Genomic DNA, 138,802 nt, shown 5'->3' with positions numbered 1-138,802 from the left:
ATTGTACATCATGTTATAGAGAGTGCAATTTTCATATGACATAAAAATCATTTAAAGCCGAAAACAAAAATTGTATACAAAAAAAGTAATTTTTTACAATAAATTTCCAAATAAAATTATCAACGTCATAACTGTCACGAAAAACACTGTATCACTGTACCGTGCCCTCTATCCGTGAAAATACGAACTAATATGAGCTCATATTAAAGACTCAAACCAGAGCACGTGGATCTCATCTTCCTTGTTGGAAATCAAAACAAACAATTTTGTAGCTAACCGGCATTTTAGCGGACAAAATACGTCTAAAGATGTGAAACTGATGGCTTCAAATTTAATGAAGCATTAGCTTCAATTAAAATTGAATCGATAGGTATTTAAATGCTGCGAACATTTGATGATTATCATTAGAAAAACACGCATCGCCAAGCATCAGCTGATCAGCCGTGAGCATGAGTTCTCCTGTTTGTAAACAATGCTCCTCTCGTGTTCATCTCATCTTGACGTGTTCAAGATAAAAAAAGTTATAGTATACTTTGATGTCGTTGTAAAAGAAACCGCGACTCGCCTCTCCCATCCACTGCCAGTGACGATCGTTTACTACTCGCGATCTTCCCGCGATCTGTGTACTACTGTTTCACTACCACACGTTCGCGCGAAGAGGTCGAGTTTAAGAAAAACGCACACTCTAGCAAGCCAAAAGCCTCGCGGACGGCCGGATTCGATACTGTTCGCAGTCGTCTTACATCTTCCTTCAACAGCTGAGCATCGAGAAAGAACAACCCAGCGAGCCTAGTACCCGTGTACAGTAGGCTTCTTCTTGGCAGCTGCGCCTCGTCGTGGTGTCGTGGCGGCATCCGCGATAAGACTCGTCAAGGAAAGTAAACCGCAAGTGTCGTGTTCGCGAATTGGGTTATTATCGGAAGTGCTTATCAGAAAACCGCTATTCAATTTCGGTCAAATTATCACACAGCTGGTCGTGAATTGACACGTTTGAAGGTGGCGGTGCGGTACCATTCGGTGAGCTAATACTAATTCTCACATCAGTTCGGGCTGAAGAAGTTATAAGCAGTCGAGTTGGCGATCGTGCATATTTACACCATATAAGGAAAAATAGGGGTTTTATATTTATTCACACAGCTGTTTCTGTGTTTTTCTAGTGAAATACCATTGAGTTGTGCAGTTTTTACGCACCTGAATTATCGTGTTCGTACAATACCACCGAATATCTACGTTCAGCCATTCGAGGTATATTATTTTTAACCACTTGTGTCGGGTTTAAAAAAAAGTGTACGTCAAGAAAAGTGGCCGCAAGCGGAGAGGAAAAAATGCAAAAATCGCTTAATAATCATCACCCCGGTCCCGTGTACCACCTGTCAATACGTTCCGCGGGCTTCATTTCATGTCGATTCTTCTCTACGTCTCTCTACAGGAGGATTGGTTTTCCTTTTGGGTTCAGTTGGCACCAATCGTTACTTCCGTTCGCTTACGATGCCGTTCAATTCCGCGACCGCGACCTTGTGATCGTGTCGTGGCGGTGAAGGCCTCAAACAACGCAACCACCTTCGGTACGGTGTGTTAATACCCGGCACACGAACACACCGGTGTGCTGTAACGACAGAATGGATGACATTAAGGGTGAGATTTGAACAAATTACATTTACAACTTTTGGATTCCTTGACGTAGTTCCCCGTGCTAGAAGGCAATTAGCGATCGGATGGTGAAATGGATTTCAATTTATCCCGTGAGAAACTTTCAAATTTTCAGAGCAAATAGCGAGCTTGTATCAGCGATTTCGAACCCCTTCTGATGGAGAGGGTCAGGCTTTTGCCTTGCAAACCGTTACTCAGCGGGCTGCAATGAATATCAGGCGAGCTACGTCCGGGCGTGATTCATCTTTGCTCAAGATGGGGACCGAACGGTTTAGTACGTACTCTTTCCCATCAACCCCATGTCCTGGAAAGCCCACAAGATTGCCAGAATTGTGAGACATCAGCCATGCTATCCCCTCGCACCGATAAAACAAACCGAGCACCTTACTGCACGAATAACAGTAGAGTAGTTTCGTAGGAAGCACGATCACTTAATTGATATTGATGTGTTTGTGCTTGTACCCCGAAAATAACCTACATTGCTATTCAGTATTGACCATTTCCGTTTGTTTTGAAAACGCAGAAAACCTCATTCCGAACCTTCATTTTGCGGAAAACGACGAGGAAGAGCTTGCGGAAGAGATCGGACTTCCGAGGCGCCCCACGATCCCGTCGCTACGCCAGCGCAACTCGCAGATTAACATGCTGGAGCAGATGACGCACACCGAGGAGCAAGAGAAGCTGAACGAGCTACGCCAGCGGAAGGCTACGTCGAAGAATTCCGTTCGCCTGGGGAAGGGTAAAAATGGTCAGCAGAAAGGAGGCCCCATCGAGGAGCCGTTCGGGGAAAGCCTGATGGTGCTGGAGTTTAGCGAGAGTGCGTCGACCGAAGCGATCCAGTGGATCATGGAGAAAATAGGCGGACGTCGCGTGGACGGTGGGTTGGAGTTAATCGTACGGAAGGAACCTTTGAGCAGGTAAACTTAAACGGTGACGCCCGTGGAAGGATAGCAACTCCGTACATGAGGGATTCTTTTTGGCTTCGTTTTTTAGAGATAGTCAGACGATCATCTTTCACATCTCCGCCACACACATGAAGCTGCTTGAGTTTGCCGACGATATGGGGTTCATGAAGCGTACCAAAACCGGTATTATCAGAAACTTTAATGTGGCCTGCCTGGACGAGTTCTTCTATGACGAAAACATGACGCTGGAAGACATTCTGACGCCGGGCGATCGGCAGATCATCGTCAAGTACGCGCTGGATTCAATCAAGGCGGCCGACGATGACCACCACATACCGGGCACGAAGATCATCCTGTACCATGGTCAATCGATCGTGCAGGCGGCCCAAAGTGCCGAGCTGATTACCAACCTGTACTCGCTGCACGACAAACGGAAGCTGAAGGAACTTCGCCACCGCTGGATCAAACCGAACCGGATGCAACCGATCGACGAAATCCGAGACTACTTTGGCGAAAGTGTCGGCATGTACTTTTCGTTTCTTGGCTTCTACACGTACGCGCTCGTCGTGCCGACGGTGTTCGGTTTCCTGCAGCTCGGTCTCTCGGAGGAAACGGAAACGGTGCCGTTCTTCTGCGTGTTCTACGTCGTTTGGATGAAGGTGTTTCTGGAGCTGTGGAAACGGAAAAGTTCGTCCCACGCATACCGCTGGGGTACGATCACGATGACGAACCTAGACGAACCGCGGGTCGGTTACTACGGTAAGCTGGCGCGAGACCCCATCACGGGCAAGTGGACACCGCACTATCCGAAGTGGAAAACGTACGTCCAGATGTACTGCGTCACCGCACCGATTATCCTGCTGTGCATGGCCATCGCTGGCTTTGTCACGATCTTCCAGTTCTACGTCGAAGCCTACCTGGCGGAGCTGTTCGGGCCGGATGCGTACATCCTCTACCTGCCGTCGGTGGTGAACGCGATTTACATTGCCGTGTCGACGCTGGCGTACGATCGGTTAGCAACGTTCCTGACCGACAAGGAAAACCACCGCACCCAAAGCCAGTACGAGCGACACCGGGTGAACAAGCTGATCGTGCTGGAGTTTGTCAACAACTTCCTGTGTCTGTTCTACATCGCGTTTATCCTGCAAGATATGAAGATGCTCAAGACCCAACTGATGATGCAACTGATCGTGCTGCAATTTCTACAAAATGTCTTCGAGAACCTCTACCCCTACTTGAAAAAGAAAGTTGGCCTCAAGATCGTCCGTTTGTTTGTGAAATCAAATGTAAGTATCTCACGTGGGTCTCTATTAACACATCGGTTTCCATTGATCCTGACGATTCATTTTTCGCTTTCAGTACGAGAAGCTGAAGGAAGCGCACGAAGTGTACGATGAGATGGGCCTTCGTACGCTCGACACGGAGGATCCACGGGTTATGCAGAACCGCAAGGAGGCGATCCTTGAGGAGTACAACACGTACGACGACTACCTGGAGCTGTACATTCAGTTCGGCTATGTGGTCTTGTTCTCCTCGGTCGCCCCACTCACCGCCTTCTGGGCCATCCTCAACAACGTGATCGAGATCCGCCTGGATGCGTACAAACTGTGCAGCTTCTTCAAGCGCCCGTTTGCTAGACGCACCAAAAACATCGGCGCCTGGCAACTTGCGTTCGAAACACTTGCCGTCATCTCAATTCTGACCAACTGTGGAATTTTGTATCTTTCGCCGCAAATGAGGTAACTAAAACACATACACGGAAGATGAGAGAAAGGAGACAATGAGCCAAACGTTTTGCTTTTCCGTTCCAGGGAGCTCGGTGCTAATCTCAGCCGTGAAGGGTACACACTATCCTTCCTCGTGATCGAGCATATTCTGCTCGGGCTCACGTGGTTCATCTACAAGGCCATACCGGACACACCGCACTGGGTGCGAGTGGCGCTGGCCAAGGCGGAACACGAGTCAAGACAGGCCCTGAAACGGGAGGTACGAAATAAGCATTCGTTAGTGGATGGTGTGAGCTTTTGAGGATGAGATACGCTACACTCGCCGGCTGGATTTCGATCGATCTCATCTACCTAACCCCTCTCTCTACCGCTTTTGTGAAACAATTTTATCCCAACGTTTGCCATATTACAACTGCAACGAAACAAACACATTTAATTTCAAGTTTTGCTCTACTTTGTAGGACTAACCATACACGCGACACAGGCAACGTTTCACGCCATCTTTTCCCGATTATCAATTTTCCATCACCATGGTTACATCAAACCAGCGTCGTAGGCTGATCCTAATCCTTCACAAATACAACACGATCCAAGTCATCCATTCTTCCACATCGACTCAGCGCAAGCCGATAATGCTTAATCCTAGAGAGCATTTGATTTTTTCCGTTGTTTTTTCTATAGTATAGAATACTAAAACGTTAAACAATATGTAGTTGTTAAGCCGAACTGGATTGAAATCTACTTCCGTTCAGAGTACGAAAGCCAAGGTATAACAACAAAGATGCGGTAAGAACGGTGTGAATTCGTTTCCACAGTCATTTTTAGTAACAAAAAAAAAAGTTTTAGTTAACAATGTGCTTGTGATCGTGTATTTGCTATTTTTTATGCATTAACAGTGTTTTACAGCTTCTTTTGAAGAATCCTATGCCATAAATATGCTGCTCAATGTTCGCCGACGCTGCAACAACAAACTTGAAGGCGAGCAAATAAAAACCCCAAACACGATTTGCAAACCCCTCTCAGGAAGGCGCTGTGTTTAGATATTAAACAAAAAAGCTGTTGTTTTGCCAAGCACCGACAGGGTCTCGAAGAGAACATAGACTTTGGATCGTTTAAGGAAAAAACCAACCAATCATAAATGAAACAAAATATTTGCGTTGTTACTTACAGAACGCACAACGATCTCGCAACGTACTTTTCCGACGGTTTCGCAGTGTTCACGATACTCACTCGATGTTGAACTAGTCCAACGAAGCGAAATCACTTCACAAAATGCCAAAAATGCAGACGCGAACCGTGTGAAATGCTTCGACTGAACTTCATCATGCACAGAGCGTGCCTTCCTTCCGTCGATGATTGAGCGAGACTTAATGGATGGAAAATGTTTAGTGCACAATGTAACAAACAATTATCTTGTCAATACCTTAAAGGGACAGAAGGGAATTTTTAGATAGAATGTAATAAATCATAGTTACCATTGAAGTGGATCGTATTCTTTCTAATTGACTGCGTATGTGATAATCCAGCATGAACATCTTCGCTCTTGTTTAAGTTCCAGCTTAGTTGTTGGATTTTATTTTCTTCATTCAGCAAGCGCAACCTAACAATCGGTACTAATAATAGTTTGGTTGGATCCTCTAATTCTCTGTAATTCTCTGCCCGCGGTCACTGATGTATGTACTTCATTCTGCACCCACGATTTGGGTGCAGCGTTTTCTAAATGAAACTAAAAACAAAACTGTTTGCAATGGAGGAACAATTAAATCATATGCAGGAGGTAGGAACGGGGTTTCATTGGGTGTAAATTTAAATCAAAACTTGTCTTACTTTCGCTCTAATATTACATATCCGAAGTAATCGTTATATTATTATTATGTTTTCGATTTACTTCTACTAATTCTCCTGCTTTTAGTTATTTCTCCTGCCCACCGGCGGAACGAATCTTCACTTCTTGCTCCGCAGCAAACATCTCTTTACCTCACGCATGCACACACACACACACACACGCACTTAAAAAACTACTCGCGCTCACAAAGTTCACACCTTTTATTATTTTTGTTTATCACTCGTCGTTGCAAGTTTAGCATCATTCTTCTTCAAAGAAAAAACGAAAACATTGCTTCACCGTTTCCTCCTACTCGACATGGCGCTTCTTACTGTTTGCTGTTCGAGTTCATTTGTAATTAAGTGTCCTTTCTACTGAATTTTCCAATCGCGCAGAACGCTAGGGATAGGGCTACTAAACCTATCACTGACTTACGTTGAAATATACGAGAACTAACAAAAGAAATCATTTCAAACACACTGCATACACATGTTAACGTAATTCATACCAATCACTTCTTGCGGGGCACCCTCTTATTTCACTTATTAGTTGTCAGCCATCTATTGAGGCCAGTATCTGTTGGCAATAACCGATTACTTGTGTGTATTAAACTTCACAAAACGTCTGTTGCCAAAAGTATCGCTTCGCCCATCCAATGGATTTCGTCTTTGAGAGAACGTTTCGATCAATTTTAAATTGTACCTTTTTCTCTTGTTTATCAAACTGGGTTTCTGTTAAAGGTAGTTTTGCTGATTTGTTTTGAAAAAAATACATCTTGCCACTATTTTACATGCATATTTATCTCACGTACATAAATGTACAAAGACCATGCGTTATTATCCTTTTCCTTTCCAGCAAAAATCCATCCGAGACACACTTTGCCTTTCCTTTGCACGTATACGAAAAGGCGAAGCGCGTCAATGATTTCGTGCTTATGTCTGTTTTGTGATATTCAAGCAAGCGTTGCCCTCCCCTTAGACAACGGCTTAGCGTTGATATTTGTTATCGGCTGGGTAATTTTCCTCTCATTTTTTTGGTTCGGTTTTCATTCCCTGTCGACATTCTGGTTGTCACCAGTCGTTTGTTTCAATCTGTCTTAAAACATAAAAAAATCAACCCAAGGGGGACTAACAATTATTACAAGGCATGGACAGAATGACAAGAAAATGAGCTTAACCTGAAGGAAAATTATATTCACCTTTTCTATCCGTCCCCACACATACACACGATTCGTAATGGAGAAAAAATGCACTTCGATTAATCGGAAGTCTTACATGTTAGCTAAGGAACAGGATGTAAGGATGTTTCGGAGGTTAATTCCAGGAATTAGTACCGTAAACCGTAAGGATTGTTAATGCGACACTCGTACGTCCGACGAACGCTTTCTTTTCCCCAGGAAAATACGAATTGAAAGTGATAACATCTAACAATATAGCACTCCACTTGCCATGATCAAAGAACTAACAAAAAACAATAAAACTAAAATTGTAGCACTGCACGAATGAATTCAAAGTACGGCAGAGCCTCGATTATCCGCGATCGTTGCTGTTTTTTTGTACACATTCATAGTTTTTACTAACATTTCGCCTGTTGAATTGTTTTTTCTAGTAACTACTCTTACTTTTGACTATATATATATATATATATATATAACTATGTTACGTCCTATGTTTTTAAACACTTTTTCAAGTGTTGATCTGAATTGTTTTCTCGATGTTTTGAACTAGGTATAGATCGCCGACTGTTCTCCACCGCGGGTAATCAAGGTTCTCCTGTACCTTAACTTTGTCTCATTATTTAAAACATGATAACGGATTAAAGTTCACCATCAGTTCTGCTAGTGAAAGAGTGTCGGTCACACACAAAATCAATTACGTTATCACTGTACGAGGGTGTCAAAAAACGCGTAAAGCAAAATAACACCTACATCATTAATAAATGAAGCTTGATGCTTTCCGAAAGTCCACGGCGCACCAAAAAAGGACCGTTATCGACACTGCATACACACACACACACCCACACACACACACAATCACTCCACAGCGCGTAGGATCGAAACGGTGACAACAGACAGGAACTGCTGCGCTGCTCCTTCTCTTCTTTCTCGCTATCTTTTAATTCGGTCGCCTTAAGACATAGAACTACATGGCAATCGAGGTGAGCCCATCTGGGTGAGGACACGGTCCAGCCACTGGAGTGGACCGTTTAAATGCAGTTCTATCCAGCACGGAGTTGAGGTAACGGTTTGGCGGCTACAATGGGACGGAGGGAAAATCGAGATGAAAAAGATACAACCACGGAGGCGGATGAAGTGAATCAATTACCGGTATTCTGCTCCCCAGCCTTTGACGAACGACATTCGGATGGTGCACATCCGGGTCAGCTGGTAGACCGCCTCGAAACCCTGCGAGACGGACTGCGAGAGCAGTGTGGCGAATTCCTGATTGTTGAAGATCTTCAAATTGCAACCTGTGAAGGAAGCACGAGAGCAATCGGGTCATGGGTCGAAAGAGGAGATTCTCGCGGTCGGTCTTACCTGGTGGGATTTTGCATACCGTTGCCGGATGCCATCCGTACCGCTGGTTGCAGTTAGGGCTCTGCACGAAGATGCTCGAGTCGCTCAAACACTCCGCAAACACTTCGCCCCCGATGTAGTACAGCCGGACGCCCTTGCCAATGTGACGGCGCGTCTGCTCGACCACTTCGTTGCGGTTCACGTTGGAAAGCAGCCCCAAGCAGAACCTGTTAATACATAAGATACAGAAGGTAAGTTTTGCAACAGACATACCACGAAGTAAAACAGATCGCGGACGTGCGAGTCCTAGGAACGATCGTGACCAAAGGATGAAGGGTCGGTTTGACTGACGCTAATCTTACCGTTCCGAATTGGAAGGATCGGTGAAACCATCCACCGTGATCGACGGCTGGGACGCGTGGAACGTTTCGCCGACGCGAAGGTTCAGCTCGTAGTAACTGATCGAGCACCAAAAGGCCGGCTCGTGGTACATCACGGGCTGTGCATCCATCTCGGCCGGCGACATTCGGGACAAATCGGCTGCACCGAGCGACGAAAAACAAAATAAGTTAGTGTCGGCTTGAAGGATATATTATTAAGCAAACTCAAGAACAGCTTAATAAAGTACGAATAAATCGAACAAAAAACAATTCACGTGCTGAAAGTTTGAATGGCGAAAGTTCTCCAAGGTAGTTTGAAGACGCATGATGCGGGATGCCACGAATTGCGTGGAAATAAAGCCATGGCGGTGTAGGAACATAACATCGGTCAACGCGGATACCAACAATGACTCACTCATATTATCATTCTGATCGAGCGGATCGCCGTCCTCGGACATGTAGCCGGGCGGTGGCGTCTCGGTGTTCGGTATGTTGCCCACGCCGACACTGACCGAGTCCATAATCGTCGTGTTGGTCGGTATCTGCTGACCGAGCGTTGCCTCCATGTAGCACGGTGCGGACAGTTGCTGCTGATGCTGCTGTTGTTGTTGGTGCTGCTGTTGTTGCTGAAGTTGCTGCTGCTGCTGCAGCTGCTGATGAAGCTGTTGTGTTGATACTTGCGACGGCTGCGGACTGGTTACATAGTTATCGCTACGGGGAAAAAGAAATTTTGTGTTACACTTAAAACAGACCATTCGAAACCGGTTTGCTTAATGTGAATAAAACATACTTTAATGCGTTGTACTGTATGTTGACTGGTACGGTATTACTAAGATCGTCCAAGGTATAGGTAACGGAGTTCTCTCCCTGAGGGTTCGATAGGTTCTTCGGAACCAGAATGGTCAGCGGTGGCTGCTGTAGGGCTTGCTGCTGCTGCTGCTGCTGCTGCTGCTGTTGCTGCGAGTGCTGGGATTGCGAGTCAATGCGCGTGTAGTGATATGGGTTGATGCACACCTCGTCCTTTTTCAGATGATATGCGTACTCGCATAAGTCGAGCGCTTTCAGCTCGGCCTGGCTCTGAAGGTGAAAACGGTTTTTAACATGGGTATTGAATCAAATTCGAATGAAAAGGGTAGCTATGCTTACCAGAAGGTCAGGCCAACGCCATAAACGACAGTATATTACGTGAGGGAGTCCTTTTCTTAGCGCAACTCCATTTTCACCATTCGCAGGACGATTTCTGGAATGAGAATGAAAAAAAAAAAAAAAAAGAGAATTTAAAAAAAATTTAAGCATAAAGCATAAAGATTATTTTGTGGGATGAAAAAAGAGAAAAACGGATTAGAGTCCTTAAAAGTGATTTTTTACAAAACGAAGAAGTAATGTAATAAAATATATCCCTCCTCAGGAACGCTTAACTATTGGAAACAAACACCACTTAGCATTTAATCACTTCATCCCAGATCAGTCGCACCCATTTACCGAGTTGGCGCGTCAAACCCCCAAGATAAGCTAATTGGAATTGCCCATAAACTGAAGTTACCAGAAGTGCAGCGATTAAGTCATCAATCAAAACGCATCGGTCGCCGTCCCATGGTCGGTGGACACTTCGCTCACAACGTACCATCATCGGGCGCGAGCGATAAAAAGAAGCGAATGACGAATTTGAATGAATTCATTCCGGATGACGAAGACCCTTGCATTGCATGGCTGCATCGCAGCAAGAGGCGCTCTCTGCTGGTGAATTTGTTTATTTGACTTTATTTTCTTGTATCTGCTCATATATCCAAAACAATTCCAGCGGGAGAGCTGGCGAACGGATGCGCGCGAGAAGGTCAATTGAGTTTGAAATGTTCAAATGTGTGCGGTTGTTGCAGGAGAATTCACTCATCATCTTACATGTGATTTGTTTACGTAGAATTAATTATCGCTACCGGTTTTGCCCCCCTTACATCCCGTAAGGCAGCAATGCAAAGATCGTCGAACATTTGTAAACCTTCGTATTACGCTTGCAAAGCGGTTATTTGTACAACCCTAACCAAAAGTGAGGCAAAACAAACTGGCTACGAAAAGATGTCGAATTCGCATCCTCATTCGTTGGGAAATCTTGGAACGGCCATCGATTTGGAGAGGTAAAAAATGATGTCATCTATTAATTGTGTCTGTGTTTTTTTTAATTTCATAAGAAATATTTCAGTGATTCTTGGCCATTTGAGGCAAAACATTGGGAACGCCCAGGCTGTGGCATGTGATCCAACTATTTTCCTACTTATTTTATCTTATCACACTGGAAAATAAACGTTTATGACATGACACCACTAAACATAAGTTAGAATGGAACTCAAGAAATGTTATCCTCTGTTTTCACCATTAATGGACATTAATCACTCACTTTGTAGGTGAATTATTTTCATCAATTAAACAATTAAAGAAACAAGAAAAATGTCTAATGATCCGCATTGAATTGCATTTTTTAGATAAGATAAAAAAACATTCAATGTTTGAATGAATTTGTACAATTCTATTCAATTTGATTCAAGGTTTTCAAGGTCTAAAATCAGCATTTTAAAAACCACCCTTCTCGTCACGTAATTCAAAATTCTAGAGCAAAATGACTCTAAACCACTCTTTTCCACGCGTTATTTGAAATTCCAGTGCAAAATGACGCGAAATGTGAAAATATGAAAAAAGGAAAGGCGAGAATATGTTTATGTGTATGTGTTTTATAAAAGCGAACAAGCACTTTTAATATTAGTTTTAATAACACAATTGACCATTAACCACTGAAATTTAATCTGATTTAGGTCTTATTTAAGTCTAACACAACATTATTTGGTTCACTTCATTGGCATATGACAGGATGTGTTCACACTTTCACATCCTTACACCTACGTTGAATGAGTCATTACGTGTCCCCGTAGTAGGATGTGCCATTTGTTTTCATTATTATTCCCATTACTTATAATGTCATTATTTTTATTGGTAGTATAACAGCGCAACTGGAAATAAGTCTCCAGGTGCACGGAGAAGCTTGATGCAATTGCACAAACGAAATGGTGGTGCTGCACATCGGGCAGGTACAATTTATCTCCACCCCGGCGAACCCTTCCTTCTTCGATACACCTCACCATCGAAGGGTATATCTCGCAACCTGGCAATATCGACGCGACACGAACCTCCTACACATTTTCGCCCCGACCCCATGTAATGTCGGTGGTCGTTAATGAAATGTGCCACAATCTTGGCTTCAGCAAACATCGAAAGGCGTAACCAATTTCTTTTTTTTACTCTCAACCACACTGTCACGATGTACACCTAAACTCTGTCCGTATCGAAGCCAGGCTGTGGCAGAATGTGGTGTGTGCTGACTGGCAGGCTGGTCGTTCCGGGGGAGGAAAAAACAAGACGAATCTTGCAAACCCACACACGTCGGCATACCGGGGTAGCATCGATTTATGGAGCGAAGCGTTTCGGAACCAGCCCCGCTGCACGGCGGAGTGGACAATTGTGGCAATTGTTGCATTTCATGATGGAGAGGAAAGCTGGCCTCCTAATGACCATGTTGTTCCAATAAGCGTAATGGCTCTATCGCCCCACACGAACGGCCAGTCGCCAGATACAGCCGGTTTGAAAACGAATCGTCATTAGAAGTTCATTTTAACGCTCCCAGCGATCTCGTTACGGTCTAGAAAGCTAAGTATTGTTCTATACTTTCGTTTTGTACTTCCTCAACAATCACATGAAACCTGCACCGAAACGGTGCACCTTTTCAACCGTAACAAGATAACTTGAGACACCTTCTTAAGCTCGTATCGATCGGGTCTTACTATAGATAAATGTGGCACGTTTGTCAAACATTAATTGATCACACATTTCTTCTTCGGAAGTCGCACTAATTGGCATTCGTTTCCCGTTCGCTCCCGGTAGCCGGCGCCAAGACGAACCTCGATTCCTAGAACAACCGGACGCAGACACGTAGCATGGCTAATAAAATAACCCCGGTAACTGATGCCCTGTGTGTATTCATTATCATTCGGATCGAGTGATCGGAAGTCTTTGATATTCGTCGTTACCGTTCGTCTTCGGGAGCAAGCAAACGGATGTAGACACAAGACTGGTACCATTTCCGAAATGCATAACTGACGGTGGAACACGTCATAAGTATTGGTATATAGAATTTCGATTGGAAAACGAGTTTAGTGATTTAACAGGATCCTGTTTTTTTTTCTTTTGTTTCACTTTAATTCATGCTCTTTTATTGCAACTTTAACAGATCTTGCAGGAAATAAATAGCAAATTTGAGGAACAAAAACTCTCTCTTTCCACTAAACTACCGGTCGAGGTTTAAAATCCCTTTTTGTCAGTAACGACTACATCACTTCTGATTGAGATCTTTTTTTTTCAGTTGGCCATGTAGGTTACCATACATTTTTAACCAATCACTAGCACACGTTCACCCTAAACTGAACCACAAAAACACATAAAACAGGTACAACACAGGTAATAAAAACCTTTTTCTTCGCACACATTTGCTTGCTTTGTCGTGGCTTCGCACTAAAGGTTGTGTCTTGCTTACAAATGTTTGCTAGTTTAACACTTTGAAGGCACTTCTATTTGTAAATTTTTGATAACGTCAATTTTATGTATCGAGTTTTCTTTGATCGAAATACCAAACCATCGAAAAAAGGCACTGATAAAGCAACATGCTGATGATGGCAACCTTGGAAATGGCCAAAAAAAAGCACGCGAAAAACAAACCCACGCCGGGTTGCTTGTGACCATCAAAAAGAATCCTTTTCGTTGTAATATTAAAGGTTGCTTTGCTGGTGTGTGTGTTTCACGCCGCGAAGAGAAGAGAGCATCCACACCAAGGCCAACCAAATATCCTTGCATCATCATCGACAACACGTCGTTGGTTTTTTGGTTGGTGTACATTTTGCCAGCGTTTTCCCGTTCGTTTTCCCTATCCTCCCCTGAGGGGGATTTTCGCGCTCGTTCGATGCAACCGCCGGTAACGATTATACAATAATCAACCTGAATCAACACCAACAACAGGCTCGCGCACACATTTGAAACACGTTAGCCAAATCTGTTGTTCACAAGGGTTTCCTTTTTGTTTAATCTTCCTCATCTACAATGGGGTAGAAAAAAAATTCCAGCGTTATATTCGTATTCCCGCGGATGACACACACCAACGAAATGACGCGATATTTTTTCCTCTCGCTCACACACCGCCGTAGCCTATGTCTGGAAGTAAGTGCGAACGAGATGCCATACAATCGTACAAACACAAACTCAGCCAGGTTTGGCGTGGTCAGACGAATTTTACCAATCGCACATAAAAAAATCTCTAAAAGAATCCCCCCCCGTCTGTCGCTAGAGCAAGAGGAAATGTTGATGCTCCTACCATTCACCGATTCCCAACACCACACCACCTTCCGCACACAACGCCCTTATGTTTTTTGCTGGCGTTTGTTTTGTTATGTTCACTTCAGGTTCAGGTTCACTCGGGGAGAAGTGTGTTCTGGCCACCGCCGGTGGCTCTTCTGCAACAAGCTCGTTCTCCACGCGAATATCCGCGGCGTTCTGTTCGACCGAACATCCAAAGCGACACTGTTCGCGCCGAGCGTCGGTTGGCATGGAGCAGGCTAGAAGTCGTTCCCCACGCAACGCACAACATCAGCCGGCTGCTGCTGCCTAAACATTAGCCTGCCATTGCCCATACCCTTTCCTGTTCTCAAGGATCGGCCTGATGAGCAATTCAGTCAAGAATGGTTCACCCGAAAGAGAGATACGAGCGACGGTGAGAAAATGAGAGCCAAAGTAATCTCCTTGAACTCCACCATCCCCCGTCCCCCCTACAGGGGGTGAATTGTGCGCTGATGACGATGGTGCTGATGCTGACGATGATGACGACGTTGGAGCAGCCGCCGTCGAAATTGAGTGAGCATGAAGAAGAATATCGCACAAGTGTAGAAGGGAAGAGAATTATACCCCCGAGCGCTACCGCAAGAACGTAGTGCGTGAATTGGGTGGAATGCAATTTCCTACACCCTTTCAGAACGGAAATACAGAAAGATGCAAAATTGCAAACAACCGCAACCGTTGGCAACACCGTCGATTACAGGAACATCACTCCAGTAACCTTCCTCAGATGCAAAACAATATTTACGAGCTGATCACATGGATTTATGGATGAATGCTCGTAAGTTATTTTGTATTTTCTTTTAAAATAAATTAAAGGATGGGCTGCTTTTTTTTACGTTAAAGGTTCAAAACCAATACAACTATAAGAGGGAAGAAGGTTGTTATGAGAAACGAGGCAAATATGTTACATCAAAACAACATTGTATCAATTTTATACATCACAGTATTAAACATCGTAATCGTTAAGAAAGCATTTATCAATAGTCGATAAATACTCAATTTCCATTCCTACATGCACTTAGTTAAGTGATTTTTCTTATTCTTCTTGACGTAACGACCGTCTACTGTCTTACTAAACTTTTTCCCTTTGTGTGCACGGATAGTCGATCCTCTCTCACAGGGGAGGTTCCGGTCTCGGTTGAGATTCGAACCCACGCCGCTGAGGGAGAACGTAGGCCGATTTTCTGAGTTAAGTGATTGATTTACGTTCCTTGTACAAGCTATAGCAATGGTCGGCACACATTTCCAGAATGGGGCCAGCTGGTGCAAAAGAACCTAACACCGCGAGCCAGCTACCGTAAACGATGTTTTGATGTTTTTAATGTGATTTTAAGCCCTTTTTAAATTAAGTATAATTTTTTTCATGCAGAAAGTAACATAAACAATAAAATATTACTAAGTATAAAATATTTTTAACCGTAAATTTTGATATTTTTTCGTGGAATGCGTTGAACTCTTTCAACATATTATTCATTGTTATATTAATTTATTTTGTTATATTTCAAATTAATCATTGTTCTAAATTATGTTGCCGCATCAATGTTTTTTCTTGATTACTTTCAGTTATTGGAATAACTCATCTTCAAGAAGTTTTGAATATTGTGAACTATGATTCATGTAAAATGGCACTGAAAACATTTTTCCCTAAAGTAGTTGTGGGTTAAAAGTCTTCTGCTTCTTCTTATGAGTGTATCGCCCATCTTGGCCATGCCTGCCCGTTAAGGGCTTACAAGACTTTTTTCCTTTGGGTTCGTGGATAGTCAGTATGTTCGTACAGGGGAGAGTCTAGTCTCCGTTGGTATTCGAACCCACGCTCTCGAGGTAGTGAAGCCTCAGCGCTCATGGGCCAATTTTGTGACCGTTCGACTGTCGCGGATCCTCAAAGTAAATGTTATTTTGCCGCTAGATTATTGATGAGATACGCGAGACTGGGTAATTTTAAAACGATTAATAGTAAAATGTGGTCTAAAAATCTTATCTTGTATGTTGTTCTAAAATTTTCTTACGGGCCGGATAAAGTCTGCTGGAGGGCCGGATTTGACCCGCGGGCCGGACTTTGCCGACCGCTGACCTATAGCATTATGAAAATATATCAGACGTTCCCATATTGTCTAGTAGTTATGATATCCAGCATTGCAACCTATAAAAAGGTTATTGTAATATCAAATTTCCCATATTGTCTAGCAGTTTGGATATCCAATATATGAACCTAAAAAAAATGAAAGGAAAAATTGGAGTCAGAAAAATAAATTACGAAAATATTGGTTAGCATTGCTGAAAGTATTATTAAAAAAAGGTATACATACTTAGTACAAGGAATGGTTTCTGGGGTAAGCATCAATGTCAATATGACCCATCCTAATCCTGTTTGTTCAAATTTTTAATTGTTTTTGCACTTTTTTGACTTATTTCCGTACCATGTGAAAGAATCTTTATAGTAAGTTGGTTGCGTGTGAAGTTCAAAAACTACTTGTTTTTTTTAGCGATAATAGTTGACTGAGTGTTTAGCTGTACAATGTTTATATTGCTTGTGAGAGTCTGATGATTTAAGAAATCAATTTTAAAGCATCACCTGCAGTATTTGATTAACTGAATAGGGGTGAGTAACAAAAATCCACGTATTAACTACTTTAAAACAGCAGCAATTTTTTGAAGAAAGTAAACAAAGTATGATACGATGCAAAACTTCAAAGTGGAACCGAAAACGAGAGGGAAAAAAAAGAAACATTAAAACCTTGGCAACATGGATGGGCAACCCGCCCCTCCCGAACCTGATCGCATCCCGTGTAATCAGCCATCGATCCGTGGCCAGCACACAAATTTATGCACACAAACACCCTTAAGAGGAGGTTAAACGTATGCTCCCCTTCATAAATAATGCTCCACGTTCATCATCAACGTTTGGCTCCTTTTCGTCATTGTTTCCCCCGTTCTTCTAATTTGCGCTCTTACCAATTCCACGGCCAGCGTCAGACAACTAGATATTGTGTGTGCGGATCGTGTGTGAAACAGATTCGTTTTGCTTCTGCCCACAACGGAACACATACCCTACATTCCCCTTTTTTTCGCCTCCTCTTCACTTCCTCTTCAGCATTCCCCCCCGTCCGCCTCGGAGGGCATTTGATAGTCTACTTTGAAAAATGTGTTCCAAAACACTGATCAACCGTGGGGAACGGAGAAAGAAAAAAGAAACACAAATTCACATAAAGAAAACACACACAGCGCAGCGACATAAGGAGCAATTAACGGTCGTGGGCAGCATCGTAGCATAAAATGATATGGAATGCGAATGTAATTGCGTGTCGACGAGAAGCCCGGTACAAATGAGTTTGAAAAAGGGCAGCATGAAATAGGCATACCACGCGAAAAGGTGGTTACAATCAATACGATGAAATGAAGATGTTTTTGTTTTTTTTCTGCTAGTCTAAAAAACTCGTTGCCTTCCTACAAACATGTAAAAATACCTCCACATAATGAACACAATGCACCTGCGCTAGCCTAACCACCGTGCCCCCGCCGGTAGTATGAAAAAGATGGTAAAACATGCCGGATAAGTGTTTCATAAACAACGGGAAGGGGGCGGGTGAGCTAAAGCTTAAGCCTCTCGAGGGAAAACATCGTCAAAGGTTAAAAGAGAGTGAGATGGCGACAGAACCGACCATGCGAATGGTCCGAAGAAATGTGACGCCGCCGTAGGAAAAATATTCTAGAACAGGGGGGCAGGCGGTGTTGGGAAAACGGGAGCATTCGGAACATCCGCCGGGAAGAGGGGGACCTTGAATTCAGTAACCGTTTGCCAAAATTTCAGTTTCCCCTTTTCTATGCACACTCAAACAACGACCTGAATGGGGAACTGGTAACCGACATGAAAATGAACGCGGTTTTTATGTGATCCTCCACCGCGCGCTCAAATTACAATTTTTAGCCATTTTTAGGAACGAAACATAGGCTTATTAGACATATTAGTTTGAATTTACCATGAACGTTACATTTAAGTTGAATTGAACTTTTTAAACTTTTTAAGGATGAACTTTTGGAAACATGTAACAAACAAAATAGGGTTTTAAAGAACTTAAACAAAATGGGAATTAAGCAATCTATCTCCCTCAGCATAACAAAATACCTTGTTCACAAACACGAAACTCAACCCTCGAAAGCTGACAAAAACAAAACCAAACAAACTAGACTTGTGTGCATCATTCCCCATCCCTTCTGCGATGGCCGTGCGTGTGCGAGTGTGTGTTGGTGCGAACACTGTTGATGATGGATCTAATACGGTCGGGCGAAAGGTTTTGTTGATGAAACTACCCCCAACACACCACGCGGGGTACGCGTGGGGTTCGTAAATGGCCGACGCGATGGAGACGCATAATGTCGCTAAAATAGCGTCTGGGATGGTTTCATTTCTTTTTTCCTTTCTTTCCATTATGTCCTTCCTTTTCACCGTTTTCCCTTTGCTTGCCAGCCATTATCCTCCGCGTACGCCGTGCGCGATTTTCAAAATGCATCAAAAACCCGAGCGACCGCGCTTGCGAAAACAGAACAGAGAAGGAAATGGCGCGACCCAGACTCTGAAAGTGAACACGCACGAGAAAGATAGGGACTGGAAAGGTTGATGAAGAAAAAAAAGTGCAACAAAAACAAACCTTCCGCACGAATGCGGCGGGAAGCAGAACAGACGCAAACGGGACCAAAATAAGCAACCAGGACCAAAAACCGATTTCTATGCAAATTTTTAGACATATCGTCCGCCTCCGTGTCGCTCGGGGGGCCGTGTTTATCGACGATGTATTTGCATCCACCGCGCACACGCACCGCGCGCGTATCCTTTCTTCTCCGCCATCGCCATCCTGTTCTTCCCTTTTTTTGCCTTCGACGTGCCGGGGGGAGTACGCAACGCAACACTCACCCAGACACGAACACCCAGAAGTGCAGAAAAACGCACCTGACATACGGCGGTATGGGGAGAGAGTAGGGATACGTTGTCGTCGTCGTCTGGATATGCGGCCAACCCTCCAGTGTACCCCTTGCCATCCCACCCGATATGGAGAAGAGTGTTTCAATTCCTGACTACTACCACCACGAGACGCCATGGGCGAGTCATTTTACTACCACAACTGTGGCGTCTGCTTCCTCGTACAAACAACATAGCTATGTTGCTGGGTCGCCGGGACACAACACATGTCACCCTCGGGGTAAGTGAACTTTAGAAAGCGCACCGCCACGCATCCATCGCCGGTCACTAGCCGAAATGTCGGCTACCGCTCGGTCGAGAGGACGTGTGCGTCAATAGTGCATCTCATGGTTTTCATACCTCAACCGAATGTTGGGTTGTCAATATGTGCGTCTAGGGGTCACATCCAGCAAATCTCAGCAAAGTCCTAATCAAATCCAGACCCTCCAGCCGATTTTAACTAGCCCACCAAAATTATGATAATTAGACTTATATTGTTCAAATGTCCTACGTACGAAATTAAACTCTGTTATAAATAAAATTGTGAAATATTTTCACACACCACTGCTACACGTTACTGGTCAGGTAATTTAATGCTCCCATTTTTAAACGTTGTTGGATCAACTTATCAAAATAATTTATTGTTGAATTATGTTTTTTGATAATATTAGCAGCAACTTTACTGAAAGGTGCCAACATAAAATTTAGTTATTTTAGCATATAGCTCCTTTTTACATAAGGTTTCGGCTAAATCATATCATACCAAAACGACATTTTCTATGAAATTCTACCACTTCAAGATTATTTTATTGGTTAAGATTCGAAAAGATTTACAAAGATTTTTGGAACGACAAACGACATTAGATTACACTGCACGTAAAGTGTAATGAATATAATTAGTATTTAGGATAATACCATCGATTAATGAAAATGGCTTTTAAAAGCATTATTTAGCTTAGTTTTTAGTTAGAAAAAGGTGGGTTAAAGATGTATGGTATTAGAGATGATATGTTTATGATGCTGAATAACATATTTCTAAAACATTTCTAGACAATATTAAAATTGTGATAAAAATCTGAGCAACCTCTAACTTATGAAATCGAAGCTTAAAACAAAGAAGTAAAAAAATAAGTGAAAGTTAAATAAAAGGAAAAGTGGTGACAAATTCCCGTGCACCCCCGCACACGGCAACCAGCCTCGTCATCTGTTTGATTGTTTTACGTCCGTTGCACAAGTAGATCATGGGATTAGATCACTGTTCCTTGCTTTTTGCTAGTTTGCATGTTCCTTTACGTCCCATTTATGAACAAACACCGTTGCAACCGAATCTCTCTAGCAACCATTCCCGTGCGCCAGAGTATGGCTTCGTCGCCTTCCAAATGTGTATAGCATTAGAAATAATTGCGCGCGCGCAGTCGCGACCACCCGCTTTCCTTCTCCCTCACACTCTTACTCTCTATCGCTCAATGGGGCTTTTGTTCCTTCTGGCTGATAATTTCCTACTTCCGCAACGGTTCTCCAACGCCCAAACCCAACACACCAACCCCGATGCCAACGCCAATGGCAATGTTGTTGACCTTGTCCCTGGCTCCGGAACCCGCCGTCGCGGCGGTTAGTCTGTACGTCCGTCTGCATTTCTGTCTGTCTGCCTTTTTGCCCCACCAGCGGGTATGTTTTTGTTTTTTTAGGGAACACGCACACGCTCCAGGAGGAAACCGATGCCGGTCACAATCAATCCAGCAGCGTGGCGAAACGAAACAAGGCGAAAAAATGCGACAAATGCGACTGTGTAACAATCGGGCAAAATTATACCAGACGGTGTGGTATCGATTGTTTTTTCCACGTCGATGACCCACGGCTTGGGGGGTGGCCGCGTCGATAGCCGTCTTGGAGTTCGCAAACGCAAAGTAAAAGAAGACAACCGTATGGCGAGTAGTCGGTGGAAATTATGTCCATTCGTATTAAAGCAGTGAACCATTTTAAACACAACTTATGGAGACGCCTGGTGGTTTATTGAGAATTTTGATAAATATTTTGCAAGAAATAACAGATTAACTTTAGAATCAAAATGAATACAGGCATTATAACAAATATCAAACATGATCATTGCTAAAGTACAAAACAATCTACTATGCCAGGTCGCTGCAAGCAAGTTACGGATGCAATCTTATCTTATCAACAGCGGATAATCTACAAATCGTTCATCACACACAACTGCTTGGTTCTGCTTAAATGTGAGTGTTATTTTTTACGTTTTTAATTTTTACTTTCGTTTGTTCGCATTACGGAACTTCGATAAGCCTATCCTAGAGTATTTGTATGCGAAAAAAGTGCAGCTGAATAAACAAAATATTCTTCTACTTGGCGTAACAATAGTCTTCGGTCATGCCTGGCCTTTAAGGGCTTACAAGGCCTTTTACCTTTGGGTACAGAGGACCGCTCATGGGCCGATTTTCTAACCCGGCGCTACCACTCGGTTCTCGTGGAAACAAAGTAAGGCAAAGCCAATAAACGGGCCCAGACCGAATTTCAAAACGAACAACTTTTCTGGAATGACGCAATAAACCTGTTTTCTTCGAAGATATTCTTATTTTTAAAGTATTTGTTTTACTCAAGTGTTTTACGGGGGGCCTCCCCCTTGTGGAGGACTGTGTCCATGATTAAATCACAACTTTTTTTTATCACCACCCGGTAGAGTACGCAACATTTCCCATACTTTACACACAACACGAACGTCACCGTTCACGTTTAGGTTCACATGATGATAAGGGGGCACGATGGTGCACAAGTGCACGAGCCTAAACACATCAAAGGGATGATAAAATATTTGTTCTTCACAAGACCACACTCTGCCCCTTCAGTTCATTAAAAGCAACTTTTTCGCATACCAATCATGTACACGTGTTGCGTACTTTGTCAATGAAATTCAGAGATAAAAAATATCTAATAATTTACTTTACGGTGTGGTGTCAAAGAATTCTAGAACTTATCATTTTAAATTCAGTTTCCTAAGAGGAATAAAAAACCAGCTTCAAGCATGTGCTCTGCGCATTTTGTGATCTTCACTGTAAAGAAGTCTGCTAACAAACAATGTCAACAAAACATCGGACAACGTTCGCCATCAACCGCACAGACACACACACACACACTCATCGCAGCTTGTGCCTCCGCAATCGTTATCTCTACCGTCACCGTTACGTCCCAGCCAATATTTGAACCATCCAAAAAACAGTCCACCCAACGTCCAGGGATGCTTGACCAAGGCCGAAACACTACCTTCACGTCGATCCGATCCTTTTCCCTCCCTCCCGCGATCATGTGAGCAAGCGACCCGAACCAAAATGCTGCACGTGGAATGTTGAATGGGAACAAAACTTCTAAAGATCTGAGACCAAAATACTAGACGGTACTTATCAGCTAACGTCGGCACGGTTCCGCACGGGCAACTTCTTTCCGCCTTACGAACGATCCATCGATCGTCATCGGCACAACGGATCAACGAAACCCGTGCCGTTGTTCTTCCTATTACTCCGTTCAGGGCCAGGACGACAAACGGCGGTTGTCCTTGATCTTTAGCCGCTGTCACGATGGGACCATCATTGCGCCGTGGCTGGTTTGTGTATGCAGTCAAAATATGTATCCCCACACACAAACAAGGTTCCTTCTAACTCAACGACGTGATACGCATCTTTGTGTGTTAGTTCCATCACCGTTGGGTGTTCGCGAAGGGGGGAGGTCGAGTGTTGATTTTTCGCGTAACATGCGATTGGTTTTCGTGACGACATTATTCACACATTAAAGATGTTGCAATCTAAAAAAGAATAAAGTATAACAAATCAATTGCCTTACCTCGGTATCGGAATACACTTCGTGTGACAACTCTGCGTGGTGAGGGCCCGTTCCAGCTCGTCGAGGGCGCTCGATTTCTTCAACTTTTTCGCCAAACTTTTAACCGCTTTTTCACACCATTTTCCCTCGGCCTGATCTTCGGACGGAAGTTTCCGCCAGCCGAGCAGCCGCTTTACGATCGGTGGATTGAAGGGCAACATATTTTTTCTGTATTTTTTATTTGTGGTTTTCTTCGCTTTTCTTTCCGCGCTGCTCCGGATCGTTCAACTCGGTTCGATTCGTTTGTTCACTCGCTCGAACACACACGCCAATGATCGCTGCCTCTGTCTTGCTCGCTTTCTTATGTTAGGCCACGGCTTCTCTTTATGCGCCGCGACAACAGGAGGTAGATCTCACCCGAGGATATCAACCCGAACCGCCGCCTCCCCGTGGGTCACGCACGAAAGTATTCGACCAGCAATTGCCTAATTTGTACGATATTCAGCGTTGTGTGGAAATCACAGTGAATGACGGGGCTGTTTCAAGAATAACCTTGCTCCGCCGAAAACAAACACGCAATTTCATAGGAAATCGCACGCTAGGATCGATTTTTGACAATTTTCCACCGTACACTGTTGCTAGAGCACTTCCTGCGCGATACCACCATCCGCCCGAACGACGTGCTCGACCGCAAAGAACTGCTTCGCTAGGAACACCAAATTTTGCTGTTTAAGCGTGAAATTTTACGCCAATGGCAACGGTAACCAGACTCTGACGACGGACCAGACAGACCCCGCACAGAGGCAAATCAAAGCTAGCGCATACACGGAAGCGAAACGCAAAGTAATGGCTGCTCACCAGCGCATCCAACCCGATGTCACACTCAAATACCTTCGATTAGCTGTTTTCTTACGAAATTTTCCAGCAGCACGGTATGAGAAACTGCGCGTGTTGGGCACGAAAAAAAAATCTTCACGGTCACGACCGCACTACGCACCGCCCGACGTGTGGTGTATACCCTTGCTGGCGACTTTGAACATCCGGACACCGGGCCGCCGTCGTAATCTGCGAAGATTTGTGCACCACTTTTTTTGCTTTCACGCTCGCTGGCGACGTCAGTCGGACGACGACGAAGGACAGCAGACACAACACTTCCGACATGCACAGGTACCAAAGCCCAATGGGAGCTGGTCTCCGTTCCGAAATAAAGTACGGTCGGATTCGCGGTTTGCACAACTTTATTACTACTTTCCCGGGTTAGGTATTTTGTTTCGCAAATTGTTATTTCCACCGCTGCTGGCGGACAACGATCACCACGGTGACGACGACGACGACGACCTGGACCAACCTGGGGTTGGGAAAAGATGGATAACAAAATAATCAGGCTGCGACGTCAAAACGGCCCGGATCTGTCAAAAGTGGCAGCTGTCAAGCGATGACATTTGCATGAAGCATTTTTAAAACAACCGTTTTTATTTTTAATTTTATGGTAATTTTTGAATGTTCGATATTATCTATCAGAGTTCCAGCTCGGTAGTGCATCAGAGCGGATGTTAGCAGCGCACAAGTTTTCCTGAAGTGGTTAGCTGAAAAGTAGGGTTAGCTTAGGGCACGACCGCGTGGTCACGCCGAGCTGGAGCTCAGGTCAGACAAATCCTAGCTGCCGCACATCTCGTGCTGTTTGAGTCAATCAAGCGGACCACGAGGTTTTTTGTGTCCTGACAACGGAAGGAATTATCCCTTCCGTGGACGGCGGGTGGACATATGGCTTTTATAGCCGGTCCTAAAGGACGAGCCTCTTCATAGGAGTTCGGACAGAGTCGGTACGCCTCTGATTACGAGTAAGGGAACAAACGTTCGACTTAGCGTAGGAGGATATACCCCGACTCGCATAAAGAAAGAAGAAGAAGATATTATCTATAGGGAATAGTATTCTTTTATGATATTTGTAGAGATGGATCACCTACCATCACCTTGTAGAGATGGATTCAAGAACAACGAAACTGCTCTGAGGAAGCTGTTGTCCCTAAAATAAGAATACATAATGCTAGAACGATTACATGGAGATGGAGATTTAATGAGCACAAATCACGATGACGATAATTGCGCCCACCAAGTAAGGAAGGACAGAAATACATATTACCTTTGTGATTCTCGAAAATAATTTATATTTCACATAACATTACGCTTGCCCGGTTCCCCATATAAAAGGGTAAAATCGAATTTCCAACGCAATTTACTTGACGTAAAATAACAGAAATAATATAACTATTCTTACAATACAAACAGTTACTTAGTTCAATGGTATAAAAAAGGCATATGGTTTGGGTAAGCATTTCGGTTACCTTACATAACCAACTTATGTAAAATATTTAAAAATAAACGATAAATTCAACAAGTCTGCTTGGGTTGGATATAACACAGATTATTGCCGGAAAGGATATAGTGAGGGGACCAGCCATTTATATGTCCCGTGATGGGTTACACTTCCTTCGTCTTCTTTTGCTCTTTGCCGGATCTCTAGCTAAAGGATTGCTTTGGATTGATTATTTACAAGAAAAACAGCGCTTCTGCCAGCGATCGTTCAAGTCCACTATTCAATCACAGGGTTGTTGATATTCAATGTTTGTTCGCGTTCGTCATAGATGCATTTTGCAAAGTTCACCTACGGAATGGAAAGGGAAATAATTAATACATTGAGAATGTAATTTCCAGACAAGCCCCACATCCAATAATGGCCGCCTACACTTACATGGTAGCATATCTTTTTAGCAATTTCTTCATTTTGACAGCGTACGCGAGGCCTCTTGACCATCTCCGGCGCGCTCGGTGTCAGCGAAGATTTTGTTGGCAACGAAAGACAAAACTCTATGTAGGTAAACGTTTTCCGGTTGCCGGATCCACCCACAATCGATGATGGTGGTGCAACAGTCAATGGCTGGCAGGAAATGATCTCGCTCATCGGATAGTTGAACACGATCATCGTCGTTTCGTCGTTCTTCGAAAAGCCCCACACGTTCTCCGCCGACACGAGCAGCCGCATCTTGGAGTCCCTCGTATCGAGCAGGCACGGTTCGTACGCCATAAACTGCTCGCTAAAGTTTCGCTTATTGATGAGAAACAGGTACTGCTGACCGGTGCTCTGGAGGTACGAATAAGGTGGCAGTAATCCACCCGGCGCCCCGGTGACCGTCCGTGGTGGTCGTTTTCGTTCCGGCAGGATTCGGTTCGAGCCTTTGCTTTGCTCACGAACCGCATTCGCTGTTTCGGATGCAAGATCCAAAACTCCGATCACCGGCTTCGTGACCGTCCCGACGAGCCCCTTGCCGAGACCGGTGATAAATCCCGACAGCCCATCGTTGGCCGTACCCTGATAAGTGTGCTTGACGATACTCGTTACACCGCCCAGCAGACCGAAGGTGAACCCACGGAAACCGGCCACCAGATGATCGCCGGTCGTCCCACTTCCACTCCCACCGGACACATCCAGAATGCGTTGGCGCGTTTCCACGTGCTCATCGTCGAATACCACCTTCCCCAGGCCGTCCGAGATCGTTTCCGTCAGCTTGGCAGTTGAGTTTGAGATACCGTGCGTGACGTTCTTTACCAGCGACGAGATCGATCCCTCGAGTAGCAGACTGGAGAATCCTTCCGAAAGATCGTTTGCAAAGCCGAGCGGATTCCCAAGAAAGTCCACACTGCCCAGTATGGAGGCGGCCTGCCACTTCAGCTCCTGCTTGTAATGCGCCCGAATGGCGCTCAGGTACGCGTCCATAGTCTCGAAGTGATACTTGTGCGCGAACTGTTCGAAGTTGATGACCGCGTCCTCGAACTTGATGAATGTGAACCCAAGGTTGCGCTTAATCTCGGCAAATTCCGGCGTCAGCTTGCTTGCCGTGACGAAACTTAACCGGATCTGGGCGGGGATGATACGTAAGTCGCCAAAATAGTACCGCTTAACGTTACTATCCAGCACCTTATAGATGATCTTCTGCGCCTCGTAATCAGTCTCGTCGGGAAGTGTCGTCGGATCGACGGTGGTTTTTGCGAAGCCGAAAAACTTGACCATCCGCAGAAACAAACGTTCCTCGAGATAGACGGCCACCGGGCGGATGCTAAGAATAAAGTGCTCAAAAATGACCGCATTCGTGTTCGGCGAGGGTAGCTGCTTTACGTTCAACTGCAGCGAACTCGGCATTGTGGTACCATCGATAGACGTTCCAAGTGTAGTTCCGGTCGTCCCACCGCTTCCACCACCACCACCGCCGATCGTGTACAACATGATCGGGCATGAGGTCTCAAACAGCTGATTATCGATTTGCATATCTCCGACGGAAAAATCGAGTGAATTCACGGCCGGTGTCCGGATGTACTCCATGTGGATGTTCTCCAGCGTAACGTACGCCAGTTCTTCGCACGGTTGGTTCGAAATCAGGGACAGACCGATCCCTTTCCTCAGCTTCAGCTGCACATGATACTCGTGTACTTCCTTGCCCGTGCCACGGCGCTCAATCTCAGACGTTCGGTTACGTCTGCCCTGACTGGGACTTCCATCGAACGATCCTCTAGGGCCTCCGGATGTGAAAATGTGCGATACATGCTTCCAGCTCGAGTCCAACGTAAGCTCTCCGCGACCGCCCGCCTTTACGTCCCGTATCTGGATCGATTTGATCGGACCATCCATACGGTACGAAACCGAAAGGCATCCGGAGCCGGGCCGAAGCTTCTGCCGCTCGATTGCCTGCTCGAACGGGACACCACACTGTGTTAGGACTTTCGTGTCGGACACGCACATCCCCAGTACCGCCTCGGAACCGGCCCGAAGTCCAAAGAAGCCCCCGCGCGCTTGAACGCACATGTTCGAGTGTTCGCACATCAACCGGCCATCCTCGGTGAAGTGCCAGGTTTGGGTGGAACGGCGCTGCCTATTGGCCGGTCGCACGACCATCCCAATGAACTGCATCGGTTGCGGGGGTTTCTCAAGGTCTAGCACGTAGCGCGGTTGCTTTTTGCCCGGCTCACTCGGTGGCGACGTTCCCTCGTGCTCGAGCTGCTTCTCGTTGTTCATGCGCCACAGTTGGGACCGATCGCCGGCCTGTTTGCGTACCAACAGCACCCGACCGTCGACAACACCGAGCACCAGCTGTTGCGATTGTACTTCAAACCGACCACCGGGGTCGTTCCATTCGCCGAACGCTGGCACCGCTTCGAACGTTTGACTGAACGCGATGTAGATGAAATTTTCGTACATCAACCGGAACGGTTCGAAGCCATCCAGCCGGCAGTTGGAATAGTCTCCCCCGGGTGCTTCCAGCTGGAGGTAGGGCGCACCCGTCGGTTCATCCAGCACGTACGCAATCGAACACTGAGGGCGTACGACCGTTTTGAAGGTACTTCGCCCGTCCGCCTGGTGAAAGGTGATCGGTACGTGCGAATAGTTGTCCAAACGAATCGGAGGTGGAAGTGCCTGGGCATTACTGAAGATCATGAAGTACGTTGCACCGTGAAGGATCGTTTCGAGTCGCAGGAAGTGCATCGCACCGTTCATGTTCCGTATGTTAATGTACAAGCTTAGCCCGGTGCCGGCGATCGGGATCCCACCGGACCACAGACATTCGGGCACCTCGGGCAATCGAACGCACAGCTCGTGATCCTTCTCCAACCGTGGCCAGTGGAACGGGATGTGACATCCCGGGACGGCCTCGATGTACGCCGACTTCGCCGCCGGATCGTACACGGTCGTACTACTGACGAGACACTTCTGGAGGACCTGCAGCGTGTAGCTACTCCGGTTGTAAAGCTGATAGCGCGGCGAAAACGTCACGATCGATGTCTGGCCGTACTTTCCCCGCGCCCGACGCACCTCGATGCCGATGATGAACGTTTCCGAGGCCCCGAGCAGCTGCCGATGTTTCGTACCCTGCTCCAGCTTGAACGGTTGGCACCAGTTCAGGTTCGTCCCGAAGCGACGCCCGAGCCGCATCGTCACGCAACCCGAACAGCTGGGATCGCTAAACGCAAACATAAACGGTGTGATCATGCGTGCCTGCTCGTTTTCGGAAAACTGTCCCGCACATTCGGTGTCCAGGTCGTCCTGGCGGAAAACCAGCGGCAACCCGGTACGGTTGACGAGCCAGTAGGGTGCACCGATGGAAATCTGCACCCCGCGCCCTTTCACAACGACGATCGTGGCCGATAGCTTGAGCATCCGGGCGCCCATATCGAACAATCGCACATCCAGCGTAGTCGATCCATACGTCCCCGGTGGGATTGTGATTTGGCCCGCGTTCGGGTAACTATCGAGCGTCAGTGTAAGCGTGATCGGCTGCTCGATGTCTACCTCGGTGATGCGGGCCGTATCGGATGATGAAATACGCCCCTGACTGCCCGACGGTAGCTTGTACAGCAGATCGCACGGAAGCAGATTGTGGATGCGCATCGGTGGGAAAATGGTGATGATGTGCCCGGGCAGATGGATCACATCCTTCGTTGGGTACGGTTCCTTCCGGATTGCCAGTAGCATTTTGCACGTTTTATCCCGCGGTCCACGGCAACTGCGCAGCTCCTGATAGATTTCACCCGGCTCGATAGCTTCCGCCCACTGGACACCCCGGTCGGTAAACTGGAACCCGCTGTGGGCCGCCGTTTTCGGGATGTCGAAGCGCTGCAGTAACGTCCAACCGTCACTTGAACTGGATCCGGGAACGGGCGAAGCGGAGGGGGATAGGGAACTGATGGCGTCTTCCAGCGCGTTGGCCACATTTACCGTGACGCTCGAAACTAGCGGGCGGAAATAAAGGACGGCATGCACATGCGTCAGTGGCACGTTCAGCTGTTCGTTCGAGTGCAGAATGGCCGTCTTTGTGTCGGGCCAGTTGCGAATGTTCAGATGGCCAAACAGGTGCTCCATCTTTACCAGCACTGGTAGGTCTAGCTTGTTGACGAGTTTCAGCGCCGATCGTACCGTGATCAGTTTCTGAGCCGAACCTTCCATCGTAACACCGAACACAATCCGGGCGCGTGGTGCCTGTGAGTAATCGAGCGTATTGCATATATCGGGCCGTGCATGGCGGAAGTATGTTCCCACACGATCCACTGAAATTGGACCGACCTCTTGCCATCCTTCCACACGGACCGCTATCTGATGCAGGTTCACCTTATGGCTGTCCCGATGGCGAGCTTTATTGCGTGTTCCGTAGGAAAATGTTGCCACACCGCCCGGTTCCACCAGTGTCCAGCTAGCTTCTGCCGGGACGTTCGGTAGTGACCCGATGGTTTTTCCGCGCGAAGAAATAATCTCCGAGGAAATCAGTGTCGTGTACCACAACCGTACACCGGTGTCGTTCTTGATGGCGAACGGAATGAACGGAGCACGCTGGCGATAGTTTGCGGGACCATTGTTTTTCCCCATAGACGATGACGCTGATCCCACTTTCGAACCATCCGACTCGACGTAATAGTCCTGCATCCAGTTATCCTTCACCATCGCAAACAACTCGATCAGCGTGCTCGTGACGTTCAGCCGCAGCGTGTCGTTGCTTTCCACCCGCATATTCAACCGATTGCCTGGTCCGGCGGCATCCGATTCGATCGCCAAGCTGTAGCCCCATTTGGCCTCCAGCTTCCACGATTCGATCATCGGCTCCCAACCACTGAGTACCCGATTATAGTAATCCGCTGCGAAAACGCCCGCCATACGGCCCCCATTGTAGCCGGAAAAGGTAGCGGCCAGTGCGTCCACCACGTCCGGATCGTCCCCGGTGAGCGTGGTCATCCTGTTGCTGTGATCCGGATGCAGTTGGCCAAGCTCCTGCCGAAGGTCCAACTTGCTCAAGGAAAGCTCCACCAGTGGCACATCGGCATCACGACAGTCATCGATGACGCAGATCGATATGCATGGCGACTTCAGTTCGATAGCGATTATGTTCAGTGCTCCGCCATCAGTACGAGTCCCTCCACCTTCCGACTTGCCATTGCTGCCCGCACTGTGCAGCGGAACACGGCCAGCATCGTCGTGTCGATGGGGTTCCTTATTCTGGGTCAACCAAAGGGCCGCTTCATCTAGCTGATAGCTACATCGTTCCAGCGCAAGCAAACAATCATCCCGCCGGAACCCGAGATGGACCAGTTTATCCACGGTTTTGGAGTTCCTGCCATCACTCGCTTGAAGCTGCTGCTGATGCTGCTGTTGTTGCTGCTGCTGTTGATCCTGTTGTTGTTTGTGATCGCGTGCATTTTTCGTCTGCTCCGGCAAGGACTCCAGCATCTGTCTAAACATCCGCACATCATGGTAGGACAGACGGATGCAAAGCTGTTTTTGCATTTGTATCTGAAATAAGAAAGAGTTGAAATAAGTAACTCTTTATAGCTTTTAAAATATGCTGACTACTATAAATTTGTTTTAACTTGCCTCTAGGACACCTTTCTTTACGTCCATATTGATCGTCACTGGGTCGATGATGGAGAGGGCTGTACGTTCTTCGGCGCCCAGTACACAGGAGAACACTTCCAAATTATTCAAATTGATCGAGAGCGTTTTGTTGGTCTCAAACGGACGATACGAAACAACCGTTGTGCTCTAGGGATACAAAAGGGGAATTAGTGAAGCGAAGGGAAGGAATGAGGATTTATTTTAGTAACTTAAAAATATTACAACCTCATTCAACTTCACATTTACCTTCAATATAACAGCATTCGTGTCGTGCTGGTCCGTTTTCTCCACAAACACCAACTCCGAATCGGTAATGTTCAGCTTCAGCTCCATACGGCTATCTTCGACCGGGGTCGGCACTCGCTGCACTGCAGCAATGTCCACGGTGGATCGATTTCTCATCATCGTCGACTCGGCCCATCCTTCCAATAGTCCTCCGTCCGACAGAAGGGAGATTTGCTGCACCTCCGGTGGTGGATCTTCCTGCTGCAGTATAAAGTCCCGGGCATTTTCCAACCAATCTAGAATCGCCATCAGGCGCATGTTGTTCAGTAGGATGGTAAACTTGGTCAGATCACGCCTTCTGCGGCTATGTATTTCCGCCTGCACCAGCTCGGTGCCAGGTTCACCGCGAATCGGCTGCAAAATGTTAGGGAACACATTCAGCACCTCGGCGCTATTCTGTCGCCCCGGTGGCGTACGGTGGGAAGCGGTAGTGTCGCGTGTGTCGACGCTGCACTCCGATGGTAGGAATCTCGTATCGATCAGCTGAATTTCTTGCGATACCAGATCGATATCCTGAGCTCCGTCGCTAAAACAATCCACCAGAAGCTTCGACTTGATGAAGTTCACGCAGGCCAACGGTTTTGTGTGCGTTTCCGCGAATCCTCGCCGCTCGTCCTCGATCGTGTGGACCAAACGCACCGACACATCGAGCAGCTCGAGATGGATGGAAAGATTCTTCCACACCTCTTCCAGAGGATCGGAAGACGCATCGGCGTTGTTGAGAGAGAGCGTGCTATTTGGGATGGAAAATGCCCGCAGGTACAGTTCATCGATCGATTCGCCCAGATTGTGCGAGAGGAAACCACGGATCAGGCGATACTGTTGTAGGTCAAGCAAAGCGTCCAGCTTCGACAGTGTGCCATGTACGCTAATATCAGGTACTGGAAGAAAAGTACAAAAATAATAAATTAATACGCACAGCGTCATGTAAAGTCAATTTAACATTCGTTGCTCAAATGAATTAATTGTATTTACAAATTACGATAATGAAAATCCTATCCTTGATTTTTGAGCCTAATTATCGAAAATTGGCAACAATGACAAGCAACTTTGAAATGTTATTTAAAACACCCCGGACGTTAAAAAAAATCATTCTACTAAATAATACTTTTAACTCACTTACCAAAATGACTCGTCAACGAATCTAAATTCCGTTCCACCTCGAGCTTCAAGTGACACTTTTCCTTCAGCAAGCTGCAACCCTTCTTTACCAGCCGGTACCCCTTCATATCAATGCCGGCCGTCACCGTCGAATCAGTGGCCATCGCAGGAACGGCGCTGAACCGTTCCTCTGGTTTCGGTTCCATGCGAGCCGCAAAGATGTCCGTATGAAAGAGGTTCACGTGCATCACGTCCAGTACCTCTCGATCGCCCGCACTCAACCGGAACTCGTTCGTTAGCGTAAACTCGCCCAGATCGGCCACTATCACCTGCTCACTATTGTAGCTCATCGGGAGCAGTATGATTGGTGCGCCCGCGTTGATGGACAGTCCGAGCTGCGTCGGCCGTTGATTGTGATAGGCACGCACATCGGAGGGTTTAATTTTTCGCATCATCGGCTATAAATATATTGGGGTTGATAGAAAACAAAAACCATTAGAACATACAATAGGCGACTCTTCACTAAGAACGTACCGTTTGTAGCTGTGAAAATTCCTTGAAAAACAGCTGAATCTCCGCAATGAAGCGCTTCGTGTGGATGTACCGAACTGAGGACATGGCAATTGTGAGCTGCGCATCCTTTTCCAACCCCCGAACCGTCCTTCCTTTGGGCATGTCTCGAACGTATACAAAGTTCAGCGCCTCACTACCCGTCGTCATAAACTTCTCCCGGTAGAGCGTCCCGTACGGTGTCAGATCGCTCAGCGTAATCGAACCCAAACTGCCCTCGACCTGCTTCGCCTGCCCACGCTTGGAGATGGTCAGTTGCGCGTTCGAAACGTTCGCCTTAGCAATCTCACACGTTGGCTTGGCCAGCACCAAACTCAGCGAGCGTACCGATATTTCCAGCTTCGATTGGCCACCGGCAACCGTTTCGGTGTCGGCGCCTTGCGTAAGGAATTGAGGTCGGCTCGCCGATGTTGGAGGGTTTCTTCCATCGATTTGGTCGGTCGCATCGGTGGTCGTTGTCGCACGTGCCGTTCGTGACGAGCCTCCCTTTTCCCTGTCCACTGATGGATCGGATTCCGAGTCGGAAAGCAGTCCGAAAAAGTCCAACAGCACGAACCAACTCTCGACGGACACGATCAAATCCAGACTGTTGAAATCGATCAAACTGGACTGCTGCAGAGATTCAAACTGTGTGGCAAAGGTGGGACATGTGGGATCGACCAGCACGGAGCTGTAGATGACAAGGTTTTCCTCCGAGCTGAGGCGCGACGTACCGGGTGCGCCACGTTGCTGCTGCTGCTGCTGACGCGCTACCGACGGTGATGGTGGCGGCGTATCAGGACAGAGCGAAGAACGGTTCGCCGCCAGAAAGCTAAATCCCATCCGATCCTCCAAGTTCGTTGGCAGCGAGTTTGGAAGACCCTCCAAGTTGGCCAGCAACAACCCTACCGGATTGGGGCAGGAATGCGACGCAAACGAGGACGCATTCAGACGTTCCTCTTCGGCGTCCCGTTCCGCCGACGTAACCACCATGTAGCGTGTCTTTGCCGTGTCCGACTGCAGCAGATCCTCCATCAGCAACGAGCGAAGCGAAATCTTGATGTGCGTCTCGTATTGGTTGCGCTTGTCGAAGTCGACACAAAAATCGCGGAACGATATCTGCACCAGTGCCTCGTTGCGGTTCCCGTTCAGCTGGATGATGAACGCGGGCAGCTCGAAGTGCACTCGTACGCTAATGGCCGATCCACCCGCCGTCCGCGGATCCACCTCCAGGCTGGACTGATAAAACAAACCCTGGCGCGCTTTCGATGCCATCGGAAACGCTCGGAAAGTGAGCGAATCCTCTGCGGCAATTTCCGATACCTTTTCAAGCGTCGTCGGAACCTCGCTCGGAGGCCGCACGAGATCGCGTGGAATTTTAAACAAATTATCGATCGTTTCCAGCAGCTGCTCGTACTGTTGACGCTTGAGTGACAACCGAAGCGGTTTTACAACACAACCCACGATGCGGAATCCATCGGAATCGTCCACCGTTTCACCGCCAGCGTCGCGCTCGCGGCATATCTCCAAGCTAAAGATGGTATCGTGGATGATTGGGATCGCGTTTTCCTTGCACGAATAAAGTTCCTCCGCACGCGGTAGCCCCGCAAAGCGGAAACCCTTTCGGTTGGTCGTATCAAGCGAGTACAAGTTAATATTGCGGAAGTCGATCTTGTACAAGTCCAAATTTTCACTCGTTCTCCCGGCTCCCGCAGCATCACCCGCGATGCTATCGATAAACTCGGTCGAATCTTCCTTGGCGAACCGTATTCGGCTGCTGCTATTGTTGAAGCCTCCGTCGTCGATCGTTTCCGCTTCGGTCTGCTCGTAGATACCATCCAGATCGCTCAGATTGCAATCCACCGATGTACGATCGGCGCCACTAAACAACGTTCCTCCTTCGTCTTCTCGCAGTGGGGGACTCGTACGATTTATTATAATGCGTTCAGGACGATCCATCGCATCGGGCGGCGTTGTGTTGCTTACGGTGATACGTCCCAAGTGGGCCACGAGGACCTGTGGGCTGCTGCTGCTTCGCGGTAAGATTAACACCGGTGTCTCTAGCGTTATGTCTACCTTCAGCGTGTAGTCCGAATTGAGCAGCACATCCTGTGCGCGCGACAGTGAAACCGTGCGCTGGCGGCGAACTCTTCTCGGTGACGCATAGATACTTTCCGGACGACTTCCGGAAAGATCCGGCCGCGACTGTACCAACCCGAGCGCCATATCTGTCGCCTTTTCGCGTATCGATCGGGCCAGATTCTTTAGGTAGTGCTTGAACTCGGTCGCACACCAGCTGAGCTCCTGCATGAAACGGGCGCAGTGGATGAACCATACCGATGCCATTTTCACGCGAATATCGATGCACGCATGCAGATCTTTCGAAACGCAAAACGATAGGGCCTGCCTTTCTTCGTGCATTCCCGTCATCATATCGTCGTCGTTGAGGCGCTTCGACGCCGTTCCCATTAGGCCACCACCGTACACTTCCTGCGCCAGTGCCGTCATTAGATCCGGTCCAGCCGAATCCGTGCCATAAGGGTGGCGGGTGGCAGATGTTGATCGTCCCGGCACACTGCTGTCCGTGAGGGGATCCTTACCGACCGACAGTATCCGCTGGTGGTTTACCCCTTCCGGTGTTAGGTCGAGCACCTGTAGACCACCCAGTGACCCTTCGACGGTGATGTCGCTTCCGAGGGTAGCATGGATCTTTGCTTCCGACATCGTGAACGTGCCGACCTTACGCCCGACCAGGTAGTTATCCCGAATCAGGGCCCGAAGAACGAGCACATTCAGACGATGAAAGTCGAACGTTATCTCTAACCGAACGGGAGCGGGTGTTTCGGTTGACGAGGCTTCCGATGCACGCCGTTGCCCCGACGCTGTCGAAGGGTATGAAGATGGATCCACGGGTTTACCTTCAACTCCTACCTCTCCACCACCGTCGCTGGTGTACATTCCGGTCTGTTCCGGTGGAGCTGGTGCTGGTGCTGGAATAACTCGCTTTACAAATCCCAAAAGTTCTACGATCGTTTCTTGGTTTGCTGCAATCCGTAACAAGAAAAAAAACACAATCAGTCAAGCTTCAAACGAGCGAAACAATGTTTTCCGTTCTTTCCACGTTACTTACCAATAATGTCCAGGTTATTGAACTGTATGTTTGCCACTTGCAGCTTGTCCTCCGGCCGTTCCGCCATCACGAACACAATCTCCACCGTTATCAGCGCATCTAGATCGCCGAGTGTTGCCGCATTCCATGTGGGAGAAGTGGCTGTTTTGTTTACAACATTTCGAACAACAACACGACACGGGGTCGGGAAAGTCAAAGGTTCCGTCATCGAACCGAACAGTGCGAGAACGTAAGCAACGATAACCCCAAAACGAACCAAACAGTACAACAAACAAAACAGCAACAAACCAAAAAAAATGGCATGATCAACGGCCAGTCGGGTAACCCCGGGCACCAGTCGGGCGGCGTGAGGCGTATCGTGAATAGTTTCCGAAATGTCCAAAGGCGGGAACATATGAGAAAAGAGAGAAATGAAAACAAAAAAACGCAAGAAATTTTTTAATGAGCATGCAAAGAAATTAAAGCACGAATTTGAAATCGATCAAACTTGGTAGAAAACCTACTTGAAATTTGTAATTCAAAACAAAGCTTTGTTTGATAAATCTAATGTTTGAAGGTACTAGTTTGATTTGAAAAATAAGATAAGCTAAAAAGTTATTGACAAGAATATATAGTAAACACTCCAGCAAAATGGTTAATAATCGCTTGTTTAACGAGGTATAATATACACAGTATAATTACCGTATATTGCAAATAAAAATAAAATCCAATGAGTCCAACAGGACAACAAACAAATCTATTCTACATGTTGCATGCTTGACCTAAGTATGAAGTATTCACAGTGAGTAAGTGCTGTAGGTTTCTCTAATAGAAACCATAGTCAGGTGATGACACTTAAATCCCGTGTCGCTTCTTTAAAAAAAATCACAAAAACATAAAAATAGCTCCCACTGAACATGGGTTTACTTTAGATAATTTACCTCGTTGCAGATTGCTCAATGCTTTCGATATCGTTAGAGGGCTTGTGGGACGCCGAAATTCACTCGCCGGATCTGGTGGGGAAGCTGGTGAGCAGGGCGAGCATGGTTCACTCTGCCGTAGGCTTCCCGACAAACTATCCATACTGTGGAATAAGGGACAAAGATTATGAAATTTTCGAGAACTGGCTGTGGTTGATGCTTAGCAACTGTCCTTACCCAACATGTCGATGGCTAGCAATGAGAAGCTCAAAATCCTGCCCAAATGATTGCATCGCGTCGACTAGCAGCAACCCGTGTACGGAAAGCGTCAAGCTGATGTCTTCCGGCCGCTGACTGTAGCCCGCCTTAACCCCAGACACCTGCAGCTCGGCCACACTCCGACCGCGCGATTGCAACTCTAGCGACATCTGATCGATAGTGAACTGAAAAACGACAATATTCGTCGCGGAGGTCGTGCTGCTTCCATCCTCGTCGTCTGGCCCGCTGGGGTCACTCCCTCCCGTTACCGATTTCGCTATGACACTCGTGTCAAGCTCATCGGTCCGTGTGGTGGGTGGTTTTGGTGACGTTGAAGGTGGCACCGGGCCCGCCATGTAGGGACCGCCCGCTTTGGTCAATTTGTTCGCCAGCGTCAGAATCGATGACACCTTGTACTCGTTAATGTGCGCGTTCAGCTTCGGAAGCGTACCGGACAGCGTCAAGCTCGGATACTGCGGGTCGCTGGTGTAGACGACGCGCCGTTCCACCTGCAGCACGATGCTAAACCGATCGAGTACGTGCAGGTTCGAGGTACCTTTCACACTGGCAGAAGCCCACCGTTCCTTCGCGTGACAAACGAGCACTTGCAGATCCGTCAACTGCAGATGATAACGATCGTACAGTCTCTGGTATAGTTGGTATTCGTCCAGCGCATCGCCAAGAGCAGCCCCGCTGACCATTCCAGCCGCGTTAGCCGCTCGATCACCAACGCCACTACTTGGCTCCGGAACCTCAGAAAATGCACTAACCAACGTCGGTGAGTTGGTGGTACTCGCTTCCGAACCCGGCGGTGTCGAGCAAGGCGTCATAAATGCGTCATCCTCGTCATTCTCCGTCTGCATCTCGGGTGATGCGTCTCGTTGTCCAGCGTTGGTCGCCAGAAAGCCACCGGACGCCGTCGCACTCTGAGTACCCTGGCCGGACGTCCCTTGGTCCCCATTTGTCAGCTGTAGTCGTCCGAAATCAACCACAATAATCGTGCTGTTCGTGCGATCGCTAAAATTGTCCACAAAAATGATCTGCGGCGCGGAGATGTCAAACTCCAGCGTCCACGTTTTGCGCTCGCTTAGGTGGCCCTCGATGATGTAGTTCCAGTTTTTCATCAGCTCCTGCTTTGTTTTATTTTTCATGTCCTCCAGGCGGCGCCGTGCGTCGTACTGTTGGTGTGGCTTAGCGAGGAAATCCATCAGCCATCGGACGGCGTCCATGTTGTACACGATGTCCAACGATTCCGACTTAACCATCAACCGGTAGTCGGTGTCGAACGAAAGGGGTTTTCTTTCGTACTGCAGCTGAAATATTGGTTCGGTTGAACTGCCTGACGCACTGAGACGCCCCGACGGCGCACGTCCCAGAGGTGTGTTTCCGCTAGTGGAACTCTTTGGATTTATCGGCTGCGGTACAAGCAGCGTTTCCTCCTGCTTCTGCTGTGGTTTAACCAGATCGGGAAACTGTGAGTTCAACGTCAGTCGATCTTTGATCAAAATGGAACCTAGCGAGAGGCCTACGTAATGCGATCCACTGCGCGGTCTCGACTCCACATCCATCTTGAGATCCTGAAACAGGAATTGTAGCTTCGGTGCCATCTCGAGAGCACTGCAAAAGTCAACCGTGCCACGCTTTAGGATAAAATTAAACTTCCCAAAGACGGCATCTCGTTTGAGTAGCGAGTTTGATTCCACCGAACCGGCTAACGCGTCGAGAATTTCATCCTCGAAACTTCTGCTCGCCGGGCTAAGCTCTCCTCCTTCTTGACCCCAGCCCCCACCACCCTCTAGCGCCAATTGTTGACCGCCGTGATCATCTTGACTGGGCGTTTGAGGCTCTCCGCTTTCACTCTCACTACCTGGTGATGTAACGGTATTATTATTATTGCTGTTACTATACCACCACTGGGGAAAGAAATGGACCAGCATTGTTTTGCCCGTCTGGTTTGGGGTGGTGCTCGCTGGCGCTGGCGCAGCTGTCTTCTCTAGCGACGGAACCTGCGCCATGCACACGTCCCGTAGCAACCGCAGCTCGTCGAAGGTACGCTCGCGATCGATCCGATCCTTGAACTGTTTGTTCGCGCTCGAAAGCACCTCGTTCGGGTTGACGACGATGCGCGTGTAGATTCGAATGTACTGAAGATTTTCCCGTGCTATCTCGAACGGATCCGCACCGAGATGGCGACAGAGGCCGTGGCAACGTACGGCATACCGCCACCAATCGCGCGCACTTTCACTCACTGTGCCAGTTGGACGCTGCAGCTTAAACCTACGATATCGGGCAATATCGTCCAGTCCTCGGACACATTGCATCATTTGATTGTATTGTATCTAAAAAGAGAATAGAGTGATAAGCATTAAAAAAGTATGCCGATGACCGATTTTCAGTGTAAGTAGTAGCTTCAAGACCATTATTTATGTTGAGATAAAATTGTAAATCATACTCACATCACTTAGGGTTATCTTAATTTCCTCCCAAATCAAATCACAAACAAGCCGCGGCCGGCTGCGGGTACGCAAGGGTGTTTCGCTACGGTCCCGCCGAAGCTGCGCCCTCACGCTGATCGGACTGATCATGTGCACCATCTCAGCCTCCGCCCGTGGATCCCAGTACACGGAGAAGTTGGTCAGCTCAACCAGCTTGAACGTGACATGCTGTGCGTTCCAGTTCGCCGTACGGCCCGGCACCCAACTGGCGTCGCAACTCTGCGCCGACAGCGAGTCGATCTTGATGCCACAGCCGAACCGCTGGTTCGGTATCGTCAATCCATCCTCGTACCGAATGTGGATGCCGTTCACCGTGAGCTGCAGATTCTCGATAATGTTGGTCATGAGCGAGGTACCGTAGTTGAGCCAGCCGGAATAGGATGAAGCGTAGTAGCTTCCCTCGGTGACGGGTGTCTCTCGCTGGGCGCGCCATTTCGCTTCCAATCGGTCCAGTGAGGCAACCTTCAGATCCAGTTCGGTCTGCTGCTCGACTTCAGCGTTCCAGTCCTGTTCGAGGTCGATTGGGCCGCAGGTAACACTCACATTGTCTATGTACAGACACCAGGAGGCGGTCCGGAATGCTCGTACCGGCACGGTTAGCTTAACCTTTCCGATCGTACCACTCAGAATCTGCAACGGCAGGCCAAAGTGACGCAAAGCATCCTTGCGAAGAGGTAAATTTTCCAGCTCCACTTGACCTAAAACAATAATCAAATGGGATGACGTAAGTGGTTAGCATATGGATATTTACTGGAATAGAACATTGAAACATGAATAGATTCTTGTGTTTTCGCTTTAGCCCTGAATGTTTTCTCGATGCAAAGCAAATGTTGCCCTTTCTCCGTTTTTGTATCGCAAAACGCAAACGACAATATCTTTACATAATTACAAAAAAGTTCATATGGAAACGTATGGCGAGCACCCGCCCAGTGATGAGTCATTCGTGCAATAAATCATGAGTAATCATTCAGCTTTTGCGTTAAACCGTGTTTACCTTTTCCTTGTATATTGTCATGTGCCGAACGTTATTCCCGAACCGGTGGTTCGCTTACGAAAAAGTGACTCAAAGGTGTCGACCGCTATGGTCACATCGGTTATCTATGGTAAACATTGCGTCAGTGGTAAACATGCGACATCCAAAACCACCCAATTTTAATCCTTTTTCAATTCATTATCTTATCATGTTGACTCGGTGCAATGAGACAACGGGTAGGTAGCTTGAACACGTGAAGGGATTGGAGTGAAATATGTGTCCGGCACAAGTAATGAGGGAGCCATATAGGAATGTAGCTTACATGCTTGCTTCAAAAAGAGTATAATTTTTTTCACTTCGTAAGTGAAATAATTGTACTTGAATTGTGGATGCAAACTTCGTCGAGATTCAAGACCATGTCTATTGAAAGCATTCGGTAATCAAGGAATTGCCATTCCAAATAAAATGTTGGTGACATCCTACGCAACAGGTAGAACGCAGTAACCGAGATGGAGCACCAACCCCCACAACAGAGATGACGTTGTTGCCCACCGCGGTTACCCGCTTCTTGTCGTTATTACTCAAACGGCGGAAAGGGTAGATAGTATTTTTACTCCTCATTCAATCGGACGGACTTTTGCCAAACAATAACAACGCTTGGTGGTCGGTTTCATGGAGGCTTGTTATGTAACCTTGAACATCGCAACAGCCCGGTAGGCCATAATCGGAACCAAGCCGTGAACGCGCGGCCTCGTCATGCAATGCGGTTTTTCCTTTTCCAGTGTAGGTTTCATTTTCCGTCGCTGCCAGCTTTGATTGCTTCGGTTCGATAATTTTGCTTTGCCGCTCGCATGCACTGTACCGCGCGGATGTACGGAAGAGGCAATATTTCCGCTCAGCTGTCCACTTTGCTGATACCAATTGAACCGCAACCGATTGGGTGGGAAGGAAAGCAAAACATCGTGCGTTATGGTACGATCCTCAAAATCCTGCAGCTGACGACACTCGTTGCCCGCATCGTCGCAATAGTTGATGAAATTTCTAGTAGAGCGATGACGCCAAAGCATAGCAACCTTTGCCCTCGTACATACCCACCTCGTAGATTGCGATTAATTGCTACAGCAACGCAACCCAGCAGATGAAATTATGGTGGTCAAAACAGTAAACCGATGGCATCATCAACCCCTGGCGAGTGTCGGTTTAGAAAGCTCGCCATTTCATCGTCATACCCAGGTCGCTGAGGTGTCCCTCGGAGGCACACGATACACACTTACCCGAAAGCAGCGCAATTGTCAGCTGGGCCGTATTAAGATTTTCCACATACTTCCCGAGGTAGTTATTCAGCACCCAGGCTATCAGTTCTCTTAGCATACTACGGCCGTTTCCCTTGGGGGCATTTGGGTTGTGCTAATCACACTTCTCCGCGCCCTGCACGGATCGTGGCGCGCCAATTGATGGGCGATTTGCTGTCTCGACGTCTCGTCGGTTCCCGTTTCCTTCCCTTGATTGTTTGGGAAACTTGCTTTTCGCCACTGAACATTCACAGCACTCGCCGAGACCAGCTACTCTATTACGATACAAATCATCAATTTTGGCACACACGGAAACTGTATTTCATCACTTTTCCGTTTCGTTTCGATGCAACGCTCAATATTACGTTGTATCGGTTAATTTGGATATTTTGCACACCAAAAATTATATAACCTAAGCACTAAAAGCACTGATGAATAAACTTCACACACTACCGTTTGATTTGTCACCACTGGCCCCGGGGGGACGGCCGTCTTACTTCCTGGAGTCAACGGAATCACAACCCCATCGCTGGCAAACGGAGTGAAAGTGAAAAATCGAAATGCCCACTCAACTTCGCCTCAGCGTAATTCGCGTTTAGCAAACGCTGTTCCTATCGCACGGTCGAGGAGGTAATGAGAAACTGCTACACAAAAGTGTGGAGAGCAGTGTCGATGACAGACTTTTGTTTACATCGTATTTGCTGCCTAATGGTTGCTGATTTTCTTAATGATAATAAAACATGCACATGGCGCACTTTCTAATCGTACACAAAACATATGACAAACATAACATACAACCGAAATGATAAATATTTTATATCAATTAGAAAAACAAAATAAACTCTGTGTTCTACATTTACAAAATCCTTCTTCTTCTTCTTCTTTCGCTATGCGAGTCGGGGTATATCCTCCTACGCTAAGTCGAACGTTTGTTCCCTTACTCGTAATCAGAGGCGTACCGACTCTGTCCGAACTCCTATGAAGGGGCTCGTCCTTTAGGACCGGCTAATAATAGCCATATGTCCACCCGCCGGCCACGGGAGGGATAATTCCTTCCGTTGTCAGGACACAAGAACTCGTGGTCCGCTTGATTGACTCAAACAGAACGAGATGTGCGGCAGCTAGGATTTTTCTGACCTGAGCTCCAGCTCGGGGTGACCACGCGGTCGTGCCGTAACCTTACTTTTCCGCTAACCCTTTCAGGAAACTTGAGCACTGCTAACCATCCGCTCTGATGCGACGCCGAACTGGAACTATTTACAAAATCCAGCATATGTTTTTCACTGCCAATTCTAATAAAACAATCACTAGGCACAGGAAAAAAAATACCATGACAGATCTTTGACGGCCGGAACTTTGTGAAGCTCGCGTTGCGTTCGCTCGATTTTTCACATACGATTCTAAAGTAAAATTGTAAAGTATTATTTTGTGACTAAATCTTGACTTGCGGCACATTTTACACCGTTTTGTGGTTTGAAATTGAGGTAATTTTTCGAGCAAACAGGTGTTTCAATGCTGCTTCACGTCGAGAATGTTAGTGCCCTGCGTGTGCTTGGGGTAGATTTCCTAGTGGCAGCTGCAAGATTTCGGTGCCCGGTGTACCCCACTTCCAGATCAAATATTACTTCTGCCGTTAGATCTATAAATAGCGAGATACTTAGATTGCGGCGAGGAAGAAGGAAATCGAAGAGTTAAAATTCGCACAGAATAAATCACTATTATAAATAAAGTTGCATATGGAAATAACCGGAACATGATAGCCATTAGAAGAAAACCATCCTCGGACGCTGGACCGGTTCCTCCAGTGCAGTCCATGTCTAATACCCTTTTTTCCTCTTGCAGACATTAATGATGAATATGAATTCACTTATCGATCATAATCAACACTTGCCGCAGCAACTTACGGATCCACCAATAAGCCGGCCACCACCAAAAGCCGGAGTAAAAAGGGGTCGCAGTAAAAAGATCCCGCTCGAGGAAGCTTTAAAGATGGAGCTGACAACAAACAATATGAAAACGCCGAAGACGGCGTTGCAGGAGCTGCTGAACCGCGGCATCACACCGCAGTATAACTTGATCCAGGTGGAGGGAGCCGTACACGAACCCACGTTCCGTTATCGTGTTTCGTATCAGGACAAGGATGGTACATTAGAAGTTGTTGCAGAAACGTACTATGGTTTGGTATTGATGGGCATTTTCTTTGTTTTCGTTTTCTGCTATCCCTCCCGTCCTGTTGAAAGCTATGGGCACTGGAAAATCTAAAAAGGAGGCTAAACATGCGGCTGCCCGGGCGCTGATCGATAAGCTGGCTGTTACGCAAGAGTATGTAATTTTGTTATAGTGTTCAGTGTGTTCAACTCTCCACGTGATTATTACGTTCAACATCTTAAACTCTTTCGAAGGAACCTTGCCAATCATAACACGCCCGGCGGAGAAGAGGAACCATCGGGCAATCCGATCGTTTGGCTCCAGAAGATGTGCATTGCACGCAGCTGGCCCTCGCCATTGTACGAGATGGAAATGGAGGAAGTTCTGCCGCACGAGCGCCAGTTCACGATAGCATGCGTCGTGTTAAAATACCATGAGGTCGGTGAGGGTAAGAGTAAAAAGATCGCCAAACGTCAGGCGGCACAGAAGATGTGGCAGCGCCTGCAGGATCAGCCGCTAGAACCGAGTCAAACAATGCAGCTGCTCGACGACGATGGCAACGAAGAGGTAAGCATGGTGCACGGCTAGCTAGCGTTTCGCCCTACCCAGGAAGGTTTTCCTTTTGGCGGTATTACGCTTCCTCCCCGGTGTGGCGTACCTAGAATACTGGCGGAAAACAAAGGCAGCGGCCCTAAAAGCTTCCGGTTCACGGCGACATCCGTTTCTATAATTTCTGGTGTGGTTTTCTTCTGTACTCTAGCTACGCCCCACAGGAATTGGTGGACGCTTTGCCGACCCAAAAGATGCCGGCATACCGAGCCTCACGACCGCCCATAGCCAAAAGGTTTCCCACTTCCACAAAGCGCTCAAGTCTCGCAGTGGCGAAGCGTTGACTAAACTAAAGGTGCGCACCCCAGTGTTTTGCCCCGGATCCGTACATTCGGTTATCGCTTTGGCTTACGTTTTCGTTCCCTTCTGCAGCAAATTAACCTGAACGATAGGAGTATCAATTTCAAAGCCCTGCTGGACGATATCGCTAACGAGCAACGCTTCGAGGTAACTTACGTGGATATCGATGAGAAGACGCATAGTGGCATGTACCAGTGTCTGTTACAGCTGTCCACCCTGCCGGTTGCCGTCTGCCACGGTACGGGCAAAACTATCTTGGACGCGCAAATGCATGCCGCACGCAACTCACTGGAGTATCTGAAAATTATGCCGCGATTTTAGGTACACAATGGTAGGAAAACGAATCTTACTGGTTAGTGTAACCACGGGATGGTGTTAACACAGTTCTATTCCTTATTTTCTTATTCTTTCTCAACAGATATGGGAACGTTTCAAGCCCAAGACGCAACACAGTGTTGTAAAATTTGGGGGCGCTCTAAAAATGGTTAGCTAGCAGGGGAAAGCAGAACAAAAAGCGGGGAAACCTTGGGCTTATCGCTCACATACGCGTACCGCGGTATTCTTGGAACGTATGCGAAAACCCTGCCTCACACAGCGCAGACATTGCACGTCCCCGTATCGTTCAAGTAAGTGCGTAAATGACCATCAAGAGAATAACTGGCATAATCACCTCTCGTGGTGTGGATGATATAATGCCCTTTGTAAGGCACACATTTTTCTTCACCATTTTTGAACCGATTTCACAACGGAATTCAAAAATATGATAATGATAAGACCACTTTGCTTAGAAATATAGTTACTTTGCTTAAAAATATGAGGTATGGCTGTAGTCTTTATTTCATGTTCAATAATTTTATTTTTAAGATGATGAGTCCCACCTCTTACCCCAACACACGTTTGAGAATGGCGGAGTTATCAAAAGATATTTGTTTCAAACTTTAAAGCAAATCACGAAGTGGTGGGATCAAAGTGACCCTTCACGAAAAAGACCAGTCAGCTCTCTTTTCCTTGCGTACAGCGGTTAGCACAACTTCCATAAGACAGGAGTCGTGGAACCGCTCTCCGGAGTGCACGGCCAAAAAATGCTCTCTCCTATTCGTGTAGCCGGTATCTCCCTTGTCCAACATATGGAGGGGAGTTACCACTTTCCAGGATTGGCAAATTAAGCAAACCTTATCCGTGAAACAGTTGGTCACGTCGAAAAAATCATCAATGGATGAATTCGAGGCGCCTGCCACGTGATTGCACAAGAGCGACTGATACAGTTCCTACAGAAAGATCAACTTCAAATTTCCACTTTTACGCGCGCGTGTCTCAAAGATATGTTGTTCCATTTTTTTTTTATTTACATTTAAATTTGCAAAACAAAATCTCATCATCATCATCTGTGAGATCGTGATGACAAGTGCAATGCTTACAAACATTAAATTTTCACAATACACATCTACGAGACATTACACACTCTACTGGGTTCTACTTAACAACCTGCTTAACGTACACGGCACACAAGCGCTTGAACTCGCGAACGTTTGCAGCCTCGGCAATCTCTCTAGGCATGCTGTTATACCATTGTATACCTTAACAAAACAAAGAATTTCTAGCAAATACTGTCGAAAAGTTCGACGTTCTAGGATCATGAGCCCTTCGAGTGTTGTACCGGTGAACGTCAGAACCTCTAACTACTCTTTCTCCAAGGTACCCCGGTAAAAAGCCCCTCAGGAGTTTGAATATTAGTATCATAGTCTGGTACACGATCCGCTGCTCTACCGACATCCATTGCAGGACATCAACATTATTTCAACTACCTCTTTTTTATTTTCTCGAATTTAACTATATGTGGCGATCTAACCAGCGTTGTCGAAACGCGACTTAAGGAAACCACACGCGCCATCTGTGGGAAAACGTGATAACCACATGGAACACTATAAAAGCGCAATGCGCATTGCACACTCTCTCTTTCGTGTCCGATTAAAGAGGTGAAAGAAGCCTCCCGGCTCAAAACCTCTATAAATTATTAAATCATCATTTTTCGTGTCCGATCGTTCTCCACCACCGGTGTTGAGACCCGCGTGCTAGGCTTTTCTTCCCAATCAGTTATCACTCGTCCGATAGTTCTCCACCACTCGTGTTACGACGAACACCCGCTCTACGTGAACTTGGATAACAATAAAAACGGTAGATTCCCTCGAGAAATCGAAACCTCCGAGGGAACTTCCAAATATATATTTTCTACCTTTTCCATAGAAATTTTGATTTTCAACTAAACAAATGGGACGATCATAATGGTTACTATTTAAAGTAGCATTGAAATTGAACAAACATACTTACAGTTCATGCGCAATAAACTCTTCATACAGGTGTTTTATTTTTCAAATGTATTATAAAAGACTTGCTCGAATACTTTATTGCGTAACTGTATAAATATATTAATATATATTCTGAATACATAAATAACCTTGTATTAAATCAATCTGATAGAATTTTCCACACCAATTGGAAGAGACAACCATAAAGAAAAGTGTATGAAATGAAGCTACGTATTAATGCATCGGGAACGATACTGCTATCAGGAAATTTAAAAAATTACTCAATCGCTGTCTTGTTGTACCGGTTATTTATGTGGATAGAATCATATTGAGCAGAACCAAACCAATCAGTTATTGGAAAATCAAAATGCTAAAAAAAGAAATGAGGCCAATGTTTTCATACAAACAAACCGAACTAACGACAAATGTGAGATTGATCATTTGATCAAACGTGAGGAAGCAAAAATCTGTGTACATCTCAACGTCCTCGCCACGCAAAACTAATACTCGGCATTGGGAAGCGAAGCTAACTGAGCTCCCCCACCACAGCGGTCTTCGTCGGATTGGTAGAATGTGGACCAGTGTCGTTTCCAGCGGCTCCCTTCGCCGTTAGCATTCCTGCTGGAATGTCATCGTATCATACAAGCTATACTTTGCATGGAACTAGTGGATTTTATTTTCCAGTAATGAAGAAGAAGAAGAAGAAGCATAGAGAGCACTCATCTAATTCCGTCACTCCACTTTAAGTGGGTTAATTCTACATCACAGGATAGATAATTTAGGCCTACAGGGGTGTGCACACGTCGTCTGCGCGTTCTTCGGGCGCGGCTGACGCGCAGATGAAGTGTGCGGATTAGCTACGGCAAAATCCGAAAAAAACTCCTGCAGCGAGAGTGAGCAGCAATATATTGCTTTCCTTTGCAACCATACAGGAAGCAAGGTAAATTTGGGAAGTTTACGCATACTACCTTATAAGTAACGTACATCCCTAGACGCGCATCTTTGGTTTTTCTTTAATTGTTTTACCATGCAGGAAATTTTATCATTTTGGTTGCAGTTTTCTCATGAAGAACTACAATGTCGGACACAAGTTGTACACGACATCCATTTCTCATTTTTGAGCATCTGGATTTCCCTTTGAACGGCTTATCGTGCATATTTCATCAAATTTCGTCAAAGCCGCTTAGCTAAAGGTAAAGGTCCTACACCCTAACCCGTGAAGCAGTCCTAGATCATGATATACAAACTGTGCCGTCGGATGGGTAGCTCAAATCGGGGGTCATATAGCTTGTTCCGGAGCTGCCTCACATATGTCATACCTTGAGTTCATCACTAAACAGCACATTTTGCTAATGGGCTACACCTTAGTGAGCAAATTGAAGTCGAGCCTGGCAATGCTGCATGCTGAGCTTCGACTGTTGTTAGAAGGAAGCTGCTTGATCCGGTAACCTCTGACCGATGTTCTCAGTGACGGACAACTGCAGTTCCATTATGACTCGCGCATCTGAGGGAATAATCAATGCTGTCTGCTGAGTATTATAAGCAACACTAGGTATGGGTTCAAGAAATGTAAATTTTATGTCATGTAAATCTTTGGCCAAAACTGTTGCAGACCTAAGAACAAACGTTTTATGGGTAGGACATTTTAAAGAGCTAACGAAAATAGGCACTCTTCCTGTTCCAACTGTTCCTACACACCACGTGCCAACTGCAAGGTCGCACTTCGAATTAAGACCCCTTGGTGTACGAAAGGCCGACTACGGTATCTTTCTGACCGCGTCCACACGGCATAGTAGCGTAGCGATTTTGACACTCCGTCGTAGTGTAAATGCCGGTCGAGAGGCCTTAGCCACGGCCATAAAAAATAGTTGACACTACGACGGAGTGTCAAAATCGCTACGCTACGATGCCGTGTGGACGCGGGGTCTAAGGAACTTTCCAAGGAAGGGACATACTAGGAGACCCATAATTTAGCGACATATCATAAGAAACAATTATAATACTCTTTCCTTTCCTGCTCGTCCAACAGTAACAGAAAAAACTGCCAGCAGCGGGAATGGGAACTCCGAAAACCCGAACATTTTCTTATCCTGTCGCTCTTCTGGTAGGCAATGAATAACACGAAGGTTGCCGAAACCGGCCCGAAAGGTTCCGAGCAATTTTTTTCACTACCACTGCTTTGATTTGTGTACGTACACGAAATGCCGAAATCGTTACTTCTCTCTTTATCCTATGACAATTTTTGTTCTTCCATCTTCCTCCGATGTATGTTCGGCACATGCAAAAAGCACGAAGTACTGAGAAAAATGCCGATGAAACAGTTTCGAGAGAGAAGGAAGAACAAAAATGATTATATGAAAAAGGGGGACGCAATGATTTCAGCGTTTCGTGTACGTACACAAATCAAAGCAGTGGTAGTGAAAAAAATTGTTCAGAACCTTTCGGGCCGGTTTCGGCAACCTTCGTGTGTTCCATTGCCTACCAGAAGAGCGACAGGATGAGAAAATGTTCGGGTTTTCTGAACTCTCACTTCCGCTGCAGGCAGGATTTTCTGTTACTGTTGGAGGACCCGGAAAGGAATCAGTATTACAATAGTTTCTTCTAATTTGTCACCAAATACTAGAGTCCCTAGTTGGGCGCTAAAGTTGCTGGTTGCTGTTCTAATCTGACGGTGTATGCAAACTTTTGAATGGCCGCTCGTACTCCCGTGGGTCTCAAGTTGCAAGTCTGCCCTATTTTGATATGACCTTCAGAGGACTTTTTGTATGAGTACGAAACGGCTCACACCAAACTAGACTAACGCTAGAGCAAAATGCTTTTTGTTAGCAAAATTTTGTATCAGCCGCAAGGTCATACAGAACGATATAACTGGTAAAATAGCGCTATCTTGCAATGTAGGAAAACCAAAACAAACATTCGTTTATATTCCGTTCTTTAACGAAAAATCAATAGAACCAGGGAATAAAACATATTTATATTGATCAACAGTTACCGACCATACGATTCCTGTATTGGAAAACCGGTTTGATTGGAATTTTAATGAATACTTTTATCTGTGTATCTATATCAACTTCAAAATTTATGCATTTTGGGACCCACTACCATCTAAGTAATATACATGAAAAGCTGTGGCGATCCAACCTGTAGTTCCAGTAAAGTCCTCTGAAAGTGACATGAAAACAGGGCATTTGAGAAGATTGGTTTCACGAATGTCTGAAGGGCTCAACCTCTCGGTATTGTCCTCCAACCATAATGTCATGAGCCCAATTATTTTAATTTTACTGCAATGAACTCATGACAGCGCTTATGTTTTTCGATAACAGCTAGTAAAATAATTAAAATTTCTCCATGGCCAACCCACCAGAGAAAACCCAAAGCTGTGCATCTAGGGGATGTAAGGCGTTTTTAAGATTGTGTGCGTAAACATCCTAAAATCCGCAGTGCAGCTCAGATTTTACGTTGCTTTCTGTACGGTTGCAAAGGAAAGTAGTATAGTGCTGCTCACTCTCGCTGCAGGAGTTTTTTTCGAGGAGGAGTTTCGCTAACCCGCGCACTTCGTCTGCGCGTTCTTCGGGCCCGAAGAACGCGCACACGTCGTCTGCACCCCCGGTACTATTATGTTTTATTGTGTGTGTGCTTTTAATTAACGAATAAGCATAATTATTGTTGTGATATGTGCTCGAAATGAAGCCGAGAACAGCTAGCATGCGACTACAACGTTTTATTGAAATCCACGTTCTTATATACAAAGCTCATGAGACCGCGTTCACACATAGTTGTTGTGTTTACGTATTCGGATAGTTCGGTACTTGAGTTGACACCTTAACACCCCCACACAATTCTAGGATCCTAACTATCCTAACCAAAGACAAAAACAATATAATTCAAACAATCTTATTGATTTACTCCCTCTCCAATCCTAACTTAATACAGAAACCTTTGAAGAGGTTTGGCGATAGACCCTTTGTCATGATATCAGCTTGTTGCATCGATGATGGCATGTATATGATTTCAATCCGCTTTTGTTGTACAAGTTCCCTAACAAAATGATATTTTGTATCTACATGCTTGAGACGCTTTATGTCTTTGGAATCTTCCGCCACTTTCATAGTCGATTGATTGTCCTCATATAGGGGTACCGGATCTGTTATGGACAACCATAAATCTTCTAATACGCGCAACACCCAAATGGTGTGACATGATCCAGTGCACAAGGCATTCAACTCTGCTTCCGTTGATGACAATGAAACACTTTGCTGTTTTCTTGTCAACCAACCTACAGTATTTCCGAAGAGTTTCATTATGTATCCAGAAATTGAACGACGGTCGGATACGTTGTTTGCCCAATCCGCATCACAATAAATTTGCAAAATCGGTTCATTCCTGTCAGCTCTGTATACCATTCTAACATCCAAACTACCTTTTATGTACCTTAAAATACGTTTTAAATGAATCCAATGTTCCTCGTTAGGGCATGATTGAAATTGGCTAAAGAAATTTACTGCCGCTGAAAGATCGGGCCTTGTCGTAACTGACGCATACGTGAGACATCCGATCAGTTCACGATATGGTTTAGATGTTTTCTCACTTTCCTTTCCTTTACTTAATTTCAATCTGATTTCGATGGGTGTGGATATTGGTTTACACTCGGTCATATTAAATCGTTTTAATAATTTTTCAAAATATTCCTGCTGACCTATACTCATTAGTCCTGCGCCAATATCTCTTTCTATTGTCATACCTAAAAACGTGCTAACTTCCCCATCATCTTTCATTTCGAATCGTTTTGCACATTTTTGTTTTATTTCTTTGAGTGTATCTGGTGAATCACTCACAAGCAAAATGTCGTCAACATACAAAATGAGTATTATTTTTACAGCTCCTTTCTTTTGTGTGTAAAGACACATATCGTTAGTACTACGCACAAACCCTATGCTTATTAAGAAATTATGAAATTTTTCATTCCACGCACGAGAAGCCTGTTTCAATCCATAGATTGAACGATTCAATCGACAAACCAATCCTTTATCCTTCTCATAGCCTTCAGGCTGCATCATGTAAATTTCCTCGGATAAATCGCCATTTAAGAAAGCAGTTTTAACATCCATCTGATGGATATGCATTCGTTTTTCGTTTGTTAATGCCAGAACCATACGTAATGTATCTAACTTGGCAACAGGTGAGTAGGTTTCAGTATAATCTATACCTGGCTTCTGAGTGAAACCCCTAGCAACTAATCTCGCTTTATAAATGATTCCATTATTATTCCCACGTTTTATTTTAAATACCCACTTGCAGGATATAATTTTTCTGCCTTTGGGTGGTTTTACCAGTGTCCAGCTGTCGTTTTTCTGCATCGCTTGCATCTCGCTGTCCATGGCGGATTGCCATTGTCCCCAGTCATCTCTTTTCTTCAGCTCGGAAATTGAGCTTGGGATGTCATTGACGAAGCTCAGTGCATTAAAAGCATAACCAGCATAACTCATATCAAAATCTTCATGCCACTTGGGAGGTTTTATTTCACGATGCGAAACCTCTTCTTCGTCAAAGGATTCTTCATTGTTGTTCACTAATGTCTCATCAGCACTGTTGAAACTAGTTTCTAAAGGATCTGCTTGTAACTCTTCTTCTTGTTCATCATCTTGTACAACAACCGGATTAACTTCTTTTGGAATAACCACCTCACTTTTGCCAGGATAGCGTCCACTAGAATTTTCCATAAAAATCACGTCACGCGAGCAACTAATACAGTTTTTCTGAGGATTCCAAATACGATAACCATTTGCGGAATATCCGACAAATATTCCCTTCCATGACTTTGCATCAAACTTTCCACGAAATTGTTTCGGTATATGCACAAAAGCGTCCGATCCAAAAACCTTTAGGTTCGCAACGTTGGGTTTCTGCTTATTCCACAACTCATACGGAGTTTTTCCAATAGCAGCAGCAGGGCTTCGATTTGCTAAATAAGCTGCAGTTTGAACTGCCACACCCCACAACTTTTTGTCAAGGTTTTTGTCTTCCAACATAGAACGCGCTTTTTCTACGAGGGTCCTATTCATCCTCTCACTTGTACCGTTCTGTTCAGGCGTGTACGGATTTGTCCATTCCATTTGTATACCTCTTTGTTTGCAATACATTTGAAATTCACGACTTTTGTATTCGCCACCGTTGTCGCATCGAATTTTGGAGACGCGCACACCAAACTTTGCACACACCATGGCCTCATACTCACGGAATTTCTGGTAAACCTCCGCCTTTGTTCTCATCAGGTACACCACGGAAAATTTGGTGCAATCGTCGATGAACGAAACAAAATATCGTTCACCGTTAACCCCATTGTTCTGCATCGGACCACACACGTCCGAGTGCACGAGTTCCAGGATTCTTGACGATTGTTGTCCACTCCGCATAGAAAACGATTCTCTTGTTTGTTTTGCTGTGATACACGCTTCACACACTTTGTCCTCTTTTCTTGAAACAGCACTGCTCGGCAACCCTAACACCATATTATTTTTCATGAGCACTTGCAAATTTTTCGAACTGAGGTGTCCGTACCGACGATGCCACAAATCGTATGCTTCTGGAATTTTGCCACTGAACAAAGCACGATTCGATTTATTTTGATACAACTCTACTTTATAGAGATTTCCACAAATTTCCCCGGCCAAAACTAATTCGGAGTTTCTGAACACTTTTATTTTGTTTTTCATGAAAACGACCTTAAAACCTGCGTTTTCCATTTTTCGCACTGATAACAAGTTTACTCTTGCTTCCGGAATGTATAATACATTTTCTAAATTAATGTCACCAGAAATTTCACTGTGTACATTTTTCAAACGCGAAATGTTTCCCCGGTGGGTAGCTATAATGCATGCACCTTCTTTTGCCACTGCAATATTCATGGGAGATTCCATTTTATTAAGCTCGGTGAAAATTTCTTTATTGTTCGTAATGTGCTCCGAAGCACCTGAATCCACAATCCATGTGGTTATCTCACTATCACTGATTGTCCCAATCATGAAACACGTCTCATTTTTCACGTCACGTTTTCGTTGATTTCCTCGCGCATTCAAGATCCTACAGTCCTTTTTCATATGGCCTATTTTACCGCACTTGTGACACTTTCCAGGAAATCGTTTTTGTTCCTTTCGTCCGACGAACGCCGCCGAAGGCCCACTGTCACTATTCACAAGACGTTCACTTCTTTTGCATTCTTCGGCCATCAAACGTTGCTTCACAAAATCAACGCTTAAATCTTTTTCAGGAAGATTTTCCAAGGCTGTTATCAACGGATCATACGAGTCCGGCAGGCTAAGAAAGAGTTGCGAGACGATATCCGCCTCTATCAAATTCGCACCTGCTGTTCGGAGCTGCCGTACCAAGTCTTCAAATTCATGAAGATGCGCGCGCATGGAGTTTCCTTCATGCATCCTGAGTCGCCCGAGTTGTTTTCGTAAAATTGTCTGGTTAACCACAGATTTCTTTGCATACACTTCATTTAGACACGTCCACATTTGCTTCGAAGTTTTAGCATCACGCACTGTTTCTAAGCATTGATCTGCTAGGAAACCCACTAACAGGCACTTTGCTTTTCGATCGGCAATATCGAATAATTCCTTTTTCTTGGCGTCTTCAGGAACATCATCAGTCAGTGTATGTAAGACACTTTCTGCATCCATCACCATTTTTACGCGGAAACTCCAATTGTCGAAGTTTCCTTCACCGCTATACCGCGGAATACCAAGAATAACTTTTTCCATGGTGACTGGGCCCATAACCTGTTGTGATATGTGCTCGAAATGAAGCCGAGAACAGCTAGCATGCGACTACAACGTTTTATTGAAATCCACGTTCTTATATACAAAGCTCATGAGACCGCGTTCACACATAGTTGTTGTGTTTACGTATTCGGATAGTTCGGTACTTGAGTTGACACCTTAACAATTATTGGAACCGTTTTATCAAACCGGACATAAACAATGGGTATCAGTCGTTAGGAACTACATGGACGCTATGAAAATCACTAACACCGGCAATCTGAATCAACAATATTCGTGGAAATGGACTAAGACGCAATTGCATGTTTCCTACAGTCGGGGTTTCTTCTGCAAAGGAAATTTAGTGCATGCCTTGTCAAAAATGCGGTTTGATTCAGTATACGTCTCGTGTCCCTACTAACTCTGATAAATCGAGGATAATCCCTCTCAAATGCATTCAAATTTTCTAGTTTTTTTTCAAAAGCTGCTCCTACATGAATTGCGCAAAATCTGGCGAAATAAGTGTGAACGTTTGAAAAACAATCTGTAAAAAGAGTTGTTATTCTCATCACTAATCGAATTGTAAAACTTAAATGTTTTTGCATATTAACAGGTTGGCTGATAAGTCCCCGGTCTGACACATTAATGGCGCCGCTAGTATTAAATGCATATCCGAGCCGCTACACGAACCGAAAACTCCAACCGAGAACTCAAAAACCGTATAAGTTTACGTCAAAATCTTCTCGGTTCGTGTAGCCGCGTTTTGTGGTACCAATTCTGTGAGCCACGCTACACGAGCCGCAAACTCAAAACTTTGCGGCGCAACGAGGTTTTTGTTTTTGATTTTTCAGTTAACTCAAAAATCTTCCTTCAAAGCAAACAAGATCTTATTTCAATTCACACAAAAAGTAAAAGATGGATAATCTGTTGAAGTGTGGCTAACTACCCTATCGCGGGTCATCGAGTTGAGTACCCAAAACTTGCAACAACGCAACAGGCGTATTGTGCGGAGGCAAGAAGATGGCAACCGTTTGCTGGACAATACTGTAGCAGAGCAAGCAAATGAAACTATAATTAACTTTCTTCGCATGAAGCAGGAAGATTTTGATGTTCTCAAGTTACATAAAAAGTGGTAGAATAAAATATTTTAATCTTTATCATTAAACTTTTTGAAACTTTTATATTTTGGAATCAGTTGGTGGGCCGGACTTTGCGAACCCCTGATCTATAGTGAATTTATAATTGATATTCTAGCTATAAAATAACAAAATATTAACTAACCGTAACTACAAAAGAAACACGTAAATTTATCACCATATGTTCGTTTATTTTGTTTTTGAGATTTGTTATGTTTACATTTATTTCTTTTTCGTCTTCTTCTTCTGACGCATTTGAGTTTTCGGTTAGCTGCCAAAAACTTCTCGGGTGCAGTTTTCAGCTCACGGAGCTGAAAAGTTTTTGACGTAAACTTCTCGGTTGTTCCCCTCTTCTCGCCGAGAAGTTTTTGAGTTTTCGGGTCGTGTAGCGGGGCTCTATTATTTTTATATAGTACCAACCTTCAAATGATTCGTGTCAAAATTTGACGTCTGTATGTCAATTAGTTTGTGAGACAGAGCGTCTTTTGTCAAGCAACTTTTGTTATTGTGAAAAAAATGGAAAAAAAGGAATTTCGTGTTTTGATAAAATACTGTTTTCTGAAGGGAAAAAATACAGTGGAAGCAAAAACTTGGCTTGATAATGAGTTTCCGGACTCTGCCCCAGGGAAATCAACAATAATTGATTGGTATGCAAAATTCAATCGTGGTGAAATGAGCACGGAGGACGGTGAACGCAGTGGACGCCCGAAAGAGGTGGTTACCGACGAAAACATCAAAAAAATCCACAAAATGATTTTGAATGACCGTAAAATAAAGTTGATCGAGATAGCAGAGGCCTTAAAGATATCAAAGGAACGTGTTGGTCATATCATTCATCAATATTTGGATATGCGGAAGCTCTGTGCAAAATGGGTGCCGCGCGAGCTGTTCCACCAAGACAACGCACCGTGCCACAAGTCATTGAGAACGATGGCAAAAATTCATGAATTGGGCTTCGAATTGCTTCCCCACCCACCGTATTCTCCAGATCTGGCCCCCAGCGACTTTTTCTTGTTCTCAGACCTCAAAAGGATGCTCGCAGGGAAAAAATTTGGCTGCAATGAAGAGGTGGTCGCCGAAACTGAGGCCTATTTTGAGACAAAACCGAAGGAGTACTACCAAAATGGTATCAAAAAATTGGAAGGTCGTTATAATCGTTGTATCGCTCTTGAAGGGAACTATGTTGAATAATAAAAACGAATTTTGACAAAAAAATGTGTTTTTCTTTGTTAGACCGGGGACTTATCAGCCAACCTGTTAAACCGATGATTTCGTCATTACGGAACTTCTGTTCGCGCTTCATGTAGAAGTACCTTTGTGGTGTGCACGATGTTTTCCGATATAGGCAGCGCTCTGCGAACAGCCCAACAAACCAGACAAACACGACACTGTTCGAAGGGTGCTCTGCGAATTGTCGTGAAGAACTGTCACTCATCCAAGCAGCAAGGTAGCAGAATTCACAAGGTATAACAGTTTCACAGTGGGATACAGCCCTGCACGACAAAATCAAACTGTTTTGTTCTGTGTCTGTTCATCTCCACATAGCGAACTCTGCTCCGACGAACTGACGAACTCAGTTCCCGCAACAGCTGGGAAACTCGTAGGAAACTGGTAGGAAACTCTTGACAGCACTAGCAAAGCCCCTCGTTCTGACGTTTAATAACTGACGCATTAAGAAGAATCGAAGAAGACCGAAACAAATGCGTGTCCACTTAGCGCACTCGGGAAACTCGAAACTCCATACAACTTTGACAGGAGTTTCACCAGAGTTTCCTATGAGTTCGCTATGTGGAGATGAACAGTGTCGTGTTTGTCTGACATGTTCGATGCAGGTTGACAGAGCACCTCCATATGATTGCATGGGTTTGATCGTTTTTTTTTTGTCGTGTTTGTCGTGTTTGTCTTGTTCGATAGCTGACAGAGCGCTGCAATAGTAACATTTGTTGTAATCATGCTTTGCAAACAGATCGGCCCAATCGTTTGGAAATGTTAGAACTCGTTACTTCATTCAAAATCAAAAGCAAACAAAAACATGCGCAGTCATTAGTGGGGCGACAGTCCTCACAAAAACTCACATCCTTTAATTAACGTAACTAGCAGGCAACGGTCCCAGGCTTGTTGGGAAATGGGCATTAATTTAGTGCAAAGTATAGAGGTTGTATCATTATGATTGGATTAAATATATAAAAAAAAGAAACAAACTTTGGTTCCTTTTATTCCACACGTTTTACTCCTGGTAAGTATTACAGAGGTGCACTCTTGCTATATAAGGCAGCGCTCTGTCAGCTATCGAACAAGACAAACACGACAAACACGACAAAAAAAAAACGATCAAACCCATGCAATCATATGGAGGTGCTCTGTCAACCTGCATCGAACATGTCAGACAAACACGACACAGAACAAAACAGTTTGATTTTGTCGTGCAGGGCTGTATCCCACTGTGAAACTGTTATACCTTGTGTATTCTGCTACCTTGCTGCTTGGATGAGTGACAGTTCTTCACAGAGCACCCTTCGAACAGTGTCGTGTTTGTCTGGTTTGTTGGGCTGTTCGCAGAGCGCTGCCTAACTTGCAAATCGCGCAAAACTCAATATAGGGGAAGGTGGGGCAAGACGCGCCGGTGGGGCAAGATGCGCCGGCCTGTTTTTCGCTGAATTAAGCCATTTAAAAATAATTTAAGTAATAGAATATGTTCATCAACGTATCTACTACAGACTATGTAAATTTCACTGCACGAAATAACCATTTCAAAAAGAAAACGAGAAAATACCAAATTGACTCTAAATGATCTAATATTTTGTCACTTTTACGTAAGGTATGGCATGCTTTGATATAATATTTTTTAAACACCGAGGCCTTCTTTTACTACCTGATAATGGTATTTAACGAATACCGAAGAGAAACTGTTTAAAAATTCTCAAAATTTTGAATAAATTACATAAAACGGACGATCCTCAGAGTGGGGCAAGATGCGCCGGCCTAGGTGGGGCAAGACGCCCTAGCATTCCGAATGTAAACAATGGGGCAGGACGCACCATTAAAACAAGAGCAAGTCGCACGGTGCCTCCATTATCAACGCATTGTTGATTTAAATAAGTCTAATATTAAACATGCCATGTGAGTTTCATAAGAAACGAATTGTTTTTAGTTCTTCATATGAAATTTGGGTAAAAGAGTAAATGAGGCCCCGGGCTAGATTCTCCTCTTCCTGCTGGTTCACATTAAGCGCCTGAAGCTATGCAAAGCGCGACACATGCATTCGTTTCGAATTTTTGAACGCTAACGGTTCGCTTAAAAGAACATAACGGTTTAAACTAATCACCCAGTTTAGGTTGATTGCGGGTTAATATACTTTCACATGTTACTAGTAAGTAAACTATACCACACATGGTGGACAGCATGAAACAATGAGTTTAGCCGAAAAAATGATTTGGAAACGGCGGCGCGCCCGCAGCGAGCGAAGCGAGCGGACTGCGCTAGGTCTACCGAAAAAGAGAGTTTGTTATAGTTTTGAGAAATAAGGGGGGCCCGTGGGCCCCCCTCATACCGCACCCCTAGGTTGATTGCGTAGCCGAAACTAACGGTACACACTACGGTTCAAATACTCGTAGGTTGAATTTAACGAATTAATGTATCACCAATTGCATACATTCAGTTTAAACGTCCACAAGAGGTGTAGCCACGATCGAAAACATGGCGGCCGGGGCCTCATTTACTCTTTTACCGAAATTTGTGTTAATTTTTTATGATATTCAACTGTGTTTTCAAACCACAGATCATCTAGATTACAAAACGTCAAATTTTGACTCTGTGACCGCGTGACTACATTAAGCGTACCATACCAAAAAATGGTGCGGCCCAGGTGGTAAAAACCGATTTTTCTCTCTTTCTATCGCACCATCGTCACTGGTAAGCTGTCACTAGACCGTACCAGGTTTTTGGTATGGTACGCTTAATGTAGTCACGCGGTGAGAAGTGCTACCTGCAAGGTTGATGTAATTGTAAAGGTTGTACTAAGGCGGTTGTATAAAAGGCCAAAAACAGATCCGTGAAAATATTCAATAATTGTTCGGAATTCAGCAACGAATTTATACCCAAACTGTCTTTTGAATGGTACACCACAAAATTCAATCCAATGTGGGTTACATGGGCTCAGTATCGGACTGTTTACTAGTGCCTCTGCATAGACTAACCTTTCAACAAGCAACCTTGGTCCATCTCCTGTCTGTTTTAGGCCATCTTGCCCCATGTTTACGTAGTGGCGCGTCCTGCCCCACCGGCTGGGCCATCTTGCCCCACTATTGTCAGCGGAGCAAAAACTGAAAGGCCCTTCGAAAATCTTATTTAATATGAAATTGATTAGTTTGATATAGTGTTTGACATTTTTCGTACATAAAAAAGATGTTTATTTATCTAACTTTGAAAATTAGAGACTTTTTAATGAAAGGAATAGAAGAAAATAATGTTTTTCGCTTAAGGGGCGCGTCCTGCCCCACCTTACCTTACTATGCTCATGTCCTGCTGCTAGTCTGTTGATCATTCTTATTTCTTTGGTCGTTAGGTTGAGATCATGGTGCCACATTCTTTTTTCCATTTTGTTTTGAAGGTCGTAAAACTTTTTTCCTTTCGTCTGGCTCATTTGCGTGTACCATAAATTAGTCTCGTCCCACATTTTGTTATTAAATATCCCTATTACATCCTGTAGTCTGAGCTCATTGTGTATATTATTATTCGCCGACGTCCCTTCTTTAGCGAGTACGTCCGCCCAAGTGACAGAAAACACGATTTAGATAATTTTCGCCAGGCTTAGAAAGGGGCTGCATAGAAGATTAATAGCAGTATTACACTGTTTTCAGGGCCAATTCGTCGGCATCAAGCTGCTCTTTGTTGGTAGTAGGCAGTGAATTGCACGCGCAAGGTTTTTGTTTGGCATCGTTAGGAACCAGTTTGGGCTTATTAAGTTTAACTTTGCCATTATCGGTAGCAACATTGACGCGACGAGAAAATGTCGCGTTGTTGTCGCGTCAATGTTGTTACCGATAATGGCAAAGTTAAACTTAACAAACCCAAAGTGCTTTCTAACGAAACCAAACAAAAACCGTGCGCGTGCAATTGACTGCCTACTACCAACAAAGAGCAGCTTGATGCCGACGAATTGGCCCTGAAAACAGTGTATTAAACCAAAATTGCAAGTGTGTGCGTGAAAAATGAACCCAGCGTGGGCGCCCTGATCCGATCCTTTCCATTATAAATTGAACCCTTCCATCCCAACTCCGGGACTGACAGCCATCAAATCAAAACAAAATATATATTCGAAGGTTCATATCCGTTTTATTCAACGACTAGTACAGTTGCTCTGGAATATTTTCTTTTCGTGTACCGTGTTCTCGCAATTCGTAGTATGGAAAAAAATAAGACGAAAAGGTAAATATAGTTAAGTAAACATATACAAAAATAAGATGTTAACGTTTAACTTACTTTGTTTACAGAATAATCTACCCCGACGAGCTGGAATCCGACATCACCGCAATCGCTGCACCACCAAACATCACCAGTGGACCTGCACCAAATCGTGCTGCTCGTCTTGTACTTCCTGTGTCGCTACCACAGAGAAGACCTGGTCCTGTTTCACAGGCTCAGGCTGCTCAGTACCTTCCGATGATCAGATCGCCGTCTCCAACAGTATTCCATTCCTCGGCGACGCAATCATCAGATCTAATTGCAAACTTGAGTCTACCTGCATCATGCCGGCTAGTACGTCCTGCCCCGTTGCCCCAGATCACACCTGTTTCCTCGTCGACACAATCATCGGAAATAATAGCCAAGCTTGGTTTACCAGCATCATCCCGGCTAGTACGTCCTGTCCCGCTTCAAAAAACACAGCCTCTACAACCAGCCTCCAGAAATAACATCCTCGGGAAAGTAAACGCTGCAGTTTCATCACCTTCCAACACCCAGCCATTGTTGTTGAAGCCTGCTGCACCATCATCATTCATCGTTGTTCGTCCACCATCCACACAGCCCGTCCAATTGACGCTTAAACCCGTTGCGACATCGTCCGAAGTATCGTCGAGCGCAAACTGTGGACAACATGGATGTAAGGAATTCCAGCAAACGGTGCTAAAAAAATTAACCAAACTAGAAAATACTCTTGGCAACCTTCGATCTCAAACGGATTACCTCGCTGACCATAGGTGTTGCACATCACGGGACGAAAGTTCTGCGATCGTCCTGCCAACGATTAGGACTCTAGAACAATTAGACGAATTCGACAGACAACTCTGTGAAGAAGAAAAGTTTAACAGAATAAGTCAACATTTAAATATAAAAATAGTTTGTTGTGATGCTAAAAATCGAATGAACGACGCTTTGCGTTTGTTGTTCGACAGGGGCTTTCTAGTCGAATGTAGCTGGATGGGTGGTAGAAAAGATCATAAGAAGATTGCTTTCAACAGCTATATAAATGTATTAAAACTGTTTCGACATGTAGGTGCAAATGATAAATTTATAGTTAACGATATAGATGTAGAGAAGTTTATAAAATGCAAGTTAAAAAATGCTAACAGTAGCTTTAAAAACTATACAGGGCAGCGGAAAAGTACATGCAAGGCAAACCATAACCGTAGAGTTAAGAAACAATAGATATATTTTAATAATTATAAACGACAATCTGTGTTACCCAAGTGCAATGCAATAATAAATGTTCCTATTTTCCGTGATAAATGCTATTATTGACGTTACATATTGAGAAATTTACATGACTGTCTATTGTTAATATTCGTTAGTTTGGTTGTAAAGTATGTAGGAGGGGAAATAACAATGTTGTTCCAGGTTGGGACGGCGAATAAACTGCAACTAACTTACATCTAATGTGTGTTACTGATATTTGTACTTCCTTTGTTGGTATTGCCTCATTAACTTCGTAAATAAGTAAGTTTGTAGATGAAAATAGCAAATCAGAGTCATCTTCTAGTCTCGAGTCTAGCTCAAAATTAAACATTTCTATTGCAAAGTGGAACTGTGTACCAAAAATAGTGTAAGGAGAATTTCGTAGCACTTTCCTGAATTTGATTACGGCATTTTGTTTTGACAAAAACCATTGGTCTCTAAATGTTGGTCGAAGTAAAAAGTGCGCATTCACGTATATGCCAGCACGATTTATGGTTAATTTGGGATACCGCTGTACACTACTCCTGCCAGCAACATCCCGGTTGGCCTTTTCTTCTGATCGAGCAGCAACCTGTACTGCACATCTGAATCCCGATCTCACCCAACGCTTAATTTTTTGCAGATGATTTTCAAAACAATATGATGAAAAATCATCGAGAGGTCGCTCATTCGTCGGACATTGCTCGTTAAATGTTCACGGCCATAAATTGACCCAAACTCGATCACAAATTTTTCCAGAAACTCGCCAGCTTTAGGCCAATATTTGTAATGGTAAGAAGATGACAAAATCGTAACACCACAAAAATACAACAAAAAGTGATCAAAAGTCGTTTCACTCACTAAGTCTTTCAGGATTACAAGACTAGCGTAATGAAGAAAAGATCGGTATTCCGTACCTTTCCAATCTTTCAAATCTTTGAATCCACGCATTCTACGATGCACCTCAAACGGGAGCTTCATTTTACGTAAAGTTATAGAAGCTTGTTTTTGGGCTTGAAAAGACCAACGGGGAAGATTTTTAAATTTCCCGTCCAAAAAACCTCGCAGAATCTTACGAGTTACGCCCAAATCTATCAAATGTAGACGATCTCCGACTACAACATCTTCAACAATATCAAAGTTCACGAGATCTTCAAGTGGCGATCGCCAGCGTTGATGATGCTCTGGACATTCTCTGGATCTAAAACTAGAGTCTGTCCGGGGGTTAGCTCCAACAAAATCAAAAATTACTTTCCTGTGTTGTTTTGAATACTGTCCAACACACGTGCACTTCAAGCAGCCATGGAGTCCGTTGAAGCTGGTTACAGCTATGTATAGGAAATCAAACAAATTAAAACATCTATATACTACCCTTTAAGTTGTGCTGACTTACTTACCTTTTAAAAACGCCCGAGCTGGTGAATCGGCGATGATTGCCCGAATATTGAAGTGGACATTCTTATCTCCAAACTGAATGCCTCGTTGGCTCAGCTCATTCGCTTCAACAACAAACGGCCTTAAGAAGGGTTCCAGGTCATTCGGTTTAGATGATCCACAAAACATAGCTATCATCATAATCGGAGCCTCTGGTATTTGTTCTATCTTCATTAATATCGGCCAAACCTGTGTTGAGGAACTTTTATGTAATGGAAGTCCGTCGACCGACACCTGCACCGAAATACGATCCGTTTCGGGTGTCGCTGATCTTAAATAGCAAAGAAAAGGTATGTTACAAATTACAACGAAATTCAATCAAAAATAATGATAATCAAAACACTCACCGGTAATAGCTGCGTAGAACCTTCTCTATGCCTTTGTACCAATATTCTCCACCAGCAACCGCTTCAATTTCTTGTCCAATGCTGGTGGAGGTTTTCATCAGTGTCCGCGCATCTTTGGGCAGCTCATAATCCGTTCTTATGCGAAAGATGGCTAATATTTCATTAACCGATGCACGGGATTCCTCGTGATCGACTGCCCAGTCTCGTAAACAATAAGAGCTATTCCGAGATCCGAACGTTCGAGATTTACGTTCGAGATTCGATATTCGGCATTACCAAATTCGAATTCGAGATTTATCAAGGTGTATGCAAAAGTGTATAAAGGGTTACCGCTCAATTGATTGAATAAACCTTTGGTGATGTTCGATAATTTGATTTGATTGTTATTATTATTTTTGGAGCGGTGATTGATACATGCGTACCATTAAAAAGAAGATAATATCATTTTACATAGATTTTATCACGAAACCCTACTAATAACAAACGATTTTTCCACATTCAACGCCAAAATCTGTGTTGACCATTTGAGTTTGACAACTGCCGAACAGCTATGTCGACTTTGTCGACTCGATTCGAATGTTAGAATACCGAAAAAATCTCGATTCGAGACGAACGCTCGCGTTCGAGACCGTTTCGAAACGGATCTCGGAATAGCCCTGAATCATTCACGTCCTCGTGATTGCTGCAGTCATGAGCATTCTGATATTCGCGCTCAACCCCTTCTTCTGCGGCATGAACATTTCCATAGTCCGATTCTGTGCCCAAGTCGTGCATTCCTTCATCGCTTCTGGTGCTTGATTCTAAAAGTAAAACAAAACATAAATTAATGGTTTTGAGCGTGGGCATATTTCTACTAGACGTAAATACACATTCGACTATAATAATCCATCACAACGCATTGATTACCACATTACCACTGCGTTCGCATATATTACACGAACCGAATATGAAGAGCTCATGAAGCACAAAGTCAACACTTCACGGAACATACGCGATTTATCGATATGCAAAATGGTTTCGAAACATTACACATGCATCGAGCTTAGAGCTCACTGATCATTCTTCACAATACATAGTTTCTCCTCAATCAATCAAATCCAAAATCAAATCAAATCGCAGAAACACGGCAGAATTAAATTAAGAAAACATCATTTGACTTACCAACTTCGACAGCCGGCATCATAACAATCCGGCTCGGCCCTGGGCAAACGTCCTGCTCGTCTTCAAGTTGATCAAAATCTACTTCAGCTTGCTGTTTAATGCGCCTTCTGTATATTTTACCACTTTTCCTGTTGTCCTGCGTAGACATTTCGCTTAATAAAGTTGATAAACTTTTATTAACGTTGAACCAGTCCGAAAGAAACAAAGTCGCGATGTGGAATGAAAACACAAATGACAGCTGACTGATGCACAGCCATTTTAGAAACAGGTACAAGAAGAAAACATTCATCAGTCCGTGTCTGTACACGGCGATACGAAATTCCGCACCCATACATTCAAGCATCGATGGGATTTAGGTCAATTTCACTGCATTTTTCAAAAATAACTGTCAATTTTGTCACCTGGGCGCCTTCTCATTTCCTGGAATCCCCACATGGCTAGGGATCCATTGCAAGGAGGCTTCTAGGTATATGATGTAATCTATTATAATACTGACTATTTCATCTATATAGTCTTCTTGACTAGCATTCTTTATGATATCACACGCTACCCTACTATCCGTATAGATCACAGGGATTTTTAACTTTTTTTGTGTAGCAATTTCTAACGCCTTTTTGATCGCAGTAAAACCCTGGTCACAGCTTTGCGCAACCGCATGCGGTTGCGTTTTTTCCCATGGGAGAGATAGGAGCTGTCATGGGCTGTCACCGCAGACGCAAGACCTTGCGGTTTCTGTACTAAAAAATCAAACGAGTTTGATTCTTGCCGCAGACTCTTGCGTTTTTATATGTCAACAGTAAATATTGTTCCTAGTAGACTTTAATGAGATTGTATGCTCATATAAGTGGTATATTCAATCATTAACACGTTGCGTACCAAGCGTTTTAGCACAATTTTTAGTACAATTTTTCAAATTACAATTTGTTAATAATATTTGTTAAACCGATTGTTTTCGAAGGCCAAGCAAAAACTTAGCCTCCCAAAAAATTTATATAAAATATTATAATACTTTGTATGTTGCATTTTCATTTATTTATGGGTCAAAAACTTTGTTGTACTAAAACTGCTGTCACCCATATTTGGGTGACGCGGTACGCAACGTGTTAAAGTATTATTTTTGGCAAAAAGCTGTGCTCGTTTGACAGATCAAAAACGCAACCGCATGCGGTTGCGCAAAGCTGTGACCACAGGTTAAGCTCTACCGAGCTTATGTTCGAGTTATTACTTAAGCTGAATGTATATTCCAGTGCCTCTTTACTTGTAGGGTCCGTTATATATATCCCGATCCCACAGCCAAATGCCCACTCAACTTCGCCTCAACGTAATTCGCATTTAGCAAACGCTGTTCCTATCGCACGGTCGAGGAGGTAATGAGAAACTGCTACACAAAAGTGTGGAGAGCAGTGTCGATGACAGACTTTTGTTTACATCGTATTTGCTGCCTAATGGTTGCTGATTTTCTTAATGATAATAAAACATGCACATGGCGCACTTTCTAATGGTACACAAAACATATGACAAACATAACATACAACCGAAATGATAAATATTTTATATCAATTAGAAAAACAAAATAAACTCTGTGTTCTACATTTACAAAATCCTTCTTCTTCTTCTTCTTTCGCTATGCGAGTCGGGGTATATCCTCCTACGCTAAGTCGAACGTTTGTTCCCTTACTCGTAATCAGAGGCGTACCGACTCTGTCCGAACTCCTATGAAGGGGCTCGTCCTTTAGGACCGGCTAATAATAGCCATATGTCCACCCGCCGGCCACGGGAGGGATAATTCCTTCCGTTGTCAGGACACAAGAACTCGTGGTCCGCTTGATTGACTCAAACAGAACGAGATGTGCGGCAGCTAGGATTTTTCTGACCTGAGCTCCAGCTCGGGGTGACCACGCGGTCGTGCCGTAACCTTACTTTTCCGCTAACCCTTTCAGGAAACTTGAGCACTGCTAACCATCCGCTCTGATGCGACGCCGAACTGGAACTATTTACAAAATCCAGCATATGTTTTTCACTGCCAATTCTAATAAAACAATCACTAGGCACAGGAAAAAAAATACCATGACAGATCTTTGACGGCCGGAACTTTGTGAAGCTCGCGTTGCGTTCGCTCGATTTTTCACATACGATTCTAAAAAGTAAAATTGTAAAGTATTATTTTGTGACTTTATTTTGATTGGCGCTACATTTTACACCGTTCTGTGGTTTGAAATTGAGGTAATTTTTCAAGCGAACAGGTGTTTCAATGTTGTTGCACATCGTCTCGACGTGAATGTTAGGGTCCTGCGTGTGCTCGGGATAGATTTCCTAGTGGCAGCTGCAAGATTTCGGTGCCCGGTGTACCCCACTTCCAGATCAAATATTACTTCTGCCGTTAGATCTATAAATAGCGAGATACTTAGATTGCGGCGAGGAAGAAGGAAATCGAAGAGTTAAAATTCGCACAGAATAAATCACTATTATAAATAAAGTTGCATATGGAAATAACCGGAACATGATAGCCATTAGAAGAAAACCATCCTCGGACGCTGGACCGGTTCCTCCAGTGCAGTCCATGTCTAATACCCTTTTTTCCTCTTGCAGACATTAATGATGAATATGAATTCACTTATCGATCATAATCAACACTTGCCGCAGCAACTTACGGAACCACCAATAAGCCGGCCACCACCAACAGCCGGTGTGAAAAAGGGTCGCAGTAAAAAGATAGCCCTTGCTACGGGACTTTCGGTCCCGCTCGAGGAAGCTTTAAAGATGGAGCTGACAACAAACAATATGAAAACGCCGATATCGGTGTTGCAGGAGCTGCTGAGTCGCCGCGGCATCACACCGCAGTATGACTTGATCCAGGTGGAGGGAGCCGTACACGAACCCACGTTCCGTTATCGTGTTTCGTATCAGGACAAGGATGGTACATTAGACGCTGTTGCAGAAACGTACTGTGGTTTGGTATTGATGGACATTTTCTTTGTTTTCGTTTTCTGCTATCCCTCCCGTCCTGGTGAAAGCTATGGGTACTGGAAAATCTAAAAAGGAGGCTAAACATGCGGCTGCCCGGGCGCTGATCGATAAGCTGGCTGGATCGAACTTCCACGATTTGGCCGGGGGACATATAAGCGTTACGCAAGAGTATGTAATTTTGTTATAGTGTTCAGTGTGTTCAACTCCCCACGTGATTACCACATTCAAAATCTTAACTCTTTCGAAGGAACCTTACCAATCATAACACTAACACACCCGGCGGAGAAGAGGAGCCATCGGGCAATCCGATCGGTTGGCTCCAGGAGATGTGTATGGCACGCCGCTGGCCCCCGCCATTGTACGAGATGGAAATGGAGGAAGGTCTGCCGCACGAGCGCCAGTTCACGATAGCATGCGTCGTGTTAAAATACCATGAGGTCGGTGAGGGTAAGAGTAAAAAGATCGCCAAACGTCAGGCGGCACAGAAGATGTGGCAGCGCCTGCAGGATCAGCCGCTAGAACCGAGTCAAACAATGCAGCTGCTCGACGACGATGGCAACGAAGAGGTAAGCATGGTGCACGGCTAGCTAGCGTTTCGCCCTACCCAGGAAGGTTTTCCTTTTGGCGGTATTACGCTTCCTCCCCGGTGTGGCGTACCTAGAATACTGGCGGAAAACAAAGGCAGCGGCCCTAAAAGCTTCCGGTTCACGGCGACATCCGTTTCTATAATTTCTGGTGTGGTTTTCTTCTGTACTCTAGCTACGCCCCACAGGAATTGGTGGACGCTTTGCCGGCCTAAAAGATGCCGGCATACCGAGCCTCACGACCGCCCATAGCCAAAAGGTTTCCCACTTCCACAAAGCGCTCAAGTCTCGCAGTGGCGAAACGTTGACTAAACTAAAGGTGCGCACCCCAGTGTTTTGCCCCGCATCCGTACATATCGCTTTGGCTTACGTTTTCGTTCCCTTCTGTAGCAAACTAGCCTGAGCGATAGGAGTATCAATTTCAAAGCCCTGCTGGACGAGATCGCTAACGAGCAACGCTTCGAGGTAACTTACGTGGATATCGATGAGAAGACGCATAGTGGCATGTACCAGTGTCTGTTACAGCTGTCCACCCTGCCGGTTGCCGTCTGCCACGGTACGGGCAAAACTATCTTGGACGCGCAAATGCATGCCGCACGCAACTCACTGGAGTATCTGAAAATTATGACGCGATCTTAGGTACACAATGGTAGGGAAACAAATCTTACTGGTTAGTGTAATCACAGGTTGGTGTTAACACTGCCCTATTCCTTATTTTCTTTTCTTTCTCAACAGATATGGGTACATTTTAAGCCCAAGACGCAACACAGTGTTGTAAAATTTGGGGGCGCTCTAAAAATGGTTAGCTAGCAGGGGAAAGCAGAACAAAAAAGCGGGGGGAAACCTTGGGCTTATCGTTCACATGCGCCTACCGCGGTATTCTTGGAACGTATGCGAAAACCCTGCCTCACACAGCGCACGTCCCATATCGTTCAAGTAAGTGCGTAAATGACCATCAAGAGAATAACTGGCATATTCACCTCACGTGGTGTGGATGATATAATGCTCTTTTGTAAGGCACACATTTTTCTTCACCATTTTTGAACCAATTTCACAACGGAATTTAAAATAATGATAATGATAGGACCAGCCATATCTCACATAATGACAGTTTTTTTGTGCTTGCTTTCTAACAGTTCTAACCTTTGAATTGTAGTTACTTTGCTCGAAAATATGAGGTATGGCTCTAGTCTTTATTTCACGTTGAATAATTTTATTTCAACTAACTCATTTTCTATTTTCTCAAATTTATCTATATATTTTCTACCTTTTACATAGAAATTTTGATTTGAATTAAACAAATGGGACGATCATAATGGTTACTATTTAAAGTAGCATTGAAATTGAACAAACATACTTACAGTTCATGCGCAATAAACTCTTCATACAGGTGTTTTATTTTTCAAATGTATCATAAAAGACTTGCTCGAATACTTTATTGCGTAACTGTATAAATATATTAATATATATTCTGAATACATAAATAACCTTGTATTAAATCAATCTGATAGAATTTTCCACACCAATTGGAAGTGACAACCATAATGAAAAGTGTATGAAATGAAGCTACGTATTAATGCATCGGGAACGATAGTGCTATCAGGAAACTTAAAAAATTACTCAATCGCTGTCTTGTTGTACCGGTTATTTATGTGGATAGAATCATATTGAGCAGAACCAAACCAATCAGTTATTGGAAAAGCAAAATGCTAAAAAAAGAAATGAGGCCAATGTTTACATACAAACAAACCGAACTAACGACAAATGTGAGATTGATCATTTGATCAAACGTGAGGAAGCAAAAATGTGTGTACATCTCAACGTCCTCGCCACGCAAAACTAATACTCGGCATTGGGACCACCACAGCGGTCTTCGTCGGGTTGGTAGAATGTGGGCCAGTTTGGTTTCGAGCGACTCACTTCGCCGTCAGCATTCCTGCTGGAATGTCATCGTATCATACAAGCTATACTTTGCATGGAACTAGTGGATTTTATTTTCCAGTGAAGAAGAAGAAGAAGAAGCATGGAGAGCACTCATCTAATTCCGTCACTCCACTAAAAGTGGGTTAATTCTACATCACACGATAGATAATTTAGGACTACTATTACGTTTTGTTGTGTGTGTGCTTTTAATTAACGAATAAGCATAATTATTGGAACCGTTTTATCAAACCGGACATAAACAATGGGTATCAGTCGTTAGGAACTATGTGGACGCTATGAAAATCACTAACACCGGCAATCTGAATCAACATTATTCGTGAAATGGACCAGGACGCAATTGCATATTTCCCACCGTCGAGGTTTCTTCTGCAAAGGAAATTTAATGCATGTCTTGCCAAAAATGCGGTTTGATTCAGGATACGTGTCGTGCCACTACTAACTCTGATAGATCGAGAATAATCCCTCTCAAATGCATTAAAATTTTCATTTTTTTTTTGTTTTCAAAAGCTGCTCCTACATGAATTGCGCAAAATCTGGCGAAATAAGTGTGAAAGTTTGAAAAACAATCTCTAAAAAGAGTTGCTATTCTCATCACTAATCGAATCATAAAACTTAAATTTTTTTTGCATATTAAACCGACGATTTCGTCATTCCGGAACTTCTGTTCGCCCTTCATGTAGAAGTACCTTTGTGGTGTGCACGATGTTTTCCGATAGAGTATCATTTGTTGTAATCATGCTTTGCAATCCAATCGGCCCAATCGTTTGGAAATGTTAGAACTCGTTACTTCATTCAAAATCAAAAACAAACAAAAACATGCGCAGTCATTAGTGGGACAACAGTCCTACTCGTTTAGTAACAGCAAACGGCGGAAACAAAACTCACATCCTTTAATTAACGTAACTAGCAGGCAACGGTCCCAGGCTTGTAGGGAAATGGGCATTAATTTAGTGCAAAGTATAGAGGTTGTATCATTATGATTGGATCAAATAAATAAAAAAAAGGAACAAACTTTGGTTCGTTTTATTCCACACGTTTTACTCCTGGTAAGTATTACAGAGGTACCGATACGATATGCGAATATTTAGAGCAACGAGTCGCTATAAAACCAGCTAAATTAATGTGTCCGAGTACCCCTGAAATTCGTACGCGAAGTAGCATAATTGGCACGTGCACTCCTAACCGTTCGAGTACGATTCAAATGTTGTACCGCCTCACAATGGATAGGGTCGGCGTAAAACTTTGCGCGCAATCGTAGTCGGTATAATCGCTGTTTAGACATTTCACCGCTTGTTTACGTTTTGCAGGCGCGGAGAAAACACGTTTATGAAACGAAGCACCAACAAACGAGTTTTCCTAGCGTAGTTTGCTCCTCTAGTGAAACATTCCGAAAGTTTTCAATATGGATTACAGCCGTCGTGTTGATATGGTAACGGTGTACCAAGAGCCAGCCTGCTACCGTCCACCGAATACCTTGGTGGAGTTGGCAAAGGACACCGAATACCCGAACATGAACTCAATACAGTACCGAAAAACTCCGGCCGTGGAGGTGCCGGAAGCAAAGCTATGTCCGTTTTTCGATCATGTAGCTGCGAACGGTGCGGGCCATGTAATAGTGGCAGGAAACCAGTACACAAGCCGCCAGTGGGGTAGTAAAATATGCGGCTGGGAATTACCCGCTGATGTCCCGCGAGAAGATAAGGTGTCCTTTTTCCTGCGCAACGAGGCATCAGTAACGGCACTTTGCTACACCAAGGACAATGAGCTGGTAAGGATATGGTTGACTAGAGAATAGTGATACGAAACGATGTTACACCATTCTGTGTCGTGTTTTTTCCTAGTTCCTGCAAGCAAATGATAGGGGATCGATTGAACTCTGGTCGACTGGTAATCCGGTTCGTGGGCCAGGATATTCCCTCTATCAGGTGGACAAACGGAACGAGCACATTGGTGCGGTTACCGTGCTGGACATTTTCCGCGGCGAAGATCGGCATGCCATTTCCGGTTCGACCGACGGTTGCCTGAAGCTGTGGGATTACAGCGAGGGAGATTTACATTCGACGACCACAATGCATCATGCTCATTCGGGACCAATTTCCGATGTGGCCACCGACAGTACCCAGTCCTCCCTGGCGGTTAGTTGTTCCCGAGACCGGTCGGCGCTACTGTGGGACTTTCGCGAGACGAAACCGGCTACCGCACTGTATGAAAAGCACGATGCAGCCTTCACTGTCATCCGGTGGACGGACGAGGCGAACTGGAAGCGACTGGTGGCGATCGGGGATGAGGCGGGCCGTGTTTTCTTCATCGATGTCCGGCAGCCAAACGTGTTCCTTGAGACGATCGACTGTTTCGACCGGAAGGTGCACAAATTGTCCTTCCAAGGGTAGGTTAAGCGAAAGATGTACAGCGTTGTTCTATCGGTATACTCAACACTCTGTTATTCTCTCACACAGGAAACATTTTGCCGTGCTGGGAAATACACAGGAGGCTAAATTCTTCGATGAAAATTCCAAACAAATCCATGTGGAAAAGAGTGCCTCTAACTATGTGCGGGATATTGTGTGGGATCAAAACTCCGCCGATAAGACTGTGTGCTGCTGGCTCGTTGGATGGGATAGTTACTTTAAATCGGTTGTCATAGAATTGGATACGCTGATCTAATCACCTTTAAACATTGAATGAATCGGATGGTAAGTTTCTCAAGTTCAAACAAAAAACAAAGTGTGAATTTTGGATTAGGATAGGTTTTTGCTACTATAATTTTTGCGTACATTATGGTGATTTGAAAGAGGGTGTTCAGCTTTCATAACATGTTTTTTAATAACTTAGCCGTTTATCTATGGCACACTCTAATTTAGGTGAAGTTATTGCTTTTTCGTGTTTACTAAAAGTGTACAGTTATAGTTTGATAATCAATAACAAAAAGTTGTAAACCTGAACAAAGAATTTCAATGAATTCATGAACATGAATTTTAGCTTTATTTTTTTTTTATTTTCCACTCCCTTGAACGTTCCAATTCACTCCAATGATGTCTCAATTGCTCAATTGTCGTCCAACGATCAGTTCTCACCCCATTATAACCTCCCCACTCAGTCGGAAGAAGAAGAATTAACACACTTTAGCTAATAAATCTCTGGACATCTTTTATTTCGTACGCAAATAAAGAAACATTAACAGCTTACTACTACTAAATGCTGAGGCCTAAATCGTCAAAGGGTTTTAAAGGTCATGCCTTTTTTCAGGTTTTTTTTTGTGCTGATTTAGATTGAGCAAAAGCAGACGTACCCTTTCGAAATGGTCCCATCGAAATAGTCCCCCCTTGGAATACAACTGCTTCAGCGGTCCCTACTGCCTAGTCCCGGTCGTTTCAAGTTTGTCCTTGCTCACGTCCTTCTTCTACCTTTCCCTGCCACTTTTTAAATGGTAGTAATAATATTGTTTTCATAATCGTAATAAATGCATCAATTTCACGTGTCGGCATACTTTAAACACTCCGTTGCTATGAGCAGCAAAAGCTCGTCTTAAGCTATGCCTACTGCTGGATTTTCTTATTACCCTTTTTCAGAGCGTACTATCTTTGCAGGTGATAAAATTTTGCCACCTCTCTTCCGTTCCTCCTGCTTCACTATTTTCCCTGTGTTATTTTTGTTACCAAAATGTACGCAAAAACAAAACCTTATGTCGCGGTACGGTGCAGCTTATCGCGCAGAAGTCTTTACTATCATTACGCACACAATCGCGTAGACGATACCGAAGACGGGAAAAAGAATCGCCAACCGCCAAACTCGCTCCAATCTTCTCGCGGTTACTTGGATGCAAAGGCCATCTTGAGTTTTTTTTTTTTACATTCGATCACAGTTTATCTGTGAACACAGCCAAACGAGTTTGTGGTAGTGTTTTCGTTGTTTTTTTTTCGTTTGCAGCGGAATATTCTCGTTTGCCCGCAGTAATTGCGTGAGCTCCACGGGGTTACGTAACGCGACATCTTTGCCAAACTCTCATCTATGCTCTCCTTCCACGTATATAATGCACGGTTGTTCTTCACTCTGTCGTTACCTTCCCTTGTACCGGCTCCGTGTCGTTTTACGACTGATATTCCTTTCGCATGACCTTTGCGATCGTGCTGAGCTGCATGTTGGTCGTACCCTCGTAGATCGCACCGATCTTGCAATCGCGATAGAACTTCTCCTGCGGGAAGTCCTTTGTGAAGCCGACACCGCCCATCCAGTCGATGCACTTGACCGTGGTACGCTGGGCCACCTCCGACGCGTAGTACTTGGCCATCGCCGCCTGCTTCAGGAACGGCACGCCAGCCTCCTGCAGCCGAGCGGCATTGTATGTCAGCAGCCGGGCGGCTTCGATCTCGGTAGCGATCGTTGCGATCTGATGCTGCATGCCCTGGAACGAGTACAGGTCCGAGCCGAACTGCTTGCGCTCGAGCAGGTAGGGAATGGTGGCATCGAGGCAACCCTGCGCCAACCCGATCATCTGCGCACCGATACCGATGCGGCCCTCGTTGAGGAAACCGGCCGCGTACTGGTAGCCCTTGCCGAACTCGCCCAGAATGTTCTCCTCTGGTACGCGCACGTTGTCCAGGTGGAGGGTGCAGGTACCGGAGGCGCAAATACCGAGCTTGCTCTCCCGCTTGCCCACGGTAAAGCCCTCGTACTCGCGCTCCACGATGAACGTGGTGATGCCACGGTATCCGGCGGACGGGTTCGCGTTCGCCATGATTAGAAACACCCCCGAGAGGTCCGAGTTGGAGATCCACATCTTGGTGCCGTTCAGCACGTAGTGGTTGCCGTCCTTCTTGGCGGTCGTTTTGAGCGAAAACGCATCCGATCCGGCCGACGGCTCGGACAGGGCGAAGCTGCCGCTGTACTCTTGGCTCAGCTTGGGCAGGTACTTGCGCTTCTGCTCCTCCGTGCCGAGCTTCATCATGAGCGAGTTGACCAGCGTGTTGTGGATGTCGACGAAGGCGGCCGTCGCCGGGCACACCTTCGATAGCTCCTCCACCACCAGCATGGTAGTCATGAAGTTACACGCGCTACCCCCGTACTCGTCGTTCACCTCGATGCCCATCAGCCCGTTGTCGAACAGGGCACGCACGACCGACGGGTCGAACTGGTGCTCCTCGTCCATCTTCTTCACGAGCGGTGCGATCTGCTCCTGGGCCAGCTTCGCGACCGTCTCCTTCATCACCATCTCGTCCTCGCTGAGGAAGGTCACGGGACCGGTTGGGCCGCGGGCCGTACCGAACGAGGAGCTCGAGTAGGCGCTCGCACTGCCGGGCGTTGCCACCGTGGCACGGGCACCAACCGATGCCACCGAGCGGACCGCATGGCGAAGCACGTTCTGGAACATCTTGCTAGCAGGAGAAGATATCTCTTCCAATCAAACTCAATGCAGGACTTCTGTGGACGGGGGATTTGAGTTCTGCGGCAGAAACCTACAACCGGCCACGTACAGGTTCACCAATCAACTGGCGCACCGGCCCGTCGTTTTACAAGTCGTTCGTACCACGTCGGCCGTTATGTGCGAAACAAAAACGGGTTACTAACCGCGCTCGCTCCCCATCCATCAATGTGGTCGTGTACTGCTGGAGTAGGTTGCCATCTACGCATCTTCCAACCACAGACGACATAATTCCAGCACCCCCCATCCCCCGCATCCGTTCCCCAGGCGCCACAATCTGGGGGGGTTCGGTTCAAATCGACCATTCTCCGTCCGCTAACATTTCCTCCGTCATTGTCGATTACACTAGCACACACAACAGCTCGTTTGATCGGCGTTTGGCAAACGTGCTGTCGTCGACTGGATTAGAATATTAAGGGAAAACAGTCTCGGGGGGCAGGAGGCAAAAGCAACAAACGTACCGACGTTCCGTCTCATTCGATGGTGGGCCCGGCTGTGGGGCTCCACAGCGAGCGTGTTGACCCACGCTCGCAGATTAGCTTCCGGCAGGGCAAGTTGGGACCGGGAAGGGCTAGGAGCAAGATCCCAAAACACACATACATTAGCACAACGCGCGGTATTTTACGATGATGTTGGCCTGAACCCCCCAATCAACCGAAAACTAAAAAAAAATAAATAAAGTCGCGGCCGCGACACGCTAAGATAAGGGGACCGAGGTATGGCGGAAATGGATGGATTGAAATTTAGCGCTGCTGATAGACGGTCTGTGCTAAGGTGTGTGCGTGTGTGCGCGCAGATCGGCCCCAACCTTGAACGATCGTTCCGGGCCGGTTCAAATGTAATCATGCGAGCATCTTACGAACGAAGTGCGCGGTAAGAGGGAGGCTAGGGATAAAAAACAACATTTTGAAGAGATAAAAAATAAGCATACTTTGATCACAACACAACACTTTTGACTTTCTTTTGGCAATGGATTCTATCCCTTGCAAAGTATCCCTGTTTAAGAGGACTATTGGTATCAGGGAAAGGAAAGTCTTCGTTGCCATGGCAGTCTTTCATGGCATGATTAATGCAAATCAATCTTTATCGGGTTTAGATTCCCATTTTAGAGCAATTTTAACCACTCGTGGCATTTTGGCACTCTTTCTTAAAAGAATCGATTCGGTGCCCATAGATGCGGCCATCAATAAGGTTCGTAGATTACAAATCCTGAATCTGAACGTTCATGATGATTCGAGTGGAATGCTATTGGTACGGAAAATTGGACATATAAATCGCAAACTTATTTGGAGAGATTCCTTTCACACTTAATGTAGCAGAACATCTGGATGAATAGGTTTGCACTTGTTATTACTATTGCTATTATACACTATTTGTTACTACCGCCGTATGAATTAAACATCTCGTGCGACAAACATAAATATTAGCATTGCACCGGTCTGCCGTTGTTTGCATATGTAATTTCACAACCAATGCCAATCGGTAACGGCAAGTACCGTACACGGTCTATAATAAAGTTCGTGATAAACGTTGCCGCCACGCTTTGCCGAGTGCTATACGCTTGATTGAATTAAATAACATTTCATTTCGCTTTCAAACAGATACTCTCACCTTATCCGTCCCCCGTGGGACGAAATGTGCTTCCGAGGCAGATTCTAGTTCAAAGACGGACAAACACATTCCCCACCCATATGAGGTGCAGTTAGCACCACGAGACCAATTTCTAGCACCAACGTACGTTCCCTCTCGTTGCGCGATAAGATGCGCGATTTGCTTTTGCGGTCGCGGCAAATGTTTCGATTGGCCTTTTCTTTTTTTTTTTTTGAATACTGGAATTTAAATAACAAAATTTTCATTTCCTTTTTACTCAAATACCTAGAGTAATTGTAAAAGCAATTTAGCAGGTTGCTCTTTTTATGCTACAGGAGCACGTTTTCTGTCCATATTTTGTCCGCAAGTTCGCACTGTTCGAAAAATGTGTTTCCTTTTGCACAACTACCAGCACACGTTGGGTCGTACATGATTGGAGGCTCGGCACTATTTAAAAGGACGTCAGACACCGGGGAAGAAAACAAAATCTCAGGAACCGGTTTCTATTCCCTCAAGCAATCCGTTTCCATTATGAGGTGAATATTTAGCACGATGTTTTCGGTGTACTTTAATATGGTTCGATATCCCGATAAATTTAAGGGTTGATGTTTTGCATGAGTCTATGGGAGTTTCGAATAAGCCAGCGAAAAACTGTCTTACTTATGTTGTAACCATTGCGCAGCGTTGGCTTCATTTTTGCTTGCTGCCGTATGAACACTGCAAGATAAAATAAACATAAGATAATACTGCATCGAATGTAAACACATTGTGGTTTGAGATGGATCATCATTTTTCTTGCAAGTCAGCAACTATACAACACTAGTTTGTAGTCAATTCAATCACATTTATTTTCTTTTTATAAAAAGAGACAAACACTCACTCTTCAATATGTTACTTGTATATCGTAAATCCTATTAACTTGGGGCAAAACAAAAATCTTTACCCAGATTTTTCAATTATTAACAAGTATAAAATCTTTGATATTGAATCAAATCAATACTTAACGTTAGCGAAACACACGACCTATTTTGAGTTTCAAAGTTCAACTAATTCGATATGCTGTGAAAAAGAAATTCAGTCGCTTGACTGTAGTCATGGTCATAATAGTTCAGAGGTCCGTTTCTTCTAACGCGTATACGAAAGGCGCCTGGCAAAAATAGTTAACGTGTAATGTACATTAGTGCGAAACAATAGTGAGAGAGCATTACCGTTAAGCTGAACTTAATGTGTAAAATTTAGTTTAACACGAATTTATAGCCGTTGAGTCAGGTTCAGAGCGAACGGAATGGAACACGCCACTAGAATCTCTGTAGAATCCTTGGCCGTACTGGGTGGGTAATACTTTGGCAGAGAGAATTCACATACGCTATTTAGGTAGCAGGTAAGTTAAAGCACATGATGTACCGTGGAATCGACAGGGAATGTAAGTTCAAAATGCACAGAGTATACGTGTAAAAATCATCCAACATGACACTTAGTTATTCGGTTAAAGTCAATCGACAGATATAAAAAAGGACGATTCCGTCGAAACTGTAAAACCATCGGTACTATAAATATAAAAACGGTTCCCTGAACTGGAAATTTGTACTTCCTGCGGACCTAATCGCAGCGTCCCATTCCGTTTCGCGTTTCATAGTTTCTTCCGCTTGCTTGGCGGTTCCATTTGGCGGCCAGCGTTGTTGTTCTCTACGTCGGAAGGAGTATTCCGAGCGGTACGGGAAACGAGCGGCACGGGGACCTTTCCCGCACGCAACGGCACCTGCATCAGTCGCTCCGCTTCGCAAATCACCTCCTCATCGCGCAACCAGGTACTCGCCAACAGTGTGTCGATCGACGGTCGTGCCGTGGGGTTCACGTTCAGGATGTCAAAAATGAGCTTCTTGGCCATGGAAGAAACCTTCCGCCACGCTGGATGACGCATGGCAAATTTGCCTCGTTTTATTTGCTCCACTGCGGGGGTCCCGTACTCGTCCGAAAAGGGTAGTGTGCCGCTTAGCATCGTAAACAACACGACGCCCAAACTCCAGATGTCCACTTTGCGCGTGTATGCGCCCTTGCCGGATGTTTTCAGCACTTCTGGGGCAACGTACAGCGGAGTGCCACACAATGTGCGCATGACCGAGTTCTTTCGCACAAACTTGCTTAATCCAAAGTCGGATACCTTAAGCAGGGTGTACTCTTGATCGTCCTGCAGTAGAATATTGTCCGGTTTTAAATCACGATGAGTAATTCCTGCAAATAGAAGAGAACAGAATGTTTTAAAACAGCTGCGAGGAAATAATATTTTGAATTGTTTCTTTAATTTGTCAATATAAAAAGAATAGAAGGAGAATCAAATTCGAAGGTCAATAACACATACAAACTGTATAAGATTGACCGAAATTTATACCTGAACTCGTGCAGCACCTTTCGGATTGCGGCTGTAAATTTTAAGAATTTGACAGCTATCTCAACACGAAGGTAGCGACAAAAGAGAATTAGAAAAAAAACGGATCACAGTAATCCACGCCGTAGTTCCAGTTTCGAAAACCGAAGCTCATCGGCTACTGCGTAAAATTAGACATAGTAGGGCCACCGCTTTTTCCACGCGGATAACTCACCTTGCTCGTGCAGGTACTTGACGGCATGGCACATCTGGAGGAAGAATAATTTGGCCGTTTTCTCAGTAAGGTGTTTATTGCTGATGATCCGTGTAAGCAAATCACCACCCTCCATGTATTCCAGCACCATGTAAACCGAATCTGGCTTGTCCACTATATCATGCATTTTAATAACGCACGGCTGGGGGTAGAAGGTATCAAATATTCAAATTTTCTATCAACAAGTGCCTAGACGGATCTTCAGGTACTTACATGATTGAGATTTTTCATGATGTTAACTTCATTCATCACCCGCATGGGATCGTTAAGGAATTTGGGACGGGTGCTTTCGCTTATCTGGTCCTTTATAACGTGCTTCATGGCAAAGGGTTGGCAGCTGACTGTGTGATGCAATAAATACACCGTACCACAGGCTCCCGAGCCGAGTCTTTTACCGATGTGATAATTGTCGCGCAATTCCTTCGCTTTAACCTCTGGCGTTGCGTATTGGAAAAGATCGTGATATACGAAAGCCTTCACATGGGGATTAATGATGGATATTACGTCCAGGTGCTTTAGAACCATTCTCTTCCTTGTGCCAATCAGTCGTCCGTTAACGAAGGTCCCGTTGCGCGAGGCATCCTGCAAGGTGGGGAATGTCAATCGCAATCTGAGAGATGTGCTGTTTGAAATGCATGGTCAGACAACTCACGGTGATAAACGTGGGGCTGGATAGATCATTCAGATCCTTCTGGATGGCAAAGTGAACCTTCGACACACGGTGGAGGAGTGCTCTTTTGTCCAAAAGCGATTCGTTCAAAATCAAATCGCACTGATTGTCGTCGCGTCCGACGCGGTATTCACTGTTTGAAATATCTGAAACAGAATATGATAATGAAAGTTAACCTCAAAAAAAAAATGAATTTCAGGAAATCGTAAATCCTGTGCTTCAACGCGACATGCAACATGAATTGATATGATTTTCCGATCGTAAGGTTTGGATGGTTTTATGGGACAGGTCTGTCAAACACAGTGATCCATGAATAGTCCAGCAGGATAAGGTGTGAAAGGAGGAGATCGGATTAAACTTCGGAAAAGTGGTACCGTAAACAATGGACGGAGCACGAGGAACGTAGTACATGGGAGCTTTAGTACCGAGGGTTTTGGTTTTCACTAGTTTGCCAAGTAACCGGCCATAGCACAAAGGTTCGACTGGTTGACTCTCCAAGTCTTGTGTATAATGGGACAGCTGTGTTTGGGTCACCGGCAACGTATCAATTCCTTCACTGTTGGCCATCTTAGCACTCGATACCACTCGTAGTGCGGAGTTACTGGTTCTTGAAGTAGTATCCTGTTTTTTCTGGCTGTCCGTCACTCTGCCGCGCGTGGAACACAACTGGTAAGGATAAACGAAATTTTGGTCCTTGAAAGCAATGCCTGCTACAGTGCTAGGGATGGTACTATTTTCATGGAACCATGATGTGCTGGGTTAACTACTGAAAAGGAACTCGTGGTTAAGCTTTTAGAATTTCGGGGTCCTTACTCCCTACAGCAGACTTTTAGGCCGATTCTCAAGCGTAATGTAATAAATTCCTATTGAGTCCTACATTTCCCATGCATGTTATCGTGGAAATCAAGCTTTTTTTTATTTATTTTGAAGTCTTCAGCCTGATACGATATCCACCGATGAATCCAAGAAAAACACAACTCAACAAAGATTAAAACATTGCTAATATGTTGATCTACAACTTTATAAAACAGTTTGATATTTATGAGTAATTGATTGTGGTTTTCAAAACGGAAGAAATTTAAATTGTGAAAGGCATCCGAATTTATTGAACCGGATTTATCGTTCCACTACCAAACGAATACCGAACCGGGTAGGTGCATCGTCGTGGAACTTTTGACACTGACACTGAGTCAGTCGAGAAATTTTTGCAGAGAATTTTGCTGCTTCTTTTCCAATAATTTCCCATTTTTATTTCGACTCCCTGGTTGGCAAACAGATTTTGCCTTTGGAGAAAGCTACCTAAGTAAATCGTGTTACTGTTGGTGGTGGAGGTGGCGGTGCTGAAAGTGGTGGTCGAAAACGTCTCGTTGCAGTCCGCACTGAAGTTAGTCACGATTCGAACGCATTCCCAGATCAGGTGCGTTGTGTTGCTGCTGCTGCTGCTGCTGCATTTCGGAAGTCATCATCGCGATAGTCACGACCCCTTGGCAGGAGAAACAGTAGTACCTGCTTTAGACCATGTCCACCAAAAAACCGGACGTTGCTGACAGCTGGGAAGAGATCGACGAGGAACGGGTAAGTGGTAGCAAGAAGGAAACTGCTCAGCCGTCGGCGGTAGGGCGGCCACACCGCTCAACTCATCACCCCTTGTGACCTTGTTCACTAATTGACGCTGTGTGTGCTTTTTCTCACCCCCGGTCGCTGCTATCTTGTGGACTCGATGGACGTCCAGTTACCCGGCACCATATCGATATTGAAAAACACATCCAACAACACGACAGGAACGAGCACGAAGGTAAACAGTAGGGCCTCCACGAGTGCCGTGCGTCAACAGGACACGTTATCGCAAACGCTGGAAGACGAATTGCGGCCGAAGATGGTGCCACGACCAATGCAAATCTTGAAGCGTCCGCAGTCGAGCGCGGGAACGGATGGCAAAAGTCCGGTAGACAACAAACCCAAGACACAGATCAAATCGCTCGACCAGCGCAAGGAGGAGTACGCCAAAGCGCGGTTACGTATTCTCGGGTCGGCACACGATGAAGAGGAAACGGAGTATGTATCGGCAGGAATCGGAAAGCATCCAAATGTCAATCATTAAATCCCACACCGTCTAATGACGTAACCTTTCATTCTCTTGTAGGACAAAGAAAGCAACAGCTACGACGACAACTTCGAATTCTACCGGCACTAACGGCCTTCGAATAGGCAATGTTAACAATAATAATAATAATAATAATAGCAACAACAATGGGATTGGAGGTAACAGTGGAGTGGGGGTCGGTGGTGTCGGTGTAGTTGGAAACCCCGCAAATAGCAGTGCGAATAACGCCTACCGTTACTATCCACCGTATCGGCAACAGGCGCCCATTGGAACGTTCCCACCGTCGATGCAAAACGGTCCACCGCCACCACCTGGAGCTGGTCAGTCCGCCGGAATGTACTACCCTCATATGGGTAACCAAAGCCAGCATCATCCCATGCACAGTCCACACCACCCACTGCATCATCCCCCAAGTGCGTTCCCGCACGTTCCACACCATCACCATCATCTGCAGCACAATGGCCATCCGTACCAGCATCAGCAACACTTTGGGCAGCATATAAACTCTGCACCGGGCACCCAACATATGTACGGTGGTCGTAATGGGGGAAACGTACCCGGTGGATCGGGTTTCTTTCCCAAGGGGGGGCCGTCATCGTTCGCCGAAGTTAACGGTGGGGCACCGCTGCTCGGACATGCTCCACCCGGAGTTCACCCGAACCACCCGTACGGTGTTGGTGCCACTGGCGGGTATGGACAGGCAAACGCCAATCTGGTCGGGCACGGAGGAGCCAACATAAGCAACAATCAGCACGTGCTGCGTCTACCAGCTGGACCGGACGGTTCTCAAGGATTCAACGTGCGGCGGTAGCTAGCTGAAGATGGTTGAGGATATGTAGTGGTGGCCGGGTCAGTGATCAAGATGGCACTTTCCCTCTTACCTTCGCTATCTCGACCTGCGCATGCAGCATGCCGATAAAAAATAGGTTAGTTTCGAAAGATAAAGTTGGTTTCCCGGTTTCATTTTTAACATTTACACCATACCATACTTGTTTGTGGAAACATTGCGCTGAAAAACTGGCAATTCTATTCAAACACCTCTCCCATGTTTTCTTCTAATCTTTCAAGATGAAAACGTTGTCTTGCTCCTAACCTTAACCACAAACCCGCAATAAGGCTCGCTAACGAACGCTTCTCTTACATTTAACATACCCTTTCCGGTGCAGGTACTCAGGCAAAACCTATTAACATGGTTTTTTTTCTGTAAACTCTTCCGTAGCAAACTTTTTCCTACCCCTCCACAAATGTTTGAAAGTAACTGTATCATAACGGAAAGTTGTAAAATGATTCGCGATAAGTTAAGTTTCTTTGCTGTTTGTGTATGCACGTGGGACCGGAACACTAGGAACGAATTGGCTGTTGTTAGGCAGAATCGGACCCAGATTAATGAAGAGCGGTTTTAGGTTTTAAGAAAAGGAAACGTTAAAGGCAAAAGATGACGAGCAATCCGCGAGCAACAAGTAGCCAGTCAAAAGTCCCGTGCCTGGGAGTGACGAAGGACACAATGTTGATATGTGTTTCCATGTTACACACACACACATACATGCATTGGCGCCTCAACAATCATATAAAATATATTTTTTTCATGTTTTTATATTTTATGAGTTATGTACGTAGTATATGCGTTTATAAACAATGATGATGGTGCAACTGAATACTCTAAATCGGTCGTTAGTTTCACTTGTTTCCTTTTTGCTCCATACTTACTAGGCACATCCGAAGGGTTGGGAATAGTAGTTTTTACTGACAAGTTTTTTTTATCGGGTTTCAAGACATTTCATTATCTTCCTATAGAAAATCTAGATAAATTTTAAGAAGCGAAAGTCAAAATGTGATTGTAATTGTATTTAGCAAAAGTTTTGTGCCTTTAAAGGAAAAAGGTGCTTTTTTTTCTTTTAATGATAATGAAAAGGTGGTTTAGCCAGAAGGTTGCAGATCCACCGGCTGATCACCGGCTCAACATGTTTCCATGGAAATGGAACGCGTTAAACCATCATACACATTGAACGCTACCGTTTAAAGTGCAGTAAGGATAACATATTTGATTGATTGAACGCACCACGTGGAGAGAATTGACGATCGTGATCGTCACCTTCATCTACGCTATAGTTTTTGCACTACCAAATTCCTTTTTTCATTACCTTCACTAGGAAACCTAAACATGCGCTAGGATGCTGTGGAGCGACTTGCTCAGACGATCATCTCACAAATGCTCCCCAAGAGAGAGAAAGAGATTACAAGCTAAGGAATTGTAAGAAAATGTGAGACAAGTTGCCTAGCTCGCTCTGGAACTCGTTTTTGGAAGCTGAACACGGCACGATGGGTAGGCATTAAGTTACCGTGCGACGGCCGGGCTGTCGGCAAAGTGGTGCGATCACTCGAACGATCAACAGCGGCAAGAAACGACGCGACTCGGCTGTAGACAATTGATTCTTGAAGAACGTCCCATCGTCTGTTAATCTGTGCTCGCGGGTTAAACTTAGCTTCATTCCTGGGTGACGCCTTGGGCTCTAATCAACCTCAATTAGTGTGCGGCATCGAGTGTCGCGTGTTTGTCCTCTCAGGGAAACCATGGCCAGCGTTGGTGATTTCGCATCGAAGAAGAAGGTGCTGGTGATTGGAAGTGGGGGCCGTGAGCATGCCATCTGCTGGAAGCTTTCGCGCAGCGATCGGGTTGCTGCGGTGTACGCACTTCCCGGCAGTCCCGGCATTGCGGCCGTCCCGAAGCTTCATCAGGTGTCGGATGTAAGCGTGAAGGATTTCAATGTAAGTTACAACTAGGTTAGGTGTGTGTATGTGTTCGTCTGTAATTGCACGGATTTAATTTGGTGTTTACTTCCTGCACAGGCCATCGTAACCTGGTGCAAGCGGAACCAGATCGATCTTGTCGCGGTCGGACCGGAAGATCCGCTTGCTGACGGGCTGGGGGATGTGCTGCGTGCGGCCGGAGTAAAATGCTTCGGCCCCGGCAAACGTGGTGCGCAAATCGAGGCAGATAAAAACTGGTCCAAAGATTTCATGCATCGGCACGGCATTCCAACGGCCCGGTACGCCAGCTTTACCGAAGCGAACGAAGCGAAAGCTTTCATCCGGCAAGCACCGTACCAGGCGCTGGTGGTAAAGGCGGCCGGGCTGGCCGCCGGGAAAGGTGTGATCGTGGCGGAATCGATCGACGAAGCGTGCGCCGCCGTGGACGATATTCTGGGCGAGCGAAAGTTCGGTGCCGCCGGTGAGGTGGTCGTTGTGGAGGAGAAACTTTCCGGCGAGGAGGTCTCGGTTCTGGCCTTCGTCGATTCACGAACGGTGCGGGTGATGCTGCCGGCGCAGGACCATAAGCGGCTGCTCGATCAGGATCGGGGACCGAATACGGGCGGAATGGGTGCCTACTGCCCCTGTCCGATAATCAAACCAGCACAGCTCGAGCTTGTCGTGAGGGAGGTCCTGCAGCGAGCCGTCGATGGATTGCGCGAGGAAGGGATCCAGTACAACGGTAAGTCGTTGCCGTAGCTAACCGCTGCTTCTCGATTGCTGTTTTTGTTGCTAATGAAATCGAACTCGGTTAGCGATAAGAAGGGACTCTCCGTGTACAACCACGTCCTCGAGAGGTCAGGATGGATCGAGCAATCAAAACGAAAACAACTCACCACGATTGTAGGGCATCCAAGTATTCCGGGGAGTTCACGATACTTTTCGTCACTGGTCCGAGCGCCGAGATGACGTACCATTTTCCAACTCGCTCTGCTGCAAAACTCTGTGTGCATTTTGACCCATTAGTTTTATTGATAAGACGGAGGAAAAAGACTGTTATACACTTAATCGAGCGATGATCGTGTAGTAACAGTAATACTCTGGTAAACAAACGGTACAATTCAAGTTTGTTTCGATCGTATTTTGCTGTGCTGTTGTTTTTCTGTTTCGTTCTTAAATCTGTTTATTATGTCGTATCCCTGGAGATTAGATTGTTTTGTAAGCAAATGCATCAACAAGCTTTTTTTCAATGACAAAATAATTCTTTAGGTTCATTCATTCATCCATAAGCAGTATTTTGCAGCATTTCGACCATTTTCATACCGGTTGCCATGGTTCCCCATGCATTTTGATACGTTGGTAACAATTTTGAAATTCATCTCATACTGCACGAATATCTCCAACACAATTACTTTACTGTTTTCCGACTCTATTGCTTCACCTTTAGGTGTCCTGTATGCCGGTATGATGCTTACCCCGAACGGACCGAAAACGCTCGAATTCAACTGCCGCTTCGGCGATCCGGAAACGCAGGTCATCCTTCCGCTCCTCGAGACCGACCTGTACGAAGTCATGGATGCAACGTGCGATAATCGATTGCACGAGATCAACCTAAAGTTCCGGGCCGGTCTGTCCGCGGTCGGTGTGGTGATGGCAAGCAAAGGCTATCCGGAAACATCCACCAAGGGTTGCGTTATTAAAGGTAAGAGCCCTCTAATTGTGTTGATTTTTTCCGTGTTATTTAACGTACCATTTTTCCCCGCTTAAATCAGGCCTTGATACTGTCGCGGCACGTCCCGAACATTTGGTCTTTCACTCCGGTGTGGCGAAAAATGATCGCGACGAGTTCGTTACCAACGGCGGCAGGGTGCTGATCGGAGTGGTCCTCCACAGTGACCTCAAACAGGCGGCAGCGCTCGCCACGGCAGCCTGCAGCACGATCAACTTTGAGGGTTCGCAGCATCGGTTGGACATTGCGCAGAAAGCTTTCAAACAGTAATTTCATCCGGTTTAGTTTCGTGTGTGTGTGTTGACCCATTGCGAAAATAAACTCCCTTACGTTCACAGGGAATAATAATTGGAACATGTACTCGTGTACTTACAAAAAAAAAACAGATTCATTCATTGCCATTAGTGTACAGACAGGTGGTTGGGTTTGTGGCCAGGTAATTCACGCACGGTCTCTTTCGTTGCAGTCTGAGTCTTTCATACAAATCCAGCGGCGTCGATATCGATGCCGGCGATGCACTTGTACAACGGATTAAGCCGCTCGCCCGTGGAACGAACCGGCCCGGCGTTATTGGAGGGCTTGGAGGTTTCGGGGGACTGTTTCGTCTAAATGATGTAAGTAGATAAAAACAGAGCAATGAAAACAAATTCTGCAGTAGTGAAGCAAAGGCCGAATTAGTTTTTTTAAAATAATTATTGCGTCCCAGTTTCTGATTTATCGCCAATTTTTCATTAAACAAATTTAATTGGTGAAAAAATATTAATCGATAAAGATGAACTCTCCAAGGCAGTAAACGGATATTCGTAAAGATTTCACTTTTTGTAAAAATTAATTTATTGAATGCGTTACACGCTGCGTTACAATGACATACCCGTATATTATGACTGTTTTACAATGAATTACTACTAAAGCGACATATGATATCCAATCTCGATTTCGGCAGGTTACCTACAAGGATCGAAATGGAAAACAGGTCCGGTACAAAGATCCCGTTCTCGTCCAAGGCACGGACGGTGTTGGAACAAAGCTGAAGATTGCCGAGGCGCTGAACTGTTGGGACACGATCGGTATCGATCTGGTGGCGATGTGTGCGAACGATGTCCTTTGTGCCGGTGCGGAACCACTTGCCTTCCTCGACTACATAGCGTGCGGTCGGCTGGAGGTTCCAACGGCGGCCCTCATCGTGAAGGGCATCGCGGAGGGTTGTCGGGAGACAAACTGTGCCCTGCTCGGTGGAGAAACGGCCGAAATGCCATCAATGTATGCACCGGGAAAGTACGATCTGGCCGGATATTGCGTGGGAGTGGTTGAAGCGGACCAGATTCTTCCCCGAGTGGATCGGATTAAGGCCGGCGATCTCGTAATCGGACTCCCGTCGAGCGGCGTCCATAGTAATGGGTTTAGTTTAGTGAATAAAATCCTCGAAACGACTGGCACAAAGTTGACCGATCGTGCTCCGTTCGGTGAGGATGATTGTTCGAGCTTTGGCGATGAACTGCTTACCCCGACGCGGCTCTACGTGGCCCCGGTGCTACCGTTGCTAAGGCAGACGGATACGGTGCGTGCACTGGCGCACATTACCGGTGGTGGGCTGGTGGAAAACGTTCCCCGTGTCCTGTCGAAAGAGCTCGCAGTGGAGGTGGACTTCAGTGAGGTGGTAATTCCACCGATCTTCGGTTGGCTAGCAGCCGCCGGAAACGTAACCGAGTGCGAAATGTTGCGTACGTTCAACTGCGGCATTGGAATGGTGTTGATCGTCGATGGAACCGATGGAACGTGGAAGGAAAAGCTGGCTGGACAAGGGGCGGTGCTTTTGGGAAAAGTAACCCCCAGGAAGAGCGCTACCGAACAGCAGGTTGTGGTGCACAATTTCTCTGTAGCGATCGAGCGTTCGGCTGCACCGTATCGTAACAAGTTCCCGGTCAAACCATCGAGTGGATCAGCGAAAACAGCGTCATCGATTTCGTACAAGGACAGTGGCGTTGACATAACGGCCGGTGACGATCTGGTGCAGAAGATCAAACCATTCGCCAAGTCTACCAATCGCCCTGGTGTGATGGGAGGGTTGGGTGGCTTTGGAGGGTTGTACCGATTGCGTGATGCTGCACTGAGGGAGCTGAACGATCCCATTCTCGTGCTCGGTACGGACGGTGTCGGGACGAAGTTGAAGATCGCCCAGGACTCGCATAGACATGGAACGGTCGGAATCGATTTGGTGGCCATGTGCGTCAACGATATCATCTGTAACGGTGCGGATCCGGTAAACTTCCTTGACTACTACGCCTGCGGGAAACTGAATGTCCCGGTGGCCGCACAGGTGATCGAAGGAATCGCAGAGGGTTGTCGGCAGGGCGGAAGTGCGCTGCTCGGTGGAGAAACTGCAGAAATGCCGGGTATGTACGCCCCCGGTGTGTATGATTTGGCCGGGTTTTCACTCGGGATTGTCGAACAAAGCCGGATGCTGCCGAAAGTGGACACCGTTTGCCCGGGGGATGTGATCATCGGGCTTCCATCGAGTGGAGTACACAGCAATGGATTCAGCCTGGTGCATAAGATCCTCGAGTTCAACGGACTTACCCTGAACGATGTGGCCCCGTTTAGTGCGACCGGTAAAACGTTCGCCGAGGAACTGCTCGTTCCCACGAAGATCTACGTTCGGGAATTGCAACCACTTCTCGCTGAGGATGGCCTTGTGAAAGCTTTGGCGCACATTACCGGCGGTGGGTTTACGGAGAATATTCCCCGAGTACTACCGGCCGACGTTGCCGCCTTTCTCGATCTGGCCGAAATGCATGTGCTTCCCATTTTCGGATGGCTGGCACGTGCGGGTAATGTTACGGCGGAGGAAATGCTGCGCACGTTCAACTGCGGCATCGGGATGATGCTCGTTGTGCCCACGGAACATAGAGACACGGTACTGGAGCGCCTGGAACCGTTCGGAGGTCGAATGCTTGGTACAATCGTGAGGCGAACTGATCCTCTCGGTGGGCGGGTGATTGTGCACGGGTTCGAGGAGACGCTCCAGCAGGCAAAGGTTACCTGCACCCTGCCGAAGAAACGTATCGCCGTACTGATTTCCGGCTCCGGAAGTAACCTGCAGGCGTTGATCGATGCAACGCGCAACACCGCTTTCGGCATTCGGGGTGAGATCGTGCTGGTGGTTTCCAACAAGGATGGCGTCTTTGGCCTTGAACGTGCCGCCAAGGCGGGCATCCCATCGAAGGTGATCCTACACAAGAACTACGCGACGAGGGAACTTTTCGACGAAGCCGTCTCGAAAGCGCTGGTCGAAGCGCGTATCGAACTGGTTTGTCTGGCCGGGTTTATGCGAATCCTCTCGGAAGCGTTCGTTAAGCGGTGGAAAGGAAAGCTGATCAACATCCATCCGGCCCTGCTGCCTAAACACAAGGGTACCCATGCGCAACGGCAGGCACTCGCGGCCGGTGACCTGGAGTCTGGCTGCACGGTACACTTTGTCGACGAAGGAGTCGACACCGGTGCTATCATTCTGCAACACCGCGTGCCCATTCTACGGAACGATACGGAGGAAACGCTTACGGAACGGATTCACCGGGCGGAGCATCGTGCGTATCCGGAGGCACTTCGTTTGGTAGCGAATCAAACAGTAACTCTCAGCGGGGAAGGTCAGGTGGTATGGAATTAGGACAACCATAACCAATGTTGACGATTAGCAAAATGACCAACTGAACAGGTAGCGTGTAAGCAAAGAATTTGTCAAATTGAAAGATGAGTGATGAATTTCCCGAAATTAGAAACTCTCAAAGGAGGACCGTTCTAGGCGGACTGCAACACCTTTGTTGAAACGTTTGTTATCCTTTTTTTAAATACTATATTATATTTCTACCGAAACAATGAACTAATAAATCCTGCTAAACTGGACGCAGTTGTTGGCTCGTTATCATCCTTTTTCACGTCATAGCGATTCGTCGGTGGCTCTTTTATCGCCGATCTAGATGAAGGGAGTTTCTGTGGCCCTTGTTGGAGCAACTCCTCACTCATCCGTTCCAGATTGAGGCGGATCATCTGCTTGCTTAGCATCGGTACGATCAGGTTGAACTTGTCGATCATTTTATTCACACGCAAGACGGCGTCTTGCTGCTCCTCGAGTACCTTTTCCCACTGCTGTTCCTCATTCACAGTAAGAGGAACGGGACCAAGTTTAGCGCGTGCTCGCTGTAGATCGTCCCTCAGGCCACCGATCGCCTCTCGAATATCCTTGTGCAGTGTAATCCACTCCGGCGTGAAGCCATTGTCCAGCAGAATTTTATTAATTTTGTGCGTGGTAAAATCGACGTAAGGATTCTGCGATTGATGATCCGGCAAAGGTTTGCCGAAACCAGAAAGATTACTAAAGTCGCCGCGTGACATCGCCTCCTGTATCAGGTCCTCTATGACCCGGTCGTAGCCGTATTTGGTTTTGATTTCATGCTTCTTAAAGTAGTCCCCCTTCTTCATTAGAGCAGTTTCCGATGCCTGCGCCTTTGAGAGCCGATGTTCAAGGACGCGCTCCTGTGCCTTCACCGCACGGACCGCTTGGTATTGCTTCTGGCGTTGTGCCGGCGTACCGAAACCAATGCCATCGAAGCTAAGGTACTGCCGGTGCTGGGGGGCCGTGTGTTTGATGTCGAAGATTTTGACCTGTTCCTGCAGGTCCTCAACGATTCCGCGGCGAGCTTTGGCGAACTTCTCCTGCAGTACACGGAAGGCTGAATCTACCTCTTGGAACTTTTCTGCACTCGCTTCCGGGTGGCCACTGTCCGGGTGAAGCTTTTTCACCAGCGTCAGATAAGCCTGGCGGACCGTGTTCTGATCGGACTGCTCGGAAACGCCAAGAAGGCGATAGCATTTCTGCAAGGCAAAAGCAAGATTGAATAGATTGTGATGACTATGAAGTAAAGTTCGTATTACTCACGTTATATAATTCACCTCGGCGCGTGTGGAACATTCGAACGAAACATATTTTGCATCGAACACTACCGGGCAATAGTCGGTAAGCATACATTGTATAGCGATACAGCGACCGTTTTGTGAACCCTAATGGAAGGAAAACGATAGGAATTGTTGAAAAACCAAAAAAATAACAACATCAAAACAAACAAACAGACCGGCGCTGTGACCTTGAAAGCTGGTTTATTGAGTGACGTGTTTTTGTTAAAAAAAAATGTAAAGTTACAATTTAGTTTTACTAGAATTGATAACGAACCAAGAATTCCAATAGCCGTAACACTAACAATCCCAGTTTAAGGACCAACTAAAGTCCAAAAAGACTGATTTGCAAGAAGTTTCAAACAATAACAAAAAACAGCTGACAATTCGCTAGTGAATCGGTTCGAATTCACGAAGGGTCCTTTTCTGTGCTGTTTTCCACTATTTTTACTGGAATACTTACTTACAAGAAAATTGTGAAAATTGTTTGCTAAACCGAAAGATTTGCGTATTAAATTGGTGACTTTTTCGATAAATGCTGTAAATGTTCTCAAACTTTTAATTCGAATTATTCGAACGAGTTTCTTTTTTACGAACCGGTTCGATTCGAATGCAAAATGACAAGTTGACAGTGAATAAAAAGGATCGCACATATTTGCAGGTTATTTCTTTCTTCTTACATTGACATCAGTTGGTACGGTAACGATATTTACAAAAACATTTGAATTGATCGGAATTTAAAGTTATCTAGAATTATTGGAGACGCTATAGTTACTTAAAAAAGGTAGTTATTGGTATTTTAAGTATCACAAATAAGTTGTTTTTTTGTGGCATTCATTCTTTTTGGACCTTAATGGCGTGGTAAACAATCCGCACTGTCAATTGAAGTTGAGAGTATACATTTACCTGCACGAACATTCCACCTTGATAATTGGCAAAAAAGAAGTGACGACGACGGAACAGTACTTTCTACGTCGGAGTGAAAGAAAACTTTCGGTCTGCGCGAGCTGGCCGTTTCGTGGAAGTAGACGTGGAAAGTGGCTACAGCAACACAGTTTACAAAACAATTTTATAGGGCAGGAGGTTTATCGGAAAGCGATATCAGATTCGTGTTAGCAAACAGACGTCGGTTCTCGTGACACGATGGCAGAAAAGCGACGTGCCAAGAAGCGGAAGGATGTAAGTGGCTTGGATCGTCTTCACCCTCCCCAAACGCTTGTGCGACGAAAGGTCAAGGCTTTATTTAGTGTTTTGCTTGGCGGATTGATAAGCGCGTAATGTTGTGTAAATTCCAAACGTGTTCTTTGGCCAGCCATCAACCCGTAGAGTGGTACAGTGGGTCAACGTGTCAGATAGGACTTGTGGAGAAAGTTTTCTCCATCGTTTAACCCCTTTTACTTTTCTGTTTACGTCCCCTTTTCTTGTCGCCGATCGCCTATACTACGTCAAACCCGCCCGATTATTACACTAATTGATTTGGCCTACTACGTCGGCTGGTAAGCTGATTGATCGTGAACAAATCGAGATGGGTGTGGATTTGTACGGGGCCTCTCCAGACGCCGTTGGTCGCTCCGAGGGTTTTTTTTTGCTACGCAGAAGAATAAAAAGAGGTCACTGGCTCGGATTCGGTTGAGTGATGGTGCGAGAACTGTTGGGAAGTAGAAGAAGAAGGAGGCCAGTGCATCACCTGAACAAATACTTATCTCGGGCGCGCGTGCCGCATTTGCTCTTGATATTATTTTCGTGGCAGCATCGTGGAAGCGTTTTTATGCTACACTATCCAATTGTTGCGCTCCATGACGACGATAATCGTTTGCTCAATTACTTCCAATTGGTGCTGTCGTGTCGTTGACGTTGATGCACATATTTTGTTTACTATTTTTCATCCCTTCAGGAGTACACCGGACCCGGAGGATCAGAGCAGGATATCGAGAAAGCCTCCAAAGAGGAGTACAAGGTGGCGAAATGGCTCAAATCGAACGTACCGACGAAAAAGACCAAATTTTTGAATCACAACGTGGAATATTTCTCTGGTAGGTGAATCCCCTTCCGCTTAGTACTTTGTTGTCTCAAGTACGCGAACAGTCAAATGGCGTCGTAGTGTGCCGTACGATAATTGCTTTGTTTTGTTTCCATCACCCATCTTGTCGCATTTCGTTGTTGACGTATTTTATCTTTTTTTTTTTTACTTTTAGCCATCAAAGCTGTCGATGCACTGCTTGCGTCAAAGTTTGCTCAGGGAGACAACTGTCTCTTCCCTCACCGGCAAGCCGTAATCGATTTTATGGGGGATATGCTGTTTCACAAATTTTTCCACCGCGCCCGAAAGGTCCCGGTTAGCGAGCAGGAGCTGCGCGGGAAGGGTAGTAAGAAGGCAGTGGACGGCAAGGACGCTGGAGGTGGTAAGGGAGCAGCATCTGTAAAGGACGAGCGCGCCACCGATGCTGAGAGCAGCCATGCCGAGGGCAGCAAGGTGGAGAAGGTAACAGCGGAGGTGGCAGAAAAGAGAAAGCGTAAGATCCGGCTAGAGATGCACCCGGAACAGCTGTTCATCGATGGACACGAGGCGTACGTTTGGCTGTACGATCCGATTCCCATGCACTACTGGATCTTCGGGGCGCTGCTGGTGGTGGGCGCTATCGTGATCTGTCTGTTTCCGCTATGGCCACCGCTGTTGCGAAAGGGTGTCTACTATCTGAGCATAGCGGCGGCCGGGTTTTTGGTGTTCATCCTCGGCCTGGTCGTACTGCGTTGCATTATCTTCTGTCTAATCTGGGTAGCTACCGGAGGAAAGCATCATTTCTGGCTTCTGCCAAACCTAACCGAGGACGTCGGCTTTTTCGCCTCCTTCTGGCCATTGTACAATGTGAGTCTAGACGATTTACTCCCGAGAAATGTTTGCGCAACAGCTGACAACTTCTTACAATTTCTAGCACGAGTACAAAGATGGCCAACTGGGCAGCGATAAGGGTAAAAAGTCGAAAAAAAGTCGAAAACGCGATAAGAACAGCGGTGACGAGGAGGAACCCACCGGAACCAGCATCCCGCCGACGATCGACGAGGTGAAGGAACGTGACACAGACGCGGAAAGCGCCAGCAAAAAGACGCCGAAGGCGGAAACCGAAGGCCTACGAAGACGAGCCGGTAAAGAGCCACCACCGGTTCCTGCTCCTCCTGCCCCGCCAGTCGTAACCGTGGAAGAGACGATCTATGAAGAGAAAAAGTGAGTTTGTGGAATGCAATGAGCGGGAGAGGGTGGTGAAAAACGAAACTGTTTGTTGTCTTGTTCATCTTGTGCTGATTTGTTTCTGTACAAATGGTAATCTTGTTTCACTGCATAAAAGTAAAACTAAACCATCATTGGTATTAGGTGTATTTTTGAAATTTTAAATCTAATCTTTAATGGGTTTTTGATTTCATTTTTGAGGTTCTATTTGTTGTTTTTTATTGCTTTTCGCTTATATTTGCAACCCTTTGGGTTTGCTTTCGCAGCGAGGAAACGTTTTCTTACCATATTTATAGCTTATTGCTACCATTATTTTATTTCTTAAACTTATTTTTCTATATTGCAATATAATTTGCAACTCACAGAACAATCTGATCCACAAGAGCTTATATATATCGTCTGCGTATCTATGAGCTGTGTCAGATATGTTTTATTCTGCTTCAAACGATTCAAAGTTTCTATTAATATATTTTGAACAATTGAATACAATTAGTAAAAATTATAGAATTCATCCCACATTCTTAGAAAAATGTCTAAACAACCAATATGTTTAATGGCATGGCATAGTTTCCAAATCATTAATTGATATTTCCTTTTCATATAATTCTACATATGTGCTTTCCGTTGGGAAAAGTCTTGCAAAATTTTTGATGCTTTCCGTCCTTTGTTCAGCAAAATGCATTATGTGTTAAACAAAATTACTGGTCTGCAATCAATGTTTTCCTCTTTCCTGTAACCGTTCTAGCTCCGCTACACCATCAGAGAGCGATTCCGAAGGTTCGCAACGCTCCTCGACGGGGAAAGACTTCGAAATGGTGGAACCGGACGAGGTTGACACCTCCTAAATAAACATCAACACAATAGACCTACTGATCGTTCTCTCACGCTCTCATAGACGATTTTCTGTTGAAAACATTAAAAATCAAATAACTCAAAAAACAGGCCACGTGGTAGTATTTACTTTGCGCCGGAAAACAGAAACAAAACGAAGAAACACACACACTGAGGCACACTTCAACATGATCACCAACATCGCTATCATTGTCATCATCATCATCATCATCATCACAACCGTTTTTGGGATCTTTATACAAACTATGAACGGGCTCATAACTGGAATTAAAAATACTAAATGTTCGGCCGCTTCGGTGTATGCCTGACGACTACCCAGACGCCCTGTTTTCTAGCGCGAGCGCGGATTGCAGCCGGCACCGGGGCCGATTAGTCGGTAGGCTGCTAGCTGCAGCCGGCTCCGGTGAAGCGATTGGTCCAGCACGCGCTGGGCTAAAGTTATTACCGAACATTTGATAATGGTCCCCCCGGCGCTGGCACACGCGGTATCAACAGCAGGAGGGGCCCGCTGTGTCTGTGTGCTTCGGCTACTGCTTCCTATCAGCAGCTGAGTTTCAGGCGAGGCGAGGTTTAAGAATGATCGTTGGTAGAATACGATCTTGGCAGCGCGTGGAGTGATTGTGTGTTTTTGTTGGGATGTGGTAACTAGAATTTTGCCAAACTTGTGGCCACAAGTGCACTGGACTGTGGCATGTGGTTTGTACTGCCGTTCGCCAAAGCAGATGATGCGTTCGGTGCTGGATTTGAACAGAAAAACTAATGAACACTAATTTGATGACGTGACGTCCTTAACACTATTACAGGCTGAAATCTTACCTTTATACTTGTCACATGAGTTGAAGATCTGGACACACTATGGCATTTGCTACCGAGGCAGCTAGGAGAGACATTATTTTATGCAACTGATGTTGTGTTTGGTAGGGATGAGTGTATATTTAGCGAGTAAATTATAATGATCATAGTGTGTAAAGCCGGACGAAGTTAAAATGTTAGTGTAGAACAGGAAAAGCTAGATCACACATTCAATCGATACGATCAGTCCCAAATTGTGAAACGTTTTCAATAGCTCTAAACGGCTTCGCCTCTATTACCGTAATCCATCAAAAATGCATTAGCGAATCCGAAACAAAACAGCAAAAAGTCGACTCAAAATCCACCCGAGAGCGTCCCGGCGACGGCCCGGCTCCGCATTATCACTCGCCAACCCCACAATTCCCCCCATCTAGCAGTGAGTTATGTGCGTCCGCTTATCACGACCTCACTTCCGCGCTTTGGTTGATTTTTTGGTGCCTTTGTAACTGCCTTTTTTTCTTTCTTCAATCGAACCATTTGTGCATTTTTGTAAAGTCGGAAAGGTTAGGAGACGTCGTGCTAGGGGTTACAACTACAAAAAAACCCATCCAAACAATCTAAAACTGAAAACAAAAAAAAGTTTGAACACAGCCGACACTCGCGAATCGATTGGCGATCCTCTTCGCCACCAAGTTCGAGACAGTGATAGACAAACCGCGAAACGGTGGACACACAACTGACCGATGGAGATGCTGAACGTTAATCTTACGTGAATCGCACGCATCCTCGTCCCGGATGTGTGTGTGTGTGCTTGTGTTAATAAACGGTTTAAAGTTATTTTCTACTACCGGCACTCTGGAAAGAGTATACCCGGAAGCTAGAATCCATCCATAAGAATCCGCGTTGAAACAAACGAAACAAATTATTAATTTATTGTCCGTAGTCAATATCCCTCTCCCCGAGTGAAGACAAACACAAATCATCCCTCTTAGAGAACATAGTCCCCCTTTGTAGAACCCGACCTCCCGCGGGGGCTTAAAAGCAGGCACTCGAGTGATTTCATGTGGGTATGGGAAAGTAACCAATAAACAAATAATCAAACAGAGGTGTAACAGAGAGAAACGTAAACGGAAGTGCAAACGACAAGAATAATTATACGGAAATCTTTAGTTTTTCGTAGTGTGCAAGTTTAGATACGGTTATATTCAATAAACTTTATGGTATGAAAACTACCCACAGGAGGCTTTTCGATCGCGATGGTAGTTCGGGGGATGTTTTGTAAAGCGTGAATCGAGCGGGAAAAAGATGAGAATGGGAAACGGTGCTCGCTAGTGTCACAGCATCCAGAACGAAAGAAAAAAAAAACGCGTGAGTATTTTTCAATGGTTAGCTCGCAATGGCAGACCGAGATAAGAGTTTTATTTCAAAACGCATGTCATGTGTAGCATTGGTCAGTGCCCCAACGATGGCAGGGCGGTGTGCGGATGGTAAAAGTTCGAGTGGGTATCACTCCCCGGGGCCGGTTCGTTTGAGTTTAAACCAAACTTCATTTTAACGGCGCCCAACAATGTACCACAGTAGGCGTAGAGTGAAAAAGTAAAGTATCTCCACCATTCCGAGCACACTGAAACCGAGGAAAAAGCCTGCCGTCCCCCCGATGGACACTGGAAATGGAGGAAAAAAAGGACAGAAGGGGAGAAAATCTGAATTAAAAGCTGAAAATCAATTTCACTTCCGTGCGGTTATCCGGTTTGCGGAGCGGACATCCGACACGTGGGTGTCGATTATAGGAAAAGCAAACGAGACAGCAAGCTCTACTGACCGAGTAGGTCGGTGAAGGTAAATAGTAGCTGGCGGCTGAAGCGCACCAACGGATACCGCTTCATGACGACCAGTCCACCGATGCTTCCGATGAGCTTTTGCGTTTGTTTGAGGACCTGCAAAGAAAAACAATGAAAAAGAAAAAATGAAAAACCAATTGCAATAGCATATACGAGGGGGTGTTAAACAACAGTGTGAAGGACGTGAGTTTGGCGATGGGTGTTTGAGTGGTTGCATTATCTCCCGATGGTGAAGTGCACGAGATAAATCCTACCGGAACGTGCTTTTCGTGCCATTTTAGTTTGTTAGTCGCGATAGCGTGCGGGAGGTTTTCTGAGCTCATCGAGTTACATCTCGTTATGCACTTTCCTGTTCACAGATTCAAATGCATATTTTCACTGGCGAGTTATTTTCAGGAAGCGACAAATGCGTCCACTGCGCGGCACGAGGTACTTGATTTCCCTAATGAATTGCAAGTACTCTGACCGAGCAGCAACGTGTTGTGTGAACCCTTAAAGATACATTGTTGCGAAACATCAGATTCCAATGAGTTTGATTTCGTGATTGCACAAAGAATTTATATCTAAAAAACTAAATTTATTTATTATTTCAGTGTAAATTCTAAGCTTCATTTCTTCAAATTTTTATGTTGCGGTCCGGGAAAACCGTTATAGAACATACTTTTCAGTATGTTGTAATTGTTTTCCGTTAAATTTTTTATGTTTTTCTAATCGTACAATTAGTGCAGTTATGGATGTATGGATTTTAAAGAGAATATGAAAAACGTCGTTTTATTTCCTGGCACTTAGCTACAATTACACATCCTAATATAATTGTAAACGTAATATTTTGATGAATTTCGTTAATATCAAAAACTAAATTTAAGCAATACGGCCAGGCCGTCTTCTGTTCTTTCTTAAAAAAAAAAAACTAAATTTATAAAATTAACAACACGTAGTTTAAGCTGTACCTGTTTGTTTTCGATGATAACCTTCGAACCGACACAGTTCTGCTCGCAATAGCAGGGAATGCCCTTGTTGTCGTTGTTATCCTCCTGAAACTCCAGGAACAGTTTTTGGTAGCGTGGGAAGCATTTCATCAACTGCCGGTAGTGACACACTTTCTTCATATTGGAGCCAGCTGGGAGGGAGGAAAAAGATTGCAATGAATGTATGCGTTGCCGAAAGCACTGCAAGCCACTGAGTGCCGGAAGGAATCACTAACCGGGATTAGGATAGAAATGTGGTATGCATCCGCACAGTTTGTAGGCCATCTGGATCCGGCATTCCTGCAGGCAGATGTCCTTGGTGTAGATCGAGTAGTGCGTCAGGTTGGACTCGTAGGTGAACCGGCAGCCGCGCTGGGAGATGGTGGTATCTCTGCGTAGAAAACAAGGAAGAAATGTGACAGATATGAAAACCAGTTTGTGGGTGCTTTACTGTAACAAGCTTCCAATCTCAGGCCGGCAAAGAGTTGGCCGATAGCAGTTTCATACTCTTTGAAATCCTTCGTTGTGACAATTTCGATGGAAAACGTTTCGTACTCGTGCGCTTCGGACGTCATCGGCTGAAACTTGGCTATGTTGAGCGTTTCGTAGGGGCTGTGATAAAAAATCTATAAAAGGGTTTAGGTAAAAGGTATAAACGGGTAAAATCGGAGGTTTTAAAAGACCCCCTTTTTCCTGCAAACATATGCAAAAGTAACTAATTACCGAAATGGGTGGTTCAAAGCCGATAAAACTGTACGTAATATCTCCGTCGAAAAGGTTGCCAAAGCGTACGGTGTGCACGATTCGTGTCGAGTAGAATTCATCCTCTGGGAGCTGTTTTCCGGTTAATAGTAAGCTTGAATAAACTTCCGTTAGTTTGAGAACAAACTAAGAACAAGGAAACACGAATTTCACATAAGTACTGGCACAAACCTACCTAGCCGTTAAGTTGGACGAAATAAAGCTGTTGGTGGTGTAGCAGATACCGTACTCAGTCAGCGTCTGGTAGGTCCGAAGAAACTCAAGGTTACTCTGGGTCCGGACACGCAACTCTGTGTCGTCTATGCGGGTCAGGTCACGGGTCAGATTATAGATCAGGTTCATGTAGTTCTCCGGCCGTATTTGTAGCATCTCCAAAAGGCTCTATCACACGGCGAAGTGAGTGGCAAAAACAGGCTATATAATCTGGGAAAAATCCCCTCGCCAGGGTATTAACTTACATCGACTTTTTCACTGTGCTTGATGTCCTCAAAGTTGAAGAATGACGAGTTGGCCAACGATTCGAGGAACTCGAACAGTTCCGCCTGTTCGTCCTGATCTGTTATACCATTCTTACTTCCGTTTGATAAGCGGGGGGTTTTTTGTGGTTTTTTCCACGAAAATATTTTGAAAAATTGTATTGTAACTCAGTGTAAAGACAAACACCAGTGCGGTGTTTGAATAACATACTTGCAGTAACTTTGCAGATACGGTTTGTAAATGCGTCTCATGGGGCAGATCGTCAAACTGGGCATGGACGTGTTCCAGTAGTAGTGGTCCTTCTCGATGGCAACGACCGTTGCATGGCTCTGGTAGCGTTCCCAGGACACGAAGCTCAGCACAACGGAGAAGTACAGGGCGATGACGACCAGCGAGAACCAGAAAATTCTGTCCCAAAAACGGAAGGAATTGTAGTGACGTCATAGCCTCACTTCACACCAACCTCCGTGGCCTTTTCCCAGTTTTCTCATCCCGTACTCACTTTTCCACAATGTGCAGGAAGGGTTTTCCCAAGTGTGCAACACCGTGGACGGCCCCTTGCTCGAGGAAGATCAGCACGAATGTGCTAATGGATTTGAAAAGCCGCACAAGCCATCCCAACGGTCCCTTGGGGGCAGTCTGCTGCACGTTGCGGCCGTATTCCTCCGTGACACTCGACCCTAGCGTTTGGCGCATGGTGATTCTTTTTGTTTTGTAGGACTTATGCTTTGTAGAAAACGTTGGAAAACTCTTCGTTTTCGGATGATGTTTAGATCGAAACAACTTTCACTTCTTTTACTTGTAGAAAGATGATGTTTGATGTGCTTAGATACGTTATGGAGACGCACGGTCTTTCACGGCGAAATTTCAATAAAAAACTTATGCGCACATGTTCAACCATGAAATGGAGCAGGCAATATAATGGACACGTATGTTGACTGCATTTTACGGAAAAATGTAAAATATTTACGAAACGGTTGACAAACCATAGATATGATTCACAATCTTGTAACATACAGTGGTCCAATGACTATTGGTTGTAACTTATGTTTGCGTACAGTGTGGGACACTGTTTACGCAATTCTTCGAACGAAAGAGTTAAGGAAATATGTTCAGCAGATTTGCTGTAATTTTATTTAGATACTTGGACATATTTATGGTAAAAAATGACAATTGATTATTTGTTACCAAAATAAAGCAAATCCTTTTTGCCCTTTAATATGCTCCAGGTTCAGCAAATCGACAATCAAGCAATGGAGTGGATGTTTCATAACATAGATATCTTTATCCTGTCTGAATTTTGACAGAAATTAGATCGAATTGTGACAAATTCTCAAGAACCAACGAATTGGCATCATATAAATAATAAAACATTCAGCTAAACCAACCCTATTCTGAATTACAACTTTTAAAAATTGTACGTGCTTGACATGAATCGAATTGACCGGAAATGACGCATAAGTTTTATAAAAAAACAAGTTCTCTACCAAGCTCATTTTTCGTCATGGAGTGTGGTTCGTGATTCACTTTGTCTGCGTTTGAGTGGAAATCCATGTAATAAGGCCCATTCATTAATACTTACCTATCCATGGGTTGCGTTCAAGCGCATCGATGTCTCAACGGCACGATTCATTTCCTCAATCCGTTGTGAGGTTTTCGTTTTTTTTTCGTTCCTCAACGTGATACAATGTTGTCTCCTCGTCCGGTAAGGGATTTTAAAAACAAACACTTTATTAAAACATTTCGCAATTTCAAACATGTCACCCCGAGAGTGTTCTTTGTTTTGTTCGCGCCTCCTTTTCTGTTCCTGCTCGGGAGTAATAATTTACCACAAGTCACAGCAACCCTCCCCCGCCAGCCCTTCCCCCGCTGGTCTGTCCCCTTGGAGGGGCCCTGGAAGGAAAGATTCTCGGTTCACGAAAACCCCCATTTTACCCCTTTTCAACTGTCCCGGCCCTACTCCACGTCGGCTTCCGGTTGCTTCGGTCGCTTGGACGGACGTCGTCGGGATACCTTCGATGGGCTGTTGGCTGGCTTCGGCTTCGGTGTCGGTGGGTTCTCCAGCTCGTCCAGCTGCTTGTCGGTTAGGCGATCCTTGTACCAATCCGCACTGCGTGAGGGAGTTAAATGGTTATTGTTTGTCCTAGCCGGGGTTTCTGTGCTGTGGTTGTTCTTACCAATCCGGCACCTTGCGGGCCCATTCGCAGTGCTTGGCCACGTCGTCGAAGGCCTGCCCCAGCCGGCAACCGTTACGGCGCGGCGTCTCGCCGTTAATGCACACGTAGAAGAACTGGCAATCGTCGGGATCGGCGTACCGTGGATGGGTGGCCGCCTCGCTCTCGTTTACCTTCGGGCAGCTGAACTTGAACACGTCCTCCGAGGTGCAGCTCGTGCGCTGGGCCTCATCCGGCCAGGTACAGATGCCGGTGCGCGGGTTGAACACCAGCCCCTCCGGACAGGTAATCATGTTGAACATGCCGTCCACGCAGTAGTAGAACTTATCGCACGCACCCGTCTCGCTGGCGAAATAGCCGTTCTGGCGTGGACAGTGCAGTGATGGAATGGGCGTTTCTAAAATAGGATGAAGCAAAACGATCCAGTGAGGTCTATTTTTTCTATAAATAAAAGCGGAAGCGAGCGGTCTACTTACGCAACTTCGGGCGCTTGCTGCAGTCGATGTTGAACGGCAGGTCACACTTTTCCTGCTCGAGATCGTAATCGTTGAACACCATACCGTCCGGGCAGAGCTTCTCCGTGATCTGGCCGTCGCGGCACTGGTAGTACTTGTCGCACTGCTCCGCGTCGGCAAAGTAACCGTTCGGTTCCGGGCAGTTCTCCGACAGTTCGGGGTCCGTTTCTTCCGACGTGCCCGAGGCAGCCGGCTGTACCGGGCCCTGCTGGCGAACCGGGCTGCGAGCCGGAGCGTCCGAGACCGGCTCCCGATTGCGGACGGCCGGCGCACTGCCGGGAGTTCGCCGGTTCAACTCATACTGCCTTCGGAGTTGCGTCTGTGCCGTGGCGAGCCCTGTCAATTAAAACCGACCGGGAGAAATGGATGCAATTAATTAATTAATATGTTTCAATTTTTACAACGGCCGTGCGCAAGTTAGGTGGAAAAATGAATTTGAAATCAAATTATCATTAAAAACATTGATAACCGTTGGCGGAAGAAACGTTGCCCTTCAAAGACGTTTTTTTCTGTGCTATCAAACCATCACTCATTTATAAAGTCGTCTCTGCTGCAGATAACTGCCAATAAAGTGGAAATATATTTAAAAGAGTGCCGCCGCTTCACGGTGCTGCTGTAATAAATCTAAATAATCGCTTTCCGCCCCAGACATCGGTGCGGGAAAAGAAGAAAAACAATTTCAGCGTGTTCGAGAGGTTTTTCTAAAAATATGTCAATCTTAACTGACGGTGAAACAGGACCATGCGGTCGGTGCGCTCCAGACTTGGCCTCCGTCCAGCCAACCGACCACCGATTGGCAACCGGTTGCGGTTCTTTTGCGTGTTCGTTCGAGAACACGGGTGTGCCAACGGGTTTAAAATGAAAAAAGAAAACTTAATTAATAGAAAAATATTTCCCCCGTCGCCGACTGTTGCCAGCCCCGGGTTATGACGATGTTACAAAATTTCACTTTCAATCATTTTCGTGTTTTGCGACGGCATCGTTAAACGATCTGTACACGCCGCACCACGTGAGTCCTTATTTCCGCGGTTTCACAGATGTGTGGAGCGCCTGTTCACTGGATGTAGTGGTAAAAATAAATAGCCATGCCCATTGGGGATGGCCATTACGCCCCCTGGTCACCATGGGGTGACCGACAATTACGGTGCAATCGTGCTCGGAAGTGGTTGACAAAAACTGGTCGCAGATGATCATCGAACTGCAGCAGTGAAATTCGGTGCATTTTCAGCATTTCAAAAGGTTCGTGTTCCAACGTAGTGTTTTCTAATATATACTCGTATTTATGTTATAAGTATATAGGAAGTGGATCACACAGGTACCGAAATAGAAGCAAAAGTGACCTTTCAATATATCTACTTGTGACTAAAAGGTACCGAAAATGGAAAAAAGAAAAATAATTTAAATTGTTTAGTGTCGTATAAAATGAAATTACTAATCTTTATCACCAACCCAACCATTAAAGTGAACGAGCGTCCGAGATCGTGAAGTGTTCTTTTGATTTGCAATGTGTTATTTTTTTAGCGTTCTTGTGAATGAAAATACTTCAAAATTTGTGTGACATTTTTTTATTATTTTTCATAAAAAGATCGTTAACTTTTTTACGATAAGTTCATTCACAACAAACTCAAGGAAGCCATACGACACGCTCATTATTGCACACATTTGATACACTCAAGAAGCACGTTGTGGGAACATTCCAATTAACCGTTCATTATAGCTGACAAATTTATTTTTCTTTTGCTGCTACAAGTGACAGGTATCAGCAAATAAAACATGTCCCATAAAATCGTCGTAAAAAATGGGCAACTCATCGCCGCGGTTCGTGTCCATTTCGGCCATCCTCAGATTTGACGATGACAGGCAAATTGTAAGTAAATTTTTTGTCATTCATTTTTGCCTGTAGTTCGATGCACCACGAAATGTGCAGATGCACACCGTTGCCTCGTGTCGGAGTATGGCAAGCATGTGGTTTGGCCGGATCCCCTTCCCGCCCATACCTTGTGACACATTTAAGGCGCTCTGCTGAAATTGCAAATGATCGTAAAAAAGGTCAACCGGTTGTGGTCAGTCAGAGAGCAAAGACGTCTTCCTTGAGTAATGGTCGTTCGTTTTGCTAATGATGACGTTGTTTTGTTGGATCTGGAGTAAACACTCTTGCTTTTTTTTTGTTATTTAACTGCCCTTCATGTCTATAGCAAGTTAAATAAAAAAGATGAAAGATTGCAGTTTTACCATTCTTTTCTGTGAGTTGTAAATAATCACCGCAATGATGAAGGACACAAGACGACGCTGTTGGCCCTGGTTTGGAACGTATCGGTTTTTTCAATACAGACCTCCTCGAAGCGGCAGCAGTTCAGCAAATCACAGAAATCCGTGTTTTAAGCCTTTGATGGCCATGTGTGTGAATGATGCAACGTTACGGGCAAGCGCGAGTTTACGAGTAAAATACCGGTTTTGGGCATCGTTTTACCGGTTCACTGATTTTTAATTCACGAAAATCTATTTGATAACCAACGCTGGCACTGCCACGAGCGTGACCCGTTCGCTTTGGGTTTTGCTAGCAAATGAAGACTGAATAATAAATTAGGCGAATTTTTCGATGAAGGCGAATTTTTGAAATCATTTGGTGCTTGGGCAACAATATTCCGAATTAACCCACCCCCATTTTGTTTCAGTGTAATACATGTTTGAATTTATTTTTAAATTAATCTTTCTTCCTGTCAAACCTGTTGCAAGTTCATGGTCTTGGATCGACCTGTACCGTGCACAACATCGATACATAATTCATTGCCAATTATTTGTGATGCTGTTCGGTCGAAAATAACTTTCAAGCAGATCAAGACTCTGTGGTAACTCTGTGACAGAGGGACAGATGATTTTCAGCGTAGCCAGCGATTCCTTCACATTCTGTTCTGGTGGTGCAGGTTGCGGGTCGTGAAATAGCCAAACCACCGTCCATTGGATGCTAGAAGGCGCGAACGCAGTGGACATCGTTGGTCGTATATACGAAAAAGTGTCATCGCTGTTGTGTGACGAGAACATGTTTTAACCGTGACAGTGACCTTACGATTATCAGTAACACGTGGCAGCGGTGGTCAAGCGACCGGAACCTGCTGTTCAGTTGATATTTCGGGGGTTTGTTTAATGCAGCTGACGTTGTAACGAGCGTGTAATGTTTGTAAAACGAATTCTTTTTTTTTTAAAGATAGCCTTTTCATATTTTTTCGTATCGCTACAGACGGAATGGTTCGGAAAACAAATATTTAAAAAGTAATCCTTCACAAAGGATGAAACAGCAAGCCGCCCTGAATGGACTCCATTGTGTAATTTCTTTACCTTCACTCAAAAGAAATCACTGTCGTCGAATGGCGAGGGCTCCTTGAGGCGCAACCATACCCTTTCATCGTTGTTTTTGCCCTCCCGGCGCGCCGTACAACCCCTGGCCGCTTAAGGCCAATATGGTATGTGCGTCGTTCCTGTTCGGCACCCCATGAAACATTTTATTCCCAAACACACTCTCCCTCGCTCCCCCTTAACCCCTGACCGGCTGCCACGTCGTAACCAGGGGCTCACACCGTTTCCATGCTCGACAAGCAACGATCTTTAATATTTGCACTCCACAGTCCCGATGGCCCGTCTGCGTCCCATGTCAGGCATCCTTTGATACTGAGGACATCTTATTTCCGATCGGTTGTAAAAGCTGGAGCTGGGGTTGTAAAACATAAATACGCACATGTGAAATGTAAAGTACGAGCCGGGTGCAATGTTGGAAAAATGGATCTAATGCTGGTACGGTATGAGTCATGTTCTTAGAGCAGAAGAAAGGGACCGTGCAAACATGGAGGGAAATCGTTATTTTTTCCCCCATTGTAGTAAAACGTGTGTGTCCCTATTGGTACCGCATTCATTGCTTCGCCATCGGGTCCGATCATTAAAGGTGTAGATTTTCATAAAATCATGCCTTTGTGAGAACCGGTCGGGTGTGGAGGGAGGGAGTACTCGACCATTTGGGTGGGAATGTTTCAATACAAATTTTAATGCGTAAAACGTGTGGAGCCCCGGCTTGCAAAAAAACGGGAGAGAAAGTTCCAACTTACGAAAGTACTACTTTTTCGGGCTAGAGTGAGCTTTTACAGCGTGCTCTCTGGAAATACTCTCTCGCTTGCTTACGCTCTTTCTACCGGTTCGCGCTTTGCGCGGTCGTTTCTTTCGTTATTTTGGGTATGCCAGTAGACAAAAAAAAACACAAAAGGATACTTTTTGTTTTGAATTGTTATCCGTTTATTCAATCGGATAGCAAAAACTCATTTGGAAATGCACATTCCACGGGGTTGATGCTAGTTGCTTCTGGCGTAAAACACCAACACTTTATTTTTTCCACCACTTCCGCTGGAGTAAATTCCAATACGGATCTTGAATCGAACGTGCTGGGGCTTCGTAAGTCAACCTGAAGATGGTCATTTGTTCTTCTTTCTGAAAACACCAACACAAAATCACAATTTTTACTGTTTAAAACGCGCGACCGAACTGTAAGTTCACAGACTGGACAAGTTAGAAAATTAGACTGCGCGGCAAAGCCTGCTTTGGCAGTTTTTTACTCGCGCCGATCGGCCAAAAGTACGCTGTTCATCTGTATTTCTCCTGCACAATTCAACTCATCTTTCGATTCTCTCTCGTGTAGGCAAACTTTTGCTCACCTCACCGCGCTTCCCCACGTTTCAGCCTACCGCAACGTACCCTTCGCCTACGAAAGTACACTCTCTTTGCTTGCCGGGGCGTCATCATTCGAGAGTCTACCGCTAGAAGAGTATTTCGATTTCTATTCAAATCAATTGTTTGCAAGATCCTTAGAAAACAGGGAAAACTGCCTAACCGCATTGCATAGTCGCTATACAATCCAACAGAACATTGGTGTTCGAATAAAAATGGTCGCCTAGCAACCCACTGCTTCATGCTGTGAATTTCAACGGGGTTTGAATAAATTCGGCACGATATGAATGCTTTCCAAGCAAAGCGTTAGATTGCATGTATGTTGGTTTTTGGCATATTAGAAAACATCTCCTTTCTGTGAACAGCCGGTTTAAGAAACAAACTCTCTTAGATGACTTTAAAAAACGCGAAGTAGCTAAAGAGAGTGTTAGTGAGGTGAGAGCCAGTGAGATGAGTAAGACAAGGAAAATGTGTGATTACTTAACGAACGGTGGAGAAATAGTACCAGTGTGGGGCAGTGATGGAAAGAGACAAGGATAGGTAAACATAGTGATAAGAGGCGAGCGAGTGAGACAACTGGGGGATAAAACCGGAATGCTGCCTCTCCGAGGTGGACTCGCGTGAAGATTAATGAGCCGTGAGTAGTGGACCTGATGCCGTCGGACACGCGTTCGACAGCTTCTACTAGTACCACCACTACTACAATTTTCGAGCGGTACGATGTTGCCAAAGGATATACCCACCGGGTGTGCAAACACAGACACACACACATACACCAACACCAATACTCTAATACAAGCGTGCGCGTTAAATGATGGGGTGCGTTTTTATATTTGGTGGAGGCCGCGGTGAACGTTTTCTTCTGAATCGCGAAAGACGGCGACAACGTCGACGACGACGACGACAACGACATCCCGAGAAGTACAAATTTTGTTTGCCTGTCGTGTTCGGACGTTGCGCCGTGCTGGTTGTGTTTCGTCCAAGCGGCTGTGTTCGGTAGCTTGTATGTTCTAGTTTTCTGGTGGCTTGCAAGAGAACGCAGTTTTCGATCGGGTCGTTTTTGGGACGTGTTTGGTGCTCGTGTGGAAATCATACGAGGGTGAAATACCAGTGCAGACCTCCCCCGTGAAACCAAATCGAGTTGTGCGAATGTTTGCGTTTTTCTCGTAGCCCCCCACCACCCCCGAAAGCCCCAATTTCTATCGTCGTCTTGTTTGCTTGGGCGTCTAATGTCACCTAACGACCAGAGCTAACAAAGAGCCGTTCACCTTCTTTTCGTCCTTCGTGTGGAAAAAGTGAGTAAGTGGTGCATCTTCTTGGTCGTTTTCAGCGGTGGGAAAAAGAATTTATAGTGCATATCGTGTGTGATCATTAAAAAAAGTGGTGTGGTTGTGCTACCAAACTCCTGCGAGGCTATATCCTGACAGCTCATTAGTGTCCTCTCTTGTTGACAGAAAGTCGAGGTGAATGTGCGAAGATCCCCTTCTGTTTTTTTGCAGCCACCAAAGGACACTTTGTCCGGAAATTTATTTAACCGCTGCTTAGTTTCGCATGTCCAAACCATTTGCACGTTGGAACGCATGGCCTTGGATCGATGCTGCTGAGGTGACGACGTGTAAGACGTTACATTCGCTACCGTGTGTGAATTAGCTAGCATAAGCCAAGAACAACGCCAAGTACGTCTTCATCTCAGTTCTCCTACCGGAAATTTCCTTGATTCTCAAGAATGTGAGACCAGCCGAAGAGTGACAGGCGGACAATGGGGGCACGCCGAGCACTCAATCACTGACGAGGAGGCGATGGCAGCCGCGCGTGGCATTGTGTGCCGCGATGACACTAGCTTAGTGTCAAGCCCCCCGGCCATAAGTTGCTAATCGGACGTGCTAAAGGGATGGTGTGTGATAATGGCGTCGGGTGCTAAAATCTGGCCAGTGAACGGAGCGGCCGGCTCGCTTTCGTCCATTATTGGCGGTGATTCCCATAGTTGCCATATTCCGTTTGATGTCGATTGCGTACGTACGTGTGCTGTACCCGAAGTGACGGGGGGTATTGTTATGTAGTTTAGGGGCATTTGTGAGATGGCGTTGTTATGTGATTGACTCACTTTAATCCCAACCGAGCCCAGGCCGGCCTGACCTGAGTGGACCCTTTTGGAGGTCTTTGTTACTAACCCTAGACAAATTGTTCGACCCTTGTGGCTACTTCTTCAGCTCGTACCGGGGAAAGAAGTTCAAACAGTCGCTAGGAATCCACACTGTATGCTTCAAACTCGGCTCCACAGACTCGTAGCACCTACTAACTTATTTAACGCTTGTGTACCGACGTTCGCCAGAGGGCAGCAGACCAAACGCAAGATTCTAATCCGTGTTGTGTTGTGTCCTAACGAGTTGGGCCAGCGATTATGCTGTGCGAACGATGGCAGCTATAGGTCCTCACTAGTGCGCATGGTCGCGTTTCGGGATGAAAACGAGAGTGGTACTTTGTCATCATCCGGTGGCCGCGGTATGTGCACTGCAGTCGTCGTCCTCTCAGCACTGTTTGACGGCGTGTGGCGTGTGTAAACAACGCGCTCTAGGAGGACACCCACCAGAGGGCGAATTCGGGATAACGCCTCGGATAACACACGCTGGTTCCGCTCGTTAGAGAACTGGTGCGCGTCTGGACGACTCTTCAAACACCCATCGTGTTTGCGTTCACTGGCCGTGAAGTGTTTGCCTTGTCGGCAAGTTGTCTCACGCGGTATCGCCAGGCGCTCCATACCCTTCAGAAGTTGCCCTCCAGCGGAAGGGCTCAATTAAGAAGTTCGTTCGTTAGGAGAAGCACGTTGTGCGTAGTGCCCTCCACCTCCCTCCCAAAACGCACATCGTCTCGCGGAAGAATGTGTTGGTGGTATGCGAAGACCACTACATCCACAACACGCCCGCCGTGACAGTTGGCGTATTTTGGGGTGGTGAAAATAAAGGAATTTTCCTTCCCTTCGTAGTGTCCGTGTGCGGCGAGCCTCCAGCGGGCAAAAAGGCTCGTCTCGGTGATTGGGGTTTTCGTTGGGAATTCAACAGGTTGAAACAATATCGACCGGAGGGACGAGTACTAAAGCTTGCATGTTTTGGTCGCTCGAAGTGAGTGTGTGTGAGGATAAGGATGGCGCTAGAAGTGAACAGTATGCTGTGAGAAAGCAAGGACTCCCGAGTATCCCGAGGTATTCACACGAGCTTCCAACGAAATGTCATTTTCGACGTTCGCGGAAGTGAACACAAGTTAGGTTAGGTCGAGCATTCGCTAACACGCGAACGTTCAGAACCAGAACGGTTCTGTGCCAAAGTGGTTCAGTGTGGCGTGGTTGTCGACAAAAGTTGATGAGTTTGCCTGCGGTGCTGTGCAACGTCCTCGTAGAGAGTATCCAAAGCACGAAAAAACCCAGTCCTATCCTCCGGGAGTGGGATGGAACTGGAAATCCTAAGAACGAGTTTTCCAATCAGTTCCGCCCGGCACCTGTTCCAGTGACCTAGTGATACCGTTTGCCAAAACGAAAAAAAAAACGTGGAAAATGCGCTGACGTTAAATTTCCGCCCGCCGGAAACGGCTCTTTTGACGGCACTAGGGAAAGGAAGCGCAAAAGTGTGCGCTATTTCAGGTGGTCATGTTAGAGGCAACAGGAAACGAGGCCCTCAAGGAAATTGAATTCACTATCTAAAACGTCACGCTTTATGGCCGTGTCGTTTGTGGCTTTATGATGGATGTTTTTTTTTTTTTGTTTGAAGAGCCGTGTGACGTGCACAATTTCCGACGGTGGGTTCTTCTGCTTCTGCCATATGGAGCACGGAAAAGTAAAAATTAAATGTTACTGAACAGCACTGAAAGGATGATTTTCCGATGAATGAGCAACAGGTTGATAAATGACAGAGGCTCATACATTTTTATTTTTTCCACACTGTTTGTCCTTGATACCTCACCGGATGGAGAGGGAGTGGAGCCTTCACGGTGGCCACGGTTTTGTGTGTGTGTTTTTTAAAGTATCATTTTTCCAGTTCTATGAGAAACCGGTTTTTCGAGATCATAAAAAAAACGGGTGTAAAATCTCATCAGGCGATAAGCCGATGGAAGCTCCGATTCGCCCGGTCGGATAACAGTCTCATCGAACTCTTTATCCACTCCATATTGATACACGTTGTCTGGGGGTAGCGGGTTATGGATTGGAACCGTATCATTAGAATGACGCATGTTGCAATCACCTAAATCACCATTTTTTTCTTCCCCCCTCCCCGCTCCACTTCAGACAGATCGGTACAATCCCGGAGTGCTAGCCGCCTTCTGACGGGCCCCCACGGTCGGGTTGGACGTTGAACGGGACGTAACGATAAGAACGATTGTCTACTACTCCTCGTTCTCCTTCGCCTCCCCGTTTACACGTCCCGTCTGTGGCCGTCTGCCACCCGAATGGTGGCTACGACGCTGGCCGTCTTGCTGAGCAGTCTGGATCTGGTTGGTCGCGGAGTTTGATCAGCTGCTTCGAAAGGCTCGGATTGTGTTCTCCAGTGTGTCAACAGGCCGTCGGGTGTGCGTTCCGGTGTACTTCGTGTACATTGTGCTCGGAAGCTGGGCGAGAAGTGGACTGAACGGCTTTAACTCTCTTAACTAAGGCAAAGCTAAATCATCATCAGCCAAAAACATCGTACCGCGTGGTTACGAAACCATGTTCTTTGGCGGCCAAGGTGGTGGTCGTATGGCCGAAAAGAGTATCGCTGGTTTGTGGAACACGTGTGTTGCAGTGAGGGATTAAAGTAGTCCGGGATTTTACGCTGTGTGTGATAAAGTGTAAGTGAATCCGTATGCTGTGTGGTCACGCTTGGTGTTTTGATATCGAACGCCGATGTTTTGGCGTTTAAAGCGCGGGAACCAGCATGATGCAGCAACACCAACAACACCAACAACAACAACAACAACAGCGATACGGAGCGCGAGAAAACGCTGCGTGAGATCGTGAGTTCGCTCGTTCCGGCGAGCTCGCGAGAGAGAAAACGGGAGAGCAGTGAGCGAGCAGTGAGCGAGCAGTGAGCGAGCAACGCGAGCTGAGTCGAGCACGTTCGAGCACGTCGAGCAGTATCAGTTTCGCGTGTGGTACCATTTCGCGTTCCGCCGTCAGCACGGCACAAAGTGTAGTATAGTGTATAGTGGTGCGAGGCTAGCGCTGTTCGGGAGCCAGGGTCCTCGTAGTGATAATAGCCAGTGTGAAGAAGCAGAAGGAGGGTAGTCTTGGGGACAATGGCGGCCCTCAAGGAGCTGCATGTGGGCGGGAGAAATGGCGATAAATCGGCAACCGTTACGGCGGATCCGGTGAACGGGTACCTGCTAAGGACAGATGTGGAAGAGGGAGGACTGGTGGCCTCTGAGTTGGTCCACTCTCCGGCCGGTGGTGATCTGGAGGCGTCCGGACCGTTACTCCTGCGTCATGCCAACACCATCGCAACCCGCGATCCCACCGGTACGACGATGATGGCGGCCAAGGACACGGGCGCGAACAATCGCGTTCCGGTGCCGGTGGTGGTGAACTTCAGTGGGCCAGGTGTGGCCACGAAAACTAGCACCCTCCCGAAGGGGACACACACTACAGGTGGCGTTGAGCGGAATAGTCGGCAGGCAAGGACGGGGGCCGGTGGTGTCGGTGGTCAGAAACCTCCGCGGAGTATAACACCTGGTCGGGGTCTGTTTGGGCCGCGACTTTCGAAGGTCTTCGGACGGCCGGTGGTCCTTGGTGGGACAATGCTGGTGGTCGGAGTGCTGCTCGGCATTCTGTTGGTGTATCTCATTGGCCGCTTCCGACAGATGGAGGGTGCGGGTGGGTGCGGCGGGTTTGGAGCATTCGGAGGACCGGACTGCCAACGGACGGATGCATCATCCGGAAGTGGCGCCAGCGCTGGTAGCAACATTTGCCTCACGGACGAGTGCGTCAGGACAGGTGAGGATACATTTCATACTATGGGAGGGTTATTGGGAGTCGGCCCTAATGGAAGATAAATGAACGAACTGCATCCGGTGTGCAGCATTCGCTTGCCAGAGTGCAAGGCGTCCATGTAATGGAGTCCCGGGTTGGATCGTTAAATAAGTCATTAATCACAGCGATGCGTCTAGAGACCGGTAGTGGTGGTTTATTGCATTGCACATCGGATGAAGGAAGAATCCCTTAATGTCTGGATATGCCATAACTTGGTTCCGATGTTATGATGCACCCCAAGGTTGCACCATAGGACTTGGAGCTTGGAATGGAAAATAACCTCCATAATTGAATCGCTTTTTGATGAAATTAGGGAGGATCTAGATGAGAAAATGTTATGGTCCCCGTGATGGGATTTGCTGGTGCGCGAAATGTTTGAGTGATGAACCAACAGTAGCTCACAGTTTTTAGAGGTCACCAGCAGTGGTAGTGGTTGTCCGTTTTTGTTCATATCCCCCTTTTTCTCTTGTTCCAGCGTCGTCCCTGCTGGCCGCCATGGACCGGACGGCCGATCCGTGCAAGGACTTTTTCCAGTTTGCCTGTGGCACGTGGAACAAAATGCATGTGATACCGGAGGACCGGAGCTCTATCAGCACGTTCGAGGTGGGTTTTGTCGCGGGATCGGTCGCGAATGATTGATGATTGTTAAAGTGATTTCCTTTTTTGCTTCTGCCCTGCCTCCTTCGGAACGCATTTACCTGCTGTACGTTGTAACCACCACGTTATTCCGGTTGCTCCCGTGCACGACCAAAGGTGCTTGCAGATCAGCAGCAGGCGATTTTGAAGGGCGTCCTGGAGGAACCGGTCAACAAGGAGGACAACCGGGCGACCAAGAAAGCGAAAGCGTTCTACAAAAGTTGTATGAACTTGGGTAAGTGAGTGTCCCTCATAGTGCTACTGAATTTCTTTATGGCCCTTTTTTTATTACTCCAGAGCAAATCCGTGCACTGGACGTGACGGCACTGAGGAAGTCCTTGCGAAAGCTGGGCGGTTGGCCGGTGATAGAGAAGAACTGGACCGTCCCGGAGAGTAGTATCGAGTATCTGCTCGGTAAGCTGACCGGCGAGTACGACGAGCCGGGACTGGTCGAGCTGTACGTCGGTGCGGACGATAAGAACTCTTCGATGAATATCATACAGGTAGTAGACCCACGAGTTCGGTCCCCGAACTTGAGTTGGTGTAATTTATGGCAATCAAGTAACCGGTGCCCATTATTTATCCTGGTGCGTGTGTGTGTGTTTTTTTTTTCTTGTCGCCTGCCAGATTGATCAACTACTGCTGGCGCTGCCGTCGCGCGATTACTATCTGAAGGAGAGCAGCGAGGGCGACATGAAGGCGTACCACCGGTACATGACACAGATCGCCATCCTGATGGGCGCCGACAAGGACAAGGCGGCCGAGGAGCTGCAGCGGATCGTGGAGTTCGAGGTGCGGCTGGCCAACGCGACGCTGCCGGAGGCCGATCGACACGATACAAGTGCCATTTACACGAAGATCACCCTGCCCGAGCTGCAGCGACGGGTGCCGCAGATCGACTGGAAGGAGTACCTTCAGGTGCGTGTGCCGCGTGGGAAATCAGGTTTTGCGTGGCTGTTCTGTTATCGTACGCCTCTTGTTTTCCCCCTCCATTCCATCCGCAGACAACTCTCGGCACGGTGCACTTGGATCCGAACGAGCGGATCGTGAGCTACGCGATGCCGTACCTGGTCGAGCTCGGCAAGATACTGTACGCGACGGACCGGCGCATCGTGCACAACTACGCCATCTGGCGGCTGGTGATGTCGATAATGACGCACATGATCGACGACTATCAGAAGGAGCGTGTCGAGTTCCGCCGGAAGCTGCTCGGGATCCAGTCGGAGCGGAACCGATGGTCACAGTGCGTCGAGTGGACAAACAAAAAGCTCGGCATGGCCGTCGGGGCCCTCTTCATACGGGACAACTTCAATCAGGAGAGCAAGGAGACGGCCCTCACGATGATCCACACGATCCGGGAGGCGTTCAACGAGCTGCTGGCCGACATCGACTGGATGGACGACGAGACGCGGGCGGTCGCGAAGGAAAAGGCGGATGCGATGAACGAACGCATCGGCTACCCAAACATCCTAACGAACGCGGACGAGCTGGAGAAGGAGTATGTTAACGTAAGCGAGGCGGAAGCGAGGAAGATACCCTAATGTCACTTACGGAATTAATTTGGGAAACAATTTATTTTTAGCTCACCATCCACGGTGGATTGTTTTTGGAAAATATCTTGAGCATCCTGAAGTGGGAAGCCGAACGAAATCTGCAGCTATTACGCAAACCAGTAGACAAGAACAAATGGGCCACCGAGCCGGCAGTTGTAAATGCTTTTTACAACCCCAACAAGAACGATATCGGTAAGGACACGTAAGGAAGGCTTTAGTCAAAGCAGCATCTGGTACTACAGGGTTTTGTGGAGCACCTGGTAGGCTTAACGTTAGTTAGCAATCAATCGCTCTCTAAATATGATTCTTGGCGTTGTTGTAATACATAGCCTTTGGACTAACTCGTCAACGATAATGCATTTGAATTAACTGCAGCGGCTTGATGTTCATAGAAGACTACAGTATCATATAAGTACGGAAAAGGATAGGCCATTGAGCTGCAGCGATAGCAGTAAACTGTTCGACGAGATACATTCATGGTAATATTTTACCGGAGATGCGCTTCAATTGCTTCACGATTCGTATGACTCAAAAGTTAACAGTGTCTTTCGACAAAAAAGTTTAAAGAAGCCTTCGTTTAGTGATTCAGAATCGTTAACTCACGTTAAAGAGTCATTCTGTTTTACGCATCTTATTGTTGAATACCCAACTCTAGCTAACACGTTGATTATCCTCTCCAACATTTCGTTGGTATCCTTTAAAACTTTAGCAGTCTTTTAGCGTCGATATTATCGTTGGTTAGCGATAGCTTTCTTATCAGCTTTTTATGTGGTTCTGAATATTTCTTCCCCAGTGTTCCCAGCCGGTATCCTGCAGCCACTGTTCTACAGCCAGAACTTCCCGAAGTCGCTCAACTACGGGGGCATCGGGGTAGTGATCGGGCATGAAATCACGCACGGATTCGACGACAAGGGCCGCCAGTTCGACAAAGACGGCAACATGATGCAATGGTGGAACAATGCGACGATCAAGACCTTCCGCGAGCGGGCTCAGTGCATCATCGATCAGTATTCGCGGTACAAGATAGACGAGGTTGGCCTGTACATGGACGGCCGGATGACGCAGGGCGAGAACATTGCGGACAACGGTGGCCTGAAGCAGTCGTATCGGGTCAGTATCCTTCGACAGGCCCGGATCGTTTCCTGGCATGATCATGATCAGTAATTCTTATGGCATGTTTTCGCTTTTAGGCCTACCGCAAGTGGGTCGGTCACCATGGCTCGGAACCGGACCTGCCCGGACTGAACATGACACACGATCAACTGTTCTTCCTGAACTACGCCCAGATCTGGTGCGGTTCGATGCGGCCCGAGGACGCCCTGACCAAGATCCGCTCGTCGGTTCATTCGCCCGGGATTATCCGCGTGATCGGACCGCTCTCGAACTCGCGGGACTTTGCCGAAGCGTACAACTGTCCCCTGGGCTCACCGATGAACCCGGTTAGCAAATGTAGCGTGTGGTAAAGCAGATCACCGCAAGAAAAATGAAAATCAAAAGCTGGTCTTTAGGTGTAGTTTTGATTGTAATAACATTATGATAATTATTATTAATTGTGTATTAATATTATTATTCGGTAACTATTATTATCATTAGTTCGTACGGAAGGCACATATCAACAGTTGACTAGTTGAGCTATGTTTGTTCTCAGTGATCCGAGTGTGTCGAGTTAGGTAAGTGCGGACGGAAAATGCGTCCCCCCCTCCCCTGAAGTCCGAGCAGTTGGAGCGCCATCATCCCGAAGGGAAGGAAGGTTTAGCTTTGCATTGCGGTACGTAGATAGGAATGTAGGTTAAGAACGCGCAAGTAATCATTATCACAAACCCTGTTACCTGATGGGCAGTGCCGGCAAGCTTTAGACAAGGTTTAGAATTTCCGTTGGAGTAAGGTGTGCCATATCCATATCACGCACGGTTTAGGCTAGCGCACAGATGATGTTTATGTGAACCGTGGGAGGCGTCGGGCCGTCATTAAACTCACAATCTCGACTGTTCCGGCCCGGGGGCCTGATTGTAATATCTATGAAGCGACAAAACAAGCACACACAAACACATACACTCACATGCACAATCACACACGCATACACTCATCTGTACTATAAATTATTTGCAAAGATAGTAAAGTGAAGTTAAGCTAGAATGTGTTACCTACTGGACGTCGATGGAAAAGTATTTGAGAAAACTAATTATTCCTCAATGGGAAACCAGGTTTGAAAAGCGTCAACATATTTTTCCAACATTTTACTATGTTCATACATGCAACTGAAAGCCATTTTGTTTAATTATTCATTTCATTCATTGTTCAGCTATGATAAAAGCTGAGAAAGTTTTGGGTGGAGATGGAAAAAATAATCTTAGAAGGAGCAACTCCATACACTATTTTGAAGAATGTTTTCTGATTCTGGGAACTTAACGTAATTGTTGTATCGGAAGACTAGAAACACAGTTAGATTAACTGGTTTGAGGATCAGAATAGATCCTGTCTAAGCCGTTCGGTTAGTCCTGAACGAATGATTCAAGCCGCCATAGAACGAACTCGACGAAAATTAAAAAAAAAATTCTGAGAAACATTTGAAGCTGGTCAAAAAAAATGGCTACCAGTATTTTCCGGCTGTGCTTGATCAATAAAATACAACTTTCAATCAAAACTAAGACTAAGAAAATCCGACGTACTGTTATGAAAAATATTGGACACCGCCTAACTTGACAGACGAGAATTGTTTTATATGTTCTGAACCGGTTGTGGTGCGAAGTAAGAAGATATTTTTTTTGTTCAGACACTTCCCCGAAAGCAAAACTCCCATCATCACTATCAAGGTCGTGCCATTTTCCACCGAGCGGTAATTGCCGGTTTTCGGATGCAAGAAGAAGATAAACCAACACCCTTCCACCTTCTCGACGACCACCTTCTCGGAATTTTCCATCTTCCAGCTCTCGCGGCGCTTTGCGCGAAGCATTGAAGCAAAACGTGGCTAAGAAAACCGGCCGGTTTCATGACTGACCGACTGAATCGTGGCACCGCGAGCCCTGGTGGCGAGGGAGCGGGAGAGCCTGGGCGGTTGGAGGCTGGTAGTTATGGCGGTGTGCGCAAGCCGGAAAATAATTGTAGCCAACGCGGTGCGGTGCGTTAACCTTTCGCGCAAACCGCCCGTGATAAAGCGAAAGTGTATCCACTTGGATGGCGGGCGCGCGCGCGTGTGTGTGTGTGTGTCAGACACGCGCTCAAGGTTACGCAGGCAGGAAATCTGGCCGCCCTGGGAGGTTGTCCTTGTGATGGTTTGCGCTCAAATGGCTTTGCTCTTCTTGCTCGCCAAAGCCTACAGCCACCTCGCACCTTAGAGCCGGCCTTCGAAACACGGGAAGTGTACAGGTCGTTTAAGCCATACCATCGACACCTTGCGACTTCGGTACACTGGTGGGCTTACTGGTTGGGGAATGTTTTTGTTTTGCTTGGGCAAACTATTGCTTATCGAACGCTCGCGATCGCCCCGTTCCAAATGGTAGCCTCACGAATGACTTGGGTCCATTAGAGCCAATGTATGGGCATGGGTGTGTGTGTGTGTGTGTGTGAGTTGTGTTTGCACCTTTGTTGGGTGCAAAGTGCTTTGTCGCAATACTGAAACCAATCGTGCACGAAAATGGAGTCCAATAGGGGGCCCATTCTCTGGGTGGGTGTCTTAAAGGATCCATTAGTCTGTACAAATAAGTGCACGAGCTAAGAAAGGCGAAAGGGTGCGGTAAGGGGACCGGAAGGAATTAGATGCATTTACCACAGATCTACCACTCTTCTGGCAATCTCTTCCTGTCCCCACCCCTTCCCCTAGATTCGCGAGGATCCGTTTGCGCGTTTTTCGGCTATGGGTTTATGTGTTTTTTCTTACAACATCTTTTTCGTCGCCAGATGCCGACAGCGGGCCAGTGCTAGGTGTTGGTGACGGTGGTTTATAACCGTGGTGCTAACAGTCACAGCCCGTGATCGCTACACACGGCAACCGTGAGTTCACTTTCTAAAGCACACAAAGCCCATTGGGAGCGCCTTGCGGAACCATATGCGATTCGAGGTGGATGCAAGCAAACTGATTGCATTGTGTTTAGTGTTCGTTGCATTTCGTGGCGAGTTTTGTGGTTCGTTTTGCTTTCGAAAAAATAATTTTGAAGTTTGACTTAATCATGAAATTGGTAATACAGACGGTAATTTTATGTAACATTTCATTTAGCGTTGAGTTGTAATTTAGATACTCTTGCCTCACACTAGTTTCACAACGATGATTAAACACCAAATGAGATATGATTTTACTAATAAAAGATTTAAAGTTTTTCTACATATTTTCACACGTTGAACTCGAAAAATAACTCTTCTTATGTTTCTTTCTACCCCTTTGGAGAAAGCATTCACAATTGTTTCTTTGCAATTTCAAACCACTTATCGCAAACGCGAGAAGTAATAGTCTGTCGATCGAAGGGGCTCCACTAGCAATTGCCACATCCGTGAAAGTAGCGCAGAAGAGAAGATCCACTGGTGCTGCTTTTCATAATTGGTTTGGGTTTGTTTTGAGTCGCTTTTTGCACAACATCGGAAACATATAATGGTCACTTGCGGACGCTAGGTATTGCGTCTGCCAAAGTCTTCACAAATGTAGTGAAAATTGAAAACGAAAAACTCACCGAAGATCACACTGACGAGCACTAGGAAACTGAAACTGAACTTGGCCACTGCTTTCATCTTGACGGTCGCCTCACGACTAATAAGCATTAAAATAAATTGTTTGAAATATCAACAGCCGGGGCCCTAGTTCGTCGAAGGAACGCGCTGCGGTGGGGGACCTTCGCCCAGTAGGGTGGGGGGAGGGGAGGAGGGGATGTGGTCTGGGGGTGGCTGTTGGGACGGTGGTGGTTATACCACCGACCGGTCCGCACGATCTGGGACGCGCTCCTGGAGGTGGAAGTTGAGGTGGCGTCGGTGGTTCGTCGCTTGTTTTGTCGTTGAAGTCTTTCGTTGCCCGCGTCCGTAAGGGTTTAATGTCACTCGCTGGCTCGGAGTCTTTTCCTTAGGAGCGGCTGTGTGTGTGTGTGTCTGTACGTCGAACTGGCAGGAACACAGTCAGGGCGGGCGTGGGATTTACATGGAGAAGGTTTTATGATTTTAGCGGCAGTTTGTCATCCCCTTTGCCTTTCCCGGGCTCTTCTAGCGCTCTGCCCGGCCAAGTGGGTGCGCGAAGAGGAATAGTCAAATTAGCTTTACCTTGGAGGTCGCCACTGAAACGAAGCTCCGATTCAATCTGGCCACCTGGGGAAAAAGGTTACGGAAACCGCTTCGTCGTGCACGGCAAACCACGGACAGAGAGCGAACGAACCGCAGCTTCGGAAACGTAAAACCCGTTTGATTTGCCTGGTGTCGGCACACACTGGGAGCGATTGCACCCGTGAGGTGTTGAAAGAGTTAGGTTCGACTGTTTGTTGGTTTCTTTTTCGTTTTGTCTCTGTTGCTACCGTTTTCCGAAGGGGCAGAAAAGATGGCTCGCGAAAGACGGAATGGGATTGATACACATGTGGGAGTATGCTGCGGTATCATAACCGGAATGTAAACGTGTTAGCTTATTTATGTATGAGTGATCAATGGATTCGAATCTTCGGAGTGCCGGAGTCGAGTCGCGAACGCCAGGTGAACGGTAAAAGTCGGAGCGAGATGGAGCTGAACTTTAAGAAAGAAGGAAGCATAAGACAAGGCTTGTCGAGGCCATGTTCATTCATTTGCGGCCGGTTTCTTCGGTCCAGCGTCTGCGGGAGTGAACTTGTTGCATATTTTCTTGAAATGTGTATTGTTTTTCTTCTTCTGCCTCGGCTCATGTCTCGTGCACGTGGCCGTTTCGATTGGAACGTGTTATATTTTTCGCAGTTCCCTTCGAGCTTTCCGATCGGTTTACATCTACCAGGTGTGCTCTCGAATGTCCATGGTGAACGGGCTTCATTTGTCAGATCCAAGCTTCCGGAAGTGCTGATTACAATATTGCTAATGAAATGTACAGATAATTCTTTTAAAATTTGTTCAATATGTACAATGAGACAATTTTTCAGAATCGAAAGAATTTTTAGGTACATTATGTTTACCATTGTTTTCTTTTATGGTTATTCGAACTTCCTAAATACATTCATATTGAGCATTTTCTTTATAATTTAGACTACGACAAAACTCGAAAAGAAATCTTAATTTGAGGTTTACCTAGCTAAATAGTTGATGCAACTAATGCCTTTTGGTTATATTTTCCCTTTTTTCCTGAAATACAGCGAACGTTTCTCAATGCGTTTACGTTTGAACCAAACTGAAGGATTTTAAGAACTCAAATAAAAGAAATCCTGAAAAAAGAAAGTGCCTGGTCACATTCGCCTGGTTGCTTGCACAAAAGTAAACTCATTTCCGTAGGTAACGAAAAAGAGGTAACTGGCAAGCTCATACTTGAACACTGCACACGCACAAGGAGCCGGTTGCCAGTAATTGCACTTCCTCAGCCTGCCCGGCACCGGTTGCGGTGGGTCTAACAATGGTTCCCCTTTTGCGACCAGCTCCAGAACAGACCAGTTTCGAATGAATTCTACTCTAATGGTGCTATACCCGGATCCGGGTGCTAGTTTTACCTGCACTTTAGAGCACTTTCCATCGTCGTCCGGTGCACAAATGAGTCCTTTTTTTCGTCTCTCGCTCTCTTTTAAATGGATTCGGTTTCCCAAAAATGGGCCCCATTTCGTTTGTGTTTTCTTCCGCATAGTCTTACCTGCAGGCCGAGACTGGGGTTTGGGTGGAAAATAAACCATTGCTTTCAGGTGCTTTTCGGGAAATGAATATTTGGAAGCCACCACAGGCAGATGCACACGCCTCGAGCGCAGGCATACATACGGCATCAACACTCGTTAGGCTTTAATTTCTTGCCTGTGCGAGAGTGCCGGTGTTTTTGAATGACCATCTTCCAGCGCTTCCATGGAGTGCCTGCAACGGTAGAGTGCAAAGAACACGTAGATCTAAATCTCCATTTGGTACACTTTATGTGAACAATTTTGTTGCACCGTTGCACCCAATTTCTACCACGTAAGGCGTAAAAACAAACTAGAGCTTTTCTTTATGTGGAACGTGCGGGAAAAGAATACATATTTTATTTGTTTCTTTCCCGTGTTGCCGTGCAATTATGCATCGTCTATGGTCTTGCTTGAGCAAATTTTCAGTGCGAGGCGTTTGAAGCTGGAAATCCTGTACGAGTGGAGCTTTGTTGACCACCTGGGTTAGTCCAGCATAATATAACAAGCAATCAGTCTGCTTGGAAGTACTACAACATCAAAAGATTCCCGACCAAAGCCCTGTTGAGAACTTAAAACGAAGCAAGCTGAATATCGATCCTGTCACTGACCAGTTTGACGGCATCGCAGGAATAGAATGTCTGTACATTACACGAAGAGGAATAAACATATCGAAAAGTTGGCCTTCCATCTACTTCGGAAGTAGGAAAGTATTTTTCTTTGCGCTCGATATCGAGCGGAGTGAATTCGCTTGACGCAAACGCGCTGCCTCGTCCTGGAACTGTCGGTCAACTACACGCGACACGAACCAGTTACGTTCGTTATGCTTTACTGTTGTTCTTTCATGTTGGTGCTCCCGGGGAAGCAAACGTCCTTGCTCGGTCAGTAACCGGCGCAACGCGTAAGGGAAGGGCAAAGGATTGCTTTTGCTGGACGGCAGTGGTGTGTGTGTGTGTGTGTGGGAATGAGCAAAAATTAATTAAGAATCTCTCGTAACGACAGCATGGAACGCACTGCTCAGGGTTCCCGTTCCGGACCGGCTCGGGCAGGACGATTAAAACCGGTTTGCTGATGACGATGGCAAACCGGGTCACAAAAAAGCGGAAGTGTTTTAGAAAATATGTCACATCGCCCCACCGGGCACCGGGGGTGGGCCCGGGGTGAGTGAGAAGGGAAAATGGAAAAGAAAATGCCAACGGAGACAGGATCAAATGCACGTACACTTAACGCTAGGGCACCGGCACCGGGTTGGGCGTTCGTCCGGCGGGTCGTAAATCGCCCGGATGAGCAATGGGAAATGTGCATGAGAATGAGACAGCAAAAGAGCGGGACAGGGGGAGCGGATGGAAAAGTATAAAAACAAAACGGAGCAAAGAAAAACAGGGCACAACATAAATGACTGCAACCGAACCGGACGTGAACCGTCATGGAAAAGAGGGAAACACTGGACGATAAAAATAAATGATAGTGAATGCTCGGATTAATTGAAATGATACGTGAGCAGCGCGTGGTCTTCGGCGTCCGGAAGGTCCTTGTCACGTTTAGACCCTTCCACTTTGGGGTGGTGTTTCGAAAAAATCTCCACCCCCTTCCTAACACTGCCGGCCTCTTGGGTTGTGTGACTGGGCATGATTGAAAATTGTGTTTACTTTCGATTAGAAAGAGCGTCTCGAGGGAAAGTCGACGGTATGCTTGTATTACGGCTGCATCGAGAATCTTGGGCGTCATTTACCTTCCAAGATCCGAAAGAGTGTGTGTGTGTGTGTGTGTGTGTCCGGGAAGTGAAATATAAACAATAATTTAATGCTTCTTTCGTAGCCTTAGCCGATAGGGTGGAATCAGTGGAGCGTGAAAAGGGACCACGGAAATTTTGATTAATTTAGACCGGTTTAAATTCCAATGGGAAATTGTGTTAAATTGGGGCTCAAATTTTGGGAAGTGTGTTAATTTAAATTTATATTTTTCCTTTTTCCTAGTTGTGGTTATTTTTGTTCGACTGATTTTTTCTAACCGATACCGACTATATGGTTTAATGTTTTGCATTAGATTTGACACAAATTAAATGCGTTCAGAATTCTTTAACATTATTGTTTCAGTTACATTGCTTGGAAAAAAAACTATGTTCACACATCGGCGCGCCTGTAGAAATGTACCAATACCCTTCCGTTCCTCCAGCACGTAGTAATGGATGGTTCCGATTATCCAAATGATTCGGGCAAGCTTGGCGCCTGTCCGCAAAGGCTGAAATCAAACTCCTCACCCCAAAACTGACCGAAAATCACAAATCAGCAACATCGGTGTAATAAAGCATTTCGGGCGAGGAGATTGCCGACGGCTCGATTTTCCTACCGGCGTCGTCTAGCTTCTTCCGCTTTCTCCCTCGCCTTCCTCGAATCACATTCATGTGGGGCACGGAACAACTGCAAAGCTCGAGCGGTCCTTGACGCTGGAACCAATCTTAAGTGAACGTGGAAACGATGGAAAGCGAGGGAAATAAATCAGTGCTGCGCTGGAGATTCACATGCGGTACGGTTTTGCTTCTTTTCACCAACACTCAGTCGTTAGACCAAGCCGTCGGTCAAGCGAGGGGGAAAAACAACTTCATTCGAAGGGAGCGAGCGGGTAAAAAAGGAAAACACAAATCGACGCCTTTCGTGCTCCGAGAAAAAAGGTCCGGCATGTAATCTGCTTATGAGCTCACACACGACACTGAATAGTGTGTGTCTTGTTGTTGTTGTTGTTGTTGTTATTGTCTTTTTTAAGCCATCTCTTAGAGTGTCCCATGCATGTCCATGCGCCATCAGGACACCCCGAAAACGAGCGTATTCCAAGGCCGAGCAAAACGCTTCTTGCAATCCAATGGTCTCCGAGAGCGATGTTTTATTCCGACGTTGTCGTTCCCTCATCGATCCAATGGTAAGCGGTGTTGGGTGTTTTTGTTTCGGTTTTATTTTTATATTTATTTGCCAACAACATTCCTCCATCAATAAAGCTTTCCGACGATGTGCTGGGAAGACAGGATCAGCGAAGCCCGAAAGGTAAGTATGTGCTCGGGGTTTTGTTTTATTATGATCTTATTCGGGTGAGAAACGGCGGAGAACTGTGGAGCCCGGAAGGGGCTGGCCGCCGGCGATGGTCAGGTGGGAAAAGTGGACGTGTGGTTCAGTTATCGTCTCTACCTTTCTTTATTGCAGTGGATTTTGTTTTTCATCTACTCAGGAGCTTTAGAACAGTTTTATCTTGTTAGTGCGAAGATTCTTCGCTAGATTCCTTCGTATGGTGCACGTCGAAACACGTAGCGCTATTTTGAGAAAACAGTTTCACCATTCCAAACACAAGCAAACGGATAGAACGCTTCGTCTGAAAAGATCGCTGCAGGATTAGTTGTGATTAGAGAAAGCAAGCGTTTCCATCGCATTTTGAGTGAGTTTCACATCTTACAAAGCGAGTTTAGTGTGCTATAAGAGGATCATTTGTAGCTGGGTTTGAAATTAAGTTTATCTCTAGGAACTGTTTGATGCACGATAAGCTATAATCGTTTCAATTGTATTTGTCATGTTTTATCAAGATTGTGTCATCATAGTATTGATTGTGGAATGCACTCCATGGAAAATTTGGATTAAAGTAATACATTTTATTAGTTGAGAAATTCCTTCAACCGATTTTTGTACCATTCAAGAGGTTAATAAAAACTTTGATAAATTAAACGACTGGCAATAGTTCAACCAACATTCGCCGCGTGTGACCTGGTTTTTTTTAAAACTAAACAATACTAACGATTCCCCTTGTTTCCAAACAAGCCTTCGGTTACGATTTGTAACTTCCCCCGAACGTAACTTCTCATACCACAGGACCAAAAATCAATAAAACTCAATCCTAAACAATCGAACTGACAAACTACACGTGAGGGAGGGGGCTTAAGTTCGACCCTTCTCACATCCTTTCCCTCTGTTTGGGATTTGGATTAAACGCACACAATTAGCCGGCACAAGCTCACTGATCCCGGTAGGGCATTCGTGCTATTAAAGCTGGTACTTCCTTTTACGTTTTGCGATGCTGTTTGCTTAAGTGTTGCCCGTGTTTCGAACCAGGGCTTCGGTTCGTTTGTGAGGCGTACATAAGGACGAAGGTGTTCTTTCGGGGGAACTATCTCTTGGAAATGGAGGCCGGATGGTGGGAAAAGCTGGGACCTACATGCCGGAATAAAACGATCCCAAACTATACCCCCAAAAACCCACATCGTTCCGGGGCCAAACGTCGTCGCACATTATCGTTCACGATAATGCGATACGAAGCCCATAAGCGATCGGTAAAGGCAAAGTCGAGAATATAGTATATCTATCGCCCCGTTAGCGTGCAGTGTCGGTTAAGTTGGGCTTGGTTGGGTTTCGAAGTAGCACAAACTTCGGCTCCATTAAATCGAATCCTCCAGCCAATGGGAGCTTCAGTGGGAGTATCGGCTGTTCATGTATGTGTGTGTGTTGGTGTGGGTTTGAAGGGGTTTTATCCTAGCCCCACTCTTGGCATATACGCCCCGGCATTCCTCGTACACCTAGGCAGACGGCGACGAAAGTATTTTGGCACCGCTCCAAATCGAATCGAAAGAGTTTCGGAAGGGTGTAAGGTAAACAAGGGCGGAAGAAGAGGAGTCTTATTATCATGCAGCTTCCGGTTAGATGAACCACTCCCTCCCTCCCTGTTTAAAGCCAATGTTCCGCGCACACTTGGATGTTGATTTTAAAATATTCTATTATCGAAAGTTTTCTTATAAATTAGCTCCCCTAACAGCTTGCAATGTTTTCGGGGAAAAAATTTGCGGTAGTCTTCTCGCTGTCCCGGTTTTCCGTTTCCTCGTTTCGTCAGTACAAACGATAGTATGCTTCTCGTTTTTTTTTGTCTGTTGAACAGCGCGAAGCTGATGCTAATCCGGAAATGGAAAAACGGTTTAAAAGTGCAAATCTGCGACAAAAAGAGATTGCATAGTGGGGAAAAATAAAGCGGAAGGCGGACAAAAACCATCACTTTTTGGTGCTTGGAAACCGCTGGGGCAGAGTCTGGTGGACGAACTTTTTCTTCCTCTACCGACGCCAAAAGTCGACGGGCAACCCGAAGAACCAGGCTAAAGGTGAGAGAAAAATCAAGGAGAGCATGAGAGACGTCTTGGAGCCAAGCACCGAAAGCGACTGGGAGGGAAATGGGGAAGTATGTTTAATTGATTAGATTAAAAGTTCGGAGCCAGATTTCGTGGAAGTGTAGTCAACACAATCCCTTTCGAGGTTCGCCACCGTTAGGAACGGTGGAGGTTTATTTCACGGGCAAAGGGCTTGAAGGAGTGGGCGTCCGAAGGGTACAGTAGATGTTAATCAAAGATCGACCATAGTTTGTGCCCTGCAGCCGCATGTTTCCTACTTAACGGATGCACTTTTCACTGGCCAACGCAACTGCATTTGCGTTTGTTGTTTTTGGGGAGGAGAGGGCGTAAACAAACGAGCAGCAGCTGCAAGAAAAGGTGAAATGTGGAGGGAAAGCTTCTAGCAAAACTCACAGAGGATGTACTGGATTTGTTTTATCCGCCAGTTGGAAACATGCAACAGGCCAAACGGAAGAACTGAAGCCTGAGGCTCAACAAGTTTTCTACAAGTTTTTGACCGCAATAAAATTATAGTTGATAAACTATTACTTGTTGCGATGATTTGAGGAAAATAAATGGTTCGAAATTGTAACAAGGCTTGTTATTAATATGGTGATTCGTACATTGTAACTGTAAATAGTATTTTTAAAGCTTTGGGTAACACTCTTGGGGGTTAAAGTTTATTAACTGACTTTCAAGCACACATTTTATGTAACCAACCTTATCGTAAGTTGTGAAGATTTATTTAGAAGTGCTAAAATTAGTATCTTTCACAAAAAATATATATGAAAGCTGTAGGATAATCGTGTATATGTTTTGGAACTGGAAAACATATGATTTATATTTCCTACCCGAACATGTTATTAGAATAACAAAGAACTTGATATTCGAGCAACCTCACCGCAAGATGTAATATATTTTCTATCAAATCCGACCTATTAAGTTCCCTAACAAGTGCTGCTATAAAACACTTTTCTCGGAAAAGCTATCCAAAAATTAATTTAGTCAAGGATAGTTACTCCAACTAGGTTGAGCTTGTCACCGCTACCCAGTTGAGTGGCTGCACAGATGACTTTTGACATTAAAGAAAAAAGTAGTTTCAATCCCAAAAATGCAGATAAGCAGCAGCAGCAGCAGACGCTTGCCTTGCACAACTCGCACTTATACAGCTTGCGGTCCCCCGTTTGACACACTAGCATAGCTACAAAGTTTCGCTCGGCTTGCGGAAACCGAGCTTCCTCCTTGCTGTCCTGGGCGGTGTCGGCTGCTCGTCCATCCTCGCCGATGGGTTTGTTAGTGTGGTGTGAATGTCAAAAGTTTGCACCAGAAAGTTTGCTAACCAAAAACCAACGGCAACAAGAACCAGCAACACGTCGTTGCATGGTCGTCTTTTTTTCCCCCCCGGGAGAAAGGCGGGAAAGGATGGCTTTCTTTTGCATTAGCCAAAGTGTACAGCACATTGGAATTCGGTCGTTATGCTCTGGGCGGTGCAGGGGATGGGCAAGACGTCATGGGGTGAGGGGGGAAAAAACGAAAGAACAAGTCACCGACACCGGAGGGCATACTGCATTGAAAATTCAACTTTATTGGTCTCCCACGCTTGAAATATGGTTTGTCGACACAAGTTGTCGGATGAAGCAACTTTTTTTACCCTCTTCTACCACTCCCCTTCTCCGCCTAACCGGTTAAAGATCCTGGTTTTGGTCTTCGCTTCTTTCATCCATTGAAATACAGAACGGAAGCAATCGTGAGGTCTTAGAACGGGGAGTTTTCCCTTCTTTGTTTGTTCCTTTCGGGACGCACATTGAAGGGAAAGTTTCCTAAATAAAAAAAACCCCTCTCCCTCCATTAGCCACCGATCACGGAGAGGTGAAGGTGCGGTGCGGCTACTGAGACTGACCCGGACCGGATCGATTTAAATTATGGTTATTTGTTGTGAAGCGAAATGGTAAATGATGATTTTTATTTCGCTCCACATTTCGTGTGGCCTAAGGATCCCATAAACTATTCTTAAGATACCATAGGCAAAACAACGGAAGAATAAAAAGATAAAGGCATGTCCCGGATTTTTTCCTGGATTTTCCGTCGTTTGCTGTTCTCCTCGCCGAGTGAATGGGTACGTATCCAATGAAAGGTCGATCCGTAACATAAATTGCTATCCTTTGGCCGGTCGATTCATTCGTTTCATTCTACGGTCGTCCTGGGTTTGTGATACTTTATGCTGGCCTAATTGGGCTTTTTTACACAGTTATAATATTCTATTACGGTTACGCAAAATTTCTTTGAAAATTAATAATACACGGAGATTATTTAGTAATGTTGAAATATTTAAGAGCGAGAAGCTATCCATTATGATCCATCTTAAGTAAAATTCGTATAGCAAATTAAATATTACGAACTTTTGTATTTTATTGTACCTTTTACAATCTCTTTCTGTTGATTCCGTAATCCTAATCCAAGGCTTGAAACTGCCTGCCATAAAATTCTCACCAAATTAAAAACGTAATGTACCAATAAAAAAGCTGCGGTCAAAAATTCACCCAATTTAATTAAAAAATACACACTCACAAAAAGCACAACTTCACATAAATCCCAGATCGTTTAGAAAAATAGTGTTTTGTGTGTTTAACGATTGGCAAAAACAATTAAAAAGGGGTTTTTAATGAAACTTACCACTCGAACCTGCCGTGGTGAAAGCTGCATCGGTGAGCGGTTGTCAAAGATTGGACATTTAATGGGCTGTGATTTATAGTCACTGGGATGAATCTACTGACCTCCCAAAAGGACAAGAATTGGGTATGGAGGATCTGTGGTTTGTGTGGATGTCATGAAAGCTTGCCCACGGTCAACCCCTATTTGATGAAGGTAAAAGCGTGGTGAATGTTCTGCTTACCTTCTGGGCAGTTAATTTTGTCTCGAAATAATCGTTCAACTGCATCACTATGGACCCGTATAGAGATGAACAGATTGGGTAATATTCTCAGGATATATTGGGAAATTAATCTCAGAAGTTTTCCTTACACAATTTTCAAATAATATTCTCGCTAAAAAATGCTGCAATCGATGAAATTAATTTTTAAATTCCCTTCGATTAAATTTGCGAAAACGTTTTTGGCCAGTTTTGAAAATAAATTATCCCTCTATTCTCCCATTTACACTTCTTTAATTGCTTTGAAAATGTCCCCTGTTTTTAAAGGTTTGACGTAACAAAAAGAAAAGTAGAAATGTGACAAAGATTATCCTCAACTATTAACCGTAAAGTTTATGTCTTCACCAGACGTCAACTTTTGGCAACCGCAAACGATCGCTTGGAGCAAAGCTTGACATAAAGACGGAGAGTTTGGGATTGAACAGCTTATAATACAACCGACTCCCCGAGCTGCTCCTTTTCCATTTGGTTTTCTTCTCTCGCTTTTCGGCATCGCGCGTCTGGTGGAATGATTTGTACAAGCAATTAACAGCTTTTGCCAACAATGCGCATCGGGGTGTGGAACTGTTATCGGCCGCCTTATGGTGAGGCCATTGTAGTTGGGAACCTTCCACCAGGCGCCTCCATCGGGCCCGGTTGGGTCTAATTGTCGAATGTCGCGGCACCCAACGGTTCCCTGGCGCACCAAATGGGGCCGGATGATAGGGTCGCTGTCCAAGTGCCTTGCGAAACGATGGACCGTACGATGGTGCGATGGTTATATGAATTGGGAATTAGCCCCTTTCGGTGGATGGCGGAAGAGCACTTAGGCCAAGGCTCCGATTTGATCGATTTTCGCTACCGTATAGCATGGCTGGGCCGTAATGGTATTGCCCTAGCGGAACTGTCCATGTGCTGAGGGAGGAAATCCTTACGCTATCCGGCAAGGAAGCTTTATGGGTACGCCACTCGCATGTTGGCCGAAGGATGGCCCCTTATTCGATGGCAGAATGTAATCTGACAGATGAATGATTTATGCTAAGCAATGGTTCACGCCATCCGACGGTCGGTTCACTTTGCGAGTGCCTTTGCGGTTGTGTGCCTCGGTGCTCTCAAAGACTCGACTCGGTGAACCGGAGCGGAATAAACAGACACCGTTGCGCGATACTTTGGTGCGTAAAACGGCCATCTTCGGGAGCCGAAACGCGCGCGCGTTACATCCGAGACGCTTACCGATCGTTGCCGGCTCGTTAGCTGCGACTTTGGCGACTAATTACGCTCGTAAATAATGCAATAGATAAACGCCCGTAATAGCTATTGATCTGCGCAAATTGAGCCCAGTTTATGAAGGCCGTTGGAGATGGGTAGAAGGTTTGCTTTATTTTTTCTCTCGATAAATAAAACACAACAATTCGAAGGCTTTTACGCACCAATGGTCCGCCGGTAGAAAGGATGGAACAATTAGGATCTTTGGTAAGATTGTCTGTTTTTTTTCCTCTTTGGATTATGGAGGCTTTATGGCCACTTCGTTTTGGGATTACGATTGGAATTAAAGTTTTATACCGATTATGTGTGAGTTCAAGAAGATTTCGGCGAGAGGTTATTATTAACAAGTTAGATAAAGTTAATTTTGAGGACCTCGACAAAAGTTATTTTAGGTAATATATCAAGGGTTCAATAAGCTCATATGATTTTAAGTAATAGTTACTTTCGCTATCGTTAAATATCTTACATATATTTTTTTATATTTTAACGCTCCTTATGTATTCCAGTCTCTAATTGTTTTCCTTAGTTTATAACACACCCTTTGGAATGCGTTGCTTCGATAGTCACTGTGGTGTAATTTCATTATAGTTATTTATTCAACAGCCGCTCGGGATGGTCAACAACTGGAAACGATTCGTTGTTTGTTTATTTTTCACACTGCACGTTTTCATGCTGACTTTTGAACGGGCGAGTTTACGTTGTACTATTTCCGGCGGAGAATGCAACCCAAACCCCACACACAAACCCCCATTCGACCGGATGGAACCCGGTTCCGTACCCGCGGTACCGGGCACAAGGAGTTTTTTTCCCGGCCGACGTCATTGCCGTCATGGTTTGTTTTGACTTTTCCACCGGAGAAAATCGTGTTCCTCGTAAGCCGCGCACAATAGACCAAGCGGCGGGGAGAAAGGCGTTTGGCCACGGAATGCCGTTGGGTGAGGTTTTTGAACTTCCTGATTCTGCATCCGGTCGTAGGTGGACCGCTTGCTCGGTGGATCGCCGTTGTCGTGGCCACGTTCGTAGTTTATCCTCGCGCGGGCCCAAACGCGAGCCGTTGGCGGTGGTGAAGGACCTTGCGCCGGATGTTTCTCTCGTGAAATATAATCCGGCACCGGGCGAAAGCTGGCAACTTCTGAAGTACCTTCCGCGGGATTGTCCCTTCCGGTTGAAGTACGGCGGAAATTGTCGGTTGTTACTTCGCCAACAGACTTGCGCTAACGAGAGGAACGAAAGAACGGACAAAAAAAAGTCGCACAATGCTCCCGACCAGCGACTCCCGGTGGCGATGATGATGAAGATGATGGTGATAATGATGATGGTACGGTTAAAGTCGACCTAATCCGACCGCCAACGGCCCGCACAAGGCACAGGGCAATGAGGTTGTGGGGATTGGAAGCGAATTAACGGGCGACTTTGGTAAGCTTGTTCGTTTGTTCATCCGCTCTCGCTGGTTTTGCTCCGTAAAACGAAGGATAATTTATCCAACTCAACGCAGCGCATGCCTTGCAGCTTGGAAGGGGGCGTTTTAGTCAGTTAAACTCATGCTTGTTTGAACCGTGGCCTACTTAACGTAGAATCTAATTTCACACATGCATTTTGCACGAGGCTTCAAGCTACATTTCTTTTTCTCTGCCGTCATATCTAGATGGAGGAGTTTTCTTTTTGGGAAAACTACGAGTCTACCAACAAGGTCGTTACGCCAAGAAGAAGAAAAAGAAGAGTGGGGAATATGTATAGGGAAGTGGTAGTACAGCGAAAATAAATTTAAATCACTAATCCTTTGGAATACAATGTCAAGGCAACCAATCTCATGGTTCAACCTTCAACTTAAAAAGAATAAGGTTCAAAATGACACGTTTTAGAACCCTCATTGAACAGTGATACTGTCAAATTCTATACATTCTACGAAGTATTCACAGCTGCTGAAATTAGGCACTTAAAATCAGTTTAATCGCTCAATTGAATGTCCTAGTGAATCCAACGCAACGACTTGATCCTGACGGTTGACCGAACACACGTACCAGACGTCATTCGTACAAACCCTCCTTTACCAATTAAAGGTACCCGCGCGTGCCCTGCGGAACAAACAGGAATCGATAGTACAATCTGTTTACACCGCAGTGGGCAGCTTTTCCGAGCGACTGGATTTCCGGTGGATCAGCATTAATTAGAATGCACCACTGGGCAACCATCGGTAAGCATAAAGCGGTGGAGTCCCGGGGGCAATTTGCACGGTGCTTTCACTGCGAACCTCGATCAAACCATCCATCCAATTGATTGTCCCCATTGAAATGACCGACGATGGGTTGAGACAGTTGTAAGATCAGTGGCGGGTTTAACGGTGAGCGGACTGAGCGGCCGCGGGGGGCCCCGAGCTCATAAGGGGCCCCGAAAACACTACAGGCACCGAACTTCTATCTAGTCGAGCTCATAGTAAGACTCGTGGTATTCACAATGTATCGCTTTGCCTTATCAATTGGAATACTTATCAATATTGGTATCATTAGTGAAAGAAGAATTGAAAAAAATTGACCAAAAAATGTGTCTGAAGTTAGTTGAAAGTGTACCCAAAAGATAACAAGCAGTAATAACTGCCAATGGTAATGCTACCAAAGATTAAAACAATGGTTTTTGTGTGTTTAACCCTCCCATTCTAGCTCTACCTTATTGTTGCACATGCGGGATGGGGACAAAAGGTCAGAGAGGTCGCCTTCGTGGTCGATCATACAAAAAAAATGGTTTTTGTGTGACGTGTAAGGTGTCCGATTTTTAGTGCCTGGCTCGAAAACAAGACTTTTTTCATTCGTGTCCCATTATTTCTGCAATAGGAGTTTTTTTGTTTCTTTTTTTTGCATCCCCTTTTTTGGTCCCCTGTGAAGTTTCGTGTCGCTAGTTGCTTTGAAGAAGAAGATAACTTAACTCAAAGTGAAAAGATTGTTCGATTTTCAAGCGTCCGACTATGAGTGCCTGGTACTGTATGCAAAAATTGGACTCATATCACAACAACTGTATGCATCAGGTCAGTCGACGATTAGTCAACCTGTGGAAGTCGAGCTAGGAAGATCAAAGTTATCGCTTGTATCGCATAATTTCAATTTTCAAATATTTTGTGTTGATGAATTTTATATCTACCTTGATTGATATAGTTTGTCCTATTGTGCTGGATTGCGTTGCGAGTGCAAAATTTTTTGTAGGTGATTGATATCAATTTTATTTCAAAATGGATATAACGCTTTGTTTGTGCTCAAAAATATAAGTGATTTTCAAACAAAGAACTGTTGGAGATCGTTGTGTAAAAGAGATACATTTTAAAACTAATCATTTCAATTTGTGTTGTGTATGAGCTTAATTCAGGTAAATATGAACGTGTGGTTTGAATACATGTCATTATTCTGATAAATTTTGCTTTTTTGATTTCTCAACTTTTTTCCATGATTGTGGTCACTGTGCAGTGTTTTATAAAACAGAAAGTTTAAATTCCTATAAACTGTTACATTAATTGAAGCAAAGACACATCATGAAAAGGTACCAAAGTGGAGCTGAAAAGCGCAAAAAAAGTAAAAAAGATGAAGAACTGGTTGAGAGCCAAAGAAATGCGCTACACAAGTTTTTGTCAATAGAAACGTTGCCAAAATGTTCGAGTGAATCAGTGTTATGTCCAGATATAACTAAAAAGTGTTCAAACGATAAAACTGTGTGCAAAGATGCCAAGGAGGATGCAAAGAGGCAAGGTGTGGAAAATGAAACAAATGTAATCAGTAGTTCCTCAACCAATTCAGTTAAATTTGTTGAACAAGCCGCTAGTGATAATACTTTCCAAGCCATTAATGACCAACCTACCGACACAGTGACCGATATAGCTTTTTGGCCAACCAATTTTGGCGATAACTTTATTGAGCACGTCCTTAAACATAAACCTAAAAATATTGGAGACATATCTAAATCAAAATTATTGTACAAAGATAAGGCAGGTGTTTACCATAGAAGTCTAACACTTGATCATTTTCAACGGAAAAAATCTAACGGCACTCTCGAGGAACGAACTTGGCTGATATACTCTGAGACTACAAACAGCGTTTATTGTTATCCCTGTAAATTGTTTTCGAAGTCTTCTTCCAAATTAAAATCAGGTTATAATAATTGGAGATCAATCACCAATGTGCTGACGGAACACGAAAGTTCAAAGGACCATATTTCATCAATGTGTATTTTGTATAGAAGATCATCGAATCTAGAAAGAATAGATTCTAAGATTGTAGAAGAGCGTATGAAAGAAGAAGGATATTGGAAAGAAGTTTTAAAGAGAATCGTCTCGACGATAAAATTACTCAGCCGTTTGGGACTAGGTTTTAGAGGACATAATGAAGGAAAAAACTCAAATCGGAAAGGAAACTATATGA

General features: G+C 45.5%; 15 protein-coding genes across 17 annotated transcripts; 8 read left to right on the top strand and 7 right to left on the bottom strand.

Moving 5' to 3' along the window:
- Nucleotides 1-1,001: 1,001 nt before the first annotated feature.
- On the top strand, nucleotides 1,002-5,746 carry LOC131267525 (anoctamin-10). The gene is made up of 7 exons (XM_058270428.1): nucleotides 1,002-1,017; nucleotides 1,430-1,635; nucleotides 2,174-2,567; nucleotides 2,644-3,841; nucleotides 3,915-4,294; nucleotides 4,367-4,541; nucleotides 5,453-5,746. The coding sequence occupies exons 2-7, from the start codon at nucleotides 1,620-1,622 to the stop codon at nucleotides 5,525-5,527; spliced, it is 2,238 nt and encodes a 745-aa protein (XP_058126411.1). The 5' UTR covers nucleotides 1,002-1,017; nucleotides 1,430-1,619; the 3' UTR covers nucleotides 5,528-5,746.
- A 1,709-nt stretch (nucleotides 5,747-7,455) lies between these two features.
- On the bottom strand, nucleotides 7,456-24,526 carry LOC131267528 (mothers against decapentaplegic homolog 3). Its single transcript, XM_058270431.1, has 8 exons — nucleotides 23,233-24,526; nucleotides 10,149-10,242; nucleotides 9,793-10,079; nucleotides 9,418-9,713; nucleotides 8,985-9,162; nucleotides 8,644-8,849; nucleotides 8,432-8,576; nucleotides 7,456-8,359 (listed from the first exon to the last, which is right to left on the bottom strand). Exons 1-8 carry the CDS (start codon nucleotides 23,430-23,432, stop codon nucleotides 8,236-8,238), a joined length of 1,530 nt encoding a protein of 509 aa, XP_058126414.1. The 5' UTR covers nucleotides 23,433-24,526; the 3' UTR covers nucleotides 7,456-8,235.
- An 834-nt stretch (nucleotides 24,527-25,360) lies between these two features.
- Nucleotides 25,361-42,921, bottom strand: LOC131267520 (intermembrane lipid transfer protein Vps13D). The gene is made up of 11 exons (XM_058270418.1): nucleotides 42,607-42,921; nucleotides 40,321-41,057; nucleotides 37,844-40,203; nucleotides 37,628-37,770; nucleotides 36,708-36,848; nucleotides 33,563-36,621; nucleotides 33,051-33,486; nucleotides 31,889-32,808; nucleotides 31,622-31,789; nucleotides 25,964-31,540; nucleotides 25,361-25,876 (listed from the first exon to the last, which is right to left on the bottom strand). The coding sequence occupies exons 1-11, from the start codon at nucleotides 42,701-42,703 to the stop codon at nucleotides 25,805-25,807; spliced, it is 13,710 nt and encodes a 4,569-aa protein (XP_058126401.1). The 5' UTR covers nucleotides 42,704-42,921; the 3' UTR covers nucleotides 25,361-25,804.
- A 1,713-nt stretch (nucleotides 42,922-44,634) lies between these two features.
- LOC131267538 (RISC-loading complex subunit tarbp2-like) lies at nucleotides 44,635-46,399 on the top strand. The gene is made up of 5 exons (XM_058270442.1): nucleotides 44,635-44,767; nucleotides 44,865-44,946; nucleotides 45,027-45,339; nucleotides 45,754-46,012; nucleotides 46,100-46,399. The coding sequence occupies exons 1-4, from the start codon at nucleotides 44,635-44,637 to the stop codon at nucleotides 46,000-46,002; spliced, it is 777 nt and encodes a 258-aa protein (XP_058126425.1). The 3' UTR covers nucleotides 46,003-46,012; nucleotides 46,100-46,399.
- A 22,170-nt stretch (nucleotides 46,400-68,569) lies between these two features.
- LOC131267533 (RISC-loading complex subunit tarbp2-like) lies at nucleotides 68,570-72,960 on the top strand. The gene is made up of 7 exons (XM_058270436.1): nucleotides 68,570-68,699; nucleotides 69,066-69,393; nucleotides 69,491-69,611; nucleotides 69,691-70,009; nucleotides 70,203-70,346; nucleotides 70,418-70,676; nucleotides 70,763-72,960. Exons 2-6 carry the CDS (start codon nucleotides 69,072-69,074, stop codon nucleotides 70,664-70,666), a joined length of 1,155 nt encoding a protein of 384 aa, XP_058126419.1. The 5' UTR covers nucleotides 68,570-68,699; nucleotides 69,066-69,071; the 3' UTR covers nucleotides 70,667-70,676; nucleotides 70,763-72,960.
- Nucleotides 72,961-73,305: 345 nt separating this feature from the next.
- LOC131267535 (protein valois) lies at nucleotides 73,306-74,806 on the top strand. The gene is made up of 3 exons (XM_058270439.1): nucleotides 73,306-73,739; nucleotides 73,813-74,357; nucleotides 74,428-74,806. Exons 1-3 carry the CDS (start codon nucleotides 73,374-73,376, stop codon nucleotides 74,633-74,635), a joined length of 1,119 nt encoding a protein of 372 aa, XP_058126422.1. The 5' UTR covers nucleotides 73,306-73,373; the 3' UTR covers nucleotides 74,636-74,806.
- A 286-nt stretch (nucleotides 74,807-75,092) lies between these two features.
- Nucleotides 75,093-77,451, bottom strand: LOC131267530 (short/branched chain specific acyl-CoA dehydrogenase, mitochondrial). The gene has a single exon (XM_058270434.1). The coding sequence runs from the start codon at nucleotides 77,337-77,339 to the stop codon at nucleotides 76,059-76,061; it is 1,281 nt and encodes a 426-aa protein (XP_058126417.1). The 5' UTR covers nucleotides 77,340-77,451; the 3' UTR covers nucleotides 75,093-76,058.
- A 2,358-nt stretch (nucleotides 77,452-79,809) lies between these two features.
- Nucleotides 79,810-82,946, bottom strand: LOC131267529 (ovarian-specific serine/threonine-protein kinase Lok). Of its 2 annotated transcripts, none has more exons than XM_058270432.1 (5): nucleotides 82,664-82,946; nucleotides 82,272-82,435; nucleotides 81,833-82,201; nucleotides 81,581-81,761; nucleotides 79,810-81,212 (listed from the first exon to the last, which is right to left on the bottom strand). In XM_058270432.1, the coding sequence occupies exons 1-5, from the start codon at nucleotides 82,854-82,856 to the stop codon at nucleotides 80,611-80,613; spliced, it is 1,509 nt and encodes a 502-aa protein (XP_058126415.1). In that variant the 5' UTR covers nucleotides 82,857-82,946; the 3' UTR covers nucleotides 79,810-80,610. The 2 variants fall into 2 exon arrangements, with proteins under 2 accessions (XP_058126415.1, XP_058126416.1); XM_058270433.1 differs by having other exon boundaries at nucleotides 82,715-82,946.
- A 555-nt stretch (nucleotides 82,947-83,501) lies between these two features.
- Nucleotides 83,502-86,032, top strand: LOC131267534 (myb-like protein J). Its single transcript, XM_058270437.1, has 3 exons — nucleotides 83,502-83,864; nucleotides 84,022-84,344; nucleotides 84,433-86,032. Exons 1-3 carry the CDS (start codon nucleotides 83,808-83,810, stop codon nucleotides 85,202-85,204), a joined length of 1,152 nt encoding a protein of 383 aa, XP_058126420.1. The 5' UTR covers nucleotides 83,502-83,807; the 3' UTR covers nucleotides 85,205-86,032.
- Nucleotides 86,033-86,745: 713 nt separating this feature from the next.
- On the top strand, nucleotides 86,746-92,640 carry LOC131267521 (trifunctional purine biosynthetic protein adenosine-3). Of its 2 annotated transcripts, XM_058270420.1 has the most exons (7): nucleotides 86,746-87,159; nucleotides 87,241-87,883; nucleotides 88,589-88,843; nucleotides 88,914-89,136; nucleotides 89,337-89,484; nucleotides 89,844-90,867; nucleotides 90,952-92,640. In XM_058270420.1, the coding sequence occupies exons 1-7, from the start codon at nucleotides 86,965-86,967 to the stop codon at nucleotides 92,532-92,534; spliced, it is 4,071 nt and encodes a 1,356-aa protein (XP_058126403.1). In that variant the 5' UTR covers nucleotides 86,746-86,964; the 3' UTR covers nucleotides 92,535-92,640. The 2 variants fall into 2 exon arrangements, with proteins under 2 accessions (XP_058126403.1, XP_058126402.1); XM_058270419.1 differs by having other exon boundaries at nucleotides 89,814-92,640.
- A 91-nt stretch (nucleotides 92,641-92,731) lies between these two features.
- LOC131267536 (dnaJ homolog subfamily C member 28) lies at nucleotides 92,732-94,078 on the bottom strand. Its single transcript, XM_058270440.1, has 3 exons — nucleotides 94,009-94,078; nucleotides 93,804-93,925; nucleotides 92,732-93,739 (listed from the first exon to the last, which is right to left on the bottom strand). Exons 2-3 carry the CDS (start codon nucleotides 93,891-93,893, stop codon nucleotides 92,732-92,734), a joined length of 1,098 nt encoding a protein of 365 aa, XP_058126423.1. The 5' UTR covers nucleotides 93,894-93,925; nucleotides 94,009-94,078.
- Nucleotides 94,079-94,761: 683 nt separating this feature from the next.
- LOC131267532 (translocation protein SEC62) lies at nucleotides 94,762-99,389 on the top strand. The gene is made up of 5 exons (XM_058270435.1): nucleotides 94,762-94,996; nucleotides 95,712-95,850; nucleotides 96,013-96,683; nucleotides 96,751-97,040; nucleotides 97,789-99,389. The coding sequence occupies exons 1-5, from the start codon at nucleotides 94,961-94,963 to the stop codon at nucleotides 97,886-97,888; spliced, it is 1,236 nt and encodes a 411-aa protein (XP_058126418.1). The 5' UTR covers nucleotides 94,762-94,960; the 3' UTR covers nucleotides 97,889-99,389.
- Nucleotides 99,390-100,238: 849 nt separating this feature from the next.
- Nucleotides 100,239-103,431, bottom strand: LOC131264166 (sodium channel protein Nach). Its single transcript, XM_058266454.1, has 10 exons — nucleotides 103,238-103,431; nucleotides 102,946-103,143; nucleotides 102,717-102,831; nucleotides 102,434-102,639; nucleotides 102,220-102,352; nucleotides 102,004-102,122; nucleotides 101,733-101,887; nucleotides 101,479-101,648; nucleotides 100,510-100,624; nucleotides 100,239-100,351 (listed from the first exon to the last, which is right to left on the bottom strand). Exons 1-10 carry the CDS (start codon nucleotides 103,429-103,431, stop codon nucleotides 100,239-100,241), a joined length of 1,518 nt encoding a protein of 505 aa, XP_058122437.1.
- A 1,260-nt stretch (nucleotides 103,432-104,691) lies between these two features.
- On the bottom strand, nucleotides 104,692-123,064 carry LOC131267537 (protein obstructor-E). The gene is made up of 4 exons (XM_058270441.1): nucleotides 122,977-123,064; nucleotides 105,386-105,760; nucleotides 104,913-105,306; nucleotides 104,692-104,845 (listed from the first exon to the last, which is right to left on the bottom strand). Exons 1-4 carry the CDS (start codon nucleotides 123,062-123,064, stop codon nucleotides 104,692-104,694), a joined length of 1,011 nt encoding a protein of 336 aa, XP_058126424.1.
- On the top strand, nucleotides 115,397-119,778 carry LOC131267524 (neprilysin-1). Its single transcript, XM_058270425.1, has 9 exons — nucleotides 115,397-116,090; nucleotides 116,602-116,729; nucleotides 116,880-116,997; nucleotides 117,060-117,265; nucleotides 117,390-117,680; nucleotides 117,767-118,270; nucleotides 118,345-118,507; nucleotides 119,109-119,425; nucleotides 119,506-119,778. Exons 1-9 carry the CDS (start codon nucleotides 115,397-115,399, stop codon nucleotides 119,776-119,778), a joined length of 2,694 nt encoding a protein of 897 aa, XP_058126408.1.
- Nucleotides 123,065-138,802: the final 15,738 nt, after the last annotated feature.

This window comes from Anopheles coustani, chromosome 2, assembly GCF_943734705.1.
Source record: "Anopheles coustani chromosome 2, idAnoCousDA_361_x.2, whole genome shotgun sequence".
Taxonomy (NCBI): Eukaryota; Metazoa; Arthropoda; class Insecta; order Diptera; family Culicidae; genus Anopheles; species Anopheles coustani.
Note: the sequence above shows the minus strand (reverse complement) of the source record. Positions and strands in the feature narration are given on the sequence as shown.

Bases quoted from the DNA above. Each gene is read 5' to 3' on its own strand.
- LOC131267525 (XM_058270428.1), top strand. The intron at 2,568-2,643 runs GTAAACTTAAAC...TTCGTTTTTTAG, and splicing joins CGGAAGGAACCTTTGAGCAG to AGATAGTCAGACGATCATCT. The intron at 3,842-3,914 runs GTAAGTATCTCA...TTTCGCTTTCAG, and splicing joins GTTTGTTTGTGAAATCAAAT to TACGAGAAGCTGAAGGAAGC.
- LOC131267528 (XM_058270431.1), bottom strand. From the start codon at position 23,432: ATGTTGCCCTTCAATCCACCGATCGTAAAGCGGCTGCTCGGCTGGCGG. The intron at 10,080-10,148 runs GTAAGCATAGCT...TTTCACCTTCAG, and splicing joins GGCGTTGGCCTGACCTTCTG to AGCCAGGCCGAGCTGAAAGC. The intron at 8,360-8,431 runs GTAATTGATTCA...GTCCCATTGTAG, and splicing joins GGCTGGGGAGCAGAATACCG to CCGCCAAACCGTTACCTCAA.
- LOC131267520 (XM_058270418.1), bottom strand. From the start codon at position 42,703: ATGCTAAGAGAACTGATAGCCTGGGTGCTGAATAACTACCTCGGGAAG. The intron at 32,809-33,050 runs GTAAGTGAGTTA...CTTTTCTTCCAG, and splicing joins TTCGTTGACGAGTCATTTTG to TACCTGATATTAGCGTACAT. The intron at 31,790-31,888 runs GTAAATGTGAAG...TTGTATCCCTAG, and splicing joins CGAATGCTGTTATATTGAAG to AGCACAACGGTTGTTTCGTA.
- LOC131267538 (XM_058270442.1), top strand. From the start codon at position 44,635: ATGAAAACGCCGAAGACGGCGTTGCAGGAGCTGCTGAACCGCGGCATC. The intron at 44,768-44,864 runs GTACATTAGAAG...TCCTGTTGAAAG, and splicing joins TTCGTATCAGGACAAGGATG to CTATGGGCACTGGAAAATCT. The intron at 45,340-45,753 runs GTAAGCATGGTG...TCCCTTCTGCAG, and splicing joins ACGACGATGGCAACGAAGAG to CAAATTAACCTGAACGATAG.
- LOC131267533 (XM_058270436.1), top strand. From the start codon at position 69,072: ATGATGAATATGAATTCACTTATCGATCATAATCAACACTTGCCGCAG. The intron at 69,394-69,490 runs GTACATTAGACG...TCCTGGTGAAAG, and splicing joins TTCGTATCAGGACAAGGATG to CTATGGGTACTGGAAAATCT. The intron at 70,010-70,202 runs GTAAGCATGGTG...TCTGTACTCTAG, and splicing joins ACGACGATGGCAACGAAGAG to CTACGCCCCACAGGAATTGG.
- LOC131267535 (XM_058270439.1), top strand. From the start codon at position 73,374: ATGGATTACAGCCGTCGTGTTGATATGGTAACGGTGTACCAAGAGCCA. The intron at 73,740-73,812 runs GTAAGGATATGG...GTTTTTTCCTAG, and splicing joins ACACCAAGGACAATGAGCTG to TTCCTGCAAGCAAATGATAG. The intron at 74,358-74,427 runs GTAGGTTAAGCG...TCTCTCACACAG, and splicing joins CACAAATTGTCCTTCCAAGG to GAAACATTTTGCCGTGCTGG.
- LOC131267530 (XM_058270434.1), bottom strand. From the start codon at position 77,339: ATGTTCCAGAACGTGCTTCGCCATGCGGTCCGCTCGGTGGCATCGGTT.
- LOC131267529 (XM_058270432.1), bottom strand. From the start codon at position 82,856: ATGGCCAACAGTGAAGGAATTGATACGTTGCCGGTGACCCAAACACAG. The intron at 82,436-82,663 runs GTACCACTTTTC...ATTCTGTTTCAG, and splicing joins TGCTCCGTCCATTGTTTACG to ATATTTCAAACAGTGAATAC. The intron at 81,213-81,580 runs GTGAGTTATCCG...TTCTATTTGCAG, and splicing joins CAAGTACCTGCACGAGCAAG to GAATTACTCATCGTGATTTA.
- LOC131267534 (XM_058270437.1), top strand. From the start codon at position 83,808: ATGTCCACCAAAAAACCGGACGTTGCTGACAGCTGGGAAGAGATCGAC. The intron at 83,865-84,021 runs GTAAGTGGTAGC...ATGGACGTCCAG, and splicing joins AAGAGATCGACGAGGAACGG to TTACCCGGCACCATATCGAT. The intron at 84,345-84,432 runs GTATGTATCGGC...ATTCTCTTGTAG, and splicing joins CACGATGAAGAGGAAACGGA to GACAAAGAAAGCAACAGCTA.
- LOC131267521 (XM_058270419.1), top strand. From the start codon at position 86,965: ATGGCCAGCGTTGGTGATTTCGCATCGAAGAAGAAGGTGCTGGTGATT. The intron at 87,160-87,240 runs GTAAGTTACAAC...CTTCCTGCACAG, and splicing joins TAAGCGTGAAGGATTTCAAT to GCCATCGTAACCTGGTGCAA. The intron at 87,884-88,588 runs GTAAGTCGTTGC...CTTCACCTTTAG, and splicing joins GGAAGGGATCCAGTACAACG to GTGTCCTGTATGCCGGTATG.
- LOC131267536 (XM_058270440.1), bottom strand. From the start codon at position 93,893: ATGTATGCTTACCGACTATTGCCCGGTAGTGTTCGATGCAAAATATGT. The intron at 93,740-93,803 runs GTGAGTAATACG...TTTGCCTTGCAG, and splicing joins GCCGAGGTGAATTATATAAC to AAATGCTATCGCCTTCTTGG.
- LOC131267532 (XM_058270435.1), top strand. From the start codon at position 94,961: ATGGCAGAAAAGCGACGTGCCAAGAAGCGGAAGGAT. The intron at 96,684-96,750 runs GTGAGTCTAGAC...TACAATTTCTAG, and splicing joins CCTTCTGGCCATTGTACAAT to CACGAGTACAAAGATGGCCA. The intron at 97,041-97,788 runs GTGAGTTTGTGG...TAACCGTTCTAG, and splicing joins ACGATCTATGAAGAGAAAAA to CTCCGCTACACCATCAGAGA.
- LOC131264166 (XM_058266454.1), bottom strand. From the start codon at position 103,431: ATGCGCCAAACGCTAGGGTCGAGTGTCACGGAGGAATACGGCCGCAAC. The intron at 103,144-103,237 runs GTGAGTACGGGA...TTTTTGGGACAG, and splicing joins TTCCTGCACATTGTGGAAAA to AATTTTCTGGTTCTCGCTGG. The intron at 102,640-102,716 runs GTAAGTTAATAC...GCCGTGTGATAG, and splicing joins AGCACAGTGAAAAAGTCGAT to AGCCTTTTGGAGATGCTACA.
- LOC131267524 (XM_058270425.1), top strand. From the start codon at position 115,397: ATGGCGGCCCTCAAGGAGCTGCATGTGGGCGGGAGAAATGGCGATAAA. The intron at 117,681-117,766 runs GTGCGTGTGCCG...TTCCATCCGCAG, and splicing joins ACTGGAAGGAGTACCTTCAG to ACAACTCTCGGCACGGTGCA. The intron at 119,426-119,505 runs GTCAGTATCCTT...TTTCGCTTTTAG, and splicing joins GCCTGAAGCAGTCGTATCGG to GCCTACCGCAAGTGGGTCGG.
- LOC131267537 (XM_058270441.1), bottom strand. From the start codon at position 123,064: ATGCTTATTAGTCGTGAGGCGACCGTCAAGATGAAAGCAGTGGCCAAG. The intron at 105,761-122,976 runs GTGAGTTTTTCG...TTTAATTGACAG, and splicing joins GCTCGTCAGTGTGATCTTCG to GGCTCGCCACGGCACAGACG. The intron at 105,307-105,385 runs GTAAGTAGACCG...ATCCTATTTTAG, and splicing joins CAGCAAGCGCCCGAAGTTGC to AAACGCCCATTCCATCACTG.